The 133661-nt window shown below is 42.5% G+C and overlaps 1 protein-coding gene and 66 non-coding genes across 67 annotated transcripts; 1 reads left to right on the top strand and 66 right to left on the bottom strand.

Moving 5' to 3' along the window:
* Positions 1-19569: 19569 nt before the first annotated feature.
* On the top strand, positions 19570-23667 carry LOC143929917 (kinesin-like protein KIF23). The gene is made up of 4 exons (XM_077453854.1): positions 19570-19719; positions 20052-20140; positions 20297-20378; positions 23456-23667. Exons 1-4 carry the CDS (start codon positions 19588-19590, stop codon positions 23489-23491), a joined length of 339 nt encoding a protein of 112 aa, XP_077309980.1. The 5' UTR covers positions 19570-19587; the 3' UTR covers positions 23492-23667.
* A 19956-nt stretch (positions 23668-43623) lies between these two features.
* Positions 43624-43694, bottom strand: TRNAG-CCC (transfer RNA glycine (anticodon CCC)). Its single transcript has one exon. It is a non-coding gene; the product is annotated as a tRNA-Gly (tRNA).
* Positions 43695-44500: 806 nt separating this feature from the next.
* On the bottom strand, positions 44501-44571 carry TRNAG-CCC (transfer RNA glycine (anticodon CCC)). The gene has a single exon. It is a non-coding gene; the product is annotated as a tRNA-Gly (tRNA).
* A 505-nt stretch (positions 44572-45076) lies between these two features.
* TRNAG-CCC (transfer RNA glycine (anticodon CCC)) lies at positions 45077-45147 on the bottom strand. The gene has a single exon. It is a non-coding gene; the product is annotated as a tRNA-Gly (tRNA).
* Positions 45148-46102: 955 nt separating this feature from the next.
* TRNAG-CCC (transfer RNA glycine (anticodon CCC)) lies at positions 46103-46173 on the bottom strand. Its single transcript has one exon. It is a non-coding gene; the product is annotated as a tRNA-Gly (tRNA).
* Positions 46174-47033: 860 nt separating this feature from the next.
* On the bottom strand, positions 47034-47104 carry TRNAG-CCC (transfer RNA glycine (anticodon CCC)). The gene has a single exon. It is a non-coding gene; the product is annotated as a tRNA-Gly (tRNA).
* Positions 47105-48116: 1012 nt separating this feature from the next.
* TRNAG-CCC (transfer RNA glycine (anticodon CCC)) lies at positions 48117-48187 on the bottom strand. Its single transcript has one exon. It is a non-coding gene; the product is annotated as a tRNA-Gly (tRNA).
* Positions 48188-49142: 955 nt separating this feature from the next.
* TRNAG-CCC (transfer RNA glycine (anticodon CCC)) lies at positions 49143-49213 on the bottom strand. Its single transcript has one exon. It is a non-coding gene; the product is annotated as a tRNA-Gly (tRNA).
* A 505-nt stretch (positions 49214-49718) lies between these two features.
* On the bottom strand, positions 49719-49789 carry TRNAG-CCC (transfer RNA glycine (anticodon CCC)). Its single transcript has one exon. It is a non-coding gene; the product is annotated as a tRNA-Gly (tRNA).
* A 505-nt stretch (positions 49790-50294) lies between these two features.
* Positions 50295-50365, bottom strand: TRNAG-CCC (transfer RNA glycine (anticodon CCC)). Its single transcript has one exon. It is a non-coding gene; the product is annotated as a tRNA-Gly (tRNA).
* Positions 50366-50870: 505 nt separating this feature from the next.
* On the bottom strand, positions 50871-50941 carry TRNAG-CCC (transfer RNA glycine (anticodon CCC)). Its single transcript has one exon. It is a non-coding gene; the product is annotated as a tRNA-Gly (tRNA).
* Positions 50942-51959: 1018 nt separating this feature from the next.
* Positions 51960-52030, bottom strand: TRNAG-CCC (transfer RNA glycine (anticodon CCC)). Its single transcript has one exon. It is a non-coding gene; the product is annotated as a tRNA-Gly (tRNA).
* A 442-nt stretch (positions 52031-52472) lies between these two features.
* On the bottom strand, positions 52473-52543 carry TRNAG-CCC (transfer RNA glycine (anticodon CCC)). Its single transcript has one exon. It is a non-coding gene; the product is annotated as a tRNA-Gly (tRNA).
* A 505-nt stretch (positions 52544-53048) lies between these two features.
* On the bottom strand, positions 53049-53119 carry TRNAG-CCC (transfer RNA glycine (anticodon CCC)). Its single transcript has one exon. It is a non-coding gene; the product is annotated as a tRNA-Gly (tRNA).
* A 505-nt stretch (positions 53120-53624) lies between these two features.
* Positions 53625-53695, bottom strand: TRNAG-CCC (transfer RNA glycine (anticodon CCC)). The gene has a single exon. It is a non-coding gene; the product is annotated as a tRNA-Gly (tRNA).
* A 1018-nt stretch (positions 53696-54713) lies between these two features.
* On the bottom strand, positions 54714-54784 carry TRNAG-CCC (transfer RNA glycine (anticodon CCC)). The gene has a single exon. It is a non-coding gene; the product is annotated as a tRNA-Gly (tRNA).
* Positions 54785-55289: 505 nt separating this feature from the next.
* Positions 55290-55360, bottom strand: TRNAG-CCC (transfer RNA glycine (anticodon CCC)). Its single transcript has one exon. It is a non-coding gene; the product is annotated as a tRNA-Gly (tRNA).
* A 442-nt stretch (positions 55361-55802) lies between these two features.
* On the bottom strand, positions 55803-55873 carry TRNAG-CCC (transfer RNA glycine (anticodon CCC)). The gene has a single exon. It is a non-coding gene; the product is annotated as a tRNA-Gly (tRNA).
* Positions 55874-56471: 598 nt separating this feature from the next.
* On the bottom strand, positions 56472-56542 carry TRNAG-CCC (transfer RNA glycine (anticodon CCC)). The gene has a single exon. It is a non-coding gene; the product is annotated as a tRNA-Gly (tRNA).
* A 1018-nt stretch (positions 56543-57560) lies between these two features.
* Positions 57561-57631, bottom strand: TRNAG-CCC (transfer RNA glycine (anticodon CCC)). The gene has a single exon. It is a non-coding gene; the product is annotated as a tRNA-Gly (tRNA).
* Positions 57632-58742: 1111 nt separating this feature from the next.
* On the bottom strand, positions 58743-58813 carry TRNAG-CCC (transfer RNA glycine (anticodon CCC)). The gene has a single exon. It is a non-coding gene; the product is annotated as a tRNA-Gly (tRNA).
* A 505-nt stretch (positions 58814-59318) lies between these two features.
* TRNAG-CCC (transfer RNA glycine (anticodon CCC)) lies at positions 59319-59389 on the bottom strand. The gene has a single exon. It is a non-coding gene; the product is annotated as a tRNA-Gly (tRNA).
* Positions 59390-59894: 505 nt separating this feature from the next.
* TRNAG-CCC (transfer RNA glycine (anticodon CCC)) lies at positions 59895-59965 on the bottom strand. The gene has a single exon. It is a non-coding gene; the product is annotated as a tRNA-Gly (tRNA).
* Positions 59966-60983: 1018 nt separating this feature from the next.
* TRNAG-CCC (transfer RNA glycine (anticodon CCC)) lies at positions 60984-61054 on the bottom strand. Its single transcript has one exon. It is a non-coding gene; the product is annotated as a tRNA-Gly (tRNA).
* A 1111-nt stretch (positions 61055-62165) lies between these two features.
* Positions 62166-62236, bottom strand: TRNAG-CCC (transfer RNA glycine (anticodon CCC)). Its single transcript has one exon. It is a non-coding gene; the product is annotated as a tRNA-Gly (tRNA).
* Positions 62237-62678: 442 nt separating this feature from the next.
* Positions 62679-62749, bottom strand: TRNAG-CCC (transfer RNA glycine (anticodon CCC)). The gene has a single exon. It is a non-coding gene; the product is annotated as a tRNA-Gly (tRNA).
* Positions 62750-63354: 605 nt separating this feature from the next.
* TRNAG-CCC (transfer RNA glycine (anticodon CCC)) lies at positions 63355-63425 on the bottom strand. The gene has a single exon. It is a non-coding gene; the product is annotated as a tRNA-Gly (tRNA).
* Positions 63426-64443: 1018 nt separating this feature from the next.
* TRNAG-CCC (transfer RNA glycine (anticodon CCC)) lies at positions 64444-64514 on the bottom strand. Its single transcript has one exon. It is a non-coding gene; the product is annotated as a tRNA-Gly (tRNA).
* A 1111-nt stretch (positions 64515-65625) lies between these two features.
* TRNAG-CCC (transfer RNA glycine (anticodon CCC)) lies at positions 65626-65696 on the bottom strand. The gene has a single exon. It is a non-coding gene; the product is annotated as a tRNA-Gly (tRNA).
* A 505-nt stretch (positions 65697-66201) lies between these two features.
* Positions 66202-66272, bottom strand: TRNAG-CCC (transfer RNA glycine (anticodon CCC)). Its single transcript has one exon. It is a non-coding gene; the product is annotated as a tRNA-Gly (tRNA).
* Positions 66273-66777: 505 nt separating this feature from the next.
* TRNAG-CCC (transfer RNA glycine (anticodon CCC)) lies at positions 66778-66848 on the bottom strand. Its single transcript has one exon. It is a non-coding gene; the product is annotated as a tRNA-Gly (tRNA).
* Positions 66849-67866: 1018 nt separating this feature from the next.
* Positions 67867-67937, bottom strand: TRNAG-CCC (transfer RNA glycine (anticodon CCC)). The gene has a single exon. It is a non-coding gene; the product is annotated as a tRNA-Gly (tRNA).
* Positions 67938-69048: 1111 nt separating this feature from the next.
* TRNAG-CCC (transfer RNA glycine (anticodon CCC)) lies at positions 69049-69119 on the bottom strand. The gene has a single exon. It is a non-coding gene; the product is annotated as a tRNA-Gly (tRNA).
* Positions 69120-69561: 442 nt separating this feature from the next.
* On the bottom strand, positions 69562-69632 carry TRNAG-CCC (transfer RNA glycine (anticodon CCC)). The gene has a single exon. It is a non-coding gene; the product is annotated as a tRNA-Gly (tRNA).
* A 1594-nt stretch (positions 69633-71226) lies between these two features.
* TRNAG-CCC (transfer RNA glycine (anticodon CCC)) lies at positions 71227-71297 on the bottom strand. The gene has a single exon. It is a non-coding gene; the product is annotated as a tRNA-Gly (tRNA).
* Positions 71298-71834: 537 nt separating this feature from the next.
* Positions 71835-71905, bottom strand: TRNAG-CCC (transfer RNA glycine (anticodon CCC)). Its single transcript has one exon. It is a non-coding gene; the product is annotated as a tRNA-Gly (tRNA).
* Positions 71906-72503: 598 nt separating this feature from the next.
* On the bottom strand, positions 72504-72574 carry TRNAG-CCC (transfer RNA glycine (anticodon CCC)). The gene has a single exon. It is a non-coding gene; the product is annotated as a tRNA-Gly (tRNA).
* A 2107-nt stretch (positions 72575-74681) lies between these two features.
* On the bottom strand, positions 74682-74752 carry TRNAG-CCC (transfer RNA glycine (anticodon CCC)). Its single transcript has one exon. It is a non-coding gene; the product is annotated as a tRNA-Gly (tRNA).
* A 442-nt stretch (positions 74753-75194) lies between these two features.
* Positions 75195-75265, bottom strand: TRNAG-CCC (transfer RNA glycine (anticodon CCC)). The gene has a single exon. It is a non-coding gene; the product is annotated as a tRNA-Gly (tRNA).
* Positions 75266-76362: 1097 nt separating this feature from the next.
* TRNAG-CCC (transfer RNA glycine (anticodon CCC)) lies at positions 76363-76433 on the bottom strand. Its single transcript has one exon. It is a non-coding gene; the product is annotated as a tRNA-Gly (tRNA).
* Positions 76434-76875: 442 nt separating this feature from the next.
* On the bottom strand, positions 76876-76946 carry TRNAG-CCC (transfer RNA glycine (anticodon CCC)). The gene has a single exon. It is a non-coding gene; the product is annotated as a tRNA-Gly (tRNA).
* Positions 76947-77965: 1019 nt separating this feature from the next.
* Positions 77966-78036, bottom strand: TRNAG-CCC (transfer RNA glycine (anticodon CCC)). The gene has a single exon. It is a non-coding gene; the product is annotated as a tRNA-Gly (tRNA).
* Positions 78037-78478: 442 nt separating this feature from the next.
* Positions 78479-78549, bottom strand: TRNAG-CCC (transfer RNA glycine (anticodon CCC)). Its single transcript has one exon. It is a non-coding gene; the product is annotated as a tRNA-Gly (tRNA).
* A 442-nt stretch (positions 78550-78991) lies between these two features.
* On the bottom strand, positions 78992-79062 carry TRNAG-CCC (transfer RNA glycine (anticodon CCC)). Its single transcript has one exon. It is a non-coding gene; the product is annotated as a tRNA-Gly (tRNA).
* Positions 79063-80656: 1594 nt separating this feature from the next.
* TRNAG-CCC (transfer RNA glycine (anticodon CCC)) lies at positions 80657-80727 on the bottom strand. Its single transcript has one exon. It is a non-coding gene; the product is annotated as a tRNA-Gly (tRNA).
* A 442-nt stretch (positions 80728-81169) lies between these two features.
* TRNAG-CCC (transfer RNA glycine (anticodon CCC)) lies at positions 81170-81240 on the bottom strand. The gene has a single exon. It is a non-coding gene; the product is annotated as a tRNA-Gly (tRNA).
* Positions 81241-82337: 1097 nt separating this feature from the next.
* On the bottom strand, positions 82338-82408 carry TRNAG-CCC (transfer RNA glycine (anticodon CCC)). The gene has a single exon. It is a non-coding gene; the product is annotated as a tRNA-Gly (tRNA).
* Positions 82409-82850: 442 nt separating this feature from the next.
* On the bottom strand, positions 82851-82921 carry TRNAG-CCC (transfer RNA glycine (anticodon CCC)). The gene has a single exon. It is a non-coding gene; the product is annotated as a tRNA-Gly (tRNA).
* Positions 82922-83940: 1019 nt separating this feature from the next.
* On the bottom strand, positions 83941-84011 carry TRNAG-CCC (transfer RNA glycine (anticodon CCC)). Its single transcript has one exon. It is a non-coding gene; the product is annotated as a tRNA-Gly (tRNA).
* A 955-nt stretch (positions 84012-84966) lies between these two features.
* TRNAG-CCC (transfer RNA glycine (anticodon CCC)) lies at positions 84967-85037 on the bottom strand. The gene has a single exon. It is a non-coding gene; the product is annotated as a tRNA-Gly (tRNA).
* A 503-nt stretch (positions 85038-85540) lies between these two features.
* On the bottom strand, positions 85541-85611 carry TRNAG-CCC (transfer RNA glycine (anticodon CCC)). The gene has a single exon. It is a non-coding gene; the product is annotated as a tRNA-Gly (tRNA).
* A 442-nt stretch (positions 85612-86053) lies between these two features.
* TRNAG-CCC (transfer RNA glycine (anticodon CCC)) lies at positions 86054-86124 on the bottom strand. Its single transcript has one exon. It is a non-coding gene; the product is annotated as a tRNA-Gly (tRNA).
* Positions 86125-87141: 1017 nt separating this feature from the next.
* TRNAG-CCC (transfer RNA glycine (anticodon CCC)) lies at positions 87142-87212 on the bottom strand. Its single transcript has one exon. It is a non-coding gene; the product is annotated as a tRNA-Gly (tRNA).
* Positions 87213-88162: 950 nt separating this feature from the next.
* Positions 88163-88233, bottom strand: TRNAG-CCC (transfer RNA glycine (anticodon CCC)). The gene has a single exon. It is a non-coding gene; the product is annotated as a tRNA-Gly (tRNA).
* Positions 88234-88736: 503 nt separating this feature from the next.
* TRNAG-CCC (transfer RNA glycine (anticodon CCC)) lies at positions 88737-88807 on the bottom strand. Its single transcript has one exon. It is a non-coding gene; the product is annotated as a tRNA-Gly (tRNA).
* Positions 88808-89249: 442 nt separating this feature from the next.
* On the bottom strand, positions 89250-89320 carry TRNAG-CCC (transfer RNA glycine (anticodon CCC)). The gene has a single exon. It is a non-coding gene; the product is annotated as a tRNA-Gly (tRNA).
* A 1017-nt stretch (positions 89321-90337) lies between these two features.
* TRNAG-CCC (transfer RNA glycine (anticodon CCC)) lies at positions 90338-90408 on the bottom strand. Its single transcript has one exon. It is a non-coding gene; the product is annotated as a tRNA-Gly (tRNA).
* Positions 90409-91936: 1528 nt separating this feature from the next.
* On the bottom strand, positions 91937-92007 carry TRNAG-CCC (transfer RNA glycine (anticodon CCC)). Its single transcript has one exon. It is a non-coding gene; the product is annotated as a tRNA-Gly (tRNA).
* A 442-nt stretch (positions 92008-92449) lies between these two features.
* TRNAG-CCC (transfer RNA glycine (anticodon CCC)) lies at positions 92450-92520 on the bottom strand. The gene has a single exon. It is a non-coding gene; the product is annotated as a tRNA-Gly (tRNA).
* Positions 92521-93537: 1017 nt separating this feature from the next.
* On the bottom strand, positions 93538-93608 carry TRNAG-CCC (transfer RNA glycine (anticodon CCC)). Its single transcript has one exon. It is a non-coding gene; the product is annotated as a tRNA-Gly (tRNA).
* A 955-nt stretch (positions 93609-94563) lies between these two features.
* Positions 94564-94634, bottom strand: TRNAG-CCC (transfer RNA glycine (anticodon CCC)). The gene has a single exon. It is a non-coding gene; the product is annotated as a tRNA-Gly (tRNA).
* Positions 94635-96329: 1695 nt separating this feature from the next.
* On the bottom strand, positions 96330-96400 carry TRNAG-CCC (transfer RNA glycine (anticodon CCC)). Its single transcript has one exon. It is a non-coding gene; the product is annotated as a tRNA-Gly (tRNA).
* Positions 96401-96842: 442 nt separating this feature from the next.
* Positions 96843-96913, bottom strand: TRNAG-CCC (transfer RNA glycine (anticodon CCC)). The gene has a single exon. It is a non-coding gene; the product is annotated as a tRNA-Gly (tRNA).
* An 8633-nt stretch (positions 96914-105546) lies between these two features.
* Positions 105547-105617, bottom strand: TRNAG-CCC (transfer RNA glycine (anticodon CCC)). Its single transcript has one exon. It is a non-coding gene; the product is annotated as a tRNA-Gly (tRNA).
* Positions 105618-107569: 1952 nt separating this feature from the next.
* TRNAG-CCC (transfer RNA glycine (anticodon CCC)) lies at positions 107570-107640 on the bottom strand. Its single transcript has one exon. It is a non-coding gene; the product is annotated as a tRNA-Gly (tRNA).
* Positions 107641-125972: 18332 nt separating this feature from the next.
* On the bottom strand, positions 125973-126043 carry TRNAG-CCC (transfer RNA glycine (anticodon CCC)). Its single transcript has one exon. It is a non-coding gene; the product is annotated as a tRNA-Gly (tRNA).
* Positions 126044-126487: 444 nt separating this feature from the next.
* On the bottom strand, positions 126488-126558 carry TRNAG-CCC (transfer RNA glycine (anticodon CCC)). Its single transcript has one exon. It is a non-coding gene; the product is annotated as a tRNA-Gly (tRNA).
* Between the last annotated feature and the right edge of the window lie 7103 nt (positions 126559-133661).

The following is a 133661-nucleotide window of genomic DNA, read 5'->3' as shown; positions in this document are numbered from 1 at the left end:
AGTGCTTTCACACTGAGGCGATGCGCTGGCAGGATCTTAAAAAAAAGTCCTGCAAGCAGCACGTTTGGAGTGGTGTATACCGCTCCTCCACCACTCCTGCCCATTGATATGAATGGGCACCACTGCCGAAGCGCATGCAATGCGATTTGGCAGCAGTGCTTCATGGGCGCATTTAACCTCTTCCTTGGCCGCTAGCTGGGTTATATGTGCCCCACTAGCAGCCAAATAGCACCGCTAAAATTATGGTAAAGAGCCGCTAAAACTTGCGTTTTACCATCAACGCTCCAGTGTGAAAGCAGCCTCTGACCACTCCCTGTACCATTTCCACATCCACTGACTGCCTCCTGTATCCTGTGCACATGTTCCGACCCTCTCTTGTACCATGTCTGTAGCCTCTAGCCACCTCCTGTGTCCTGTCTGAAGCCTCTAGCCACCTCCTGTGTCCTGTCTGCAATCTCTGACTATCTCTTGTCTTTTAACTTGTCTGCAGTCTCTTAGGGGGAGTCTGGAGAGGAATCAAGAGTGAGAGCACCGCCGGGATTGGGATTACGCGAGGAGTCAGATGTGTATGGACTGTGGAGAAGAGACTATAGAATAAAAACCAGAACCACCAACCTGGAGCCGTCTAACTGAGCCCTGCACTGGAGAGGAGGTCAGTGACAAGAGGGCACTCATATAAAGGTTTCCCATCATCTCAGTAACACCCCCCCCTAGTGTATTCACTCTGCGGAAGGTGGTCTCTGGTCACCAGAGTCCCCCCCCTAGTGTATTCACTCTGCATATTCTGCTGATTTAAAGTGGAGCTCCACCCTAAAGTGGACCTTCCGCTCATTGGAATACGCCCCCCCCTCCGGCGCCACAATTGGCACCTTTCAGGGGGGAGGGGGGTGCAGGTACCTGTACAGTACAGGTATCTGCACCCACTTCCAGGATAGCTCTCTGCAGAAAGGGGCGTAGATTACGCCCCTTTCCGAAAGTCCCCCGCTGCCTGCTGGGAAACACACGTGTCCCAGAGACAGCGGGGACCGTCCTTATTGCGCAGCGCAACTCGCGCATGCGCAGTAGGGAACCGGGAAATGAAGCCGCAAAGGCTCCACTTCCTGATTCCCATACCCAAGATGGCGGCGGCAGCACCCCGAGAGACGATCTGGGCGGGTAAGTGTCACTATTTTAAAAGTCAGCAGCTGCAGTATTTGTAGCTGCTGGCTTTTAAAAAAAACAAAAACGCGGAGTCCCGGCGGAGTCCCGCTTTAATAAATACTATACATATTGGTGCTGCCGATAATATAATAAAGCCTTCGCCCGCCCGAGTCTATCAATTTTCATCACCAATAAGAATGTGCTTGAGTGCATAATTTTTCTGGTCAGTAAACAAAGATCCCGCGCATGCGCGATTGCTGTTAATAGCAGCTGAAGCCATAAATTTTCTCGACCCATAAACAAACATCCAGCGATTCAGGGGCATGTTAGTGGGGTGGGCGGGGCTGCTGCTGACGTTCTAAGCATCTGTTCAGCTCCGCCCGCCCACCCGCAAGTCTCCGCCCACTTGAGTGTATAATTTTTAACCACCGCTTAAATAAAGATGTTGCGCATGCGCCGTTAATATCACGGACTTGGTGCATGCGCATTAACGGCCCGCGGTCAGCTGTTACAGTGACGGAGCCGCACCGGAAGTGACGGGATGAGTGTTTTTCACAAGTCGCAGGAAATTTTAGAACACCGGCAGTGGTATGGGAGGAGGAAAATGGCGGCTGAGGGTGACAGGAAGTTCCAGCCGGTGATGTATTTCCGGTGGAGGTGAGATCCCGGAAGTGGTATGGGAGGAGGAAGATGGCGGCTATAGAGTGATCGAAGTGGTGTAGAGGGGGGAGGGTAGAGATGTCTCCTCCATAGACCGTCACCTCGTACAATCTTCTCTTCTCTCTTCTGTACGATGATTGGAGGAGATCTCTGGTTCATAAACTGGCACTCGGAGGAGAAGAGATGTACTGCTCTTCATAAACTGACACTCGGAGGAGAAGAGATCTACTGCGCTTCATAAATGGACACATCTCATAAGAAGTCCCGCTTCCTGGGCTGCCATTGGACGACTGTTCTGTCCATCATAAGAGGCGGGGCTTTGTATTAACCCCTTCATCCCCCGACTATTTGGCTGCCCAAAGACCAGAGCAGTTTTTGTGATTCGGCGCGGCGTCGCTTTAGCTGACAATTGCACGGTGGTGTGACGCGGCTCCCAATCACAGCGGACGCCCTTCCCCCACACAGAGATCTCTATTGGTGGGATTTGATTTTTTACTTTTTGCTGTAATAAAATATAAAATCATTTCCTCAGTTCAGGCGACACGTTTTCTTCTACAGATTTCTGGTAATAAATATATAAATCCCAATAAGTGATTATTGATCGGTCTGTGGAAACGTTACATTGTCTACAAAATACAGGAGAGATTTATGGACTTACTAGTAATGGCGGCCATCAGCGATTTTTATCGGGACTGCGACATTACGGCGGACACATCAGACACTTTTGACTCCATTTTGGGATCATTGTCATTTATACAGCGATCAGCGCTATACAAATGCACTGATTACTGGATAAATGTGACTGGCAGGGAAGGGGTTAATTACTAGGGGGTGATGAAGGGGTTAAGTGTGTCCTAGGGAGTGATTCTAACTGTGGGGGGAGGGGCTGTGTGTGACACGTCACTGATCACAGAGATGGATCGGTGTTCTGTCATCTCCTCGTTCTTCCTCTCCGATCGCCGACATGGAGGGGACCCGCAACCGCCCGGCCCCCGGGGGGGGGACCCGCAACCGCCCGGCCCTCGGGGGGGGCACATGAGGACAGGGGCGCTTTAAAAAAAAAAATGTTATTGTTCGTTTTACTTTATTTATTTTAGTTTGACATTTTTTTCCCCAAAAATACATTTTTTGATCACTTTTACTCCTATTACAAGTAATGTAAACATCCCTTGTAATAGGAATATGGCATGACAGGTCCTCTTTACAGTGAGATATGGGGTCAATAAGACCCCACATCTCACCTCTAGGCTGGAAAGCCTGAAAAAAAAAAAAAAAAGATTCTGGCTTTGATCGTATTGGCGAGTCGGTAGAAGCAACGGAGGGTGGCGGGAGGGGGGGATGTCTATGGCTGGGTATTGCAGGGTATCTCCGACTATGGCTGGGTATAGCTGGGTATATCTGAGTATGGCTGGGTATCTCCGAGTATGGCAATTTATGGCAGGTTATTGCAGAGTATTGGCGGGTACTGCAGAGTATTGGAGGGTAGTATAGAGTATTAGCTGGTATTGCAGAGTATTGGCTGGTATTGCAGAGTATTGACGGGTGTTGCAGAGTATTGGCGGGTATTGCAGAGTAGTGGCGGGTACTGCAGAGTATTGGCGGGTGTTGCAGAGTATTGGCTGGTATTGCAGAGTATTGACGGGTGTTGCAGAGTATTGGCGGGTGTTGCAGAGTATTGGCGGGTTGTTGCAGAGTATTGGCGGGTATTGCAGAGTATTGGCGGGTATTGCAGAGTTTTTGCTGGTACTGCAGAGTATTTGCGGGTGTTGCCGAGTATTTGCGGGTGTTGCCGAGTATTTGCGGGTATTGCAGAGTATTGGCGGGTATTGCAGAGTATTGGCGTATTGGCGGGTATTGCAGAGTATTGGCAGGGAATTGAGGGGTTACATTTCAGTGAGCAGCGATGTGGGCACTGCAGATGCAGCCCACAGCACTGCTGACACCGATCTCTTCCCCCTCTCTGTACCGATCGGTACAGAGAGGGGGAGGGAGGAACCGGCGTCATAACATGACGCCGGTTTGTTTACAAGTGATCACTCCGTCATTTGACGCGATGAGCGGCCATTTACCGTGATCCGTGATACAGGACCCGGCGGTCGCGGGTGCTCTGGAGTGCGTGCCCCAGGGGTCGCACGCGAGAGCGGAATTCTGGGAGGACGTCATATGACGGCCTCCCAGAGTTAAACAACCGCCCTGTAGCCGTCATTTGGCTATGGGCCGGTTGTTAAGTGGTTAAACAGGAACGCAGGAGATGGTTTCTTGTGATGTGACCAAGGCGAAGGCAGGAATGAAGAGACCTGCAGATCTTTAACCACTTCCCACCCGGCCAATGCACATATACGGCCGGGTGGGAGCCGTCTACTCCTGATAGGACGTTCAGGAACGTCCATCAGGAGGAGCTGGATCCCGATGCGCCCGTGTCACCGGGACACGGCGCATCTCAGATCGGCAGGAGGGCTCTGTGATTGGCCCTCCTGATCCCATGACGGCCGTGTCCAATCACGGCCGTCATGTGATGTAAACAAACAGCCGGTTGCTAGGCAATCGGCTCCTCCTCTCCTCACACAGAAGTCATCGCTGAGGAGAGGAGAGCAGATCGCTGCAGCCGGCTGTTGATCAGTGAGTATGAGCTGTTTTTTACAGCTTTTGATTTTCAGTCTAGTGTAAACACACACAACACACCACACAGTGTAAACACAGTCTCCACATATGTCCCCATAACACACATGTCCCCAAAACATACATGTCCCCAAAAAATAAAAACACATGTCCCTAATAATAAAAACATGTCCCCCACATATGTCCCACTAAAATCACTTGTCCCAATGATTATCTGCACACATATGTACGTGATCACCTGCACACATATGTACATGATCATTTGCGTACATATGTCCGTGATCACACAAACCAATTATTATACACTTAACGGAATTTTTTTTACCAAAAACATGTAGCAGAATACATTTTGGCTTAAATTTATGACAAAATTTGATTTTATTGGATTTCTTTTAAAATAGAAAAAATAAAATATTGTTTTTTTTCCAAATTTCCACTTTTTTGCGCTTATATCGCAAAAAATAAAAAACAGAGTTGTGAATAAATACCACCAAAATAAATCTCTATTTGTGCGAACAAAATGATAAAAATTTTATTTGGGTACAGTGTAGCATGACCGCGCAATTGTCACTGAAAGCGCGAGAGCGATGAAAGCTGAAAATTGGGCTGGGAAGGAAGGGGGCGAAAGTGCCCGGTATTGTAGTGGTTAAGTAGGCGGGACTGACGAGCACATCCACAACAGCAGGTTAATTGTGGAGAGAGATGAGAGCTGCCAATTATCTGACAGCTGAGCGGCCAGCTCAGAGAAGGAAGGGCTGACCAGCCCTGACAATCAGGCCCCAGACTACACTCCATGTGTGTATATATGTATACACAGCCTGTACCTGCAAACATTATACCTGCTGTCATAATATGACTCATTTACAGAGTCTAGACTTGGGGTGTTTCCTATCGCTATCCCATGGCTGAAGGGTGGTGAATAGGGATGAGCCAAACACCCCCCGGTTCTGTTTGCACCAGAACTTGCAAACGGACCGATAGTTTGCGCAAACTTTCAAACCCCGTTACAGTCTATGGGACTCGAATGTGAGAAATCAAAAGTGTGAAGTGGCTAATATGCAAGTTATTGTCCTAAAAAAGGGTTTGAGGACCCGGGTCCTGCCCCAGGGTACATGTATTAATGCAAAATTTTTAAAAACTGCTGTTTTTTCAGGAGCAGTGATTTTAATGATGCTTAAAGTGAAAAAATAAAAGTGAAACATTCCTTTAAATATCATGCCTGGGGGGTGTCTATAGTATGCCTGTAAAGTGGCCTGTGTTTCCCGTGTTTAGAACTGTCCCTGCACAAAATTACATTTCTAAAGGAATAAAAGTCATTTAAAACTGTTTACGGCTTTAATGTAATGTCTGGTCCCGGCAATATGGATGAAAATCATTGAGAACAAAGGCATGGGTACCCCGCCCCCAAGCCCATTACCAGCCCCTTTGGGTCTTGTATGGACATTAAGGAGAACCGCGCACCCAAATTATAAAAAGGAAAGGCCTGAGGCCCCCAGGCCCTATATACTCAGAACAGCAGTATACAGGCGGTCCAAACAAGACAGGGACTGTGTAGGTTTGTTATTAAGTAGAATCTGTTTGTAATTTTTAACTGGTACATTTTTAAAGTATCGCTCCAGCCCAAAAATCTATTTTTAAGCTTTTTGTAAAACATAGGGAAGGGTTATCACCCCTGTATAATTTGTTTTGCTGTCTGTGCGCACCTGTTCAGAAGATTTCACCTCACTTTCTGTCCCAATGACAATTGGATTGTTAAAATTTGTGTTTTTTTGTGAAACGAGGAACTCTTACAGGAGAGAATTTCCCTTCCTAGGGGTAGATTTCCTCTCACTTCCTGTTGTCTCCTTCTGTTTGAAAGTAGGAGTTGTTTGTAAGTTGGATGTTTGAAAGTAGGGGCCTGCCCTATATACTCAAAATATAAACGCAAAAATGTGGGCCTTAGGTGTTGGTGTTGCCAAAACACTGTAATCCCTCACAGTTACTCTGGGTGGGCGCAGGAACGGGCCCTGCTGTGAAATATTAGATCAAGAATTGTAATTACATGCCTCTGAACAGGGGCAGAAAAATTGGGCCTTAGGCACTGGTGCCACAACACTGCAACCCCTTACAGATACTCTAGTTGGGGCGCTGGAATGAGCCCTGCTGCAAAGTATTGCATCAAAAATTGGCCTGTGACCAATTATGGCTCTCTTCGCTGACGGAGCTGTGAGTGGCCAAAGCATGCGGGTCATCGTGCATGCTTGGCCAATCATCAGCCAGCAATACACTGCTATGACGCAGTGCATTATGGGCGGTGACACGCCGCTCTAATTTGGCACGAACGGACCATAATGTTCGATCTTCCTCTTGAAATCGAAGCTCATCCCTAGTGGTGAAGTATGGGGCAAGATTCCTCACCCTGCTGCCATTCCTCATTATATTTCTTAGAAAAAAGAAGAAAAAAAAACCACATACAAAGACAATTAAGGTACGACCAATCTTTATTGGAGATAAATCTATAGATGGAAATGATTGTCGGGCTTCGGAGAACATCGGAGATCAGTGACTGTTGTCCTAGGACTCCTCAAAGGCAGGGCCTTTTTACACTAAGCCTAAACCTTAAGATGATTCAGAGGAAGGCGAAAACCCCCCAGGCCAGATGGGCTCCAAGGGGGGGAAAAATTCCTTCCTGACCCCCTAAGGCGATCGGATTGTCCCTGAATCATCAGTCTAGGGTGCCCAGTTCATCTCATATAGAGAAAAAAACCATACATAGAACCATACAGAACATATGTATTGCAGGTATGTATGCAATAAAACACACCTACCTGCTTGTTCACAATCATCTTTGGGGCTCATTCAGAATATATGCATTGAGCATCCGCACAGATCAGCGCCCCCACACTGATCAGTGCCTCTGCCCGCCGCACCGATTCCTTATGTTTTTTGTGCCCAGCCCCCTACAGGAGGACTGGTGGTACCCCGTTATTGGTGGCCCTGGTGGTGGTATGTAGACATGCTGTGTATGATGGTATGCATGGTGCTATATACGCAGGTATGTATGCAATAAAACACACCTACCTGCTTGTTTACAATCATATTTGGGGATCATTCAGAATATATGCATTGAGCATCCGCACAGATCAGTGCCTCCCCCACTGATCAGTGCATCCGCCCGCCGCACCGATTCCTCATGTTTTCTGTGCCCAGCCCCCTACAGGAGGACTGGTGGTACCCCCTTATTGGTGGCCCTGATGGTGGTATGTATAGTGGTATGTTTGGTCCTAGGTGGGCATGCTGAGTATGGTGGTATGTATGGCCCTATGTATACATTCTATGTATGGTTCTATGTATGGTGTAGGGAGATCATTGCCAGTGTGCCAAATTATCTCACTCAGTACTGCTTGTGTTACCGTCTCACACTGCTTGTGTTACCGTCTCTGGTGGAGTGGACACGTCGTTGCATGGTCCGGGTCGCACTCTGGTGGAGTGGACACGTCGTTGCATGCTGGAGGGGTCTCGATGTGAATGACACTTGGTTGATTTGTCATTTTTTCCAACTTTTTGGTTATTTTCTTGCCCAGCAGATTTGCACCCTGCTCATTTAAGTGCAATCCATCCTTGTTGTAGAGAAAGTTACCAATTGAAAAGTCGGTCCAAGTCTCCATGAAGCCGAACCCCTCCTTCCTGCACCAGTTCTTCAGCCACCTGCTAAGCTCTCTAAGCTCCTGCTGCCTCCTTGGTGTGGTTCGAGGTACAGGCAGTATTTCTGAAAATACTGCCTTGGAGGTCCTTTTCTTTAGTATAGCCCCTAAGTCCCTGAAATCATTTTGTAGGGCGCTCCATTTTCTTCTAATGTTGTCATTGGTTCCAATATGTACTATGACAGCTGGGTCCTCCCCAGCCCCATCCAATAAGCCGTCAATGCAATCTACAATATTGCGAATCCGGGCGCCCGGTAAACAACATACTGTTTTGCGATAAGGGGATTGGTGACAGAATGCCTTCTGTATCCCTCCAATAACTGAATCCCCTACCACTAGTATGTGCCTATCCTGTCTTGTAACCTTGCCCCCATGTTCACTGGAGACGTTCCCCTGGCATGTTGGTGTAGTGGCCACGTCTTGGTCGCACTCTGGTAGAGTGGCCATGTCTTGGTCGCACTCTGGTGGAGTGGACACATGTAGGTCAAAGTCTGGTGGAGTGGACACGTCTAGGTCGCACTCTGGTGGAGTGGACACGTCCGGGTCGCACTCTGGTGGAGTGGACACGTCCGGGTCGCACTCTGGTGGAGTGGCCACGTCTTGGGCACACTCTGGTGGAGTGGCCACGTCTTGGGCACACTCTGGTGGAGTGGCCACGTCTTGGGCACACTCTGGTGGAGTGGCCACGTCCGGGTCGCACTCTGGTGGAGTGGCCACGTCCGGGTCGCACTCTGGTGGAGTGGCCACGTCCGGGTCGCACTCTGGTGGAGTGGCCACGAATCGGTCGCACTCTGGAGGAGCGGACACGTCCGGGTCGCACTCTGGAGGAGCGGACACATCCGGGTCGCACTCTGGAGGAGCGGACACGTCCGGGTCGCACTCTGGAGGAGCGGACACGAATCGGTCGCACTCTGGAGGAGCGGACACGAATCGGTCGCACTCTGGAGGAGCGGACACGAATCGGTCGCACTCTGGAGGAGCGGACACGAATCGGTCGCACTCTGGAGGAGCGGACACGAATCGGTCGCACTCTGGAGGAGCGGACACGAATTGGTCGCAGTCAATACCGCGTACACCTACAATAAAAAAAGAGAGGAATTAGATTTAGCACCTTCACCTACATTTCATATATTTTTCTTTGTAGAACATCAAATTATGGAGAGAAGAGATGAAAACGCTGGTGCCAGAGACCATGAATAAACTCTACAGGACAGGGACACAAGGAGGACTAATGTTGTACTTTGTATAAAAATGCTGGTTGTCTGCCACTCATCCCGACCCACTGGCTGGCAATAATGGCATGAAAAATCAGAGGGGCTGGTTGTACCCAGCCCGTAATCAGCCTGCCCATACATGGTTAGAATCTTGGCTGGTCCTTGCTTAGCCGGGTGAGATTGGAAGTGTCTATGGCTGGCTTTAGGAGCGCAGACACTTCTAATGACAGCACTTGGGGTAAAAGCATAGTGCATATTAACCACTTGCCGCCCGCCCTATTACAAATTGACGGCGGCAAAGTGGTTTCATTATCCTAACCGGACGTCATATGACGTGATTAGGATAATAAGCCGCTGCGCGCCCCCGGGGGCGCGCATCGCGGCGATCGTTGTTGCGGGGTGTCAGTCTGACACCCGGCAACTACGATCTCGGTAAAGAGTCTCCGACGGAGACTCTTTACCATGTGATCAGCCGTGTCCAATCACGGCTGATCACAGTGTAAATGGGAAGAGCCGGTGATCGGCTTTCCCTCACTCGCGTCTGTCAGACGCGAGTAGAGGAGAGCCGATCGGCTGCTCCTCTGACAGGGGGGGTCTGTGCTGATCGATTATCAGCACAGCCCCCCCGAGGATGCCCACACTGGACCACCAGGGACACCACTAGACCACCAGGGAAAAGGTAATAAAAATACATAATCCTCCCTAGACCACCAGGGTGCCAGTCAGCACAATGGGTGCCAATCAGTGCCTATAATGGATGCCAATCAGTGGCCACAATGGGCATCACTGATTGGCATGCATTATTGTTTGGCACTGATTGGCATCCATTACTATAACACCGATGCCGCCTATGAGTGCCCACCTGTGCCGCCTATCCATGCCCACCTGTGCCGCCTATCTATGCCCACCTGTGCCACCTATCTATGCCCACCTGTGCCGCCTATCCATGCCCACCTGTGCCGCCTATCCATGCCCATCCGTGCCGCCCATCCGTGCCAGCTATCAGTGCCAATTTGTGCCACCTATCAGTGTCCGTCCGTGTCGCCCATCTGTGTCGCCCATCCGTGTCGCCCATCAGTGCCGCCTATCAGTGCCACTTCATTGGTGCCACATTGGTGCCCATCAGTGCCACCTTATCAGTGCCCATCAGTGTAGCCCCATCAGTGCCCATCAGTGAAGGAGAAAACATACTTATTTACAAAGTTTTGAAACTGAAACAAAAAAAACATTTTTTTTTTCAAAATTTTCGGTATTTTTTTATTTGTAGCGCAAAAAATAAAAACCGTAGAGGTGATCAAATACCACCAAAAGAAAGCTCTATTTGTGGGAAAAAAATTATAAAAATTTCATTTGGGTACAGTGTAGCATGACCGCGCAATTGTCATTCAAAGTGCGACAGCGCTGAAAGCTCAAAATTGGTCTGGGCAGGAAGGTGTTTAAGTGCCCTGTATTGAAGTGGTTAAAATGCTGATGGATAATGAATTAGTGCGGTTTTATTTGTGTCGGTTTTGTCCGTCTGTCTGGCCTTGTTTACAAGGGTGATGAGGCCCATATAACATGAACGGGACGTTTCTACAACATCTGTATCTTCCAGGTGCTGCATGCAGGCAGTCCATTGACAATGAGTAGAACGCACAGCTGCACGCACGCAGCCACTTCTCCTAATATGACATGCACTGTCTGCATTCAGGGCCATTCGCCCACACCCAGGACCGCTGCTAGAAATCAGCTTACATGACTGGGCCCCCTACCACCTATAAGAGCCAGGGCCTGAGCCTGCGCCCCCCCACATCACATTCAGCCAGCAGAGGAAAAGGAGGTGGTGTGCTCTGTGAAGAAATGAGGGAGTGACAACATTTTCCTAACAGTGTAAGCGGCATAAAACCTGCACAGCACACAGCCATCTCATATGTGTAGAAAATGCTGTCATGTTTAACCCCTTGCTTACCGGCCACTTAAACCCCCCTCCCCCTCCTATCCACACCAATCCTCAGCTTTCAGTGCTGTCGCACTTTGAGTGACAATTACACAGTCATACAACACTGTACCCAAATGACATTTGTATCATTTGTTCCCCAAATAGAGATTTCCTTTGGTGGTATTTCATCTGCTCAGCGGTTTTTATTTTTTTAAATATAAAAAGACCGAATTAAAACCGTATTTTTTTACATTTTTTTTAAATGTTATAACTGGTAATTTTTGTCTGTTATTGATGTACGCTGATGAGGTGGCACTGATGGGCACCGATGGGTGTCAGTGATGGGCACTGATCAGTTACACTGATAGGCAGCACTTCTAGGTGTCAATGATTAGCACCACTGGTGGGCATCGATAGGTGGCACTGGTGGGCATCGATAGGTGGCACTGGTTTGGAACTGGCAGGTGACACTGGTTTGGAACTGGCAGGTGGCAATATTGGCACTGGCAGGTAGCACTATTGGCACTGGCACTGATTGGCAGGTGGCACTGGTTTGGAAGTGGCAGGTGGCCCTGGTTGGCGGTGGCACTAGTTGTCACTGGCAGATGGCACTGATTGGTGGTGGCACTGGTTGGTGTTGGCAGGTGGCACTGGTTGGCGTGGCACTAGTTGGCACTGATTGGCGGTGGCACTGGCAGGTGGCACTGATTGGTAGTGGCAGGTGGCACTGGTTGGTGGATGCAGGTGGTATTGATTGGCGGTGGCACTGGTTGGCACCAGCAGGTGGCACTGATTAGCGGTGGCACTGGCAGGTTTCATGTGGAGCACTCTGTTACTGAAATGTAACAGAGGAGCTGTGAGAATTGAGCTTAAAGCGGAGCTCCACCCTAAAGTGGACCTTCCGCTCATTGGAACCCTCCCCCCCTCCTGCGCCACAATTGGCACCTTTCAGGGGGGAGGGGTTGCAGGTACCTGTACAGTACAGGTATCTGCACCCACTTCCGGCGTAGATTCTGCAGAAGCTACGCCCCTTTCCGCAGAATCCACGCCCCTTTCCGAAGGTCCCCCGCTGCCTGCTGGGAAACACACGGATCCCAGAGACAGCGGGGACCATCCTTATTGTGCAGCGCGACTCGCACATGCGCAGTAGGGAACCAGGAAATGAAGCCGAAAGGCTCCACTTCCTGATTCCCATACCCAAGATGGTGGCGGCAGCACTTGAGAGACGATCGAGAGATCGGCTTCGGGTGCCGACATCGCGGGCGTGCTGGGCGGGTAAGTGTCCTTATTTTAAAAGTCAGCAGCTGCAGTATTTGTAGTTGCTGGCTTTTAAAAAAAAAACGGCGGACTCCCGCTTTAATGTCGGAATGGGCGGGACTCGGCCGGGGTGTGAAACTGACAAGTAACAGAGAGGCGGTGTAGTGTCATATTTTGCTCCCCATCATAGAATGCTCCGGAAGTGGCGCTGCGGCCAGAAATTTAGCACTGCGCATGCGCCATGCGTTCCCAACACTTGCGCCATGCGTTCGCAATGATTTGCCACAATGCAGACCAGTGAAACTGTCAGATAATGTCAGAGAAGTGAGGGGAGGTAATCCCCTCCCTAAGCCACAGTTACCCGCTCTCTCTCCGCCGCTCTCTGCTCTGTCTAAAGTTAATGTCACGATTACCTCCCCTCACTCCCGTGACATTATCTGACGGTTTCACTGAACTACATTGTCGGAAATCCTCTGGAACGCATTGCGCATGCGCAGTGCAAAATTTCTAGCCGCAACGTCCCTTCTGGAGCATTCTATGATGGGAGCAAAATATGACACTACAGCGGATATGTCGGGGTAGGGGGCGGGACCCGGCCGGGGTAGGGCGGGACTCAGCAGCTATCAAACACCGGCCAACGATTGGGCTGCTTAAGAAAAGAGGAGCGGCCACATACACGTAGCGGCCCGCCCAGATTCCATTGGCTGGTGTTTGATAGCTGCCGGGTCCCTGCCCACCCCGGCTGGAGGAGGGAGGAGGACGGCAGTCAGTGTTAATGCTCTGCATGTCTGGGGCATCAATAGTGAGTGGGCTGGTGGCAGCTTAGGCGCCAGGTTGTGATTTCCGGTAGCATTGGCGACCCGGAGCCTGGGGTTTGTGGAGCCCTGGTGTATGTCTTGTGTTGATTGTAACTAAAAAATGTCATAAAAAAGGACTTGATTTAAAAAATATTAAAAAAAACATTTGTACCTATGGGAATGTGACCCCAAAACATTTTTTGAAAAAAAAAAAAAAATTATGAAAAAATATTTTTTTTGAAAAAAAAAATTATGAAAAAAATTTTTTTTTTGAAAAAAAAAAAAACATTTAAAAAAATAATATACTTTGAAAAAAAATTGAAAAAAAAAATTTTGGGGAAAAAAAAAATTTATAAAAAAAATAAAAAATAAATAATCTTTGAAAAAAACACTTACCAATCTCAGTGTCTGTATCCCGGCGATGTCTATTGGCTTTACCAAAACATCCAACGACGGCTCTGAAACAGCCGCGCACAAACGCTCGGGTCCTCTTCATCTTGGAGGGCTTTTTGGTTGGGGTATCTGCAGGCTGCTCACTAATACCTCCTACCATGGCCCTTCCTTTGCTGGGTTTCTCTTTGGTGTTTTTCAGAGAAAGAATCTGATTACATTTAAATCGGTTCATTATTAAGAATAAAGAAACTCGCTTTAAATGTATGACAATAGAAATTGCAATGAAATTGAATTGACCGAAATCAAATCCAATAATATCACAAGGTATCTCTCAGGAGAGATCAAAGCCAAGCTGCTCACTGGTCAGTGGTCAGTCAACTTCTAATGCCTTCTGCCCCAGCGTCTGAATATATAGGGGAGTCGGGGACCAACTGCCGACCTCTCACTCTGCCCAACTGCCGACCTCTCACTCTGCCCAACTGCCGACCTCTCACTGTGCCCAACTGCCGACCTCTCACTCTGCCCAACTGCCGACCTCTCACTCTGCCCAACTGCCGACCTCTCACTCTGCCCAACTGCCGCCCTCTTTTGAAAACCAAAAGGACTAGTGTGTTTTTTTTTTCTGCATTAATGTCAGTTACAAAAGTGTCCTCTAATGTTTTTACTAGTGTGTAACATCCAACAAACCTATTTATTTATATGGGACATTGGCTGTTGATGTAAAACTCATAGGGGCCGTGTGCTTATCTGTACATCAATCCTGTTTAACATAATACTGAAAAGATCAATAAGTAAATTCTGCTTTTTCTTTATTTGATGGGTGAGCTGTGGTGGGGGGTTGAGCTGCTTTCATTTGAGGACCCGGCTTGTTGCTTTAGCTTTCAATTATGCTGCATGTCACTAAATATGATTATTAATGATTTTTTTTATTTTAAAAATGTAAATCTTTGTATGGTTGCTGTTCATTAGGCCTGGTAATGTTGGTTACACTTTTTATTTTTTTAATTTTTTTTTAATAGCATTATAAGACTGTTGTCCACGCAATGAGGCTGGCTTACTAGAGGAATTGAGAATTTCAAATTACATTTGTAAATATTCACTTCAGTCACCCAAACCAAACCCCCTTTCTATTTATTCCATCTGCACAATTGGGTATTCAAAGTGAGCTGGAATTTTTGATTTTTGAATGACTGAATAACCAAAGCGAATAATTACGCAGTTATGATGATTCTCAAATTCTTTAGGCCCCTTTTTCACACTGGGTGGAATCCGCCTGCGGCCAGCAGGGGGTCGGTCCACTGATCACTACTCAGCAGGAGGGTGGCAGGTCCTTCTCCGTTTTTATGCAGAGCAGACAGCGCCCCCCTCTCTATGGGCGATCGGATGTAAATGGACTTCCTATCCATTTCTTATACCCGACTGCTATCCCCATCCTTCTGTTTTTGGCTGGGCCTTGACTAACACGTGTCCGTTTTACTCCCGCCGCTTCATGGAGGTTCTGATCGGGTCTGCCTGTCCATTCGTGTAAAGCAGGGATATGCAATTAGCTGACCTCCAGCTGTGGCTGAACTACAAGTCCCATGAGGCATAGCAAGACTCTGACAGCCACAAGCATGACACCCAGAGGCAGAAGCATGATGGGACTTGTAGTTTTGCAACAGCTGGAGGTCCACTAATTGCATATGCCTGGTGTAAAGGGTCCTAAGTAAATCAGCCCAATTGAATGGACATATCTGGACTCCAGGCAGATAAAACACCTTTTTTTTTAATCCCTCGCCCTCCTGAAATATGTACCAAAAACTCCCCACCCCCTGCGGCTTTGTCTTCATCCTGTCCAGGCCAAAATAGTCCACATTGTGGGCTCTGTCTGCAAATTAAGTCATCAGACTTGTATTGGGGCCTTATTCTGAACATCTTAGACTATGGACCTATAAAAGTCTGTGGAATAGTTGCACCTAGGGATGCACTGATAATATCGGCCACCGAAAATCATCGCCTCCAAAAAAAATGGGGGTTATCACCGTTTTTGCAGATAGAAGAAAAAGAAGTGCTGATAACGGCATAATGCCTCCCATTGACTTCAATGTAAAACCGCATTCCATTGATTTCAATGCAACATTACACCCGCCTCAGTCATTTCAATTATTTTTTTTTTTTTTTTTTTTAACTGTCGGTTTTCAGTTTCGGCCAACTGCATCCTAAATCTTCGTTTTTGGCATTGGAATTTTCATTTCGGTTCACCACTGGTCACAGCCAGTGACAGAGGATGAAGACATGGAGTAGACGAATAAGCAGCTTGGGGTGGGAGCTTGTAGTGTAGATTCAGGACAAGAAAGGGTGGGTTGGTATAGTACACCTGTCATTTTAATGCCAAGGAGTAGAAAGTGCAAGCAGACCTTTTGGCTTCTATTGCTGCTTATTTTACTCTACAGTTACAGATTGAGACATATAGACCAGGTGGTGTCTCTCGGCTGCAGTATTATACAGCAGATTCCAAGGACCTGGCTATGCTGCCTGCTGTGGGTACCTGGTTGAACAGGATTATTTTATTTTTATTTTTTTATTTTTTAGCACAGTAGATAAACAATACACACACCTGTGACCCTTCAGGTGTATGTTCAGCTGTTTGCCTGGAGTTCAGCTGTCTGTTTCTGGTACTTTATGGCCTCCTTCACACAGCCATTTAGCCACATGAACTGAATTCCAGCGGCAAGGATCAGCAGAGTATTGCAGCTGGTATGACGGGTGCCTGCAAATAGCGATGGCCGCTCAGTCTAGATCAGTGGTCTCCAAACTGCGGCCCTTTGTTTGCCTTTAATTCTGCCCTTGGGGCACGTTTCCTCCCACTGACACCAACGATGGGATTTAATTCCTGTTGCATCAACAAAGCATGATTTCTCACACTAATGCCAATGATGGGGTACTATTTGTCCACCCACACCCCACAACCCCCCCTTCAGTAATACCAATGATGGGGCACTATTTGTGTCCCCCCCCCCCCGTAATACCAATGTCGGGGCACTGTCCCCCAAAACCACCCCACAGCAATGCCAATGATGGGGCACGGATCCTCGCACTGATGTCGGTGATGGGGCACGGTTCCTCGCACTGATGTCGGCGATGGGGCACGGTTCCTCGTACTGATGTCGGTGATGGGGCACGGATCCTCGCACTGATGTCGGTGATGGGGCACGGATCCTCGCACTGATGCCGGTGATGGGGCACGGATCCTCGCACTGATGTCGGTGATGGGGCACGGATCCTCGCACTGATGTCGGTGATGGGGCACGGTTCCTCGCACTGATGTCAGTGATGGGGCACGGTTCCTCGCACTGATGTCGGGGATGAGGCACGGTTCCTCGCACTGATGTCGGTGATGGGGCACGTATCCTCGCACTGATGACGGTGATGGGGCACGGATCCTCGCACTGATGTCGGTGATGGGGCACGGATCCTCGCACTGATGTCGGTGATGGGGCACGGATCCTCGCACTGATGTCGGTGATGGGGCACGGATCCTCGCACTGATGTCGGTGATGGGGCACGGTTCCTCGCACTGATGTCGGTTATGGGGCACGGTTCCTCGTACTGATGTCGGTGATGGGGCACGGATCCTCGCACTGATGTCGGCGATGGGGCACGGTTCCTCGTACTGATGTCGGTGATGGGGCACGGTTCCTTGCACTGATGTCGGTGATGGGGCACGGATCCTCGCACTGATGTCGGTGATGGGGCACGGTTCCTCGCACTGATGTCGGTGATGAGGCACGGTTCCTCGCACTGACACAAGACCATTTCTACTCCCAGTGGCCACTGTCTGGCACCCTCAAGTCTTAAAGTACAGTAACCTGGCCCTTTTTTGTTTAGGTTTGGAGACCCCGGGACTATATAAACTAAAGACAGGGCTGAGATCGGCTGCCACCCTTTGCATGTAGCCACACACCAAGCATTTAAGAACTGATGTCCCCAACTGCAGGTAGACCCCACCCCCTGTGGTGTGCAGCTACACGTGAAACATGCCACTATTCTTATGCACTTGTCAGTCCAGCCACAAGAGTCAATCGATCCTTGCAACTGGTATGTGGTTTAGGCCGGGTTCACACTGGTACAACGAGACTGCCCTGCAACATCGGTCCTACTTCCATCCGACTTGAATGAACAGGATAATATTTTCCTACAACTTTGAGATAATCCAAATTGTCCTTTTGACCAATCAAAACAATCTTGGTGTGACAAATTCCTTTTTACTGCTACTGTAATCATGTCTGATGGCACAAGTTGGATGGTGAGGACAAGGATCCGACTTCAGTGATATTCAGTGGGCTAAAGTAGGACCAAAGTAGTTCAGGAACCTTTTTCAAAGTTGGTCCAACAAGACATCTCTCATAGCCATTGATTTACACACAACGTGCTCACAAAATCGAAGCCCACTATTGTCAGATTTTTGTTCCATCGCCGTTAACTTGCTACACCCCACACTCGTCCACAGTAAGGATACAGTGAGTAGGCGGCAAGCGGACATCTTGTTACACCCTCCGGAGTCTTGCATTTCACACTTCTTCTTTTTAACATTAAACTGAGAAATTCAGTATTGAGAAATCCTTCACTGTTTTGATGATCTATATTTTTATTTTTTTTCAAAGCAGTGGTCTGTCATATTAAACCTCTGAGATCAGGTTTGCTGCTTTTAAAATTCTAAATCTAAACAGATTTTTAAATACTGTATTTCACCATATAAGCTGAGCTTACTGTTAAAAATAAGTGTGAATTGCAAGACTCCAGTGGGTGTAACAAGATGTTCGCTTGCCGCCATCTCACAGTATCATTACTGTGGATGAGTGCGGGGTGTAGCAAGATGGTGGCGATGGAACGTCCTTTAACTTACAAAATCTGACGGGTCGTCCAATCTGACAAAACACCGGTGTGAATCCGGCCTAGTTGGCCGTGTGAAGGGGGCCCTACTATTCCAATATAGTGATGAGCAGGAATGTATTCTTATGACCAGGTCCCACACCGCAGCTAGTTGCCATTGTCCTTTTTAACTGCTGAAATGCATTACTGGAGTGATGGAAACTGGAACCCATACTAGTTATTTTGATCTCTGCTTCATTTTGTAATAAATGCAGTGAGGAGTTTTTTTGTTTTTAAGCAAGATGACAATGAGTTCAAAGTATCATTCTGAACCCAGATGGGTACATTTTTGTCACGTTAAGGTCTTGTATATACCGGTGGGGGTGGGGGGGGGTGTAGTACCAGTTTTGTTCACTTGGTGCAATTTTCACCACTGAGAATGGAGCTTCTACAACCCCCACAAAGCCAGTTCCAGCACATTGGACTCTGGGTTCCCCTGTACACACAACTTCCTGTCCTTTTCAATGACCTGTACCAGGCCTGATGACTGTGTGACGGACTGGGGTTTATATGGTCACAAAACAGACACCCCAAAGCAAAGTACATATTCATTTTTTTTTTATATTTCTAAACATGTCCCTTCTATTCTATTAATAACCAGTAGATGGCAGAGAAGGTACACAAACAGAGTCTATATAAGGGCACACACCATGTGACTGGAAATTAAACTACTTCCAGCCATAAAGTCAGTGGTCATATCTCATGCTGTTTGTGTGATTCTTTGCAGTCCACGCCAAGCTGATCACCTTATCTCATCGTGTCTACAATCATCGGCTCTCTTAATTCACATTTTGAGGCCGGTAACAACTGCACCTACATTTGCATGTTGAATAATTTTTTATTGACTGATTTTTCTTCTGTTTGTCTTTGATCTTGATTTTTCTGGTCCTGCTTAGACTATTCCCCCGGTGCACACGAGGCACCGCCGCTCTCGCTCCGCAGGGGAGAGATGGGTATACCATAAGCCATCTGGTAGTGTGGAGACCGAGACGGTTATGCAGCCTCATGTCCCCAATGCCATCAAAGTATCTGTGGCTAGCGAAAAGGCGTTGGCCAAGTGTGACAAGTACATGCTGACGCACCAGCAGCTGGCCTCGGATGGGGAGATGGAAACTAAACTTATTAAGGTAACAGATATTCAAAGTGGTGGTGGGGGGGGAAGAGGAGGAGTGTGTGGGTTATTGTTATTATTATTATTATTCCTTTTTTGTATGAAGAAGAGAATGCTTTAAAATCTAAAACTGCCCTAGCAAGTAATGTGAGGAGCAATATGTATTGCATGCAATCTTTAACTTTTATTCTATAATGTGGTCAATTTTTGGTGGGGTGTGTTTGTGGTTTTATTTGTATTTTTTTTACACCTGTCCTATCCTGCACATTCGGTGAGCACCTTTTTTATGATGTCTGTGACGGTCTGTGTTTTATGTTTGTGGCTAACTGTGTATAAATCTGTTTTCAGGGTGACGTCTTCCGGACTCGAGGTGGCGGTCAGTCTGTACAGTTCACAGACGTTGAAACGCTCAGGCAGGAATCTCCTCCTGGAAATGGGTATGCTGCAGTCACCATGCAGACGTTGTGGATTGCGATCTACAAAGAACTATAGCATTCTGTTGGCGATCTTCTGATGGCTCTAGAATTACAGGCATTAACCGCTCTTGAGCTTTTTAGTAAATTTTTTTTATTTTTTTGTAACTTGTTTTACAGTCGCAAGAGGAGATCCTCTGAAACAAATCGGCCTCAACTGGCAGAGAGCACAGAATCGGAGTGGACAGATGTAGAAACCAGAGTAAGTTTGATCCGATGTGTAACATTCTATACAGTATAAGGCCCCATTCACACCTGAGCGTTTTTGCAGCTGCAAGCCTGAAGCTACAAAACGCTGGAGAGGGGTCGGAGGAGGAGGAGAGAATGTATTGTCTATGGAGATGGCGCACATCCCCACTCCAAAACGCCTGAAGCTCAAACAAGTTCTGGAGCTTTTTTTTAGGCAGCTTTACAGGCATGTTTTTTCTTTTTACATTGGTGACCATTTGACCTGTACAAAATCGTGGCCTAAAACGCACGGCTTTCTGCCTGAAAACGAGACTTCCCATTCACAGCTGAGCGTAGCCGTTTCAGGCAGAAAGTAAATCTACTAGTTTTAGCTCGACTTGCCTCACATTTATGGCTGAAGTGTCAGCCATTGTCAACGCAAGGCCTTTGATTCCAGAATCGCCAAGCATTCTGACCCCCAGCAATGCTCCTCTCACAGAAGATGGGAGACATTCCCACTCCAGTCGGGAACTTAAAGCGGGAGTCCACCGGGAGTTCTGCGTTTTTATTTTTTTTAAAAGCCAGCAGCTACAAATACTGCAGCTGCTGACTTTTAAAATAGTGAAACTTACCCGCCCAGCGTGCCCGCGATGTCGGCACCCGAAGCCGATCTCTCGATCGTCTCTCGGGTGCTGCAGCCGCCATCTTGGGTATGGGAATCAGGAAGTGGAGCCTTTCGGCTTCATTTCCCGGTTCCCTACTGCGCATGCGCGAGTCGCGCTGCGCAATAAGGATGGTCCCCGCTGTCTCTGGGATCGGGGGACTTTCGGAAAGGGGCGTAGATTCTGCGGAAAGGGGCGTACCTTCTGCAGAATCTATCCCGGAAGTGGGTGCAGATACCTGTACTGTACAGGTACCTGCACCCCCCTCCCCCCTGAAAGGTGCCAATTTGTGGTGCCGGAGGGGGGGGGGAGGGTTCCAATGAGCGGAAGGTCCACTTTAGGATGGACCTCCGCTTTAAATTTAAAAAAAAACATGTATAAACGCCAATGGAGACAGGTGCGGCGCCTCGCTAGCACCTTTTGGGACTGTTAGAGGTGCAAATAACTTTGACACTTCAGGAAAGTCGCAAACGGCAAGCCATCAAACAGAACATTCAAGAAGATGTCGTTCTGTTAAGAGACATGCAGGTGCCACGAAATGAGTGGCCATCGTTAAATCCATCTAGCGCATATGGGAAGGGCCGCAAGGTCGAAGTAAAACATGTCAGACAAGGGCCAGTGAAAATCTTTCCTCATTAGAAAGATACGTTTTATTAAATGAACCGGGGCATACAGAGGCAAGGGATAGCTGCATGCAGCATTGCCAACCCAATTAAAGTACCTGGACGTGGGAGCTGCAAGAGTGACCGGGGGGCTCCTCGTATTGCAAGCAACCAGCTTGGGCTGTCAGATGGAGAGTGCACAGCCAGACTCCCGAGGAGGAGATAGAGGTCTGTGTCCCAGGTCAATGGCCTGTTGGAAGGGCTTATGGCAAGGTCGGCTCCTGGGTGTGCAAATCTGCTGCCTGGGGGACACCAAAGGAAGGGGGGGGGGGGAGGAGGACTGTCACTCATGCCGAACAGACCTCTTTAGGTGGAATAATACATTTATTGGGATACTACCAGACAATTTTATGTCTAAAACCTCTTAAGGTCATAACAAACATAATGACAAGTAAGCAATGGTTGAATAAAGAAAAGAATACCTATGGAGAAAAATACATCTCAACAATATATCTCAATATATGCATATGGAGGACACATTTTAGGAACACATTGAAATACATATAGGTATTCTTTATTTTCCTTTACAGTATTCGACTATTGTTTGTCATGACCTTAAGACGTTATGGACATAATTGCCTGGTAGTGTCCCTTTTTTTTTTTAAATGCAGTATTCCACCTGGGGAGGGCTGTTCAGCATGAGTGACACGGCTTCTGCCCCTCCTCCCCTTTAGTCTCCTTTTTACTATTTAAACCACCAATTTACGTTTTGCCAGCATCCTAAGACCTGAAGAAGGGTCTTTTTGCCCCAAAACATCTAGTCTTTGCAGCTGGCTTTTTACTTTTCTTGGGCACACTCGGCTTGACTTCCATCCCAGTGTTGCCCACAGCTTGTGCACCACAAGTATCCTCTTCCACCCGGTTTGTGACGTCATCCCCGGTCGCTGGATCCTTACACGGCTGTCAATCAGTGGCCTAATCGCACCCCCAGGAGCCGACCTTGAGGCCCTTCAGGCCCCCGGGCCCCTCCTCCAACAACCCCCCCACCCCCTTCCTTAGAAGTAGAGGTCGACCGATATGGGTTTTTCTCTGGCCGATGCCGATGACGATATTTAGAAATCATGGCGGCCGATAGCCGATATATGATGCCGATTTTTTTTGGGCCGATATGTTAGGCCGATTTTATTTTATTTATTTATTTTTTTCCTTTTTTATTTATTATTATTATTATTTTTTTTATCCCCCTTGATCTAACACACCTTTCCCATTGGGGCGTTTTTCAGGCGCTTTTGGGCTAAAAATAGCGCCTATAAAGTGCCTGCAAAATGGCTCCCCTGCAGTCTGTGTGGAAGTCCCGAGTGCTTTCACACTGAGGCGATGCGCTGGCAGGATCTTAAAAAAAAGTCCTGCAAGCAGCACATTTGGAGTGGTGTATACCGCTCCTCCACCACTCCTGCCCATTGATATGAATGGGCACCACTGCCGAAGCGCATGCAATGCGATTTGGCAGCAGTGCTTCATGGGCGCATTTAACCTCTTCCTTGGCCGCTAGCTGGGTTATATGTGCCCCACTAGCAGCCAAATAGCACCGCTAAAATTATGGTAAAGAGCCGCTAAAACTTGCGTTTTACCATCAACGCTCCAGTGTGAAAGCAGCCTCTGACCACTCCCTGTACCATTTCCACATCCACTGACTGCCTCCTGTATCCTGTGCACATGTTCCGACCCTCTCTTGTACCATGTCTGTAGCCTCTAGCCACCTCCTGTGTCCTGTCTGTAGCCTCTAGCCACCTCCTGTGTCCTGTCTGCAATCTCTGACTATCTCTTGTCTTTTAACTTGTCTGCAGTCTCTTAGGGGGAGTCTGGAGAGGAATCAAGAGTGAGAGCACCGCCGGGATTGGGATTACGCGAGGAGTCAGATGTGTATGGACTGTGGAGAAGAGACTATAGAATAAAAACCAGAACCACCAACCTGGAGCCGTCTAACTGAGCCCTGCACTGGAGAGGAGGTCAGTGACAAGAGGGCACTCATATAAAGGTTTCCCATCATCTCAGTAACACCCCCCCCTAGTGTATTCACTCTGCGGAAGGTGGTCTCTGGTCACCAGAGTCCCCCCCCTAGTGTATTCACTCTGCATATTCTGCTGATTTAAAGCGGAGTTCCACCCTAAAGTGGACCTTCCGCTCATTGGAATCCTCCCCCCCTTCCGGCGCCACAATTGGCACCTTTCAGGGGGGAGGGGGGTGCAGGTACCTGTACAGTACAGGTATCTGCACCCACTTCCGGGATAGCTCTCTGCGGAAAGGGGCGTAGATTACGCCCCTTTCCGAAAGTCCCCCGCTGCCTGCTGGGAAACACACGTGTCCCAGAGACAGCGGGGACCGTCCTTATTGCGCAGCGCGACTCGCGCATGCGCAGTAGGGAACCGGGAAATGAAGCCGCAAAGGCTCCACTTCCTGATTCCCATACCCAAGATGGCGGCGGCAGCACCCCGAGAGACGATCTGGGCGGGTAAGTGTCACTATTTTAAAAGTCAGCAGCTGCAGTATTTGTAGCTGCTGGCTTTTAAAAAAAACAAAAACGAGTCCCGGCAGAGTCCCGCTTTAATAAATACTATACATATTGGTGCTGCCGATGATATAATAAAGCCATCGCCCGCCTGAGTCTATCAATTTTCATCACCAATAAGAATGTGCTTGAGTGCATAATTTTTCTGGTCAGTAAACAAAGATCCCACGCATGCGCGATTGCTGTTAATAGCAGCTGAAGCCATAAATTTACTCGACCCATAAACAAACATCCAGCGATTCAGGGGCATGTTAGTGGGGTGGGCGGGGCTGCTGCTGACGTTCTAAGCATCTGTTCAGCTCCGCCCGCCCACCCGCAAGTCTCCGCCCACTTGAGTGTATAATTTTTAACCACCGCTTAAATAAAGATGTTGCGCATGCGCCGTTAATATCACGGACTTGGTGCATGCGCATTAACGGCCCGCGGTCAGCTGTTACAGTGACGGAGCCGCACCGGAAGTGACGGGATGAGTGTTTTTCACAAGTCGCAGGAAATTTTAGAACACCGGCAATGGTATGGGAGGAGGAAAATGGCGGCTGAGGGTGACAGGAAGTTCCAGCCGGTGATGTATTTCCGGTGGAGGTGAGATCCCGGAAGTGGTATGGGAGGAGGAAGATGGCGGCTATAGAGTGATCGAAGTGGTGTAGAGGGGGGAGGTTAGAGATGTCTCCTCCATAGACCGTCACCTCGTACAATCTTCTCTTCTCTCTTCTGTACGATGATTGGAGGAGATCTCTGGTTCATAAACTGGCACTCGGAGGAGAAGGGATGTACTGCTCTTCATAAACTGACACTCGGAGGAGAAGAGATCTACTGCGCTTCATAAATGGACACATCTCATAAGAAGTCCCGCTTCCTGGGCTGCCATTGGACGACTGTTCTGTCCATCATAAGAGGCGGGGCTTTGTATTAACCCCTTCATCCCCCGACTATTTGGCTGCCCAAAAACCAGAGCAGTTTTTGTGATTCGGCGCAGCGTCGCTTTAGCTGACAATTGCGCGGTGTTGTGACGCGGCTCCCAATCACAGCGGACGCCCTTCCCCCACACAGAGATCTCTATTGGTGGGATTTGATTTTTTACTTTTTGCTGTAATAAAATATAAAATCATTTCCTCAGTTCAGGCGACACGTTTTCTTCTACAGATTTCTGGTAATAAATATATAAATCCCAATAAGTGATTATTGATCGGTCTGTGGAAACGTTACATTGTCTACAAAATACAGGAGAGATTTATGGACTTACTAGTAATGGCGGCCATCAGCGATTTTTATCGGGACTGCGACATTATGGCGGACACATCAGACACTTTTGACTCCATTTTGGTATCATTGTCATTTATACAGCGATCAGCGCTATACAAATGCACTGATTACTGGATAAATGTGACTGGCAGGGAAGGGGTTAATTACTAGGGGGTGATGAAGGGGTTAAGTGTGTCCTAGGGAGTGATTCTAACTGTGGGGGGAGGGGCTGTGTGTGACACGTCACTGATCCCAGAGATGGATCGGTGTTCTGTCATCTCCTCGTTCTTCCTCTCCGATCGCCGACATGGAGGGGACCCGCAACCGCCCGGCCCCCGGGGGGGGGACCCGCAACCGCCCGGCCCCCGGGGGGGGCACATGAGGACAGGGGCGCTTTAAAAAAAAAAATGTTATTGTTCGTTTTACTTTATTTATTTTAGTTTGACATTTTTTTCCCCAAAAATACATTTTTTGATCACTTTTACTCCTATTACAAGTAATGTAAACATCCCTTGTAATAGGAATATGGCATGACAGGTCCTCTTTACAGTGAGATATGGGGTCAATAAGACCCCACATCTCACCTCTAGGCTGGAAAGCCTAAAAAAAAAAAAAAAAAAAAAGATTCTGGCTTTGATCGTATTGGCGAGTCGGTAGAAGCAACGGAGGGCGGCGGGAGGGGGGGATGTCTATGGCTGGGTATTGCAGGGTATCTCCGACTATGGCTGGGTATAGCTGGGTATATCTGAGTATGGCTGGGTCTCTCCGAGTATGGCAATTTATGGCAGGGTATTGCAGAGTATTGGCGGGTACTGCAGAGTATTGGAGGGTAGTATAGAGTGTTAGCTGGTATTGCAGAGTATTGGCTGGTATTGCAGAGTATTGACGGGTGTTGCAGAGTATTGGCGGGTACTGCAGAGTATTGGAGGGTAGTACAGAGTATTAGCTGGTATTGCAGAGTATTGGCTGGTATTGCAGAGTATTGACGGGTGTTGCAGAGTATTGACGGGTGTTGCAGAGTATTGGCGGGTGTTGCAGAGTATTGGCAGGTATTGCAGAGTATTGGCGGGTATTGCAGAGTTTTTGCTGGTACTGCAGAGTATTTGCGGGTGTTGCCGAGTATTTGCGGGTGTTGCCGAGTATTTGCGGGTATTGCAGAGTATTGGCGGGTATTGCAGAGTATTGGCGTATTGGCGGGTATTGCAGAGTATTGGCAGGGAATTGAGGGGTTACATTTCGGTGAGCAGTGATGTGGGCACTGCAGATGCAGCCCACAGCGCTGCTGACACCGATCTCTTCCCCCTCTCTGTACCGATCGGTACAGAGAGGGGGAGGGAGGAACCGGCGTCATAACATGACGCCGGTTTGTTTACAAGTGATCACTCCGTCATTTGACGCGATGAGCGGCCATTTACCGTGATCCGTGATACAGGACCCGGCGGTCGCGGGTGCTCTGGAGTGCGTGCCCCAGGGGTCGCACGCGAGAGCGGAATTCTGGGAGGACGTCATATGACGGCCTCCCAGAGTTAAACAACCGCCCTGTAGCCGTCATTTGGCTATGGGCCGGTTGTTAAGTGGTTAAACAGGAACGCAGGAGATGGTTTCTTGTGATGCGACCAAGGCGAAGGCAGGAATGAAGAGACCTGCAGATCTTTAACCACTTCCCACCCGGCCAATGCACATATACGGCCGGGTGGGAGCCGTCTACTCCTGATAGGACGTTCAGGAACGTCCATCAGGAGGAGCGGATCGCGGCGCGATCCCGATGCGCCCGTGTCACCGGGACACGGCGCATCTTAGATCGGCAGGAGGGCTCTGTGATTGGCCCTCCTGATCACCTGACGGCCATGTCCAATCACAGCCGTCATGTGATGTAAACAAACAGCCGGTTGCTAGGCAATCGGCTCCTCCTCTCCTCACACAGAAGTCATCGCTGAGGAGAGGAGAGCAGATCGCTGCAGCCGGCTGTTGATCAGTGAGTATGAGCTGTTTTTTACAGCTTTTTACTCACTGATCTTCAGTCTAGTGTAAACACACAACACACCACACAGTGTAAACACAGTCCCACATATGTCCCCATAACACACATGTCCCCAAAACATACATGTCCCCAAAAATAAAAACACATGTCCCTAATAATAAAAACATGTCCCCCACATATGTCCCACTAAAATCACTTGTCCCAATGATTATGTGCACACATATGTACGTGATCACCTGCACACATATGTACATGATCATTTGCGTACATATGTCCGTGATCACACAAACCAATTATTATACACTTAACGGAATTTTTTTTACCAAAAACATGTAGCAGAATACATTTTGGCTTAAATTTATGACAAAATTTGATTTTATTGGATTTCTTTTAAAATAGAAAAAAGAAAATATTGTTTTTTTTCCAAATTTCCGCTTTTTTGCGCTTATATCGCAAAAAGTAAAAAACGGAGTCGTGAATAAATACCACCAAAATAAATCTCTATTTGTGCGAACAAAATGATAAAAATTTAATTTGGGTACAGTGTAGCATGACCGCGCAATTGTCACTGAAAGCGCTAGAGCGATGAAAGCTGAAAATTGGGCTGGGAAGGAAGGGGGCGAAAGTGCCCGGTATTGTAGTGGTTAAGTAGGCGGGACTGACGAGCACATCCACAACAGCAGGTAAATTGTGGAGAGAGATGAGAGCTGCCAATTATCTGACAGCTGAGCGGCCAGCTCAGAGAAGGAAGGGCTGACCAGCCCTGACAATCAGGCCCCAGACTACACTCCATGTGTGTATATATATATACACAGCCTGTACCTGCAAACATTATACCTGCTGTCATAATATGACTCATTTACAGAGTCTAGACTTGGGGTGTTTCCTATCGCTATCCCATGGCTGAAGGGTGGTGAATAGGGATGAGCCAAACACCCCCCGGTTCTGTTTGCACCAGAACTTGCAAACGGACCGATAGTTTGCGCAAACTTTCAAACCCCGTTACAGTCTATGGGACTCGAATGTGAGAAATCAAAAGTGTGAAGTGGCTAATATGCAAGTTATTGTCCTAAAAAAGGGTTTGAGGACCCGGGTCCTGCCCCAGGGTACATGTATTAATGCAAAATTTTTAAAAACTGCTGTTTTTTCAGGAGCAGTGATTTTAATGATGCTTAAAGTGAAAAAATAAAAGTGAAACATTCCTATAAATATCATGCCTGGGGGGTGTCTATAGTATGCCTGTAAAGTGGCCTGTGTTTCCCGTGTTTAGAACTGTCCCTGCACAAAATGACATTTCTAAAGGAATAAAAGTCATTTAAAACTGTTTACGGCTTTAATGTAATGTCTGGTCCCGGCAATATGGATGAAAATCATTGAGAACAAAGGCATGGGTACCCCGCCCCCAAGCCCATTACCAGCCCCTTTGGGTCTTGTATGGACATTAAGGAGAACCGCACACCCAAATTATAAAAAGGAAAGGCCTGAGGCCCCCAGGCCCTACATACTCAGAACAGCAGTATACAGGCGGTCCAAACAAGACAGGGACTGTGTAGATTTGTTATTAAGTAGAATCTGTTTGTAATTTTTAACTGGTACATTTTTAAAGTGTCGCTCCAGCCCAAAAATCTATTTTTAAGCTTTTTGTAAAACATAGGGAAGGGTTATCACCCCTGTATAATTTGTTTTGCTGTCTGTGCGCACCTGTTCAGAATATTTCACCTCACTTTCTGTCCCAATGACAATTGGATTGTTAAAATTTGTGTTTTTTTGTGAAACGAGGAACTCTTACAGGAGAGAATTTCCCTTCCTAGGGGTAGATTTCCTCTCACTTCCTGTTGTCTCCTTCTGTTTGAAAGTAGGAGTTGTTTGCAAGTTGGATGTTTGAAAGTAGGGGCCTGCCCTATATACTCAAAATATAAACGCAAAAATGTGGGCCTTAGGTGTTGGTGTTGCCACAACACTGTAATCCCTCACAGTTACTCTGGGTGGGCGCAGGAACGGTCCCTGCTGTGAAATATTAGATCAAGAATTGTAATTACATGCCTCTGTTGAACAGGGGCAGAAAAATTGGGCCTTAGGCACTGGTGCCACAACACTGCAACCCCTTACAGATACTTTAGTTGGGGCGCTGGAATGAGCCCTGCTGCAAAGTATTGCATCAAAAATTGGCCTGTGACCAATTATGGCTCTCTTCGCTGACGGAGCTGTGATTGGCCAAAGCATGCGGGTCATCATGCATGCTTGGCCAATCATCAGCCAGCAATAAACTGCTATGACGCAGTGCATTATGGGCGGTGACACGCCGCTCTAATTTGGCACGAACGGACCATAATGTTCGATCTTCCTCTTGAAATCGAAGCTCATCCCTAGTGGTGAAGTATGGGGCAAGATTCCTCACCCTGCTGCCATTCCTCATTATATTTCTTAGAAAAAAGAAGAAAAAAAACCACATACAAAGACAATTAAGGTACGACCAATCTTTATTGGAGATAACTCTATAGATGGAAATGATTGTCGGGCTTCGGAGAACATCGGAGATCAGTGACGGTTGTCCTAGGACTCCTCAAAGGCAGGGCCTTTTTACACTAAGCCTAAACCTTAAGATGATTCAGAGGAAGGCGAAAACCCCCCCGGCCAGATGGGCTCCAAGGGGGGGAAAAATTCCTTCCTGACCCCCTAAGGCGATCGGATTGTCCCTGAATCATCAGTCTAGGGTGCCCAGTTCATCTCATATAGAGAAAAAAACCATACATAGAACCATACAGAACATATGTATTGCAGGTATGTATGCAATAAAACACACCTACCTGCTTGTTCACAATCATATTTGGGGCTCATTCAGAATATATGCATTGAGCATCCGCACAGATCAGCGCCCCCCACACTGATCAGTGCCTCCGCCCGCCGCACCGATTCCTTATGTTTTCTGTGCCCAGCCCCCTACAGGAGGACTGGTGGTACCCCCTTATTGGTGGCCCTGGTGGTGGTATGTAGACATGCTGTGTATGATGGTATGCATGGTGCTATATACGCAGGTATGTATGCAATAAAACACACCTACCTGCTTGTTTACAATCATATTTGGGGATCATTCAGAATATATGCTTCGAGCATCCGCACAGATCAGTGCCTCCCCCACTGATCAGTGCATCCGCCCGCCGCACCGATTCCTCATGTTTTCTGTGCCCAGCCCCCTACAGGAGAACCAGTGGTTCCCCCTTATTGGTGGCCCTGATGGTGGTATGTATAGTGGTATGTTTGGTACTAGGTGGGCATGCTGAGTATGGTGGTATGTATGGCCCTATGTATACATTCTATGTATGGTTCTATGTATGGTGTAGGGAGATCATTGCCAGTGTGCCAAATTATCTCACTCAGTACTGCTTGTGTTACCGTCTCACACTGCTTGTGTTACCGTCTCTGGTGGAGTGGACACGTCCGGGTCGCACTCTGGTGGAGTGGACACGTCGTTGCATGCTGGAGGGGTCTCGATGTGAATGACACTTGGTTGATTTGTCATTTTTTCCAACTTTTTGGTTATTTTCTTGCCCAGCAGATTTGCACCCTGCTCATTTAAGTGCAATCCATCCTTGTTGTAGAGAAAGTTACCAATTGAAAAGTCGGTCCAAGTCTCCATGAAACCGAACCCCTCCTTCCTGCACCAGTTCTTCAGCCACCTGCTAAGCTCTCTAAGCTCCTGCTGCCTCCTTGGGGTGGCTCGAGGTACAGGCAGTATTTCTGAAAATACTGCCTTGGAGGTCCTTTTCTTTAGTATAGCCCCTAAGTCCCTGAAATCATTTTGTAGGGCGCTCCATTTTCTTCTAATGTTGTCATTGGTTCCAATATGTACTATGACAGCTGGGTCCTCCCCAGCCCCCTCCAATAAGCCGTCAATGCAATCTACAATATTCCGAACCTGGGCGCCCGGTAAACAACATACTGTTTTGCGATAAGGGGATTGGTGACAGAATGCCTTCTGTATCCCTCCAATAACTGAATCCCCTACCACTAGTATGTGCCTATCCTGTCTTGTAACCTTGCCCCTATGTTCACTGGAGACGTTCCCCTGGCATGTTGGTGTAGTGGCCACGTCTTGGTCGCACTCTGGTAGAGTGGCCATGTCTTGGTCGCACTCTGGTGGAGTGGACACATGTAGGTCAAAGTCTGGTGGAGTGGACACGTCCGGGCCGCACTCTGGTGGAGTGGACACGTCCGGGTCACACTCTGGTGGAGTGGCCACGTCTTGGGCACACTCTGGTGGAGTGGCCACGTCTTGGGCACACTCTGGTGGAGTGGCCACGTCCGGGTCGCACTCTGGTGGAGTGGCCATGTCCGGGTCGCACTCTGGTGGAGTGGCCACGTCCGGGTCGCACTCTGGTGGAGTGGCCACGTCCGGGTCGCACTCTGGTGGAGTGGCCACGAATCGGTCGCACTCTGGAGGAGCGGACAGGTCCGGGTCGCACTCTGGAGGAGCGGACACGAATCGGTCGCACTCTGGAGGAGCGGACACGTCCGGGTCGCACTCTGGAGGAGCGGACACGAATCGGTCACACTCTGGAGGAGCGGACACGAATCGGTCGCACTCTGGAGGAGCGGACACGTCCGGGTCGCACTCTGGAGGAGCGGACACGAATCGGTCACACTCTGGAGGAGCGGACACGAATCGGTCGCACTCTGGAGGAGCGGACACGAATCGGTCGCACTCTGGAGGAGCGGACACGAATCGGTCGCACTCTGGAGGAGCGGACACGAATCGGTCTCACTCTGGAGGAGCGGACACGAATTGGTCGCAGTCAATACCGCGTACACCTACAATAAAAAAAGAGAGGAATTAGATTTAGCACCTTCACCTACATTTCATATATTTTTCTTTGTAGAACATGAAATTATGGAGAGAAGAGATGAAAACGCTGGTGCCAAAGACCATGAATAAACTCTACAGGACAGGGACACAAGGAGGACTAATGTTGTACTAATGTTGTATAAAAATGCTGGTTGCCTGCCACTCATCCCGACCCACTGGCTGGCAATAATGGCATGAAAAATCAGAGGGGCTGGTTGTACCCAGCCCGTAATCAGCCTGCCCATACATGGTTAGAATCTTGGCTGGTCCTTGCTTAGCCGGGTGAGATTGGAAGTGTCTATGGCCGGCTTTAGGAGCGCAGACACTTCTAATGACAGCACTTGGGGTAAAGGCATAGTGCATATTAAAATGCTGATGGATAATGAATTAGTGCGGTTTTATTTGTCTTGGTTTTGTCCGTCTGTCTGGCCTTGTTTACAAGGGTGATGAGGCCCATATAACATGAACGGGACGTTTCTACAACATCTGTATCTTCCAGGTGCTGCATGCAGGCAGTCCATTGACAATGAGTAGAACGCACAGCTGCACGCACGCAGCCACTTCTCCTAATATGACATGCACTGTCTGCATTCAGGGCCATTCGCCCACACCCAGGACCGCTGCTAGAAATCAGCTTACATGACTGGGCCCCCTACCACCTATAAGAGCCAGGGCCTGAGCCTGCGCCCCCCACATCACATTCAGCCAGCAGAGGAAAAGGAGGTGGTGTGCTCTGTGAAGAAATGAGGGGGTGACAACATTTTCCTAACAGTGTAAGGGGCATAAAACCTGCACAGCACACAGCCATCTCATATGTGTAGAAAATGCTGTCATGTTTAACCCCTTGCTTACCGGCCACTTAAACCCCCCTCCCCCTCCTATCCACACCAATCCTCAGCTTTCAGCGCTGTCGCACTTTGAGTGACAATTACACGGTCATACAACACTGTACCCAAATGACATTTGTATCATTTGTTCCCCCAAATAGAGATTTCCTTTGGTGGTATTTCATCTCCTCAGCGGTTTTTATTGTTTTAAATATAAAAAGACCGAATTAAAACCATATTTTTTTACATTTTTTTAAAATTTTATAACGGGTAATTTTTGTCTGTCATTGATGTACGCTGATGAGGTGGCACTGATGGGCACCGATGGGTGGCAGTGATGGGCACTGATCAGTTACACTGATAGGCAGCACTTCTAGGTGTCAATGATTAGCACCACTGGTGGGCATCAATAGGTGGCACTGGTGGGCATCGATAGGTGGCACTGGTGGGCATCGATAGGTGGCACTGGTGGGCATTGATAGGTGGCACTGGTGGGCATCGATAGGTGGCACTGGTGGGCATCGATAGGTGGCACTGGTGGGCATTGATAGGTGGCACTGGTGGGCACTGTTACTCTATAAATGAGGCATAATCGCCTCTTCCTTTTCAGGGTCGATGTCCCTTTAAGATGAGCCGGTGATCGGCTTTGTTCTTCTCCTGTCAGCAGAGGAGAAAAAAAAACGATCACTGAGCTTTTGTTTACATCATGTGATGAGCCGCCATTGGCTGATAACTGATCACATGGTAAGGGGTCGGGATCGGCCCAGTACTCGGATCGGTGGTCACCCGAGTCTCAGTGACTCGGTGATCACGGCGCCCTCCGCAGGGAGCGTGCACAGGGGGACGTCATATGACGGCCTCCCGGGAATTCACATCCGAGCTGTGCCCGTCATTTGCCCATAGCGCGGATGTCAGGGGGTTAAACAGGTGGTGAGGAGGCAATATAACACCTTTTTGCCTCTTGTCAAATGCCCTCTGAAGAGCGACCTGCATGTGGATTGCTGTTCAGAGGGCACAACATGTTTAAATGAGCCCTAAGGCAGTTCAGACAATCCATTATTTTTTGTCCATTCAGTAGGGAACGGGAGGGACTATTTCATGTTTTCTTTGGGGCACTGCTAAGTAATCTTCTGGTTTTCAACAAGTACAAAATCCCGGGGAGACGGTGCCAATAAGAGATCTATAACCGTCTATCTGCGTGTGTATGGACCTCCCAGTAGAGTGCAGACGTGGATTGTTGGGGATGAAAATAAAAGATTGACATACATGACTACAGAGGTGCAATCACAATGAGACCATCAAAGAGACAGCGGGGGAGGGATCTAGGTCCCATGTGGGATGGTCATTGTCCGCACTGCCCATGGGGGGGCGGCATTGTCCGCACTGCCCATGGGGGGGCGGCATTGGGGGCACTGCCCATGGGGGGGGCGGCATTGGGGGCACTGAATCAATTGGCACCTTCGTTTTGTTTTTTGTGGGTTTACAACCACTTTAAATATTGCTTATAAATGTGTGTTTATTAGGATTGTACAATAAGTACATGGGTTGTGTGTATGTCAGGGGTTGACAAATTTGCTTTGAATTTAGGAGACAGTTTTTTTTTTAGAGTGGTATGGATTGTCAGCTCCCGGGGTAAGGCCACTCATTTCCACCCCCTATCCCTAACTCACAATGGAGCACCCAAGTCAATAACTCCATTGAAACGCTGTTACATCAGGGTTATGGGCTGACCAGAAAGAGAGTAAGGCTGGCAACAGATGGAACTGGCTGGCACTGGCAGGTGGCACTGGTTGCCATTGGCAGGCACGTGGAACTGCCAGATGGCATCGGCAGGTGACACTGGTTGGCATTGGCAGGTGACACTGGTTTGGAACTGGCAGGTGACACCGGTTTGGAACTGGCAGGTGGCAATATTGGCACTGGCAGGTGGCAATATTGGCACTGGCACTGATTGGCAGGTGGCACTGGTTTGGAAGTGGCAGGTGGCCCTGGTTGGTGGTGGCACGAGTTGTCACTGGCAGATGGCACTGATTGGTGGTGGCACTGGTTGGCGTGGCACTAGTTGGCACTGATTGGCAGTGGCACTGGCAGGTGGCACTGATTGGTAGTGACAGGTGGCACTGGCAGGCACGTGAAACTGCCAGATGGCATTGGCAGGTGACACTGGTTGGCATTGGCAGGTGACACTGGTTTGGAACTGGTAGGTGGCACTGATTGGCGGTGGCACTGGTTGGTGGTGGCAGGTGGCACTGGTTGGTGGATGCAGGTGGTATTGATTGGCGGTGTGCACTGGTTGGCACTGATTGGCGGTGGCACTGGCAGGTTTCACGTGGAGCACTCTGTTAGTGAAATGTAACAGAGGAGCTGTGAGAATTGAGCTTAAAGCGGAGCTCCACCCTAAAGTGGACCTTCCGCTCATTGGAACCCTCCCCCCTCCGGCGCCACAATTGGCACCTTTCAGGGGGGAGGGGTTGCAGGTACCTGTACAGTACAGGTATCTGCACCCACTTCCGGCGTAGATTCTGCAGAAGCTACGCCCCTTTCCGCAGAATCCACGCCCCTTTCCGAAGGTCCCCCGCTGCCTGCTGGGAAACACACGGATCCCAGAGACAGCGGGGACCATCCTTATTGCACAGCGCGACTCGCGCATGCGCAGTAGGGAACGGGAAATGAAGCCGAAAGGCTCCACTTCCTGATTCCCATACCCAAGATGGTGGCGGCAGCACCCGAGAGACGATCGAGAGATCGGCTTCGGGTGCCGACATCGCGGGCGCGCTGGGCGGGTAAGTGTCCTTATTTTAAAAGTCAGCAGCTGCAGTATTTGTAGTTGCTGGCTTTAAAAAAAAAAAACGGCGGACTCCCGCTTTAATATCGGAATGGGCGGGACTCGGCCGGGGTGTGAAACTGACAAGTAACAGAGAGGCGGTGTAGTGTCATATTTTGCTCCCCATCATAGAATGCTCCGGAAGTGACGCTGCAGGCAGAAATTTAGCACTGCGCATGCGCCATGCATTCCAAATGATTTGCCACAATGCAGACCAGTGAAACCGTCAGATAATGTCAGAGAAGTGAGGGGAGGTAATCCCCTCCCTGAGCCACAGTTACCCGCTCTCTCTCCGCTGCTCTCTGCTCTGTCTAAAGTTAATGTCACGATTACCTCCCCTCACTCCCGTGACATTATCTGACGGTTTCACTGAACTACATTGCCGCAAATCCTCTGGAATGCATCGCGCATGCGCAGTGCAAAACTTCTGGCCGCAACGTCCCTTCCGGAGCATTCTATGATGGGAGAAAAATATGACACTACAGCGGATATGTCGGGGTGGGCGGGACCCGGCCGGGGTAGGGGGCGGGACCCGGCCGGGGTAGGACAGAACTCAGCAGCTATCAAACACCGGCCAACGATTGGGCTGCTTTAGAAGAGAGGCGCGGCCACATACACGTAGCGGCCCGCCCAGATTCCATTGGCTGGTGTTTGATAGCTGCCGGGTCCCGCCCACCCCGGCCGGAGGAGGGAGGAGGACGGCAGTCAGTGTTAATGCTCTGCATGTCTGGGGCATCAATAGTGAATGGGCTGGTGGCAGCTTAGGCACCAGGTTGTGATTTCCGGTCGCATTGGCGACCCGGCGCATGGGGTTTGTGGAGCCCTGGTGTATGTTGTGTTGATTGTAACTAAAAAATGTAATAAAAAAGGACTTGATTTAAAAAATATTAAAAAAACATATGTACCTATTTGAATGTGACCCCCACATTTGGGAAAAAAAAAATTTTTTTTGAAAAATAAAAAAATTATAAAAAAAATCTTTGAAAAAAAATTGTGAAAAAAAATAAAAAATCGTTGAAAAAAAACACTTACCAATCTCAGTGTCTGTATTCCGGCGATGTCTATTGACTTTACCGAAACATCCAACAACGGCTCTGAAACAGCCGCGCACAAACGCTCGGGTCCTCTTCATCTTGGAGGGCTTTTTGGTTGGGGTATCTGCAGGCTGCTCACTGACACCTCCTACCATGGCCCTTCCTTTGCTGGGTTTCTCTTTGGTGTTTTTCAGAGAAAGAATCTGATTACATTTAAATCGGTTCATTATTAAGAATAAAGAAACTCGCTTTAAATGTATGACAATAGATATTGCAATGAAATTGAATTGACCGAAATCAAATCCAATAATATCACAAGGTATCTCTCAGGAGAGATAAAAGCCAAGCTGGTCACTGGTCAGTGGTCAGTCAACTTCTGATGTCTTGTGTACCAGCCGCTGAATATATAGGACTCAGCCGATGACATCATAGGCAGAGAGTCAGGTGACCTGTTTTTTTTTCTTGGCTCAGCCAATGAAATCACAGTGACTTGGCTCAGCCAATGAAATCACAGTGGCTTGGCTCAACCAATGAAATCACAGTGACTTGGCTCAGCCAATGAAATCACAGTGACTTGGCTCAACCAATGAAATCACAGTGACTTGGCTCAGCCAATGAAATCACAGTGACTCAGCCAATCAAATCATGTGACTTTTTTTTTTTTAATAAACGGACGATTCGGGCCGGCAGTTGACGCATGCGCAGTTTGATCGGGATTTTTGCGGCATCTTCCGCGCATGCGTCAACTTCCGGGCCCATCGATATTTTTTGCGGCATCTTCCGCGCATGCGTCAACTTCCGGGCCGATCGGGATTTTTTTTTTGCGGCATCTTCCGCGCATGCGTCAACTTCCGTCCTGGAAGTTGACGCATGCGCATTGTGATCGGAATTTTTGCGGAATTCTCGCACATTCGTCAACTTCCGGGTCGAAGGGCGCCTGGTCGCCGAATATGTCATTACAGATAAAGGAAATAAATAAATCTACAGGAAAATGGCGGCTGAGGGTGACAGGAAGTTCCGGTCAGTGATGTATTTCCGGTGGAGGTGAGATCCCGGAAGTGGTATGGGAGGTGATCGGAGAGGGGTTGAGGGTAGAGATGTCTCCTCCATAGACAGTCTTCTCTGTACAATGATCGGAGGAGATCCCTGACCCGAGGATGGTTGAGTGTCACCCCACAGCCATAGACAGTGCATGGAACTGTCTGGTCTCCTAGCAACCTGGGACGCCATGAGAGAGAGAGCATGGTGATAGACTCCGCCCCCACTTCGCATTTACATCTTTACAGCGGCTCCTGAAAGGTGAGGGGGGGAGGTGAGCGCTGTATGATAAGATTTTACAGCTAACAGGGTGGGGGCGTCACCCGGGGAAGGTCTGTAATGCTCAATGGCTCAAAATCTTTGCCCTCAAACACTATGGGGACACTCTACTGATCCCTCTCCACGCCACTCTGCCTGCCCCCCCTCCCTGTCACTCTGCCTGTCCCCCCTCCACGCCACTCTGCCTGTCCCCCCTCCACGCCACTCTGCCTGTCCCCCCTCCACGCCACTCTGCCTGTCCCCCCTCCACGCCACTCTGCCTGTCCCCCCTCCACGCCACTCTACCTGCCCCCCTCCACGCCACTCTGCCTGCCCCCCCTCCCTGTCACTCTGCCTGTCCCCCCTCCACGCCACTCTGCCTGCCCCCCCCTCCCTGTCACTCTGCCTGTCCCCCCTCCACGCCACTCTGCCTGTCCCCCCTCCACGCCACTCTGCCTGCCCCCCCTCCCTGTCACTCTGCCTGTCCCCCCTCCACGCCACTCTGCCTGTCCCCCCTCCACGCCACTCTGCCTGTCCCCCCTCCACGCCACTCTGCCTGTCCCCCCTCCACGCCACTCTGCCTGCCCCCCCTCCCTGTCACTCTGCCTGTCCCCCCTCCACGCCACTCTGCCTGTCCCCCTCCACGCCACTCTGCCTGTCCCCCCTCCACGCCACTCTGCCTGCCCCCCCTCCCTGTCACTCTGCCTGTCCCCCCTCCCTGTCACTCTGCCTGTCCCCCCTCCCTGTCACTCTGCCTGCCCCCCCTCCCTGTCACACTCTACCTGTCCCCCCTCCCTGTCACACTCTGCCTGTCCCCCCTCCACACCACTCTGCCTGCCCCCCCTCCACGCCACTCTGCCTGCCCCCCCTCCACGTCACTCTGCCTGTCCCCCCTCCACGCCACTCTGCCTGTCCCCACTCCACGCCACTCTGCCTGTCCCCCCTCCACGCCACTCTGCCTGTCCCCCCTCCACGCCACTCTGCCTGTCCCCCCTCCACGCCACTCTGCCTGTCCCCCCTCCACGCCACTCTGCCTGTCCCCCTCCACGCCACTCTGCCTGTCCCCCCTCCACGCCACTCTGCCTGTCCCCCCTCCACGCCACTCTGCCTGTCCCCCCTCCCTGTCACTCTGCCTGTCCCCCCTCCCTGTCACTCTGCCTGTCCCCCCCTCCCTGTCACACTCTGCCTGTCCCCCCCTCCCTGTCACACTCTGCCTGTCCCCCCTCCCTGTCACACTCTGCCTGTCCCCCCTCCCTGCCACACTCTGCCTGTCCCCCCTCCCTGCCACACTCTGCCTGTCCCCCCTCCCTGCCACACTCTGCCTGTCCCCCCTCCCTGCCACACTCTGCCTGTCCCCCCTCCCTGCCACACTCTGCCTGTCTACCCTCCCTGTCACACTCTGCCTGTCCCCCCTCCCTGTCACACTCTGCCTGTCCCCCCTCCACGCCACACACTGCCTGTCCCCCCTCCCTGTCACACTCTGCCTGTCCCCCCTCCCTGTCACACTCTGCCTGTCCCCCCTCCCTGTCACACTCTGCCTGTCCCCCTCCCTGTCACACTCTGCCTGTCCCCCCTCCCTGTCACTCTCTGCCCCTCTCCATGCCACTCTGCCTGCCCCCTCTCCACGCCACTCTGCCTGCCCCCTCTCCACGCCACTCTGCCTGCCCCCTCTCCACGCCACTCTGCCTGCCCCCCCCCTCCCTGTCACACTCTGCCTGCCCCCCCCCCTCCCTGTCACACTCTGCCTGTCCCCCCTCCCTGTCACACTCTGCCTGTCCCCCCTCCCTGTCACACTCTGCCTGTCCCCCCTCCCTTTCACACTCTGCCTGTCCCCCCTCCCTGTCAAACTCTGCCTGTCCCCCTCTCCATGCCACTCTGCCTGCCCCCCCCCCTCCCTGTTACACTCTGCCTGTCCCCTCTCCACGCCACTCTGCCTGCCCCCTCTCCATGCCACTCTGCCTGTCCCCCCCCTCCCTGTCACACTCTGCCTGTCCCCTCTCCACGCCACTCTGCCTGTCCCCCCCCCCTCCCTGTCACACTCTGCCTGCCCCTCTCCACCCTGTCACTCTGCTAGCTATATATATATATAATCATACACCCATGTGTGTTGACTTTGATTTGGGGTGTCTGAACCGCTTCACAAGCATTAGACCACAAGTGTAAACGGAGTCATAAAGCACTCTGAAGAGTGATCCATAGCGGAAGGTATTTGACAGGTGGTGTAGAAGAGTTATGTTGCCTCCTCATCACCTGTTTTAAATCCCTAAAACCCCCTAAAAACCCCTAAAATCCCCTGCCATTGTGCTGTAGCCATGTGCATTGCACACAGTTATAGCGCAGCCCCATTCAGGTGAATGGGTTGAGTTAAGCAAGCGCAGGGCCGTGCACCACTAAAATGTTGGGGTTTGGCTTGAAGAAAAGGTGGCAACCCTATCCATAGACCGTCACCTCGTACAATCTTCTCTGTACGATGATCGGAGAAGATCTCTGACCCGAGGATGGGTGAGTGTCACCCCACAGGGGGCGGGGCCATGTATGCGTCACCCCACAGGGGGCGGGGCCATGTATGCGTCACCCACATGTCCTAAATATGGGATTTCTATGTCTGAACATGTCCTTCCTCCAAGATGATGTGGGGGGGGGGGGATTTTAGATCGGGGGTATTATGGGGGGATTTTTACTGTTTCTACTGCTCATGGGGCTGCCTGGAATTTGACGCATGCGCAGTTTGATCTGTATTTTTTTTTCTTTTTTATGGCTTCTATTGAGTTTTGTTTTGTCAGTTATAGCAAGAGAAACAATTCTCCTGTGTTTGTCGCCATTCCATGTGCAGACGGAAGATTAAGGCTCGGATTCCACTAGTGCGACTTATCATGTGACCTGGGACTGCAAGGATGGAGGGATTCCTCCACCGTTATCCCTCCGTCCTTCCCTCTCTATTATCCCTCCGTCCATCCCCCACCGTTATCCCTCCGTCCTTCCCCCACCGTTATCCCTCCGTCCTTCCTCCACCGTTATCCCTCCGTCCTTCCCCCACCGTTATCCCTCCGTCCTTCCTCCACCGTTATCCCTCCGTCCTTCCCTCTCTATTATCCCTCCGTCCTTCCTCCACCGTTATCCCTCCGTCCTTCCCTCTCTATTATCCCTCCATCCTCCCCCCACCGTTATCCCTCCGTCCTTCCTCCTCCATTATCCCTCCGTCCTTCCTCCTCCATTATCCCTCCGTCCTTCCCCCACCGTTATCCCTCCGTCCTTCCCCCACCGTCCTTCCCCCACCGTTATCCCTCCGTCCTTCCTCCACCGTTATCCCTCCTCCTCTGTTATCCCTCCGTCCTTCCTCCACCGTTATCCCTCCGTCCTTCCTCCACCGTTATCCCTCCGTCCTTCCCCCACCGTTATCCCTCCGTCCTTCCTCCACCGTTATCCCTCCGTCCTTCCTCCTCCATTATCCCTCCATCCTTCCTCCACCGTTATCCCTCCGTCCTTCCTCCACCGTTATCCCTCCGTCCCTCCTCCTCTGTTATCCCTCCGTCCTTCCTCCACCGTTATCCCTCCTTCCTTCCCCCACTAATATCCCTCCTTCCTTCCTCCACCGTTATCCCTCCTTCCTTCCCCCTCCATTATCCATCCATCCTTCCTCCACCGTTATCCCTCCGTCCTTCCTCCACCGTTATCCCTCCGTCCTTCCTCCACCGTTATCCCTCCATCCTTCCCCCACCGTTATCCCTCCGTCCTTCCCCCTCCATTATCCCTCCGTCCTTCCTCCACCGTTATCCCTCCGTCCTTCCTCCACCGTTATCCCTCCGTCCTTCCTCCACCGTTATCCCTCCGTCTTTCCTCCACCGTTATCCCTCCGTCCTTCCCCCACCGTTATCCCTCCGTCCTTCCTCCACCGTTATCCCTCCGTCCTTCCTCCACCGTTATCCCTCCGTCCTTCCCCCACCGTTATTCCTCCGTCCTTCCCCCTCCATTATCCCTCCGTCCTTCCTCCACCGTTATCCCTCCGTCCTTCCTCCACCGTTATCCCTCCGTCCTTCCTCCACCGTTATCCCTCCGTCCTTCCTCCACCGTTATCCCTCCGTCCTTCCTCCTCCGTTATCCCTCCGTCCTTCCTCCTCCGTTATCCCTCCGTCCTTCCTCCACCGTTATCCCGCCGTCCTTCCTCCTCCGTTATCCCTCCATCCTTCCTCCACCGTTATCCCTCCGTCCTTCCCCCACCGTTATCCCTCCGTTCTTCCTCAACCGTTATCCCTCCGTCCTTCCTCCACCGTTATCCCTCCTTCCTTCCCCCACCGTTATCCCTCCATCCTTCCCCCACCGTTATCCCTCCATCCTTCCCCCTCCATTATCCATCTATCCTTCCTCCACCGTTATCCCTCCGTCCTTCCTCCACCATTATCCCTACGTCCTTCCTCCACCGTTATCCCTCCGTCCTTCCTCCTCCATTATCCCTCCATCCTTCCTCCACCGTTATCCCTCCGTCCTTCATCCACCGTTATCCCTCCATCCTTCCTCCTCCGTTATCCCTCGGTCCTTCCTCCACCGTTATCTCTCCGTCCTTCCTCCTCCGTTATCCCTCCATCCTTCCCCCACCGTTATCCCTCCGTTCTTCCTCAACCGTTATCCCTCCATCCCTCCTCCTCTGTTATCCCTCCGTCCTTCCTCCACCGTTATCCCTCCTTCCTTCCCCCACCGTTATCCCTCCATCCTTCCCCCTCCATTATCCCTCCGGCCTTCCTCCACCGTTATCCCTCCGTCCTTCCTCCACCGTTATCCCTCCGTCCTTCCTCCACCGTTATCCCTCCGTCCTTCCCCCACCGTTATCCCTCCGTCCTTCCTCCACCGTTATCCCTCCGTCCTTCCTCCTCCATTATCCCTCCATCCTTCCTCCTCCGTTATTTGCTCTCATGTTAATCTGCCTTCTTGAAATCTCAATACACAGACCTTTCGCTACAGGGTTGCATCTATGTGCCAGCCATGAATCAAACCAATGTCATGAGAATGGGAATCTTGCATGATACCCCTAATTATATGCAATTTGTGATGAAAACACAGGAAAGTGTCTCTTTTCAATGCTGCAAACCATGAACAGACGCATGTTTTTTTGCAAACCAGCTAGCATGTTCCTGGACTTAATTTCAAGGTTTCACAAATGAAACTTCCTGGACTTAATTAATAATTAATAATCAAGTTCCTGGACTTAATTTCAAGGTTTCACAAATGAACACTTTCTGGAGAGAATATTTGTAAATTGGATATCTGTTTTTTTGCAAACCAGCTAGCGTGTTCCTGGACTTAATTTCAAGGTTTCACAAATGAACAATTCACAATTTGTGATTGCTTTTGAAAAGCTCTTCAAGTTTTGTGATTCAAGTAAGCTATGTTTAAAATAGCATTTTTGCACCAGCCGGGACTTGAACCCGGGTCACAAGAATGGGAATCTTGCATGATACCCCTACACTACTGGTGCCCTATGTGCTCTCATGTTAATCTGCCTTCTTGAAATCTCAATACACAGACCTTTCGCTACAGGGTTGCATCTATGTGCCAGCCATGAATCAAACCAATGTCATGAGAATGGGAATCTTGCATGATACCCCTAATTATATGCAATTTGTGATGAAAACACAGGAAAGTGTCTATTTTCAATGCTGCAAACCATGAACAGACGCATGTTTTTTTGCAAACCAGCTAGCATGTTCCTGGACTTAATATCAAGGTTTCACAAATGAACACTTTCTGGAGAGAATATTTGTAAATTGGATATCTTGCAGTTTATCTACTCAGCTGTTCTCTGGGTATCATTTTGAAATGGACATCATAACCAAGCACAAGCAATGCTTTTTAGCATTGCTTTTGAAAAGTTCTTCAAGTTTTGTGATTCAAGTAAGCTATGTTTAAAATAGCATTTTTGCACCAGCCGGGACTTGAACCTGGGTCACAAGAATGGGAATCTTGCATGATACCCCTAATTATATGCAATTTGTGATGAAAACACAGGAAAGTGTCTCTTTTCAATGCTGCAAACCATGAACAGACGCATGTTTTTTTGCAAACCAGCTAGCATGTTCCTGGACTTAATTTCAAGGTTTCACAAATGAACACTTTCTGGAGAGAATATTTGTAAATTGGATATCTGTTTTTTTGAAAACCAGCTAGCGTGTTCCTGGACTTAATTTCAAGGTTTCACAAATGAACAATTCACAATTTGTGATTGCTTCTGAAAAGCTCTTCAAGCTTTGTGATTCAAGTAAGCTATGTTTAAAATAGCATTTTTGCACCAGCCGGGACTTGAACCCGGGTCACAAGAATGGGAATCTTGCATGATACCCCTACACTACTGGCGCCCTATTTGCTCTCTTGTTAATTTGCCTTCTTGAAATCTCAATACACAGACCTTTCGCTACAGGGTTGCATCTATGTGCCAGCCATGAATCAAACCAATGTCATGAGAATGGGAATCTTGCATGATACCCCTAATTATATGCAATTTGTGATGAAAACACAGGAAAGTGTCTCTTTTCAATGCTGCAAACCTTGAACAGACGCATGTTTTTTTGCAAACCAGCTAGCATGTTCCTGGACTTAATTTCAAGGTTTCACAAATGAAACTTCCTGGACTTAATTAATAATTAATAATCATGTTCCTGGACTTAATTTCAAGGTTTCACAAATGAACACTTTCTGGAGAGAATATTTGTAAATTGGATATCTGTTTTTTTGCAAACCAGCTAGCGTGTTCCTGGACTTAATTTCAAGGTTTCACAATTGAACAATTCACAATTTGTGATTGCTTTTGAAAAGCTCTTCAAGTTTTGTGATTCAAGTAAGCTATGTTTAAAATAGCATTTTTGCACCAGCCGGGACTTGAACCCGGGTCACAAGAATGGGAATCTTGCATGATACCCCTACACTACTGGTGCCCTATGTGCTCTAATGTTAATCTGCCTTCTTGAAATCTCAATATACAGACCTTTCGCTACAGGGTTACATCTATGTGCCAGCCATGAATCAAACCAAGGTCACGAGAGTGGGAATCTTGCATGATACCCCTAATTAAATGCAATTTGTTATGAAAACACAGGAAAGTGTCTATTTTCAATGCTGCAAACCATGAACAGATGCATGTTTTTTTGCAAACCAGCTAGCATGTTCCTGGACTTAATTTCAAGGTTTCACAAATGAACACTTTCTGGAGAGAATATTTGTAAATTGGATATCTTGCAGTTTATCTACTCAGCTGTTCTTTGGGTATCATTTTGAAATGGACATCATAACCAAGCACAAGCAATGCTTTTTAGCATTGCTTTTGAAAAGTTCTTCAAGTTTTGTGATTCAAGTTAGTTATGTTTAAAACAGCATTTTTGTGCCAGCCGGGATTCAAATCCAGGTCACAAGAATGGGAATCTTGCATGATACCCCTACACTACTGGTGCCCTATATGCTTTCATGTTAAGCTGCGTTCTTGAAATCTCAATACACAGACCTTTCGCTACAGGGTTGGATCTATGTGCCAGCCATGAATCAAACCAATGTTATGAGAATGGGAATCTTGCATGATACCCCTAATTATATGCAATTTGTGATGAAAACACAGGAAAGTGTCTCTTTTCAATGCTGCAAACCATGAACAGACGCATGTTTTTTTGCAAACCAGCTACCATGTTCCTGGACTTAATTTCAAGGTTTCACAAATGAACACTTTCTGGAGAGAATATTTGTAAATTGGATATCTTGCAGTTTATCTACTCAGCTGTTCTCTGGGTATCATTTTGAAATGGACATCATACCCAAGCACAAGCAATGCTTTTTAGCATTGCTTTTGAAAAGTTGTTCAAGTTTTGTGATTCAAGTAAGCTATGTTTAAAATAGCATTTTTGCACCAGCCGGGACTTGAACCTGGGTCACAAGAATGGGAATCTTGCATGATACCCCTACACTACTGGTACCCTATGTGCTCTTATTTTAAGCTGCGTTTTTGAAATCTCAATACACAGACCTTTCGCTACAGGGTTGCATCTATGTGCCAGCCATGAATCAAACCAATGTCATGAGAATGGGAATCTTGCATGATACCCCTAATTATATGCAATTTGTGATGAAAACACAGGAAAGTGTCTATTTTCAATGCTGCAAACCATGAACAGACGCATGTTTTTTTGCAAACCAGCTAGCATGTTCCTGGACTTAATATCAAGGTTTCACAAATGAACACTTTCTGGAGAGAATATTTGTAAATTGGATATCTTGCAGTTTATCTACTCAGCTGTTCTCTGGGTATCATTTTGAAATGGACATCATAACCAAGCACAAGCAATGCTTTTTAGCATTGCTTTTGAAAAGTTCTTCAAGTTTTGTGATTCAAGTAAGCTATGTTTAAAATAGCATTTTTGCACCAGCCGGGACTTGAACCTGGGTCACAAGAATGGGAATCTTGCATGATACCCCTAATTATATGCAATTTGTGATGAAAACACAGGAAAGTGTCTCTTTTCAATGCTGCAAACCATGAACAGACGCATGTTTTTTTGCAAACCAGCTAGCATGTTCCTGGACTTAATTTCAAGGTTTCACAAATGAAACTTCCTGGACTTAATTAATAATCATGTTCCTGGACTTAATTTCAAGGTTTCACAAATGAACACTTTCTGGAGAGAATATTTGTAAATTGGATATCTGTTTTTTTGCAAACCAGCTAGCGTGTTCCTGGACTTAATTTCAAGGTTTCACAAATGAACAATTCACAATTTGTGATTGCTTTTGAAAAGCTCTTCAAGTTTTGTGATTCAAGTAAGCTATGTAGCATTTTTGCACCAGCCGGGACTTGAACCCGGGTCACAAGAATGGGAATCTTGCATGATACCCCTACACTACTGGTGCCCTATTTGCTCTCATGTTAATCTGCCTTCTTGAAATCTCAATACACAGACCTTTCGCTACAGGGTTGCATCTATGTGCCAGCCATGAATCAAACCAATGTCATGAGAATGGGAATCTTGCATGATACCCCTAATTATATGCAATTTGTGATGAAAACACAGGAAAGTGTCTCTTTTCAATGCTGCAAACCATGAACAGACGCATGTTTTTTTGCAAACCAGCTAGCATGTTCCTGGACTTAATTTCAAGGTTTCACAAATGAACACTTTCTGGAGAGAATATTTGTAAATTGGATATCTGTTTTTTTGAAAACCAGCTAGCGTGTTCCTGGACTTAATTTCAAGGTTTCACAAATGAACAATTCACAATTTGTGATTGCTTCTGAAAAGCTCTTCAAGCTTTGTGATTCAAGTAAGCTATGTTTAAAATAGCATTTTTGCACCAGCCGGGACTTGAACCCAGGTCACAAGAATGGGAATCTTGCTGATACCCCTACACTACTGGCGCCCTATTTGCTCTCTTGTTAATTTGCCTTCTTGAAATCTCAATACACAGACCTTTCGCTACAGGGTTGCATCTATGTGCCAGCCATGAATCAAACCAATGTCATGAGAATGGGAATCTTGCATGATACCCCTAATTATATGCAATTTGTGATGAAAACACAGGAAAGTGTCTCTTTTCAATGCTGCAAACCTTGAACAGACGCATGTTTTTTTGCAAACCAGCTAGCATGTTCCTGGACTTAATTTCAAGGTTTCACAAATGAAACTTCCTGGACTTAATTAATAATTAATAATCATGTTCCTGGACTTAATTTCAAGGTTTCACAAATGAACACTTTCTGGAGAGAATATTTGTAAATTGGATATCTGTTTTTTTGCAAACCAGCTAGCGTGTTCCTGGACTTAATTTCAAGGTTTCACAATTGAACAATTCACAATTTGTGATTGCTTTTGAAAAGCTCTTCAAGTTTTGTGATTCAAGTAAGCTATGTTTAAAATAGCATTTTTGCACCAGCCGGGACTTGAACCCGGGTCACAAGAATGGGAATCTTGCATGATACCCCTACACTACTGGTGCCCTATGCGCTCTAATGTTAATCTGCCTTCTTGAAATCTCAATATACAGACCTTTCGCTACAGGGTTACATCTATGTGCCAGCCATGAATCAAACCAAGGTCACGAGAGTGGGAATCTTGCATGATACCCCTAATTAAATGCAATTTGTTATGAAAACACAGGAAAGTGTCTATTTTCAATGCTGCAAACCATGAACAGATGCATGTTTTTTTGCAAACCAGCTAGCATGTTCCTGGACTTAATTTCAAGGTTTCACAAATGAACACTTTCTGGAGAGAATATTTGTAAATTGGATATCTTGCAGTTTATCTACTCAGCTGTTCTTTGGGTATCATTTTGAAATGGACATCATAACCAAGCACAAGCAATGCTTTTTAGCATTGCTTTTGAAAAGTTCTTCAAGTTTTGTGATTCAAGTTAGTTATGTTTAAAACAGCATTTTTGTGCCAGCCGGGATTCAAATCCAGGTCACAAGAATGGGAATCTTGCATGATACCCCTACACTACTGGTGCCCTATATGCTTTCATGTTAAGCTGCGTTCTTGAAATCTCAATACACAGACCTTTCGCTACAGGGTTGGATCTATGTGCCAGCCATGAATCAAACCAATGTTATGAGAATGGGAATCTTGCATGATACCCCTAATTATATGCAATTTGTGATGAAAACACAGGAAAGTGTCTCTTTTCAATGCTGCAAACCATGAACAGACGCATGTTTTTTTGCAAACCAGCTACCATGTTCCTGGACTTAATTTCAAGGTTTCACAAATGAACACTTTCTGGAGAGAATATTTGTAAATTGGATATCTTGCAGTTTATCTACTCAGCTGTTCTCTGGGTATCATTTTGAAATGGACATCATAACCAAGCACAAGCAATGCTTTTTAGCATTGCTTTTGAAAAGTTGTTCAAGTTTTGTGATTCAAGTAAGCTATGTTTAAAATAGCATTTTTGCACCAGCCGGGACTTGAACCTGGGTCACAAGAATGGGAATCTTGCATGATACCCCTACACTACTGGTACCCTATGTGCTCTTATTTTAAGCTGCGTTTTTGAAATCTCAATACACAGACCTTTCGCTACAGGGTTGCATCTATGTGCCAGCCATGAATCAAACCAATGTCATGAGAATGGGAATCTTGCATGATACCCCTAATTATATGCAATTTGTGATGAAAACACAGGAAAGTGTCTCTTTTCAATGCTGCAAACCATGAACAGACGCATGTTTTTTTGCAAACCAGCTAGCATGTTCCTGGACTTAATTTCAAGGTTTCACAAATGAAACTTCCTGGACTTAATTAATAATTAATAATCATGTTCCTGTACTTAATTTCAAGGTTTCACAAATGAACACTTTCTGGAGAGAATATTTGTAAATTGGATATCTGTTGTTTTGCAAACCAGCTAGCGTGTTCCTGGACTTAATTTCAAGGTTTCACAAATGAACAATTCACAATTTGTGATTGCTTTTGAAAAGCTCTTCAAGTTTTGTGATTCAAGTAAGCTATGTTTAAAATAGCATTTTTGCACCAGCTGGGACTTGAACCCGGGTCACAAGAATGGGAATCTTGCATGATACCCCTACACTACTGGTGCCCTATTTGCTTTCATGTTAATCTGCCTTCTTGAAATCTCAATACACAGACCTTTCGCTACAGGGTTGCATCTATGTGCCAGCCATGAATCAAACCATTGTCATGAGAATGGGAATCTTGCATGATACCCCTAATTATATGCAATTTGTGATGAAAACACAGGAAAGTGTCTCTTTTCAATGCTGCAAACCATGAACAGACGCATGTTTTTTTGCAAACCAGCTAGCATGTTCCTGGACTTAATTTCAAGGTTTCACAAATGAAACTTCCTGGACTTAATTAATAATTAATAATCATGTTCCTGGACTTAATTTCAAGGTTTCACAAATGAACACTTTCTGGAGAGAATATTTGTAAATTGGATATCTGTTTTTTTGCAAACCAGCTAGCGTGTTCCTGGACTTAATTTCAAGGTTTCACAAATGAACAATTCACAATTTGTGATTGCTTTTGAAAAGCTCTTCAAGTTTTGTGATTCAAGTAAGCTATGTTTAAAAAAACATTTTTGCACCAGCCGGGACTTGAACCCGGGTCACAAGAATGGGAATCTTGCATGATACCCCTACACTACTGGTGCCCTATTTGCTTTCATGTTAATCTGCCTTCTTGAAATCTCAATATACAGACCTTTCGCTACAGGGTTGCATCTATGTGCCAGCCATGAATCAAACCAATGTCATGAGAATGGGAATCTTGCATGATACCCCTAATTATATGCAATTTGTGATGAAAACACAGGAAAGTGTCTCTTTTCAATGCTGCAAACCATGAACAGACGCATGTTTTTTTGCAAACCAGCTAGCATGTTCCTGGACTTAATTTCAAGGTTTCACAAATGAAACTTCCTGGACTTAATTAGTAATTAATAATCATGTTCCTGGACTTAATTTCAAGGTTTCACAAATGAACACTTTCTGGAGAGAATATTTGTAAATTGGATATCTGTTTTTTTGCAAACCAGCTAGCATGTTCCTGGACTTAATTTCAAGGTTTCACAATTGAACAATTCACAATTTGTGATTGCTTTTGAAAAGCTCTTCAAGTTTTGTGATTCAAGTAAGCTATGTTTAAAATAGAATTTTTGCACCAGCCGGGACTTGAACCTGGGTCACAAGAATGGGAATCTTGCATGATACCCCTACACTACTGGTGCCCTATTTGCTTTCATGTTAATCTGCCTTCTTGAAATCTCAATATACAGACCTTTCGCTACAGGGTTGCATGTATGTGCCAGCCATGAATCAAACCAAGGTCACGAGAGTGGGAATCTTGCATGATACCCCTAATTAAATGCAATTTGTTATGAAAATACAGGAAAGTGTCTATTTTCAATGCTGCAAACCATGAACAGACGCATGTTTTTTTGCAAACCAGCTAGCATGTTCCTGGACTTAATATCAAGGTTTCACAAATGAACACTTTCTGGAGAGAATATTTGTAAATTGGAAATCTTGCAGTTTATCTACTCAGCTGTTCTCTGGGTATCATTTTGAAATGGACATCATAACCAAGCACAAGCAATGCTTTTTAGCATTGCTTTTGAAAAGTTCTTCAAGTTTTGTGATTCAAGTAAGCTATGTTTAAAATAGCATTTTTGCACCAGCCGGGACTTGAACCTTGGTCACAAGAATGGGAATCTTGCATGATACCCCTACACTACTGGTACCCTATTTGCTCTCATGTTAATTTGCCTTCATGAAATCTCAATACACAGACCTTTCGCTACAGGGTTGCATCTATGTGCCAGCCATGAATCAAACCAATGTCATGAGAATGGGAATCTTGCATGATACCCCTAATTATATGCAATTTGTGATGAAAACACAGGAAAGTGTCTCTTTTCAATGCTGCAAACCATGAACAGACGCATGTTTTTTTGCAAACCAGCTAGCTTGTTCCTGGACTTAATTTCAAGGTTTCACAAATGAAACTTCCTGGACTTAATTAGTAATTAATAATCATGTTCCTGGACTTAATTTCAAGGTTTCACAAATGAACACTTACTGGCGAGAATATTTGTAAATTGGATATCTGTTTTTTTGCAAACCAGCTAGCATGTTCCTGGACTTAATTTCAAGGTTTCACAATTGAACAATTCACAATTTGTGATTGCTTTTGAAAAGCTCTTCAAGTTTTGTGATTCAAGTAAGCTATGTTTAAAATAGCATTTTTGCACCAGCCGGGACTTGAACCTGGGTCACAAGAATGGGAATCTTGCATGATACCCCTACACTACTGATGCCCTATTTGCTTTCATGTTAATCTGCCTTCTTGAAATCTCAATATACAGACCTTTCGATACAGGGTTGCATGTATGTGCCAGCCATGAATCAAACCAAGGTCATGAGAATGGGAATCTTGCATGATACCCCTAATTAAATGCAATTTGTTATGAAAACACAGGAAAGTGTCTATTTTCAATGCTGCAAACCATGAACAGACGCATGTTTTTTTGCAAACCAGCTAGCATGTTCCTGGACTTAATATCAAGGTTTCACAAATGAACACTTTCTGGAGAGAATATTTGTAAATTGGATATCTTGCAGTTTATCTACTCAGCTGTTCTCTGGGTATCATTTTGAAATGGACATCATAACCAAGCACAAGCAATGCTTTTTAGCATTGCTTTTGAAAAGTTCTTCAAGTTTTGTGATTCAAGTAAGCTATGTTTAAAATAGCATTTTTGCACCAGCCGGGACTTGAACCTGGGTCACAAGAATGGGAATCTTGCATGATACCCCTACACTACTGATGCCCTATTTGCTCTCATGTTAAGCTGCGTTTTTGAAATCTCAATACACAGACCTTTCGCTACAGGGTTGCATCTATGTGCCAGCCATGAATCAAACCAATGTCATGAGAATGGGAATCTTGCATGATACCCCTAATTATATGCAATTTGTGATGAAAACACAGGAAAGTGTCTCTTTTCAATGCTGCAAACCATGAACAGACGCATGTTTTTTTGCAAACCAGCTAGCATGTTCCTGGACTTAATTTCAAGGTTTCACAAATGAAACTTCCTGGACTTAATTAATAATTAATAATCATGTTCCTGGACTTAATTTCAAGGTTTCACAAATGAACACTTTCTGGAGAGAATATTTGTAAATTGGATATCTGTTTTTTTGCAAACCAGCTAGCGTGTTCCTGGACTTAATTTCAAGGTTTCACAAATGAACAATTCACAATTTGTGATTGCTTTTGAAAAGCTCTTCAAGTTTTGTGATTCAAGTAAGCTATGTTTAAAAAAACATTTTTGCACCAGCCGGGACTTGAACCCGGGTCACAAGAATGGGAATCTTGCATGATACCCCTACACTACTGGTGCCCTATTTGCTTTCATGTTAATCTGCCTTCTTGAAATCTCAATATACAGACCTTTCGCTACAGGGTTGCATCTATGTGCCAGCCATGAATCAAACCAATGTCATGAGAATGGGAATCTTGCATGATACCCCTAATTATATGCAATTTGTGATGAAAACACAGGAAAGTGTCTCTTTTCAATGCTGCAAACCATGAACAGACGCATGTTTTTTTGCAAACCAGCTAGCATGTTCCTGGACTTAATTTCAAGGTTTCACAAATGAAACTTCCTGGACTTAATTAGTAATTAATAATCATGTTCCTGGACTTAATTTCAAGGTTTCACAAATGAACACTTTCTGGAGAGAATATTTGTAAATTGGATATCTGTTTTTTTGCAAACCAGCTAGCATGTTCCTGGACTTAATTTCAAGGTTTCACAATTGAACAATTCACAATTTGTGATTGCTTTTGAAAAGCTCTTCAAGTTTTGTGATTCAAGTAAGCTATGTTTAAAATAGAATTTTTGCACCAGCCGGGACTTGAACCTGGGTCACAAGAATGGGAATCTTGCATGATACCCCTACACTACTGGTGCCCTATTTGCTTTCATGTTAATCTGCCTTCTTGAAATCTCAATATACAGACCTTTCGCTACAGGGTTGCATGTATGTGCCAGCCATGAATCAAACCAAGGTCATGAGAATGGGAATCTTGCATGATACCCCTAATTAAATGCAATTTGTTATGAAAATACAGGAAAGTGTCTATTTTCAATGCTGCAAACCATGAACAGACGCATGTTTTTTTGCAAACCAGCTAGCATGTTCCTGGACTTAATATCAAGGTTTCACAAATGAACACTTTCTGGAGAGAATATTTGTAAATTGGAAATCTTGCAGTTTATCTACTCAGCTGTTCTCTGGGTATCATTTTGAAATGGACATCATAACCAAGCACAAGCAATGCTTTTTAGCATTGCTTTTGAAAAGTTCTTCAAGTTTTGTGATTCAAGTAAGCTATGTTTAAAATAGCATTTTTGCACCAGCCGGGACTTGAACCTTGGTCACAAGAATGGGAATCTTGCATGATACCCCTACTCTACTGGTACCCTATTTGCTCTGATGTTAATTTGCCTTCATGAAATCTCAATACACAGACCTTTCGCTACAGGGTTGCATCTATGTGCCAGCCATGAATCAAACCAATGTCATGAGAATGGGAATCTTGCATGATACCCCTAATTATATGCAATTTGTGATGAAAACACAGGAAAGTGTCTCTTTTCAATGCTGCAAACCATGAACAGACGCATGTTTTTTTGCAAACCAGCTAGCATGTTCCTGGACTTAATTTCAAGGTTTCACAAATGAAACTTCCTGGACTTAATTAATAATTAATAATCATGTTCCTGGACTTAATTTCAAGGTTTCACAAATGAACACTTTCTGGAGAGAATATTTGTAAATTGGATATCTGTTTTTTTGCAAACCAGCTAGCGTGTTCCTGGACTTAATTTCAAGGTTTCATAAATGAACAATTCACAATTTGTGATTGCTTTTGAAAAGCTCTTCAAGTTTTGTGATTCAAGTAAGCTATGTTTAAAATAGCATTTTTGCACCAGCTGGGACTTGAACCCGGGTCACAAGAATGGGAATCTTGCATGATACCCCTACACTACTGGTGCCCTATTTGCTTTCATGTTAATCTGCCTTCTTGAAATCTCAATATACAGACCTTTCGCTACAGGGTTGCATCTATGTGCCAGCCATGAATCAAACCAATGTCATGAGAATGGGAATTTTGCATGATACCCCTAATTATATGCAATTTGTGATGAAAACACAGGAAAGTGTCTCTTTTCAATGCTGCAAACCATGAACAGACGCATGTTTTTTTGCAAACCAGCTAGCATGTTCCTGGACTTAATTTCAAGGTTTCACAAATGAAACTTCCTGGACTTAATTAGTAATTAATAATCATGTTCCTGGACTTAATTTCAAGGTTTCACAAATGAACACTTTCTGGAGAGAATATTTGTAAATTGGATATCTGTTTTTTTGCAAACCAGCTAGCGTGTTCCTGGACTTAATTTCAAGGTTTCACAAATGAACAATTCACAATTTGTGATTGCTTTTGAAAAGCTCTTCAAGTTTTGTGATTCAAGTAAGCTATGTTTAAAATAGCATTTTTGCACCAGCCGGGACTTGAACCCGGGTCACAAGAATGGGAATCTTGCATGATACCCCTACACTACTGGTGCCCTATGTGTGCACATGTTAATCTGCCTTCTTGAAATCTCAATATGCAGACCTTTCGCTACAGGGTTGGATCTATGTGCCAGCCATGAATCAAACCAATGTTATGAGAATGGGAATCTTGCATGATACCCCTAATTATATGCAATTTGTGATGAAAACACAGGAAAGTGTCTCTTTTCAATGCTGCAAACCATGAACAGACGCATGTTTTTTTGCAAACCAGCTAGCATGTTCCTGGACTTAATTTCAAGGTTTCACAAATGAACACTTTCTGGAGAGAATATTTGTAAATTGGATATCTTGCAGTTTATCTACTCAGCTGTTCTTTGGGTATCATTTTGAAATGGACATCATAACCAAGCACAAGCAATGCTTTTTAGCATTGCTTTTGAAAAGTTCTTCAAGTTTTGTGATTCAAGTAAGCTATGTTTAAAATAGCATTTTTGCACCAGCCGGGACTTGAACCTGGGTCACAAGAATGGGAATCTTGCATGATACCCCTACACTACTGATGCCCTATTTGCTCTCATGTTAAGCTGCGTTTTTGAAATCTCAATACACAGACCTTTCGCTACAGGGTTGCATCTATGTGCCAGCCATGAATCAAACCAATGTCATGAGAATGGGAATCTTGCATGATACCCCTAATTATATGCAATTTGTGATGAAAACACAGGAAAGTGTCTCTTTTCAATGCTGCAAACCATGAACAGACGCATGTTTTTTTGCAAACCAGCTAGCATGTTCCTGGACTTCATTTCAAGGTTTCACAAATTAAACTTCCTGGACTTAATTAATAATCATGTTCCTGGACTTAATTTCAAGGTTTCACAAATGAACACTTTATGGAGAGAATATTTGTAAATTGGATGTCTGTTTTTTTGCAAACCAGCTAGCATGTTCCTGGACTTAATTTCAAGGTTTCACAAATGAACACTTTCTGGAGAGAATATTTGTAAATTGGATATCTTGCAGTTTATCTACTCAGCTGTTCTCTGGGTATCATTTTGAAATGGACATCATAACCAAGCACAAGCAATGCTTTTTAGCATTGCTTTTGAAAAGCTCTTCAAGTTTTGTGATTCAAGTAAGCTATGTTTAAAATAGCATTTTTGCACCAGCCGGGACTTGAACCCGGGTCACAAGAATGGGAATCTTGCATGATACCCCTACACTACTGGTGCCCTATGTGTGCACATGTTAATCTGCCTTCTTGAAATCTCAATATGCAGACCTTTCGCTACAGGGTTGGATCTATGTGCCAGCCATGAATCAAACCAATGTTATGAGAATGGGAATCTTGCATGATACCCCTAATTATATGCAATTTGTGATGAAAACACAGGAAAGTGTCTCTTTTCAATGCTGCAAACCATGAACAGACGCATGTTTTTTTGCAAACCAGCTAGCATGTTCCTGGACTTAATTTCAAGGTTTCACAAATGAACACTTTCTGGAGAGAATATTTGTAAATTGGATATCTTGCAGTTTATCTACTCAGCTGTTCTCTGGGTATCATTTTGAAATGGACATCATAACCAAGCACAAGCAATGCTTTTTAGCATTGCTTTTGAAAAGTTCTTTAAGTTTTGTGATTCAAGTTAGCTATGTTTAAAACAGCATTTTTGTGCCAGCCGGGATTCGAATCAAGGTCACAAGAATGGGAATCTTGCATGATACCCCTACACTACTGGTGCCCTATGTGCTTTCATGTTAAGCTGCGTTCTTGAAATCTCAATACACAGACCTTTCGCTACAGGGTTGGATCTATGTGCCAGCCAGGAATAAAACCAAGGTCACGAGAATGGGAAACTTGCATGATACCCCTAATTAAATGCAATTTGTTATGAAAACACAGGAAAGTGTCTCTTTTCAATGCTGCAAACCATGAACAGACGCATGTTTTTTTGCAAACCAGCTAGCATGTTCCTGGACTTAATTTCAAGGTTTCACAAATGAAACTTCCTGGACTTAATTAGTAAATAATAATCATGTTCCTGGACTTAATTTCAAGGTTTCACAAATGAACACTTTCTGGAGAGAATATTTGTAAATTGGTTATCTGTTTTATTGCAAAGCAGCTAGCATGTTCCTGGACTTAATTTCAAGGTTTCACAATTGAACAATTCACAATTTGTGATTGCTTTTGAAAAGCTCTTCAAGTTTTGTGATTCAAGTAAGCTATGTTTAAAATAGCATTTTTGCACCAGCCGGGACTTGAACCTGGGTCACAAGAATGGGAATCTTGCATGATACCCCTACACTACTGATGCCCTATTTGCTTACATGTTAATCTGCCTTCTTGAAATCTCAATATACAGACCTTTCGCTACAGGGTTGCATCTATGTGCCAGCCATGAATCAAACCAAGGTCATGAGAATGGGAATCTTGCATGATACCCCAAATTAAATCCAATTTGTTATGAAAACACAGGAAAGTGTCTATTTTCAATGCTGCAAACCATGAACAGACGCATGTTTTTTTGCAAACCAGCTAGCATGTTCCTGGACTTAATATCAAGGTTTCACAAATGAACACTTTCTGGAGAGAATATTTGTAAATTGGATATCTTGCAGTTTATCTACTCAGATGTTCTCTGGGTATCATTTTGAAATGGACATCATAACCAAGCACAAGCAATGCTTTTTAGCATTGCTTTTGAAAAGTTCTTCAAGTTTTATGATTCAAGTAAGCTATGTTTAAAATAGCATTTTTGCACAAGCCGGGACTTGAACCTGGGTCACAAGAATGGGAATCTTGCATGATACCCCTACACTACTGATGCCCTATTTGCTCTCATGTTAAGCTGCGTTTTTGAAATCTCAATACACAGACCTTTCGCTACAGGGTTGCATCTATGTGCCAGCCATGAATCAAACCAATGTCATGAGAATGGGAATCTTGCATGATACCCCTAATTATATGCAATTTGTGATGAAAACACAGGAAAGTGTCTCTTTTCAATGCTGCAAACCATGAACAGACGCATGTTTTTTTGCAAACCAGCTAGCATGTTCCTGGACTTCATTTCAAGGCTTCACAAATTAAACTTCCTGGACTTAATTAATAATCATGTTCCTGGACTTAATTTCAAGGTTTCACAAATGAACACTTTATGGAGAGAATATTTGTAAATTGGATGTCTGTTTTTTTGCAAACCAGCTAGCATGTTCCTGGACTTAATATCAAGGTTTCACAAATGAACACTTTCTGGAGAGAATATTTGTAAATTGGATATCTTGCAGTTTATCTACTCAGCTGTTCTCTGGGTATCATTTTGAAATGGACATCATAACCAAGCACAAGCAATGCTTTTTAGCATTGCTTTTGAAAAGTTCTTCAAGTTTTGTGATTCAAGTAAGCTATGTTTAAAATAGCATTTTTGCACCAGCCGGGACTTGAACCTGGGTCACAAGAATGGGAATCTTGCATGATACCCCTACACTACTGATGCCCTATTTGCTCTCATGTTAAGCTGCGTTTTTGAAATCTCAATACACAGACCTTTCGCTACAGGGTTGCATCTATGTGCCAGCCATGAATCAAACCAATGTCATGAGAATGGGAATCTTGCATGATACCCCTAATTATATGCAATTTGTGATGAAAACACAGGAAAGTGTCTCTTTTCAATGCTGCAAACCATGAACAGACGCATGTTTTTTTGCAAACCAGCTAGCATGTTCCTGGACTTAATTTCAAGGTTTCACAAATGAAACTTCCTGGACTTAATTAATAATTAATAATCATGTTCCTGGACTTAATTTCAAGGTTTCACAAATGAACACTTTCTGGAGAGAATATTTGTAAATTGGATATCTGTTTTTTTGCAAACCAGCTAGCGTGTTCCTGGACTTAATTTCAAGGTTTCATAAATGAACAATTCACAATTTGTGATTGCTTTTGAAAAGCTCTTCAAGTTTTGTGATTCAAGTAAGCTATGTTTAAAATAGCATTTTTGCACCAGCTGGGACTTGAACCCGGGTCACAAGAATGGGAATCTTGCATGATACCCCTACACTACTGGTGCCCTATTTGCTTTCATGTTAATCTGCCTTCTTGAAATCTCAATATACAGACCTTTCGCTACAGGGTTGCATCTATGTGCCAGCCATGAATCAAACCAATGTCATGAGAATGGGAATCTTGCATGATACCCCTAATTATATGCAATTTGTGATGAAAACACAGGAAAGTGTCTCTTTTCAATGCTGCAAACCATGAACAGACGCATGTTTTTTTGCAAACCAGCTAGCATGTTCCTGGACTTAATTTCAAGGTTTCACAAATGAAACTTCCTGGACTTAATTAGTAATTAATAATCATGTTCCTGGACTTAATTTCAAGGTTTCACAAATGAACACTTTCTGGAGAGAATATTTGTAAATTGGATATCTGTTTTTTTGCAAACCAGCTAGCGTGTTCCTGGACTTAATTTCAAGGTTTCACAAATGAACAATTCACAATTTGTGATTGCTTTTGAAAAGCTCTTCAAGTTTTGTGATTCAAGTAATCTATGTTTAAAATAGCATTTTTGCACCAGCCGGGACTTGAACCCGGGTCACAAGAATGGGAATCTTGCATGATACCCCTACACTACTAGTGCCCTATGTGCGCTCATGTTAAGCTGCTCTCTTGAAATCTCAATACACAGACCTTTCGCTACAGGGTTGCATCTATGTGCCAGCCATGAATCAAACCAATGTTATGAGAATGGGAATCTTGCATGATACCCCTAATTATATGCAATTTGTGATGAAAACACAGGAAAGTGTCTCTTTTCAATGCTGCAAACCATGAACAGACGCATGTTTTTTTGCAAACCAGCTAGCATGTTCCTGGACTTAATTTCAAGGTTTCACAAATGAACACTTTCTGGAGAGAATATTTGTAAATTGGATATCTTGCAGTTTATCTACTCAGCTGTTCTCTGGGTATCATTTTGAAATGGACATCATAACCAAGCACAAGCAATGCTTTTTAGCATTGCTTTTGAAAAGTTCTTTAAGTTTTGTGATTCAAGTTAGCTATGTTTAAAACAGCATTTTTGTGCCAGCCGGGATTCGAATCAAGGTCACAAGAATGGGAATCTTGCATGATACCCCTACACTACTGGTGCCCTATGTGCTTTCATGTTAAGCTGCGTTCTTGAAATCTCAATACACAGACCTTTCGCTACAGGGTTGGATCTATGTGCCAGCCAGGAATAAAACCAAGGTCACGAGAATGGGAAACTTGCATGATACCCCTAATTAAATGCAATTTGTTATGAAAACACAGGAAAGTGTCTCTTTTCAATGCTGCAAACCATGAACAGACGCATGTTTTTTTGCAAACCAGCTAGCATGTTCCTGGACTTAATTTCAAGGTTTCACAAATGAAACTTCCTGGACTTAATTAGTAAATAATAATCATGTTCCTGGACTTAATTTCAAGGTTTCACAAATGAACACTTTCTGGAGAGAATATTTGTAAATTGGATATCTGTTTTATTGCAAAGCAGCTAGCATGTTCCTGGACTTAATTTCAAGGTTTCACAATTGAACAATTCACAATTTGTGATTGCTTTTGAAAAGCTCTTCAAGTTTTGTGATTCAAGTAAGCTATGTTTAAAATAGCATTTTTGCACCAGCCGGGACTTGAACCCAGGTCACAAGAATGGGAATCTTGCATGATACCCCTACACTACTGGTGCCCTATTTGCTTACATGTTAATCTGCCTTCTTGAAATCTCAATATACAGACCTTTCGCTACAGGGTTGCATCTATGTGCCAGCCATGAATCAAACCAAGGTCATGAGAATGGGAATCTTGCATGATACCCCAAATTAAATCCAATTTGTTATGAAAACACAGGAAAGTGTCTATTTTCAATGCTGCAAACCATGAACAGACGCATGTTTTTTTGCAAACCAGCTAGCATGTTCCTGGACTTAATATCAAGGTTTCACAAATGAACACTTTCTGGAGAGAATATTTGTAAATTGGATATCTTGCAGTTTATCTACTCAGCTGTTCTCTGGGTATCATTTTGAAATGGACATCATAACCAAGCACAAGCAATGCTTTTTAGCATTGCTTTTGAAAAGTTCTTCAAGTTTTATGATTCAAGTAAGCTATGTTTAAAATAGCATTTTTGCACAAGCCGGGACTTGAACCTGGGTCACAAGAATGGGAATCTTGCATGATACCCCTACACTACTGATGCCCTATTTGCTCTCATGTTAAGCTGCGTTTTTGAAATCTCAATACACAGACCTTTCGCTACAGGGTTGCATCTATGTGCCAGCCATGAATCAAACCAATGTCATGAGAATGGGAATCTTGCATGATACCCCTAATTATATGCAATTTGTGATGAAAACACAGGAAAGTGTCTCTTTTCAATGCTGCAAACCATGAACAGACGCATGTTTTTTTGCAAACCAGCTAGCATGTTCCTGGACTTCATTTCAAGGTTTCACAAATTAAACTTCCTGGACTTAATTAATAATCATGTTCCTGGACTTAATTTCAAGGTTTCACAAATGAACACTTTATGGAGAGAATATTTGTAAATTGGATGTCTGTTTTTTTGCAAACCAGCTAGCATGTTCCTGGACTTAATTTCAAGGTTTCACAAATGAACACTTTCTGGAGAGAATATTTGTAAATTGGATATCTTGCAGTTTATCTACTCAGCTGTTCTCTGGGTATCATTTTGAAATGGACATCATAACCAAGCACAAGCAATGCTTTTTAGCATTGCTTTTGAAAAGCTCTTCAAGTTTTGTGATTCAAGTAAGCTATGTTTAAAATAGCATTTTTGCACCAGCCGGGACTTGAACCCGGGTCACAAGAATGGGAATCTTGCATGAAACACCTACACTACCGGTGCCCTATTTGCTTTCATGTTAATCTGCCTTCTTGAAATCTCAATATACAAACCTTTCGTTACAGGGTTGCATCTATGTGCCAGCCATGAATCAAACCAATGTTATGAGAATGGGAATCTTGCATGATACCCCTAATTATATGCAATTTGTGATGAAAACACAGGAAAGTGTCTCTTTTCAATGCTGCAAACCATGAACAGACGCATGTTTTTTTGCAAACCAGCTAGCATGTTCCTGGACTTAATTTCAATGTTTCACAAATGAACACTTTCTGGAGAGAATATTTGTAAATTGGATATCTTGCAGTTTATCTACTCAGATGTTCTCTGGGTATCATTTTGAAATGGACATCATAACCAAGCACAAGCAATGCTTTTTAGCATTGCTTTTGAAAAGCTCTTCAAGTTTTGTGATTCAAGTAAGCTATGTTTAAAATAGCATTTTTGCACCAGCCGGGACTTGAACCCGGGTCACAAGAATGGGAATCTTGCATGAAACACCTACACTACCGGTGCCCTATTTGCTTTCATGTTAATTTGCTTTCTTGAAATCTCAATATACAGACCTTTCGTTACAGGGTTGCATCTATGTGCCAGCCATGAATCAAACCAATGTCATGAGAATGGGAATCTTGCATGATACCCCTAATTATATGCAATTTGTGATGAAAACACAGGAAAGTGTCTCTTTTCAATGCTGCAAACCATGAACAGACGCATGTTTTTTTGCAAACCAGCTAGCATGTTCCTGGACTTAATTTCAAGGTTTCACAAATGAAACTTCCTGGACTTAATTAGTAATTAATAATCATGTTCCTGGACTTAATTTCAAGGTTTCACAAATGAACACTTACTGGAGAGAATATTTGTAAATTGGATATCTGTTTTTTTGCAAACCAGCTAGCATGTTCCTGGACTTAATTTCAAGGTTTCACAAATGAACACTTTCTGGAGAGAATATTTGTAAATTGGATATCTTGCAGTTTATCTACTCAGCTGTTCTCTGGGTATCATTTTGAAATGGACATCATAACCAAGCACAAGCAATGCTTTTTAGCATTGCTTTTGAAAAGCTCTTCAAGTTTTGTGATTCAAGTAAGCTATGTTTAAAATAGCATTTTTGCACCAGCCGGGACTTGAACCCGGGTCACAAGAATGGGAATCTTGCATGATACCCCTACACTACTGGTGCCCTATGTGTGCACATGTTAATCTGCCTTCTTGAAATCTCAATATGCAGACCTTTCGCTACAGGGTTGGATCTATGTGCCAGCCATGAATCAAACCAATGTTATGAGAATGGGAATCTTGCATGATACCCCTAATTATATGCAATTTGTGATGAAAACACAGGAAAGTGTCTCTTTTCAATGCTGCAAACCATGAACAGACGCATGTTTTTTTGCAAACCAGCTAGCATGTTCCTGGACTTAATTTCAAGGTTTCACAAATGAACACTTTCTGGAGAGAATATTTGTAAATTGGATATCTTGCAGTTTATCTACTCAGCTGTTCTCAGGGTATCATTTTGAAATGGACATCATAACCAAGCACAAGCAATGCTTTTTAGCATTGCTTTTGAAAAGTTCTTTAAGTTTTGTGATTCAAGTTAGCTATGTTTAAAACAGCATTTTTGTGCCAGCCGGGATTCGAATCAAGGTCACAAGAATGGGAATCTTGCATGATACCCCTACACTACTGGTGCCCTATGTGCTTTCATGTTAAGCTGCGTTCTTGAAATCTCAATACACAGACCTTTCGCTACAGGGTTGGATCTATGTGCCAGCCAGGAATAAAACCAAGGTCACGAGAATGGGAAACTTGCATGATACCCCTAATTAAATGCAATTTGTTATGAAAACACAGGAAAGTGTCTCTTTTCAATGCTGCAAACCATGAACAGACGCATGTTTTTTTGCAAACCAGCTAGCATGTTCCTGGACTTAATTTCAAGGTTTCACAAATGAAACTTCCTGGACTTAATTAGTAAATAATAATCATGTTCCTGGACTTAATTTCAAGGTTTCACAAATGAACACTTTCTGGAGAGAATATTTGTAAATTGGTTATCTGTTTTATTGCAAAGCAGCTAGCATGTTCCTGGACTTAATTTCAAGGTTTCACAATTGAACAATTCACAATTTGTGATTGCTTTTGAAAAGCTCTTCAAGTTTTGTGATTCAAGTAAGCTATGTTTAAAATAGCATTTTTGCACCAGCCGGGACTTGAACCTGGGTCACAAGAATGGGAATCTTGCATGATACCCCTACACTACTGGTGCCCTATTTGCTTACATGTTAATCTGCCTTCTTGAAATCTCAATATACAGACCTTTCGCTACAGGGTTGCATCTATGTGCCAGCCATGAATCAAACCAAGGTCATGAGAATGGGAATCTTGCATGATACCCCAAATTAAATCCAATTTGTTATGAAAACACAGGAAAGTGTCTATTTTCAATGCTGCAAACCATGAACAGACGCATGTTTTTTTGCAAACCAGCTAGCATGTTCCTGGACTTAATATCAAGGTTTCACAAATGAACACTTTCTGGAGAGAATATTTGTAAATTGGATATCTTGCAGTTTATCTACTCAGCTGTTCTCTGGGTATCATTTTGAAATGGACATCATAACCAAGCACAAGCAATGCTTTTTAGCATTGCTTTTGAAAAGTTCTTCAAGTTTTATGATTCAAGTAAGCTATGTTTAAAATAGCATTTTTGCACAAGCCGGGACTTGAACCTGGGTCACAAGAATGGGAATCTTGCATGATACCCCTACACTACTGATGCCCTATTTGCTCTCATGTTAAGCTGCGTTTTTGAAATCTCAATACACAGACCTTTCGCTACAGGGTTGCATCTATGTGCCAGCCATGAATCAAACCAATGTCATGAGAATGGGAATCTTGCATGATACCCCTAATTATATGCAATTTGTGATGAAAACACAGGAAAGTGTCTCTTTTCAATGCTGCAAACCATGAACAGACGCATGTTTTTTTGCAAACCAGCTAGCATGTTCCTGGACTTCATTTCAAGGCTTCACAAATTAAACTTCCTGGACTTAATTAATAATCATGTTCCTGGACTTAATTTCAAGGTTTCACAAATGAACACTTTATGGAGAGAATATTTGTAAATTGGATGTCTGTTTTTTTGCAAACCAGCTAGCATGTTCCTGGACTTAATATCAAGGTTTCACAAATGAACACTTTCTGGAGAGAATATTTGTAAATTGGATATCTTGCAGTTTATCTACTCAGCTGTTCTCTGGGTATCATTTTGAAATGGACATCATAACCAAGCACAAGCAATGCTTTTTAGCATTGCTTTTGAAAAGTTCTTCAAGTTTTGTGATTCAAGTAAGCTATGTTTAAAATAGCATTTTTGCACCAGCCGGGACTTGAACCTGGGTCACAAGAATGGGAATCTTGCATGATACCCCTACACTACTGATGCCCTATTTGCTCTCATGTTAAGCTGCGTTTTTGAAATCTCAATACACAGACCTTTCGCTACAGGGTTGCATCTATGTGCCAGCCATGAATCAAACCAATGTCATGAGAATGGGAATCTTGCATGATACCCCTAATTATATGCAATTTGTGATGAAAACACAGGAAAGTGTCTCTTTTCAATGCTGCAAACCATGAACAGACGCATGTTTTTTTGCAAACCAGCTAGCATGTTCCTGGACTTAATTTCAAGGTTTCACAAATGAAACTTCCTGGACTTAATTAATAATTAATAATCATGTTCCTGGACTTAATTTCAAGGTTTCACAAATGAACACTTTCTGGAGAGAATATTTGTAAATTGGATATCTGTTTTTTTGCAAACCAGCTAGCGTGTTCCTGGACTTAATTTCAAGGTTTCATAAATGAACAATTCACAATTTGTGATTGCTTTTGAAAAGCTCTTCAAGTTTTGTGATTCAAGTAAGCTATGTTTAAAATAGCATTTTTGCACCAGCTGGGACTTGAACCCGGGTCACAAGAATGGGAATCTTGCATGATACCCCTACACTACTGGTGCCCTATTTGCTTTCATGTTAATCTGCCTTCTTGAAATCTCAATATACAGACCTTTCGCTACAGGGTTGCATCTATGTGCCAGCCATGAATCAAACCAATGTCATGAGAATGGGAATCTTGCATGATACCCCTAATTATATGCAATTTGTGATGAAAACACAGGAAAGTGTCTCTTTTCAATGCTGCAAACCATGAACAGACGCATGTTTTTTTGCAAACCAGCTAGCATGTTCCTGGACTTAATTTCAAGGTTTCACAAATGAAACTTCCTGGACTTAATTAGTAATTAATAATCATGTTCCTGGACTTAATTTCAAGGTTTCACAAATGAACACTTTCTGGAGAGAATATTTGTAAATTGGATATCTGTTTTTTTGCAAACCAGCTAGCGTGTTCCTGGACTTAATTTCAAGGTTTCACAAATGAACAATTCACAATTTGTGATTGCTTTTGAAAAGCTCTTCAAGTTTTGTGATTCAAGTAATCTATGTTTAAAATAGCATTTTTGCACCAGCCGGGACTTGAACCCGGGTCACAAGAATGGGAATCTTGCATGATACCCCTACACTACTAGTGCCCTATGTGCGCTCATGTTAAGCTGCTTTCTTGAAATCTCAATACACAGACCTTTCGCTACAGGGTTGCATCTATGTGCCAGCCATGAATCAAACCAATGTCATGAGAATGGGAATCTTGCATGATACCCCTAATTAAATGCAATTTGTTATGAAAACACAGGAAAGTGTCTATTTTCAATGCTGCAAACCATGAACAGACTCATGTTTTTTTGCAAACCAGCTAGCATGTTCCTGGACTTAATTTCAAGGTTTCACAAATGAACACTTTCTGGAGAGAATATTTGTATATTGGATATCTTGCAGTTTATCTACTCAGCTGTTCTTTGGGTATCATTTTGAAATGGACATCATAACCAAGCACAAGCAATGCTTTTTAGCATTGCTTTTGAAAAGTTCTTTAAGTTTTGTGATTCAAGTTAGCTATGTTTAAAACAGCATTTTTGTGCCAGCCGGGATTCGAATCAAGGTCACAAGAATGGGAATCTTGCATGATACCCCTACACTACTGGTGCCCTATGTGCTTTCATGTTAAGCTGCGTTCTTGAAATCTCAATACACAGACCTTTCGCTACAGGGTTGGATCTATGTGCCAGCCAGGAATAAAACCAAGGTCACGAGAATGGGAAACTTGCATGATACCCCTAATTAAATGCAATTTGTTATGAAAACACAGGAAAGTGTCTCTTTTCAATGCTGCAAACCATGAACAGACGCATGTTTTTTTGCAAACCAGCTAGCATGTTCCTGGACTTAATTTCAAGGTTTCACAAATGAAACTTCCTGGACTTAATTAGTAAATAATAATCATGTTCCTGGACTTAATTTCAAGGTTTCACAAATGAACACTTTCTGGAGAGAATATTTGTAAATTGGATATCTGTTTTATTGCAAAGCAGCTAGCATGTTCCTGGACTTAATTTCAAGGTTTCACAATTGAACAATTCACAATTTGTGATTGCTTTTGAAAAGCTCTTCAAGTTTTGTGATTCAAGTAAGCTATGTTTAAAATAGCATTTTTGCACCAGCCGGGACTTGAACCCAGGTCACAAGAATGGGAATCTTGCATGATACCCCTACACTACTGGTGCCCTATTTGCTTACATGTTAATCTGCCTTCTTGAAATCTCAATATACAGACCTTTCGCTACAGGGTTGCATCTATGTGCCAGCCATGAATCAAACCAAGGTCATGAGAATGGGAATCTTGCATGATACCCCAAATTAAATCCAATTTGTTATGAAAACACAGGAAAGTGTCTATTTTCAATGCTGCAAACCATGAACAGACGCATGTTTTTTTGCAAACCAGCTAGCATGTTCCTGGACTTAATATCAAGGTTTCACAAATGAACACTTTCTGGAGAGAATATTTGTAAATTGGATATCTTGCAGTTTATCTACTCAGCTGTTCTCTGGGTATCATTTTGAAATGGACATCATAACCAAGCACAAGCAATGCTTTTTAGCATTGCTTTTGAAAAGTTCTTCAAGTTTTATGATTCAAGTAAGCTATGTTTAAAATAGCATTTTTGCACAAGCCGGGACTTGAACCTGGGTCACAAGAATGGGAATCTTGCATGATACCCCTACACTACTGATGCCCTATTTGCTCTCATGTTAAGCTGTGTTTTTGAAATCTCAATACACAGACCTTTCGCTACAGGGTTGCATCTATGTGCCAGCCATGAATCAAACCAATGTCATGAGAATGGGAATCTTGCATGATACCCCTAATTATATGCAATTTGTGATGAAAACACAGGAAAGTGTCTCTTTTCAATGCTGCAAACCATGAACAGACGCATGTTTTTTTGCAAACCAGCTAGCATGTTCCTGGACTTCATTTCAAGGTTTCACAAATTAAACTTCCTGGACTTAATTAATAATCATGTTCCTGGACTTAATTTCAAGGTTTCACAAATGAACACTTTATGGAGAGAATATTTGTAAATTGGATGTCTGTTTTTTTGCAAACCAGCTAGCATGTTCCTGGACTTAATTTCAAGGTTTCACAAATGAACACTTTCTGGAGAGAATATTTGTAAATTGGATATCTTGCAGTTTATCTACTCAGCTGTTCTCTGGGTATCATTTTGAAATGGACATCATAACCAAGCACAAGCAATGCTTTTTAGCATTGCTTTTGAAAAGCTCTTCAAGTTTTGTGATTCAAGTAAGCTATGTTTAAAATAGCATTTTTGCACCAGCCGGGACTTGAACCCGGGTCACAAGAATGGGAATCTTGCATGAAACACCTACACTACCGGTGCCCTATTTGCTTTCATGTTAATCTGCCTTCTTGAAATCTCAATATACAAACCTTTCGTTACAGGGTTGCATCTATGTGCCAGCCATGAATCAAACCAATGTTATGAGAATGGGAATCTTGCATGATACCCCTAATTATATGCAATTTGTGATGAAAACACAGGAAAGTGTCTCTTTTCAATGCTGCAAACCATGAACAGACGCATGTTTTTTTGCAAACCAGCTAGCATGTTCCTGGACTTAATTTCAATGTTTCACAAATGAACACTTTCTGGAGAGAATATTTGTAAATTGGATATCTTGCAGTTTATCTACTCAGATGTTCTCTGGGTATCATTTTGAAATGGACATCATAACCAAGCACAAGCAATGCTTTTTAGCATTGCTTTTGAAAAGCTCTTCAAGTTTTGTGATTCAAGTAAGCTATGTTTAAAATAGCATTTTTGCACCAGCCGGGACTTGAACCCGGGTCACAAGAATGGGAATCTTGCATGAAACACCTACACTACCGGTGCCCTATTTGCTTTCATGTTAATTTGCTTTCTTGAAATCTCAATATACAGACCTTTCGTTACAGGGTTGCATCTATGTGCCAGCCATGAATCAAACCAATGTCATGAGAATGGGAATCTTGCATGATACCCCTAATTATATGCAATTTGTGATGAAAACACAGGAAAGTGTCTCTTTTCAATGCTGCAAACCATGAACAGACGCATGTTTTTTTGCAAACCAGCTAGCATGTTCCTGGACTTAATTTCAAGGTTTCACAAATGAAACTTCCTGGACTTAATTAGTAATTAATAATCATGTTCCTGGACTTAATTTCAAGGTTTCACAAATGAACACTTACTGGAGAGAATATTTGTAAATTGGATATCTGTTTTTTTGCAAACCAGCTAGCATGTTCCTGGACTTAATTTCAAGGTTTCACAATTGAACAATTCACAATTTGTGATTGCTTTTGAAAAGCTCTTCAAGTTTTGTGATTCAAGTAAGCTATGTTTAAAATAGCATTTTTGCTCCAGCCGGGACTTGAACCTGGGTCACAAGAATGGGAATCTTGCATGATACCCCTACACTACTGATGCCCTATTTGCTTTCATGTTAATCTGCCTTCTTGAAATCTCAATATACAGACCTTTCGATACAGGGTTGCATGTATGTGCCAGCCATGAATCAAACCAAGGTCATGAGAATGGGAATCTTGCATGATACCCCTAATTAAATGCAATTTGTTATGAAAACACAGGAAAGTGTCTATTTTCAATGCTGCAAACCATGAACAGACGCATGTTTTTTTGCAAACCAGCTAGCATGTTCCTGGACTTAATATCAAGGTTTCACAAATGAACACTTTCTGGAGAGAATATTTGTAAATTGGATATCTTGCAGTTTATCTACTCAGCTGTTCTCTGGGTATCATTTTGAAATGGACATCATAACCAAGCACAAGCAATGCTTTTTAGCATTGCTTTTGAAAAGTTCTTCAAGTTTTATGATTCAAGTAAGCTATGTTTAAAATAGCATTTTTGCACAAGCCGGGACTTGAACCTGGGTCACAAGAATGGGAATCTTGCATGATACTCCTACACTACTGATGCCCTATTTGCGCTCATGTTAAGCTGCGTTTTTGAAATCTCAATACACAGACCTTTCGCTACAGGGTTGCATCTATGTGCCAGCCATGAATCAAACCAATGTCATGAGAATGGGAATCTGGCATGATACCCCTAATTATATGCAATTTGTGATGAAAACACAGGAAAGTGTCTCTTTTCAATGCTGCAAACCATGAACAGACGCATGTTTTTTTGCAAACCAGCTAGCATGTTCCTGGACTTAATTTCAAGGTTTCACAAATGAAACTTCCTTGACTTAATTAGTAATTAATAATCATGTTCCTGGACTTAATTTCAAGGTTTCACAAATGAACACTTTCTGGAGAGAATATTTGTAAATTGGATATCTGTTTTTTTGCAAACCAGCTAGCATGTTCCTGGACTTAATTTCAAGGTTTCACAATTGAACAATTCACAATTTGTGATTGCTTTTGAAAAGCTCTTGAAGTTTTGTGATTCAAGTAAGCTATGTTTAAAATAGCATTTTTGCACCAGCCGGGACTTGAACCTGGGTCACAAGAATGGGAATCTTGCATGATACCCCTACACTACTGGTGCCCTATTTGCTTTCATGTTAATCTGCCTTCTTGAAATCTCAATATACAGACCTTTCGCTACAGGGTTGCATGTATGTGCCAGCCATGAATCAAACCAAGGTCATGAGAATGGGAATCTTGCATGATACCCCTAATTAAATGCAATTTGTTATGAAAACACAGGAAAGTGTCTATTTTCAATGCTGCAAACCATGAACAGACGCATGTTTTTTTGCAAACCAGCTAGCATGTTCCTGGACTTAATATCAAGGTTTCACAAATGAACACTTTCTGGAGAGAATATTTGTAAATTGGATGTCTGTTTTTTTGCAAACCAGCTAGCATGTTCCTGGACTTAATTTCAAGGTTTCACAAATTAACACTTTCTGGAGAGAATATTTGTAAATTGGATATCTTGCAGTTTATCTACTCAGCTGTTCTCTGGGTATCATTTTGAAATGGACATCATAACCAAGCACAAGCAATGCTTTTTAGCATTGCTTTTAAAAAGCTCTTGAAGTTTTGTGATTCAAGTAAGCTATGTTTAAAATAGCATTTTTGCACCAGCCGGGACTTGAACCTGGGTCACAAGAATGGGAATCTTGCATGATACCCCTACACTACTGGTGCCCTATTTACTTTCATGTTAATCTGCCTTCTTGAAATCTCAATATACAGACCTTTCGCTACAGGGTTGCATGTATGTGCCAGCCATGAATCAAACCAATGTCATGAGAATGGGAATCTTGCATGATACCCCTAATTATATGCAATTTGTGATGAAAACACAGGAAAGTGTCTCTTTTCAATGCTGCAAACCATGAACAGACGCATGTTTTTTTGCAAACCAGCTAGCATGTTCCTGGACTTCATTTCAAGGTTTCACAAATTAAACTTCCTGGACTTAATTAATAATCATGTTCCTGGACTTAATTTCAAGGTTTCACAAATGAACACTTTATGGAGAGAATATTTGTAAATTGGATGTCTGTTTTTTTGCAAACCAGCTAGCATGTTCCTGGACTTAATTTCAAGGTTTCACAAATGAACACTTTCTGGAGAGAATATTTGTAAATTGGATATCTTGCAGTTTATCTACTCAGCTGTTCTCTGGGTATCATTTTGAAATGGACATCATAACCAAGCACAAGCAATGCTTTTTAGCATTGCTTTTGAAAAGCTCTTCAAGTTTTGTGATGCAAGTAAGCTATGTTTAAAATAGCATTTTTGCACCAGCCGGGACTTGAACCCGGGTCACAAGAATGGGAATCTTGCATGAAACACCTACACTACCGGTGCCCTATTTGCTTTCATGTTAATCTGCCTTCTTGAAATCTCAATATACAAACCTTTCGTTACAGGGTTGCATCTATGTGCCAGCCATGAATCAAACCAATGTTATGAGAATAGGAATCTTGCATGATACCCCTAATTATATGCAATTTGTGATGAAAACACAGGAAAGTGTCTCTTTTCAATGCTGCAAACCATGAACAGACGCATGTTTTTTTGCAAACCAGCTAGCATGTTCCTGGACTTAATTTCAATGTTTCACAAATGAACACTTTCTGGAGAGAATATTTGTAAATTGGATATCTTGCAGTTTATCTACTCAGATGTTCTCTGGGTATCATTTTGAAATGGACATCATAACCAAGCACAAGCAATGCTTTTTAGCATTGCTTTTGAAAAGCTCTTCAAGTTTTGTGATTCAAGTAAGCTATGTTTAAAATAGCATTTTTGCACCAGCTGGGACTTGAACCCGGGTCACAAGAATGGGAATCTTGCATGAAACACCTACACTACCGGTGCCCTATTTGCTTTCATGTTAATTTGCTTTCTTGAAATCTCAATATACAGACCTTTCGTTACAGGGTTGCATCTATGTGCCAGCCATGAATCAAACCAATGTCATGAGAATGGGAATCTTGCATGATACCCCTAATTATATGCAATTTGTGATGAAAACACAGGAAAGTGTCTCTTTTCAATGCTGCAAACCATGAACAGACGCATGTTTTTTTGCAAACCAGCTAGCATGTTCCTGGACTTAATTTCAAGGTTTCACAAATGAAACTTCCTGGACTTAATTAGTAATTAATAATCATGTTCCTGGACTTAATTTCAAGGTTTCACAAATGAACACTTACTGGAGAGAATATTTGTAAATTGGATATCTGTTTTTTTGCAAACCAGCTAGCATGTTCCTGGACTTAATTTCAAGGTTTCACAATTGAACAATTCACAATTTGTGATTGCTTTTGAAAAGCTCTTCAAGTTTTGTGATTCAAGTAAGCTATGTTTAAAATAGCATTTTTGCTCCAGCCGGGACTTGAACATGGGTCACAAGAATGGGAATCTTGCATGATACCCCTACACTACTGATGCCCTATTTGCTTTCATGTTAATCTGCCTTCTTGAAATCTCAATATACAGACCTTTCGATACAGGGTTGCATGTATGTGCCAGCCATGAATCAAACCAAGGTCATGAGAATGGGAATCTTGCATGATACCCCTAATTAAATGCAATTTGTTATGAAAACACAGGAAAGTGTCTATTTTCAATGCTGCAAACCATGAACAGACGCATGTTTTTTTGCAAACCAGCTAGCATGTTCCTGGACTTAATATCAAGGTTTCACAAATGAACACTTTCTGGAGAGAATATTTGTAAATTGGATATCTTGCAGTTTATCTACTCAGCTGTTCTCTGGGTATCATTTTGAAATGGACATCATAACCAAGCACAAGCAATGCTTTTTAGCATTGCTTTTGAAAAGTTCTTCAAGTTTTATGATTCAAGTAAGCTATGTTTAAAATAGCATTTTTGCACAAGCCGGGACTTGAACCTGGGTCACAAGAATGGGAATCTTGCATGATACTCCTACACTACTGATGCCCTATTTGCGCTCATGTTAAGCTGCGTTTTTGAAATCTCAATACACAGACCTTTCGCTACAGGGTTGCATCTATGTGCCAGCCATGAATCAAACCAATGTCATGAGAATGGGAATCTTGCATGATACCCCTAATTATATGCAATTTGTGATGAAAACACAGGAAAGTGTCTCTTTTCAATGCTGCAAACCATGAACAGACGCATGTTTTTTTGCAAACCAGCTAGCATGTTCCTGGACTTAATTTCAAGGTTTCACAAATGAAACTTCCTTGACTTAATTAGTAATTAATAATCATGTTCCTGGACTTAATTTCAAGGTTTCACAAATGAACACTTTCTGGAGAGAATATTTGTAAATTGGATATCTGTTTTTTTGCAAACCAGCTAGCATGTTCCTGGACTTAATTTCAAGGTTTCACAATTGAACAATTCACAATTTGTGATTGCTTTTGAAAAGCTCTTGAAGTTTTGTGATTCAAGTAAGCTATGTTTAAAATAGCATTTTTGCACCAGCCGGGACTTGAACCTGGGTCACAAGAATGGGAATCTTGCATGATACCCCTACACTACTGGTGCCCTATTTGCTTTCATGTTAATCTGCCTTCTTGAAATCTCAATATACAGACCTTTCGCTACAGGGTTGCATGTATGTGCCAGCCATGAATCAAACCAAGGTCATGAGAATGGGAATCTTGCATGATACCCCTAATTAAATGCAATTTGTTATGAAAACACAGGAAAGTGTCTATTTTCAATGCTGCAAACCATGAACAGACGCATGTTTTTTTGCAAACCAGCTAGCATGTTCCTGGACTTAATATCAAGGTTTCACAAATGAACACTTTCTGGAGAGAATATTTGTAAATTGGAAATCTTGCAGTTTATCTACTCAGCTGTTCTCTGGGTATCATTTTGAAATGGACATCATAACCAAGCACAAGCAATGCTTTTTAGCATTGCTTTTGAAAAGTTCTTAAAGTTTTGTGATTCAAGTAATCTATGTTTAAAATAGCATTTTTGCACCAGCCGGGACTTGAACCTGGGTCACAAGAATGGGAATCTTGCATGATACCCCTACACTACTGATGCCCTATTTGCTCTCATGTTAAGCTGCGTTTTTGAAATCTCAATACACAGACCTTTCGCTACAGGGTTGCATCTATGTGCCAGCCATGAATCAAACCAATGTCATGAGAATGGGAATCTTGCATGATACCCCTAATTAAATGCAATTTGTTATGAAAACACAGGAAAGTGTCTATTTTCAATGCTGCAAACCATGAACAGACTCATGTTTTTTTGCAAACCAGCTAGCATGTTCCTGGACTTAATTTCAAGGTTTCACAAATGAACACTTTCTGGAGAGAATATTTGTAAATTGGATATCTTGCAGTTTATCTACTCAGCTGTTCTTTGGGTATCATTTTGAAATGGACATCATAACCAAGCACAAGCAATGCTTTTTAGCATTGCTTTTGAAAAGTTCTTCAAGTTTTGTGATTCAAGTTAGCTATGTTTAAAAAAGCATTTTTGTGCCAGCCGGGATTCGAATCCAGGTCACAAGAATGGGAATCTTGCATGATACCCCTACACTACTGGTGCCCTATGTGCGCTCATGTTAAGCTGCTTTCTTGAAATCTCAATACACAGACCTTTCGCTACAGGGTTGCATCTATGTGCCAGCCATGAATCAAACCAATGTCATGAGAATGGGAATCTTGCATGATACCCCTAATTATATGCAATTTGTGATGAAAACACAGGAAAGTGTCTCTTTTCAATGCTGCAAACCATGAACAGACGCATGTTTTTTTGCAAACCAGCTAGCATGTTCCTGGACTTCATTTCAAGGTTTCACAAATTAAACTTCCTGGACTTAATTAATAATCATGTTCCTGGACTTAATTTCAAGGTTTCACAAATGAACACTTTATGGAGAGAATATTTGTAAATTGGATGTCTGTTTTTTTGCAAACCAGCTAGCATGTTCCTGGACTTAATTTCAAGGTTTCACAAATGAACACTTTCTGGAGAGAATATTTGTAAATTGGATATCTTGCAGTTTATCTACTCAGCTGTTCTCTGGGTATCATTTTGAAATGGACATCATAACCAAGCACAAGCAATGCTTTTAAAAGCTCTTCAAGTTTTGTGATTCAAGTAAGCTATGTTTAAAATAGCATTTTTGCACCAGCTGGGACTTGAACCCGGGTCACAAGAATGGGAATCTTGCATGAAACCCCTACACTACCGGTGCCCTATTTGCTTTCATGTTAATCTGCCTTCTTGAAATCTCAATATACAGACCTTTCGTTACAGGGTTGCATCTATGTGCCAGCCATGAATCAAACCAATGTTATGAGAATGGGAATCTTGCATGATACCCCTAATTATATGCAATTTGTGATGAAAACACAGGAAAGTGTCTCTTTTCAATGCTGCAAACCATGAACAGACGCATGTTTTTTTGCAAACCAGCTAGCATGTTCCTGGACTTAATTTCAATGTTTCACAAATGAACACTTTCTGGAGAGAATATTTATAAATTGGATATCTTGCAGTTTATCTACTCAGATGTTCTCTGGGTATCATTTTGAAATGGACATCATAACCAAGCACAAGCAATGCTTTTTAGCATTGCTTTTGAAAAGCTCTTCAAGTTTTGTGATTCAAGTAAGCTATGTTTAAAATAGCATTTTTGCACCAGCCGGGACTTGAACCTGGGTCACAAGAATGGGAATCTTGCATGATACCCCTACACTACTGGTGCCCTATGGGCGCACATGTTAATCTGCCTTCTTGAAATCTCAATATACAGACCTTTCGCTACAGGGTTGGATCTATGTGCCAGCCATGAATCAAACCAATGTTATGAGAATGGGAATCTTGCATGATACCCCTAATTATATGCAATTTGTGATGAAAACACAGGAAAGTGTCTCTTTTCAATGCTGCAATTCATGAACAGACGCATGTTTTTTTGCAAACCAGCTAGCATGTTCCTGGACTTAATTTCAAGGTTTCACAAATGAACACTTTCTGGAGAGAATATTTGTAAATTGGATATCTTGCAGTTTATCTACTCAGCTGTTCTCTGGGTATCATTTTGAAATGGACATCATAACCAAGCACAAGCAATGCTTTTTAGCATTGCTTTTGAAAAGTTCTTCAAGTTTTGTGATTCAAGTTAGCTATGTTTAAAACAGCATTTTTGTGCCAGCCGGGATTTGAATCAAGGTCACAAGAATGGGAATCTTCCATGATACCCCCTACACTACTGGTGCACTATTTCCTCTCATGTTAATCTGCCTTCTTGAAATCTCAATATACAGACCTTTCGCTACAGGGTTGCATCTATGTGCCAGCCATGAATCAAACCAATGTCATGAGAATGGGAATCTTGCATGATACCCCTAATTATATGCAATTTGTGATGAAAACACAGGAAAGTGTCTCTTTTCAATGCTGCAAACCATGAACAGACGCATGTTTTTTTGCAAACCAGCTAGCATGTTCCTGGACTTAATTTCAAGGTTTCACAAATGAAACTTCCTGGACTTACTTAGTAATTAATAATCATGTTCCTGGACTTAATTTCAAGGTTTCACAAATGAACACTTTCTGGAGAGAATATTTGTAAATTGGATATCTGTTTTTTTGCAAACCAGCTAGCGTGTTCCTGGACTTAATTTCAAGGTTTCACAAATGAACAATTCACAATTTGTGATTGCTTTTGAAAAGCTCTTCAAGTTTTGTGATTCAAGTAATCTATGTTTAAAATAGCATTTTTGCACCAGCCGGGACTTGAACCCGGGTCACAAGAATGGGAATCTTGCATGATACCCCTACACTACTGGTGCCCTATGTGTGCTCATGTTAAGCTGCTTTCTTGAAATCTCAATACACAGACCTTTCGCTACAGGGTTGCATCTATGTGCCAGCCATGAATCAAACCAATGTCATGAGAATGGGAATCTTGCATGATACCCCTAATTAAATGCAATTTGTTATGAAAACACAGGAAAGTGTCTATTTTCAATGCTGCAAACCATGAACAGACTCATGTTTTTTTGCAAAGCAGCTAGCATGTTCCTGGACTTAATTTCAAGGTTTCACAAATGAACACTTTCTGGAGAGAATATTTGTAAATTGGATATCTTGCAGTTTATCTACTCAGCTGTTCTCTGGGTATCATTTTGAAATGGACATCATAACCAAGCACAAGCAATGCTTTTTAGCATTGCTTTTGAAAAGTTCTTCAAGTTTTGTGATTCAAGTAAGCTATGTTTAAAATAGCATTTTTGCACCAGCCGGGACTTGAACCCGGGTCACAAGAATGGGAATCTTGCATGAAACACCTACACTACCGGTGCCCTATTTGCTTTCATGTTAATCTGCCTTCTTGAAATCTCAATATACAAACCTTTCGTTACAGGGTTGCATCTATGTGCCAGCCATGAATCAAACCAATGTTATGAGAATGGGAATCTTGCATGATACCCCTAATTATATGCAATTTGTGATGAAAACACAGGAAAGTGTCTCTTTTCAATGCTGCAAACCATGAACAGACGCATGTTTTTTTGCAAACCAGCTAGCATGTTCCTGGACTTAATTTCAATGTTTCACAAATGAACACTTTCTGGAGAGAATATTTGTAAATTGGATATCTTGCAGTTTATCTACTCAGATGTTCTCTGGGTATCATTTTGAAATGGACATCATAACCAAGCACAAGCAATGCTTTTTAGCATTGCTTTTGAAAAGCTCTTCAAGTTTTGTGATTCAAGTAAGCTATGTTTAAAATAGCATTTTTGCACCAGCCGGGACTTGAACCCGGGTCACAAGAATGGGAATCTTGCATGAAACACCTACACTACCGGTGCCCTATTTGCTTTCATGTTAATTTGCTTTCTTGAAATCTCAATATACAGACCTTTCGTTACAGGGTTGCATCTATGTGCCAGCCATGAATCAAACCAATGTCATGAGAATGGGAATCTTGCATGATACCCCTAATTATATGCAATTTGTGATGAAAACACAGGAAAGTGTCTCTTTTCAATGCTGCAAACCATGAACAGACGCATGTTTTTTTGCAAACCAGCTAGCATGTTCCTGGACTTAATTTCAAGGTTTCACAAATGAAACTTCCTGGACTTAATTAGTAATTAATAATCATGTTCCTGGACTTAATTTCAAGGTTTCACAAATGAACACTTACTGGAGAGAATATTTGTAAATTGGATATCTGTTTTTTTGCAAACCAGCTAGCATGTTCCTGGACTTAATTTCAAGGTTTCACAATTGAACAATTCACAATTTGTGATTGCTTTTGAAAAGCTCTTCAAGTTTTGTGATTCAAGTAAGCTATGTTTAAAATAGCATTTTTGCTCCAGCCGGGACTTGAACCTGGGTCACAAGAATGGGAATCTTGCATGATACCCCTACACTACTGATGCCCTATTTGCTTTCATGTTAATCTGCCTTCTTGAAATCTCAATATACAGACCTTTCGATACAGGGTTGCATGTATGTGCCAGCCATGAATCAAACCAAGGTCATGAGAATGGGAATCTTGCATGATACCCCTAATTAAATGCAATTTGTTATGAAAACACAGGAAAGTGTCTATTTTCAATGCTGCAAACCATGAACAGACGCATGTTTTTTTGCAAACCAGCTAGCATGTTCCTGGACTTAATATCAAGGTTTCACAAATGAACACTTTCTGGAGAGAATATTTGTAAATTGGATATCTTGCAGTTTATCTACTCAGCTGTTCTCTGGGTATCATTTTGAAATGGACATCATAACCAAGCACAAGCAATGCTTTTTAGCATTGCTTTTGAAAAGTTCTTCAAGTTTTATGATTCAAGTAAGCTATGTTTAAAATAGCATTTTTGCACAAGCCGGGACTTGAACCTGGGTCACAAGAATGGGAATCTTGCATGATACCCCTACACTACTGATGCCCTATTTGCGCTCATGTTAAGCTGCGTTTTTGAAATCTCAATACACAGACCTTTCGCTACAGGGTTGCATCTATGTGCCAGCCATGAATCAAACCAATGTCATGAGAATGGGAATCTTGCATGATACCCCTAATTATATGCAATTTGTGATGAAAACACAGGAAAGTGTCTCTTTTCAATGCTGCAAACCATGAACAGACGCATGTTTTTTTGCAAACCAGCTAGCATGTTCCTGGACTTAATTTCAAGGTTTCACAAATGAAACTTCCTTGACTTAATTAGTAATTAATAATCATGTTCCTGGACTTAATTTCAAGGTTTCACAAATGAACACTTTCTGGAGAGAATATTTGTAAATTGGATATCTGTTTTTTTGCAAACCAGCTAGCATGTTCCTGGACTTAATTTCAAGGTTTCACAATTGAACAATTCACAATTTGTGATTGCTTTTGAAAAGCTCTTGAAGTTTTGTGATTCAAGTAAGCTATGTTTAAAATAGCATTTTTGCACCAGCCGGGACTTGAACCTGGGTCACAAGAATGGGAATCTTGCATGATACCCCTACACTACTGGTGCCCTATTTGCTTTCATGTTAATCTGCCTTCTTGAAATCTCAATATACAGACCTTTCGCTACAGGGTTGCATGTATGTGCCAGCCATGAATCAAACCAAGGTCATGAGAATGGGAATCTTGCATGATACCCCTAATTAAATGCAATTTGTTATGAAAACACAGGAAAGTGTCTATTTTCAATGCTGCAAACCATGAACAGACGCATGTTTTTTTGCAAACCAGCTAGCATGTTCCTGGACTTAATATCAAGGTTTCACAAATGAACACTTTCTGGAGAGAATATTTGTAAATTGGAAATCTTGCAGTTTATCTACTCAGCTGTTCTCTGGGTATCATTTTGAAATGGACATCATAACCAAGCACAAGCAATGCTTTTTAGCATTGCTTTTGAAAAGTTCTTCAAGTTTTGTGATTCAAGTAATCTATGTTTAAAATAGCATTTTTGCACCAGCCGGGACTTGAACCTGGGTCACAAGAATGGGAATCTTGCATGATACCCCTACACTACTGATGCCCTATTTGCTCTCATGTTAAGCTGCGTTTTTGAAATCTCAATGCACAGACCTTTCGCTACAGGGTTGCATCTATGTGCCAGCCATGAATCAAACCAATGTCATGAGAATGGGAATCTTGCATGATACCCCTAATTAAATGCAATTTGTTATGAAAACACAGGAAAGTGTCTATTTTCAATGCTGCAAACCATGAACAGACTCATGTTTTTTTGCAAACCAGCTAGCATGTTCCTGGACTTAATTTCAAGGTTTCACAAATGAACACTTTCTGGAGAGAATATTTGTAAATTGGATATCTTGCAGTTTATCTACTCAGCTGTTCTTTGGGTATCATTTTGAAATGGACATCATAACCAAGCACAAGCAATGCTTTTTAGCATTGCTTTTGAAAAGTTCTTCAAGTTTTGTGATTCAAGTTAGCTATGTTTAAAAAAGCATTTTTGTGCCAGCCGGGATTCGAATCCAGGTCACAAGAATGGGAATCTTGCATGATACCCCTACACTACTGGTGCCCTATGTGCGCTCATGTTAAGCTGCTTTCTTGAAATCTCAATACACAGACCTTTCGCTACAGGGTTGCATCTATGTGCCAGCCATGAATCAAACCAATGTCATGAGAATGGGAATCTTGCATGATACCCCTAATTATATGCAATTTGTGATGAAAACACAGGAAAGTGTCTCTTTTCAATGCTGCAAACCATGAACAGACGCATGTTTTTTTGCAAACCAGCTAGCATGTTCCTGGACTTCATTTCAAGGTTTCACAAATTAAACTTCCTGGACTTAATTAATAATCATGTTCCTGGACTTAATTTCAAGGTTTCACAAATGAACACTTTATGGAGAGAATATTTGTAAATTGGATGTCTGTTTTTTTGCAAACCAGCTAGCATGTTCCTGGACTTAATTTCAAGGTTTCACAAATGAACACTTTCTGGAGAGAATATTTGTAAATTGGATATCTTGCAGTTTATCTACTCAGCTGTTCTCTGGGTATCATTTTGAAATGGACATCATAACCAAGCACAAGCAATGCTTTTAAAAGCTCTTCAAGTTTTGTGATTCAAGTAAGCTATGTTTAAAATAGCATTTTTGCACCAGCTGGGACTTGAACCCGGGTCACAAGAATGGGAATCTTGCATGAAACCCCTACACTACCGGTGCCCTATTTGCTTTCATGTTAATCTGCCTTCTTGAAATCTCAATATACAGACCTTTCGTTACAGGGTTGCATCTATGTGCCAGCCATGAATCAAACCAATGTTATGAGAATGGGAATCTTGCATGATACCCCTAATTATATGCAATTTGTGATGAAAACACAGGAAAGTGTCTCTTTTCAATGCTGCAAACCATGAACAGACGCATGTTTTTTTGCAAACCAGCTAGCATGTTCCTGGACTTAATTTCAATGTTTCACAAATGAACACTTTCTGGAGAGAATATTTATAAATTGGATATCTTGCAGTTTATCTACTCAGATGTTCTCTGGGTATCATTTTGAAATGGACATCATAACCAAGCACAAGCAATGCTTTTTAGCATTGCTTTTGAAAAGCTCTTCAAGTTTTGTGATTCAAGTAAGCTATGTTTAAAATAGCATTTTTGCACCAGCCGGGACTTGAACCTGGGTCACAAGAATGGGAATCTTGCATGATACCCCTACACTACTGGTGCCCTATGGGCGCACATGTTAATCTGCCTTCTTGAAATCTCAATATACAGACCTTTCGCTACAGGGTTGGATCTATGTGCCAGCCATGAATCAAACCAATGTTATGAGAATGGGAATCTTGCATGATACCCCTAATTATATGCAATTTGTGATGAAAACACAGGAAAGTGTCTCTTTTCAATGCTGCAATTCATGAACAGACGCATGTTTTTTTGCAAACCAGCTAGCATGTTCCTGGACTTAATTTCAAGGTTTCACAAATGAACACTTTCTGGAGAGAATATTTGTAAATTGGATATCTTGCAGTTTATCTACTCAGCTGTTCTCTGGGTATCATTTTGAAATGGACATCATAACCAAGCACAAGCAATGCTTTTTAGCATTGCTTTTGAAAAGTTCTTCAAGTTTTGTGATTCAAGTTAGCTATGTTTAAAACAGCATTTTTGTGCCAGCCGGGATTTGAATCAAGGTCACAAGAATGGGAATCTTCCATGATACCCCCTACACTACTGGTGCACTATTTGCTCTCATGTTAATCTGCCTTCTTGAAATCTCAATATACAGACCTTTCGCTACAGGGTTGCATCTATGTGCCAGCCATGAATCAAACCAATGTCATGAGAATGGGAATCTTGCATGATACCCCTAATTATATGCAATTTGTGATGAAAACACAGGAAAGTGTCTCTTTTCAATGCTGCAAACCATGAACAGAAGCATGTTTTTTTGCAAACCAGCTAGCATGTTCCTGGACTTAATTTCAAGGTTTCACAAATGAAACTTCCTGGACTTACTTAGTAATTAATAATCATGTTCCTGGACTTAATTTCAAGGTTTCACAAATGAACACTTTCTGGAGAGAATATTTGTAAATTGGATATCTGTTTTTTTGCAAACCAGCTAGCGTGTTCCTGGACTTAATTTCAAGGTTTCACAAATGAACAATTCACAATTTGTGATTGCTTTTGAAAAGCTCTTCAAGTTTTGTGATTCAAGTAATCTATGTTTAAAATAGCATTTTTGCACCAGCCGGGACTTGAACCCGGGTCACAAGAATGGGAATCTTGCATGATACCCCTACACTACTGGTGCCCTATGTGTGCTCATGTTAAGCTGCTTTCTTGAAATCTCAATACACAGACCTTTCGCTACAGGGTTGCATCTATGTGCCAGCCATGAATCAAACCAATGTCATGAGAATGGGAATCTTGCATGATACCCCTAATTAAATGCAATTTGTTATGAAAACACAGGAAAGTGTCTATTTTCAATGCTGCAAACCATGAACAGACTCATGTTTTTTTGCAAAGCAGCTAGCATGTTCCTGGACTTAATTTCAAGGTTTCACAAATGAACACTTTCTGGAGAGAATATTTGTAAATTGGATATCTTGCAGTTTATCTACTCAGCTGTTCTTTGGGTATCATTTTGAAATGGACATCATAACCAAGCACAAGCAATGCTTTTTAGCATTGCTTTTGAAAAGTTCTTCAAGTTTTGTGATTCAAGTTAGCTATGTTTAAAACAGCATTTTTGTGCCAGCCGGGATTCGAATCCAGGTCACAAGAATGGGAATATTGCATGATACCCCTACACTACTGGTGCCCTATGTGCGCTCATGTTAAGCTGCTTTCTTGAAATCTCAATACACAGACCTTTCGCTACAGGGTTGCATCTATGTGCCAGCCATGAATCAAACCAATGTCATGAGAATGGGAATCTTGCATGATACCCCTAATTATATGCAATTTGTGATGAAAACACAGGAAAGTGTCTCTTTTCAATGCTGCAAACCATGAACAGACGCATGTTTTTTTGCAAACCAGCTAGCATGTTCCTGGACTTCATTTCAAGGTTTCACAAATGAACACTTTCTGGAGAGAATATTTGTAAATTGGATATCTTGCAGTTTATCTACCCAGCTGTTCTCTGGGTATCATTTTGAAATGGACATCATAACCAAGCACAAGCAATGCTTTTTAGCATTGCTTTTGAAAAGCTCTTCAAGTTTTGTGATTCAAGTAAGCTATGTTTAAAATAGCATTTTTGCACCAGCCGGGACTTGAACCCGGGTCACAAGAATGGGAATCTTGCATGATACCTCTACACTACTGGTGCCCTATTTGCTCTCATGTTAATCTGCCTTCTTGAAATCTCAATATACAGACCTTTCGCTACAGGGTTGCATCTATGTGCCAGCCATGAATCAAACCAAGGTCATGAGAATGGGAATCTTGCATGATACCCCTAATTATATGCAATTTGTGATGAAAACACAGGAAAGTGTCTCTTTTCAATGCTGCAAACCATGAACAGACGCATGTTTTTTTGCAAACCAGCTAGCATGTTCCTGGACTTCATTTCAAGGTTTCACAAATTAAACTTCCTGGACTTAATTAATAATCATGTTCCTGGACTTAATTTCAAGGTTTCACAAATGAACACTTTATGGAGAGAATATTTGTAAATTGGATATCTTGCAGTTTATCTACTCAGCTGTTCTCTGGGTATCATTTTGAAATGGACATCATAACCAAGCACAAGCAATGCTTTTTAGCATTGCTTTTGAAAAGCTCTTCAAGTTTTGTGATTCAAGTAAGCTATCTTTAAAATAGCATTTTTGCACCAGCCGGGACTTGAACCCGGGTCACAAGAATGGGAATCTTGCATGATACCCCTACACTACTGGTGCCCTATTTGCTTTCATGTTAATCTGCCTTCTTGAAATCTCAATATACAGACCTTTCGTTACAGGGTTGCATCTATGTGCCAGCCATGAATCAAACCAATGTTATGAGAATGGGAATCTTGCATGATACCCCTAATTATATGCAATTTGTGATGAAAACACAGGAAAGTGTCTCTTTTCAATGCTGCAAACCATGAACAGATGCATGTTTTTTTGCAAACCAGCTAGCATGTTCCTGGACTTAATTTCAATGTTTCACAAATGAACACTTTCTGGAGAGAATATTTGTAAATTGGATATCTTGCAGTTTATCTACTCAGCTGTTCTCTGGGTATCATTTTGAAATGGACATCATAACCAAGCACAAGCAATGCTTTTTAGCATTGCTTTTAAAAAGCTCTTCAAGATTTGTGATTCAAGTAAGCTATGTTTAAAATAGCATTTTTGCACCAGCCGGGACTTGAACCCGGGTCACAAGAATGGGAATCTTGCATGATACCCCTACACTACTGGTGCCCTATGTGCGCACATGTTAATCTGCCTTCTTGAAATCTCAATATACAGACCTTTCGCTACAGGGTTACATCTATGTGCCAGCCATGAATCAAACCAATGTCATGAGAATGTGAATCTTGCATGATACCCCTAATTATATGCAATTTGTGATGAAAACACAGGAAAGTGTCTCTTTTCAATGCTGCAAACCATGAACAGACGCATGTTTTTTTGCAAACCAGCTAGCATGTTCCTGGACTTAATTTCAAGGTTTCACAAATGAACACTTTCTGGAGAGAATATTTGTAAATTGGATATCTTGCAGTTTATCTACTTAGCTGTTCTCTGGGTATCATTTTGAAATGGACATCATAACCAAGCACAAGCAATGCTTTTTAGCATTGCTTTTGAAAAGTTCTTCAAGTTTTGTGATTCAAGTTAGCTATGTTTAAAATAGCATTTTTACGCCAGCCAGGATTCAAACCCTGATCACGAGAATGGGAATCTTGCATGATTCCCCTACACTACTGGTGCCCTATGTGCTCTCATGTTAATCTGCCTTCTTGAAATCTCAATATACAGACCTTTCGCTACAGGGTTGCATCTATGTGCCAGCCATGAATCAAACCAATGTCATGAGAATGGGAATCTTGCATGATACCCCTAATTATATGCAATTTGTGATGAAAACACAGGAAAGTGTCTCGTTTCAATGCTGCAAACCATGAACAGACGCATTTTTTTTGCAAACCAGCTAGCATGTTCCTGGACTTAATTTCAAGGTTTCACAAATGAAACTTCCTGGACTTAATTAGTAATTAATAATCATTTTCCTGGACTTAATTTCAAGGTTTCACAAATGAACACTTTCTGGAGAGAATATTTGTAAATTGGATATCTGTTTTTTTGCAAACCAGCTAGCATGTTCCTGGACTTAATTTCAAGGTTTCACAATTGAACAATTCACAATTTGTGATTGCTTTTGAAAAGTTCTTCAAGTTTTGTGATTCAAGTAAGCTATGTTTAAAATAGCATTTTTGCACCAGCCGGGACTTGAACCCGGGTCACAAGAATGGGAATCTTGCATGATACCCCTACACTACTGGTGCCCTATGTGCTCTCATGTTAATCTGCCTTCTTGAAATCTCAATATACAGACCTTTCGCTACAGGGTTGCATCTATGTGCCAGCCATGAATCAAACCAAGGTCACGAAAATGGGAATCTTGCATGATACCCCTAATTAAATGCAATTTGTTATGAAAACACAGGAAAGTGTCTCTTTTCAATGCTGCAAACCATGAACAGACGCATGTTTTTTTGCAAACCAGCTAGCATGTTCCTGGACTTAATTTCAAGGTTTCACAAATGAACACTTTCTGGAGAGAATATTTGTAAATTGGATATCTGTTTTTTTGCAAACCAGCTAGCATGTTCCTGGACTTAATTTCAAGGTTTCACAATTGAACAATTCACAATTTGTGATTGCTTTTGAAAAGCTCTTGAAGTTTTGTGATTCAAGTAAGCTATGTTTAAAATAGCATTTTTGCACCAGCCGGGACTTGAACCTGGGTCACAAGAATGGGAATCTTGCATGATACCCCTACTCTACTGGTGCCCTATTTGCTTTCATGTTAATCTGCCTTCTTGAAATCTCAATATACAGACCTTTCGCTACAGGGTTGCATGTATGTGCCAGCCATGAATCAAACCAAGGTCATGAGAATGGGAATCTTGCATGATACCCCTAATTAAATGCAATTTGTTATGAAAACACAGGAAAGTGTCTATTTTCAATGCTGCAAACCATGAACAGACGCATGTTTTTTTGCAAACCAGCTAGCATGTTCCTGGACTTAATATCAAGGTTTCACAAATGAACACTTTCTGGAGAGAATATTTGTAAATTGGAAATCTTGCAGTTTATCTACTCAGCTGTTCTCTGGGTATCATTTTGAAATGGACATCATAACCAAGCACAAGCAATGCTTTTTAGCATTGCTTTTGAAAAGTTCTTCAAGTTTTGTGATTCAAGTAATCTATGTTTAAAATAGCATTTTTGCACCAGCCGGGACTTGAACCTGGGTCACAAGAATGGGAATCTTGCATGATACCCCTACACTACTGATGCCCTATTTGCTCTCATGTTAAGCTGCGTTTTTGAAATCTCAATACACAGACCTTTCGCTACAGGGTTGCATCTATGTGCCAGCCATGAATCAAACCAATGTCATGAGAATGGGAATCTTGCATGATACCCCTAATTAAATGCAATTTGTGATGAAAACACAGGAAAGTGTCTCTTTTCAATGCTGCAAACCATGAACAGACGCATGTTTTTTTGCAAACCAGCTAGCATGTTCCTGGACTTCATTTCAAGGTTTCACAAATTAAACTTCCTGGACTTAATTAATAATCATGTTCCTGGACTTAATTTCAAGGTTTCACAAATGAACACTTTATGGAGAGAATATTTGTAAATTGGATATCTTGCAGTTTATCTACTCAGCTGTTCTCTGGGTATCATTTTGAAATGGACATCATAACCAAGCACAAGCAATGCTTTTTAGCATTGCTTTTGAAAAGCTCTTCAAGTTTTGTGATTCAAGTAAGCTATCTTTAAAATAGCATTTTTGCACCAGCCGGGACTTGAACCCGGGTCACAAGAATGGGAATCTTGCATGATACCCCTACACTACTGGTGCCCTATTTGCTTTCATGTTAATCTGCCTTCTTGAAATCTCAATATACAGACCTTTCGTTACAGGGTTGCATCTATGTGCCAGCCATGAATCAAACCAATGTTATGAGAATGGGAATCTTGCATGATACCCCTAATTATATGCAATTTGTGATGAAAACACAGGAAAGTGTCTCTTTTCAATGCTGCAAACCATGAACAGATGCATGTTTTTTTGCAAACCAGCTAGCATGTTCCTGGACTTAATTTCAATGTTTCACAAATGAACACTTTCTGGAGAGAATATTTGTAAATTGGATATCTTGCAGTTTATCTACTCAGCTGTTCTCTGGGTATCATTTTGAAATGGACATCATAACCAAGCACAAGCAATGCTTTTTAGCATTGCTTTTAAAAAGCTCTTCAAGATTTGTGATTCAAGTAAGCTATGTTTAAAATAGCATTTTTGCACCAGCCGGGACTTGAACCCGGGTCACAAGAATGGGAATCTTGCATGATACCCCTACACTACTGGTGCCCTATGTGCGCACATGTTAATCTGCCTTCTTGAAATCTCAATATACAGACCTTTCGCTACAGGGTTACATCTATGTGCCAGCCATGAATCAAACCAATGTCATGAGAATGTGAATCTTGCATGATACCCCTAATTATATGCAATTTGTGATGAAAACACAGGAAAGTGTCTCTTTTCAATGCTGCAAACCATGAACAGACGCATGTTTTTTTGCAAACCAGCTAGCATGTTCCTGGACTTAATTTCAAGGTTTCACAAATGAACACTTTCTGGAGAGAATATTTGTAAATTGGATATCTTGCAGTTTATCTACTTAGCTGTTCTCTGGGTATCATTTTGAAATGGACATCATAACCAAGCACAAGCAATGCTTTTTAGCATTGCTTTTGAAAAGTTCTTCAAGTTTTGTGATTCAAGTTAGCTATGTTTAAAATAGCATTTTTACGCCAGCCAGGATTCAAACCCTGATCACGAGAATGGGAATCTTGCATGATTCCCCTACACTACTGGTGCCCTATGTGCTCTCATGTTAATCTGCCTTCTTGAAATCTCAATATACAGACCTTTCGCTACAGGGTTGCATCTATGTGCCAGCCATGAATCAAACCAATGTCATGAGAATGGGAATCTTGCATGATACCCCTAATTATATGCAATTTGTGATGAAAACACAGGAAAGTGTCTCGTTTCAATGCTGCAAACCATGAACAGACGCATTTTTTTTGCAAACCAGCTAGCATGTTCCTGGACTTAATTTCAAGGTTTCACAAATGAAACTTCCTGGACTTAATTAGTAATTAATAATCATTTTCCTGGACTTAATTTCAAGGTTTCACAAATGAACACTTTCTGGAGAGAATATTTGTAAATTGGATATCTGTTTTTTTGCAAACCAGCTAGCATGTTCCTGGACTTAATTTCAAGGTTTCACAATTGAACAATTCACAATTTGTGATTGCTTTTGAAAAGTTCTTCAAGTTTTGTGATTCAAGTAAGCTATGTTTAAAATAGCATTTTTGCACCAGCCGGGACTTGAACCCGGGTCACAAGAATGGGAATCTTGCATGATACCCCTACACTACTGGTGCCCTATGTGCTCTCATGTTAATCTGCCTTCTTGAAATCTCAATATACAGACCTTTCGCTACAGGGTTGCATCTATGTGCCAGCCATGAATCAAACCAAGGTCACGAAAATGGGAATCTTGCATGATACCCCTAATTAAATGCAATTTGTTATGAAAACACAGGAAAGTGTCTCTTTTCAATGCTGCAAACCATGAACAGACGCATGTTTTTTTGCAAACCAGCTAGCATGTTCCTGGACTTAATTTCAAGGTTTCACAAATGAACACTTTCTGGAGAGAATATTTGTAAATTGGATATCTTGCAGTTTATCTACTCAGCTGTTCTCTGGGTATCATTTTGAAATGGACATCATAACCAAGCGCAAGCAATGCTTTTTAGCATTGCTTTTGAAAAGCTCTTCAAGTTTTGTGATTCAAGTAAGCTATGTTTAAAATAGCATTTTTGCACCAGCCGGGACTTGAACCCGGGTCACAAGAATGGGAATCTTGAAGATACCCCTACACTACTGGTGCCCTATGTGCGCACATGTTAATCTGCCTTCTTGAAATCTCAATATACAGACCTTTCACTACAGGGTTACATCTATGTGCCAGCCATGAATCAAACCAATGTCATGAGAATGTGAATCTTGCATGATACCCCTAATTATATGCAATTTGTGAGGAAAACACAGGAAAGTGTCTCTTTTCAATGCTGCAAACCATGAACAGACGCATGTTTTTTTGCAAACCAGCTAGCATGTTCCTGGACTTAATTTCAAGGTTTCACAAATGAACACTTTCTGGAGAGAATATTTGTAAATTGGATATCTTGCAGTTTATCTACTTAGCTGTTCTCTGGGTATCATTTTGAAATGGACATCATAACCAAGCACAAGCAATGCTTTTTAGCATTGCTTTTGAAAAGTTCTTCAAGTTTTGTGATTCAAGTAAGCTATGTTTAAAATAGCATTTTTGCACCAGCCAGGACTTAATCCCGGGTCACAAGAATGAGAATCTTGCATGATACCCCTACACTACTGGTGCCCTATGTGCTCTCATGTTAATCTCCCTTCTTGAAATCTCAATATACCGACCTTTCGCTACAGGGTTGCATCTATGTGCCAGCCATGAATCAAACCAATGTCATGAGAATGGGAATCTTGCATGATACCCCTAATTATATGCAATTTGTGATGAAAACACAGGAAAGTGTCTCTTTTCAATGCTGCAAACCATGAACAGACGCATGTTTTTTTGCAAACCAGCTAGCATGTTCCTGGACTTCATTTCAAGGTTTCACAAATTAAACTTCCTGGACTTAATTAATAATCATGTTCCTGGACTTAATTTCAAGGTTTCACAAATGAACACTTTATGGAGAGAATATTTGTAAATTGGATATCTTGCAGTTTATCTACTCAGCTGTTCTCTGGGTATCATTTTGAAATGGACATCATAACCAAGCACAAGCAATGCTTTTTAGCATTGCTTTTGAAAAGCTCTTCAAGTTTTGTGATTCAAGTAAGCTATCTTTAAAATAGCATTTTTGCACCAGCCGGGACTTGAACCCGGGTCACAAGAATGGGAATCTTGCATGATACCCCTACACTACTGGTGCCCTATTTGCTTTCATGTTAATCTGCCTTCTTGAAATCTCAATATACAGACCTTTCGTTACAGGGTTGCATCTATGTGCCAGCCATGAATCAAACCAATGTTATGAGAATGGGAATCTTGCATGATACCCCTAATTATATGCAATTTGTGATGAAAACACAGGAAAGTGTCTCTTTTCAATGCTGCAAACCATGAACAGATGCATGTTTTTTTGCAAACCAGCTAGCATGTTCCTGGACTTAATTTCAATGTTTCACAAATGAACACTTTCTGGAGAGAATATTTGTAAATTGGATATCTTGCAGTTTATCTACTCAGCTGTTCTCTGGGTATCATTTTGAAATGGACATCATAACCAAGCACAAGCAATGCTTTTTAGCATTGCTTTTAAAAAGCTCTTCAAGATTTGTGATTCAAGTAAGCTATGTTTAAAATAGCATTTTTGCACCAGCCGGGACTTGAACCCGGGTCACAAGAATGGGAATCTTGCATGATACCCCTACACTACTGGTGCCCTATGTGCGCACATGTTAATCTGCCTTCTTGAAATCTCAATATACAGACCTTTCGCTACAGGGTTACATCTATGTGCCAGCCATGAATCAAACCAATGTCATGAGAATGTGAATCTTGCATGATACCCCTAATTATATGCAATTTGTGATGAAAACACAGGAAAGTGTCTCTTTTCAATGCTGCAAACCATGAACAGACGCATGTTTTTTTGCAAACCAGCTAGCATGTTCCTGGACTTAATTTCAAGGTTTCACAAATGAACACTTTCTGGAGAGAATATTTGTAAATTGGATATCTTGCAGTTTATCTACTTAGCTGTTCTCTGGGTATCATTTTGAAATGGACATCATAACCAAGCACAAGCAATGCTTTTTAGCATTGCTTTTGAAAAGTTCTTCAAGTTTTGTGATTCAAGTTAGCTATGTTTAAAATAGCATTTTTACGCCAGCCAGGATTCAAACCCTGATCACGAGAATGGGAATCTTGCATGATTCCCCTACACTACTGGTGCCCTATGTGCTCTCATGTTAATCTGCCTTCTTGAAATCTCAATATACAGACCTTTCGCTACAGGGTTGCATCTATGTGCCAGCCATGAATCAAACCAATGTCATGAGAATGGGAATCTTGCATGATACCCCTAATTATATGCAATTTGTGATGAAAACACAGGAAAGTGTCTCGTTTCAATGCTGCAAACCATGAACAGACGCATTTTTTTTGCAAACCAGCTAGCATGTTCCTGGACTTAATTTCAAGGTTTCACAAATGAAACTTCCTGGACTTAATTAGTAATTAATAATCATTTTCCTGGACTTAATTTCAAGGTTTCACAAATGAACACTTTCTGGAGAGAATATTTGTAAATTGGATATCTGTTTTTTTGCAAACCAGCTAGCATGTTCCTGGACTTAATTTCAAGGTTTCACAATTGAACAATTCACAATTTGTGATTGCTTTTGAAAAGTTCTTCAAGTTTTGTGATTCAAGTAAGCTATGTTTAAAATAGCATTTTTGCACCAGCCGGGACTTGAACCCGGGTCACAAGAATGGGAATCTTGCATGATACCCCTACACTACTGGTGCCCTATGTGCTCTCATGTTAATCTGCCTTCTTGAAATCTCAATATACAGACCTTTCGCTACAGGGTTGCATCTATGTGCCAGCCATGAATCAAACCAAGGTCACGAAAATGGGAATCTTGCATGATACCCCTAATTAAATGCAATTTGTTATGAAAACACAGGAAAGTGTCTCTTTTCAATGCTGCAAACCATGAACAGACGCATGTTTTTTTGCAAACCAGCTAGCATGTTCCTGGACTTAATTTCAAGGTTTCACAAATGAACACTTTCTGGAGAGAATATTTGTAAATTGGATATCTTGCAGTTTATCTACTCAGCTGTTCTCTGGGTATCATTTTGAAATGGACATCATAACCAAGCACAAGCAATGCTTTTTAGCATTGCTTTTGAAAAGTTCTTCAAGTTTTGTGATTCAAGTTAGCTATGTTTAAAATAGCATTTTTACGCCAGCCAGGATTTGAACCCAGGTCACAAGAATGGGAATCTTGCATGATACCCCTACACTACTGGTGCCCTATGTGCTCTAATGTTAATCTGCCTTCTTGAAATCTCAATATAAAGACCTTTCGCTACAGGGTTGCATCTATGTGCCAGCCATGAATCAAACCAATGTCATGAGAATGGGAATCTTGCATGATACCCCTAATTATATGCAATTTGTGATGAAAACACAGGAAAGTGTCTCTTTTCAATGCTGCAAACCATGAACAGATGCATGTTTTTTTGCAAACCAGCTAGCATGTTCCTGGACTTAATTTCAAGGTTTCACAAATGAACACTTTCTGGAGAGAATATTTGTAAATTGGATATCTTGCAGTTTATCTACCCAGCTGTTCTCTGGGTATCATTTTGAAATGGACATCATAACCAAGCACAAGCAATGCTTTTTAGCATTGCTTTTGAAAAGCTCTTCAAGTTTTGTGATTCAAGTAAGCTATGTTTAAAATAGCATTTTTGCACCAGCCGGGACTTGAACCCGGGTCACAAGAATGGGAATCTTGCATGATACCCCTACTCTACTGGTGCCCTATGTGCTCTCATGTTAATCTGCCTTCTTGAAATCTCAATATACAGACCTTTCGCTACAGGGTTGCATCTATGTGCCAGCCATGAATCAAACCAAGGTCACGAGAATGGGAATCTTGCATGATACCCCTAATTAAATGCAATTTGTTATGAAAACACAGGAAAGTGTCTATTTTCAATGCTGCAAACCATGAACAGACGCATGTTTTTTTGCAAACCAGCTAGCATGTTCCTGGACTTAATATCAAGGTTTCACAAATGAACACTTTCTGGAGAGAATATTTGTAAATTGGATATCTTGCTGTTTATCTACTCAGCTGTTCTCTGGGTATCATTTTGAAATGGACATCATAACCAAGCACAAGCAATGCTTTTTAGCATTGCTTTTGAAAAGTTCTTCAAGTTTTGTGATTCAAGTAAGCTATGTTTAAAATAGCACTTTTGCACCAGCCGGGACTTGAACCTGGGTCACAAGAATGGGAATCTTGCATGATACCCCTACACTACTGGCTCCCTATGTGCTTTCATATTGAGCTGCATTCTTGAAATCTCAATAAACAGACCTTTCGCTACAGGGTTGGATCTATGTGCCAGCCGGGAATCAAACCAAGGTCACGAGAATGGGAAACTTGCATGATACCCCTAATTAAATGCAATTTGTTATGAAAACACAGGAAAGTGTCTCTTTTCAATGCTGCAAACCATGAACAGACGCATGTTTTTTTGCAAACCAGCTAGCATGTTCCTGGACTTAATTTCAAGGTTTCACAAATGAACACTTTCTGGAGAGAATATTTGTAAATTGGATATCTTGCAGTTTATCTACTCAGCTGTTCTCTGGGTATCATTTGGAAGTGGACATGATAACCAAACACAAGCAAGGCTTTTTAGCATTGCTTTTGAAAGGTTCTTCAATTTTTGCAATTCGAGCAAGCTATGATTAAAATAGCATCCATGTGCTAGCCACAAATCGAACCCAGGTCACAAGAGTGGGAATCTTGCATGATAGCCCTAATTAAATGCAAATTTTAATGAAAATATAGGAAAGTGTCTCCTTTCAATGCTGCAAACCATTTCCTGAAGCATGGGTTTTTGCAAACAAGCTAGCATGTTCCAGGACTTAATTTCAAGTTTTCACAAATGAACACTCTTTCTGGAGAGAATATTTGTAAATTGGATAGCTAGCATTTTATCTACTCAGCTGTTCTCTGGATATAATTTGGAAATGGACATCATAACCAAACACAAGCAAGGCTTTTTAGCATTGCTTTTGAAAGGTTCCTCAATTTTTCTAATTCGAGCAAGCTATGTTTAAAATAGCATATTTGCGCCAGCCGGGATTCAAACTCAGGTCATAAGAGTGGGAATCTTGCACGATAGCCCCAGCTAAATGCAATTTGTAATGAAAATGCAGGAAAGTGTCTCTTTTCAATGCTGCAAACCATGTCCAGCAGCATGGGTTTTTGCAAACCAGCTAGCATGTTCCTGGACTTAATTTCAAGGTTTCACAAATGAACACTTTCTGGAGAGAATATTTGTAAATTGGATATCTTGCAGTTTATCTACTCAGCTCTTCTCTGGGTATCATTTTGAAATGGACATCATAACCAAGCACAAGCAATGCTTTTTAGCATTGCTTTTAAAAAATTCTTCAAGTTTTGTGATTCAAGTTAGCTATGTTTAAAATAGCATTTTTGCGGCAGCCGGGATTTGAACCCGGGTCACAAGAATGGGAATCTTGCATGATACCCCTACACTACTGGTGCCCTATGTGCTCTCATGTTAATCTGCCTTCTTGAAATCTCAATATACAGACCTTTCGCTACAGGGTTGCATCTATGTGCCAGCCATGAATCAAACCAATGTTATGAGAATGGGAATCTTGCATGATACCCCTAATTATATGCAATTTGTGATGAAAGCACAGGAAAGTGTCTCTTTTCAATGCTGCAAACCATGAACAGACGCATGTTTTTTTGCAAACCAGCTAGCATGTTCCTGGACTTAATTTCAAGGTTTCACAAATGAACACTTTCTGGAGAGAATATTTGTAAATTGGATATCTTGCAGTTTATCTACCCAGCTGTTCTCTGGGTATCATTTTGAAATGGACATCATAACCAAGCACAAGCAATGCTTTTTAGCATTGCTTTTGAAAAGCTCTTCAAGTTTTGTGATTCAAGTAAGCTATGTTTAAAATAGCATTTTTGCACCAGCCGGGACTTGAACCCGGGTCACAAGAATGGGAATCTTGCATGATACCCCTACACTACTGGTGCCCTATGTGCTCTCATGTTAATCTGCCTTTTTGAAATCTCAATATACAGACCTTTCGCTACAGGGTTGCATCTATGTGCCAGCCATGAATCAAACCAAGGTCACGAGAATGGGAATCTTGCATGATACCCCTAATTAAATGCAATTTGTTATGAAAACACAGGAAAGTGTCTATTTTCAATGCTGCAAACCATGAACAGACGCATGTTTTTTTGCAAACCAGCTAGCATGTTCCTGGACTTAATATCAAGGTTTCACAAATGAACACTTTCTGGAGAGAATATTTGTAAATTGGATATCTTGCAGTTTATCTACTCAGCTGTTCTCTGGGTATCATTTTGAAATGGACATCATAACCAAGCACAAGCAATGCTTTTTAGCATTGCTTTTGAAAAGTTCTTCAAGTTTTGTGATTCAAGTTAGCTATGTTTAAAATAGCATTTTTGCACCAGCCGGGACCTGAACCTGGGTCACAAGAATGGGAATCTTGCATGATACCCCTACACTACTGGCTCCCTATGTGCTTTCATATTAAGCTGCATTCTTGAAATCTCAATAAACAGACCTTTCGCTACAGGGTTGGATCTATGTGCCAGCCGGGAATCAAACCAAGGTCACGAGAATGGGAAACTTGCATGATACCCCTAATTAAATGCAATTTGTTATGAAAACACAGGAAAGTGTCTATTTTCAATGCTGCAAACCATGAACAGACGCATGTTTTTTTGCAAACCAGCTAGCATGTTCCTGGACTTAATTTCAAGGTTTCACAAATGAACACTTTCTGGAGAGAATATTTGTAAATTGGATATCTTGCAGTTTATCTACTCAGCTGTTCTCTGGGTATCATTTGGAAGTGGACATGATAACCAAACACAAGCAAGGCTTTTTAACATTGCTTTTGAAAGGTTCTTCAATTTTTGCAATTCGAGCAAGCTATGATTAAAATAGCATCCATGTGCTAGCCACAAATCGAACCCAGGTCACAAGAGTGGGAATCTGGTGGCTCAGCTGGGGGAGGATGTGATGTGGGAAAGCTGGGGGAGGAGCCCGAGGCGGTGTCTGTGAGGACGGAAGGGGAGGCAGGAGATCCATGGCAGCAAGTCTGATGCAGATGCTGGTGAAGTGGGATAGAACACCGTGTTAGAGGACAGCACATGGTGACCCCCGCAGATGCCTATTCCCCATGATATTGGATCAGGAGACCAAGGAGGAGCGACTGATAGATCGGGGTGGACAGCAGTAAAGGATGCAGGAAACTGAACAGCGGTAAGTGAGAGATATCCCTGGTTCAATCAAAAAAATGGCTGCAAGAGAAAACACCTGATCCTGAGACCCCACGAGTGACTGTTGGTTGCTGGCCTCCCCTCTGTCTCCTCCATACACCCCCCCTCTTATCTCTGCCTTTGTGTCCTCTGTATATTATGCTCTGCATACTACCCTCCAGAGCCCCTAGGTTATCCAGCGCTGTTGCATCGTGAACTGTGTTTGAACTGTGTTTGCTGTGGAAGCTAAAGAGATTTGATGACTAACTGAGGGAGAGATGCAGCAGCTGGGACTGGCTAAAATTTAACTGACTGGAGACATAAGAGAGGTCTTGATGGAGCAATGATTCTTTTTGAAACCTATGAATCTATGAGAGCTACGGAATTGAAATGCTTGTAAGAACGTACCAATGAGAGGACTTGTTTAAATGTCAATGATTGCCTAATAACCCTAGGAGTGGCTCAATTGATTAAATGCTGGAATTACTGGAAACTGCTAAACTGATAGTTGAAACTAGTACTGAGTTTTAAGCTCACTTAAGGACTAAGTATTGATACAGCTTAGTACTGACTGAAAAGGTTATGAACTATGCTAGGAACTAAGCTGCAAATTAAGTGATGAACTCTGCGATTTAACTATGCGATAAGTTCGGAGCGATATCTACTGGAGAGTAACTTTCCTTCCTGTGGTGGATAGCAGCTGATTAGATAATTGGGTTAAGCTAATATAGAGCTGCAAAAGCATAAGGACATTCCTTTTTTTTCTTTTTTTTCCTTCGTATCTTCCCACCTCTCTTACGTTATACAGAGACCGGGAAAGAGGGATGAATGGTGCGTTTTTCATAGGTTCTTTATAGGATTTTCATAGGTGCCCCAGCAAAATAAAATACAAAAAAAAAAAATCCACCAAGTTGCAGAATTTTCAATTCCATCTAAACTAGGGGGCTTGAAAGGGTTAAGTGACTGGAGACATAAGAGAGGTCTTGATGGAGCAATGATTTTGTCTGAAAACTATGAATCCAGGAGTGGCTCAATTGATTAAATGCTGGAAGTACTGGAAACTACTAAACTGATAGTTGAAACTAGTACTGAGTTTTAAGCTCACTTAAGGACTAAGTATTGATACAGCTTAGTACTGACTGAAAAGGTTATGAACTATGTTATGAACTAAGCTGCAAATTAAATGATGAACTCTGCGATTTAACTATGCGATAAGCTTGGAGCGATATTTTCTGGAGAGTAACTTTCCATTATGTGGTGGATAGCAGCTGATTAGACAATTGGATCAAGCAGAAATAGAGCTGCAAAAGTATAAGGACATTCCCCTTTTTTTTTTTTTTGTTCCTTATGCGTTTTCTTTTTTTTTTTTCCTCTCTCTCTACGTGTCCTCCCGCCCCTCTTACGCTATATAGAGATCGGAAAAAAGGGACGAAGGGTACGTTTTGTTTTTTTATTGTTCCTTTACAGGATCTTTACAGGTGCCCTAATAAAAAAAAAAAAGTAAAAAAAAAAAAAAAATCCATCAAGTCGCAGAATTTTCAATTCTTAAAGCAAAAGTGAAGAGAAGTATTCCATCTAAACTAGGGTGCCTGAGAGGTGAAACGGCAGGATATTCTTCTCTCCCCTTGCCCCTCCATTCAAATCAATAAAAGCAAAGATTGGAACCGAGAGGTACTCCCCTCTATACAGGACAATTATTTTGTCAAACAAGATAAGTGAACAAGATACATGATGAGGGGAAGATCACATAAAACAACAGAACCTAAAACCCCGAGGGAGAGTTTAAATACTAGTGTAACAGCTAGTTCAATACAAAAATACTTGGCAACTAAAGAGGGTAACCAAAAAAGCCCAGATGTAGAAAAAAAAACATCCTTGCCAACCAAAAACGCAAAAAAAGAAATGGCTAAGTTAAAAGGAGCCCAAGGAGATAAAACAAGAGAAGAAACACAAACAGAGAGAGAGATGGAAACTTACGAGGGGGACGGGGAAGAACAGCGAAGTATAGCTCAAATGCCCACGAAGATTGAGATGATGGTAATGTTTGAAAGGATGGAAAGTTTAATTAAGAGTGAGATTACAAATGTCCGGATGGATCTGGGCCATTTGCTGCGGAGAGTAGAAGAGGCTGAGGAGAGAACTGAGAAACAAACACAAGAAATCGCAGAATTAAAATCGCAAGTGAAAGCACTGCAAATAAACCAAAGAAATACCTTCTATAAAATGGAAGCACAGGAAAATCAAAATAGACGCCAAAATCTAAGGATAAGAGCCCTCACAGAGCAAGGCTGGTGTAATTTATTACAAAAGAAACGAGATGGGAGAGGTAAAGTAAATAAAAGTTAATGTGGGTATGGGTGGAAACGGGAAGAGCCTCCCTGGACTATCTGCTCCCTCCTCTCCCCCCCCTATGTCTACCGGGCCTTCAAGGCCGGGGGGGAGTGGAGGGACACGGAATGCCGGGCTTGGAGCTTCACCCCAAGGGGTGAGGTACATATTGCAGGATGGGGATATATTCTGGATATAGGTACAAGGACCAAAGAGGGGTCTGGGAGGGTTGGGAGGAGGTTGGGAGGGGGGTGGGAGGGGTGGGGGGAGAAAGAAGACCCGACAGCAGAGAACCTCGTTAAGTGAGAAAAGAGGAGAAACCAGCCTGACTAAAATCTATGTCTATAGTTAATTGTTTGTCATATAACGTTAGGGGGCTAAATGAATCAGCAAAGCAGTTTAAAATTCTGAAAGAAATAGAACAATATGAAGCGGGTATAGTGTTCTTACAGGAAACCCATCTATCATACGAAAGCAAGATTAGAATATACTCCCCTAGGTTCCCGGTGTGGTTTTATGGAGATTCTTACTCAAGGAACTCAAAAGGGGTAGCTATCGGTATAGGACGGGAGGTATACTATAAAATAGAAGAAAGATTAGTCGACCCGGAGGGTAGATTCCTCTTTCTGAAGGGGAAACTATGGGGAGTAGACTATACCCTCGCTAACATATACTGCCCAAATAGAAGTCCAACGGTTTTTCTGAAAGGAATATTGGAGAAATTATGGGATTTTAAAAGAGGAAGAGTAATTATAGCTGGAGATATGAACTTTTGTATGAATCCGCAAATGGATAGTTCGTCCCGTGTGCAGGGGATTGGGAAGGAGCAGAGGAGAATAATAAAACACAGGCTATATCAGTACCAGCTTATGGATGTGTGGAGAACTATGCACCCAAGGATATGAGACTACTCCCCAGTACACGGGACGTACACAAGGATCGACTACTGGTTAGTGGAACATAGGGTTCTGGACGAGGTGATATCCACAGATATAGGAATTAGAACATTGTCTGATCATTCTCCAATATGCCTGAAGATCAAAATCCCAGGATTTCAGAAATCTCCTTTTTCCTGGAAATTGAATAGGGAACTGTTGGACGAGAAGGGAGAGGAAATAATTAGAAAGGAATTGGAGTTTTTTTTTACCACTAATTTAAATGAAGAGAATATGGAAAATATTATTTGGGAGACACATAAAGCTTATATAAGAGGGATATATATTTCACTAGGTACAAATAGGAAGAGAGAAGGTATTAAAAAGAGTAGAGAGTTGAGGGAGGAAATCCATGGATTAGAGCAAGAACATAAAAAGGCAAATGGCAGGGAAAGTGGACAGGTAGTGGACCTATTACATAAACTGGCTATGAAAAGAGAGGAACTCGGGGAATTAATGGAACAGGAAATGAGGACGATATATAATAGGATTAATAAAGAGAGATATTATAGCGGCATTAAAAATAGCAAGATCTTAGCAAAGATATTGAGGAAAAAAAGATCGAAGAATTATATAGAGAAAATATTAAATAAAGAGGGAGAGTCGGTCTATAAAACTAAGGAAATAGCAGAAGTTTTTAGTGAATATTATGGGCAGTTATATTCCGTGAGAAAAAAAGAGACAGAAAAGCAAGAGATGAAGAGAAGGGGAAAAGTCAAAGACTATATATTTCAAGCAAATATCCCTAAAATACCGGGGGAATTGGCGCAGGAATTGGAGAATCCAATCTCAGTCCAAGAAGTAATACAGGCAATAAAAGAGACCAAAGGAGGAAAGAGTCCAGGGCCTGATGGCTATACAATAGAATATCTAAAAAAGTTTGGAGACATACTAGCCCCAATTTTATGTGCATATTATAATGGACTAGGTACAAAATATGGACTGAGCGAGGAGGCCTCCACTGCGACAATCTCCACGATATTGAAAGAGGGAAAAGAGAATACAATATGCTCAAACTATAGACCGATCTCACTACTCAATACGGACATTAAATTGTTCGCAAAAATATTGGCCACTAGAATAAAGAAGTTAATGCCTAGCTTAGTCCATGCAGATCAGGTGGGATTCATTGAGGGGCGAGAAGGAAAAGATAATGGAGTAAGGTCATTATTACTGCTTCAGAGGATGAAGGAGAGTAGAATCCCCAGTCTACTCCTATCAATAGATGCTGAGAAAGCTTTTGACCGAGTAGACTGGGGATTCATGATGGGTACCCTAAGGGGAATGGGGTTTGGTCCCAAAATTTTGAAGTGGATAAAGGCACTATATAACAGCCCCAAGGCAGTGGTAAGAGTTAATGGGGTACTATCAACAGCCTTCAGAATGAACAATGGGACTAGACAGGGGTGTCCGCTGTCCCCCCTATTGTTCGTTCTGGCATTGGAGCCACTCCTGGAGACGATAAGGAGAAACCCAGATATAAAGGGGGTTGAGATAGAGGGGGAAATACATAAGACAGCCGCATTCGCGGATGATATTCTGTTTTATGTATCCAGCCCACGAATCTCCATGCCAAACTTGTTAAAGGCTTTACAGGAATACGGAGAATTATCTAACTTTAAAATCAACCCAAGCAAGTCAGAAATCTTAAACGTAAATATAAATCCGAGAGAAGAACTTGACATTAAGAGAGAATTCCCATTTCTATGGCAAAAGGAAATTAAATATTTAGGGATTAAACTGACTGCATCAATAGAAAAAATTTACCTAATAAACTATATCCCCCTTCTAGAAGAATTGAGAGAAGAAATAAGGAGAATGAGAACAAAGCCCCTGTCATGGTTAGGAAGAATTAATGCCTTAAAAATGATTATTCAACCTAAAATCCTTTATAAATTTCAGCTATTACCAATATATATCCCCCCCCCCTATATTTTAAAATGATAAATTCTTTAATTTCTAAATTTATCTGGAACAACAAGAAACCTAGAATCCCACTGAAGACTTTGCAAAATGGAAAAGACGAGGGGGGTCTGAATGTCCCAGACTTTAGAAAATATTACGAAGCAGCAGTGTTAACACGGGTGGTGGAATGGGCAAAATTAGAAAGTAAAAAAAGATGGGGAAAAATAGAACACAGTTTATCAGGCACAAATTTAGGTAGAGAAATCTGGACTCCTTTAAAATATAGATCACTAGGGAAGACAACACCTTTGGTCACAAAAAATGTGTTTAGAGTATGGGAGGGAATACACAAACATAACAAGTGGAAATATAATTCCCCTTTAATTTATTTAAAAGATAATGATTTTTTTGCACCTGGTAAAAGTACAATAGGAGGGAAATGGATAAATCAAGATAATATGCAATTACGACACATAATTAAAGAGGGGAAATTGAAAACACTAGCAATATTACAGAAAGAAAATGATTGGATGGATTTGAATGAGTGGCGATACCTGCAGCTTAGACATTTCGTCTCAAGACTACCACAACCGCTTAGAGATGGAGAAAATTTGACTGCCTTGGAGCGTATATGTGAGGGGAAATCCCCAAGGGCAGGTATTGCCCAGTTTTATAAGGTCTTGAGACGGGAATGTGAAGCGGAGGTACCAACTTTCATTAAAAAATGGGAAGAAGAGATAGGAGCACGGGGTGAAAACCAAAATATAGAAAAAATATTGAAGATGGTGCACAGATCCACAGAAAATAGTAAGATGATAGAAACAAATTATAAAATTTTAGTAAGATGGTATAGGACCCCAGATATAATGGCAAAGTACCAGGAGGGACAATCTGGGAAATGTTGGAGGAATTGTGGACAAACGGGAAGTTTGGCCCATATATGGTGGGATTGTCCCAAGATTAAAGAATATTGGAGAGAAATAATAAGATATATAGAAGTAATAGCTAAAATACAGTTACCTGAGAACCCATGGTTATGCCTATTCCATGCAGTAGATACCCCAATTAAGGAGTATAGGAATTCCCTCACAAGCTCATTAATAAACGTGGCAAAAAGCCTGATTCCGAAAAAATGGAAAGAAATAGAAGCACCCAAAGTAAAGGAGTGGCTAGGAAAAGTTGAGGAAATGTATAGTATTGAAGGGCTGGGAATGGAGGAAGAAAGAGAAAGAAAGAGATTCCATGTGAAATGGAAATACTGGAAAATCTTTAGACAATCTATGATTTTTAACGAGGTAATGGGTCGGTAGGGGTGGGAGGGAGATATTTTAGAAGAACTCGAGAAGGAAAGAAAGAAAGAAAACCAGGATAATGTGAAAAATTTAAGGGCATGAATGTATTTTGGTCCTATGGTTTTCTTTTATAATACTTGATTATGTTTTGTACGCAACTTAAATGAAAAATTTAAATAAAGAATAAAAAAAAAAAAAACAAGAGTGGGAATCTTGCATGATAGCCCTAATTAAATGCAAATTTTAATGAAAATATAGGAAAGTGTCTCCTTTCAATGCTGCAAACCATTTCCTGAAGCATGGGTTTTTGCAAACAAGCTAGCATGTTCCAGGACTTAATTTCAAGTTTTCACAAATGAACACTCTTTCTGGAGAGAATATTTGTAAATTGGATAGCTAGCATTTTATCTACTCAGCTGTTCTCTGGATATAATTTGGAAATGGACATCATAACCAAACACAAGCAAGGCTTTTTAGCATTGCTTTTGAAAGGTTCCTCAATTTTTCTAATTCGAGCAAGCTATGTTTAAAATAGCATATTTGCGCCAGCCGGGATTCAAACTCAGGTCATAAGAGTGGGAATCTTGCACGATAGCCCCAGCTAAATGCAATTTGTAATGAAAATGCAGGAAAGTGTCTCTTTTCAATGCTGCAAACCATGTCCAGCAGCATGGGTTTTTGCAAACCAGCTAGCATGTTCCTGGACTTAATTTCAAGGTTTCACAAATGAACACTTTCTGGAGAGAATATTTGTAAATTGGATATCTTGCAGTTTATCTACTCAGCTGTTCTCTGGGTATCATTTTGAAATGGACATCATAACCAAAGACAAGCAATGCTTTTTAGCATTGCTTTTGAAAAGCTCTTCAAGTTTTGTGATTCAAGTAAGCTATGTTTAAAATAGCATTTTTGCACCAGCCGGGACTTGAACCCGGGTCACAAGAATGGGAATCTTGCATGATACCCCTACACTACTGGTGCCCTATGTGCTCTCATGTTAATCTGCCTTCTTGAAATCTCAATATACAGACCTTTCGCTACAGGGTTGCATCTATGTGCCAGCCATGAATCAAACCAAGGTCACGAGAATGGGAATCTTGCATGATACCCCTAATTAAATGCAATTTGTGATGAAAACACAGGAAAGTGTCTCTTTTCAATGCTGCAAACCATGAACAGACGCATGTTTTTTTGCAAACCAGCTAGCATGTTCCTGGACTTAATTTCAAGGTTTCACAAATGAACACTTTCTGGAGAGAATATTTGTAAATTGGATATCTTGCAGTTTATCTACTCAGCTGTTCTCTGGGTATCATTTTGAAATGGACATCATAACCAAGCACAAGCAATGCTTTTTAGCATTGCTTTTGAAAAGTTCTTCAAGTTTTGTGATTCAAGTTAGCTATGTTTAAAATAGCATTTTTACGCCAGCCAGGATTTGAACCCAGGCCACAAGAATGGGAATCTTGCATGATACCCCTACACTACTGGTGCCCTATGTGCTCTCATGTTAATCTGCCTTCTTGAAATCTCAATATACAGACCTTTCGCTACAGGGTTGCATCTATGTGCCAGCCATGAATCAAACCAAGGTCACGAGAATGGGAATCTTGCATGATACCCCTAATTAAATGCAATTTGTGATGAAAACACAGGAAAGTGTCTCTTTTCAATGCTGCAAACCATGAACAGACGCATGTTATTTTGCAAACCAGCTAGCATGTTCCTGGACTTAATTTCAAGGTTTCACAAATGAACACTTTCTGGAGAGAATATTTGTAAATTGGATATCTTGCAGTTTATCTACTCAGCTGTTCTCTGGGTATCATTTGGAAGTGGACATGATAACCAAACACAAGCAAGGCTTTTTAACATTGCTTTTGAAAGGTTCTTCAATTTTTGCAATTCGAGCAAGCTATGATTAAAATAGCATCCATGTGCTAGCCACAAATCGAACCCAGGTCACAAGAGTGGGAATCTTGCATGATAGCCCTAATTAAATGCAAATTTTAATGAAAATATAGGAAAGTGTCTCCTTTCAATGCTGCAAACCATTTCCTGAAGCATGGGTTTTTGCAAACAAGCTAGCATGTTCCAGGACTTAATTTCAAGTTTTCACAAATGAACACTCTTTCTGGAGAGAATATTTGTAAATTGGATAGCTAGCATTTTATCTACTCAGCTGTTCTCTGGATATAATTTGGAAATGGACATCATAACCAAACACAAGCAAGGCTTTTTAGCATTGCTTTTGAAAGGTTCCTCAATTTTTCTAATTCGAGCAAGCTATGTTTAAAATAGCATATTTGCGCCAGCCGGGATTCAAACTCAGGTCATAAGAGTGGGAATCTTGCACGATAGCCCCAGCTAAATGCAATTTGTAATGAAAATGCAGGAAAGTGTCTCTTTTCAATGCTGCAAACCATGTCCAGCAGCATGGGTTTTTGCAAACCAGCTAGCATGTTCCTGGACTTAATTTCAAGGTTTCACAAATGAACACTTTCTGGAGAGAATATTTGTAAATTGGATATCTTGCAGTTTATCTACTCAGCTCTTCTCTGGGTATCATTTTGAAATGGACATCATAACCAAGCACAAGCAATGCTTTTTAGCATTGCTTTTAAAAAATTCTTCAAGTTTTGTGATTCAAGTTAGCTATGTTTAAAATAGCATTTTTGCGCCAGCCGGGATTCGAACCCAGGTCACAAGATATCGCACTGGTGCCCTATGTGCTCTCATGTTAATCTGCCTTCTTGAAATCTCAATATACCGACCTTTCGCTACAGGGTTGCATCTATGTGCCAGCCATGAATCAAACCAATGTCATGAGAATGGGAATCTTGCATGATACCCCTAATTATAAGCAATTTGTGATGAAAACACAGGAAAGTGTCTCTTTTCAATGCTGCAAACCATGAACAGACGCACATTTTTGTGCCAGCCGGGATTCGAACCCAGGTCACAAGAATGGGAATCTTGCATGATACCCCTACACCACTGGTGCCCTATGTGCTCTCATGTTCATCTGCCTTCTTGAAATCTCAATATACCGACCTTTCGCTACAGGGTTGCATCTATGTGCCAGCCATGAATCAAACCAATGTCATGAGAATGGGAATCTTGCATGATACCCCTAATTATATGCAATTTGTGATGAAAACACAGGAAAGTGTCTCTTTTCAATGCTGCAAACCATGAACAGACGCATGTTTTTTTGCAAACCAGCTAGCATGTTCCTGGACTTAATTTCAAGGTTTCACAAATGAACACTTTCTGGAGAGAATATTTGTAAATTGAATATCTTGCAGTTTATCTACTCAGCTGTTCTCTGGGTATCATTTTGAAATGGACATCATAACCAAGCACAAGCAATGCTTTTTAGCATTGCTTTTGAAAAGTTCTTCAAGTTTTGTGATTCAAGTTAGCTATGTTTAAAATAGCATTTTTACGCCAGCCAGGATTTGAACCCAGGTCACAAGAATGGGAATCTTGCATGATACCCCTACACTACTGGTGCCCTATGTGCTCTCATGTTAATCTGCCTTCTTGAAATCTCAATATACAGACCTTTCGCTACAGGGTTGCATCTATGTGCCAGCCATGAATCAAACCAAGGTCACGAGAATGGGAATCTTGCATGATACCCCTAATTAAATGCAATTTGTTATGAAAACACAGGAAAGTGTCTCTTTTCAATGCTGCAAACCATGAACAGACGCATGTTTTTTTGCAAACCAGCTAGCATGTTAATGGACTTAATTTCAAGGTTTCACAAATGAACACTTTCTGGAGAGAATATTTGTAAATTGGATATCTTGCAGTTTATCTACCCAGCTGTTCTCTGGGTATCATTTTGAAATGGACATAATAACCAAGCACAAGCAATGCTTTTTAGCATTGCTTTTGAAAAGCTCTTCAAGAATGGGAATCTTGCATGATACCCCTACACTACTGGTGCCCTATGTGCTCTCATGTTAATCTGCCTTCTTGAAATCTCAATATACAGACCTTTCGCTACAGGGTTGCATCTATGTGCCAGCCATGAATCAAACCAAGGTCACGAGAATGGGAATCTTGCATGATACCCCTAATTAAATGCAATTTGTTATGAAAACACAGGAAAGTGTCTATTTTCAATGCTGCAAACCATGAACAGACGCATGTTTTTTTGCAAACCAGCTAGCATGTTCCTGGACTTAATATCAAGGTTTCACAAATGAACACTTTCTGGAGAGAATATTTGTAAATTGGATATCTTGCAGTTTATCTACTCAGCTGTTCTCTGGGTATCATTTTGAAATGGACATCATAACCAAGCACAAGCAATGCTTTTTAGCATTGCTTTTGAAAAGTTCTTCAAGTTTTGTGATTCAAGTAAGCTATGTTTAAAATAGCATTTTTGCACCAGCTGGGACTTGAACCTGGGTCACAAGAATGGGAATCTTGCATGATACCCCTACACTACTGGCTCCCTATGTGCTTTCATATCAAGCTGCATTCTTGAAATCTCAATAAACAGACCTTTCGCTACAGGGTTGGATCTATGTGCCAGCCGGGAATCAAACCAAGGTCACGAGAATGGGAAACTTGCATGATACCCCTAATTAAATGCAATTTGTTATGAAAACACAGGAAAGTGTCTATTTTCAATGCTGCAAACCTTGAACAGATGCATGTTTTTTTGCAAACCAGCTAGCATGTTCCTGGACTTAATTTCAAGTTTTCACAAATGAACACTCTTTCTGGAGAGAATATTTGTAAATTGGATAGCTAGCATTTTATCTACTCAGCTGTTCTCTGGATATAATTTGGAAATGGACATCATAACCAAACACAAGCAAGGCTTTTTAGCATTGCTTTTGAAAGGTTCCTCAATTTTTCTCCAAATCGAGCAAGCTATGTTTAAAATAGCATATTTGCGCCAGCCGGGATTCAAACTCAGGTCATAAGAGTGGGAATCTTGCACGATAGCCCCAGCTAAATGCAATTTGTAATGAAAATACAGGAAAGTGTCTCTTTTCAATGCTGCAAACCATGTCCAGCAGCATGGGTTTTTGCAAACAAGCTAGCATGTTCCTGGACTTAATTTCAAGGTTTCACAAATGAACACTTTCTGGAAAGAATATTTGTAAATTGGATATCATGCAGTTTATCTACTCAGCTGTTCTCTGGGTATCATTTGGAAGTGGACATCATAACCAAACACAATTAAGGCTTTTTAACATTGCTTTTGAAAGGTTCTTCAATTTTTGTAATTCGAGCAAGCTATGATTAAAATAGCATCCATGTGCTAGCCACAAATTGAACCCAGGTCACAAGATTGGGAATCTTGCATGATAGCCCTAATTAAATGCAAATTTTAATGAAAATATAGGAAAGTGTCTCCTTTCTATGCTGCAAACCATTTCCAGAAGCATGGGTTTTTGCAAACCAGCTAGCATGTTCCTGAACTTAATTTTAAGTTTTCACAAATGAACACTCTTTCTGGAGAGAATATTTGTAAATTGGATAGCTAGCATTTTATCTACTCAGCTGTTCTCTGGATATAATTTGGAAATGGACATCATAACCAAGCACAAGCAAGGCTTTTTAGCATTGCTTTTGAAAAGTTCTTCAAGTTTTGTGATTCGAGCAAGCTATGTTTAAAATTGCATATTTGCGCCAGCTGGGATTCAAACCCAGGTCATAAGAGTGGGAATCTTGCACGATAGCCCTAGCTAAATGCAATTTGTAATGAAAATTCAGGAAAGTGTCTCTTTTCGATGCGGCAAAATATGAACAGTCGCATGTTTTTTTGCAAACCAGCTAGCATGTTCCTGGACTTAGTTTTGAGGTTTCACAAATGAACACCCTTTCTGGAAAGAATATTTGTAAATTGGATATCATGCAGTTTATCTACTCAGCTGTTCTCTGGGTATCATTTGGAAGTGGACATCTTAACCAAACACAAACAAGGCTTTTTAACATTGCTTTTGAAAGGTTCTTCAAGTTTTGTGATTCAAGTAAGCTATATTTAAAATAGCATTTTTGCACCAGCCAGGACTTGAACCCAGGTCACAAGAATGGCAAGCTTGCATGATACCCCTACGCTACTGGTGCCCTATATGCTAATGTTAATGTTAATCTGCCTTCTTGAAATCTCAATATATCTCAATCTCAATTCGCTACATAGTTGCATCTATGTGCCAGCCATGAATCAAACCAATGTCATGAGAATGGGAATCTTGGGGAATGGGAAAGCACAACCAGGAACTCAATTACACAAATTAAGACACAGAGAGATGAAATGGTTAATACATCGGAGAAAATCGCTCAAGTATTCAAAGAAAACTATGAGAAGCTATATCAGCTGGAAAAGAAATCTACTTTGGCAGAGGAGTTAAAAAAAGGAGAGATCGCTAGAGAATACATTGAAAGGACAGAAATGCCAAAAATAACAGAGGAAAGGGCCAGAGAAATAGATGTACCAATCACTCTAGAGGAAGTTGCAAAAGCATTAAAAATATTGAAACTAGGTAAATCACCAGGTCCAGATGGATTTACTTTGTCATATTATAGAATGTTCGTGGAGAAACTGGCTCCGAGATTCGTGGAAGCCTATAACTCAATACGGGAAGGGAAGTAAATTCCAACAGAAACGTTACTGGCGCATATAACAGTAATACCGAAAGAAGGAAGGGATCCCTCTCAGTGTCCCAGCTACCGACCTATTTCGTTGTTGAATGTGGACCTTAAATTGTTCACAAAAATATTAGCCATGAGATTGATAAATTTGATACCGGAACTAATACACCCAGATCAAGTGGGATTCGTCCCAGGGAGAGAAGGAAGAGAAAATACGCAACGAGTGGTGAATACAATTTACCTAGTACAAAAACTGCATAAGTCAACGGTGATAGTATCTGCGGATGCAGAAAAAGCGTTTGATCGGGTAGATTGGATATTCTTAAAAGCAGTATTACAACATATAGGCCTGGGGGAGGGGATGCTGAGATGGATCCTAAACTTATATTCAAAACCAAGTGCTAGGGTGAAAGTGAATGACAGATTATCAGAGCCATTCTCCATTTTAAATAGAACACGCCAGGGATGTCCCCTCTCACCCCTGATATTCATTTTGACAATAGAACCTTTTTTAAGGAAAATACGTGCCAATGTGGATATCAGGGGGGTAAAAATAAAAAATGAAGATCAGAAGTTGGCAGCTTATGCAGATGATTTGATCCTTTTTGTAACGTCCCCAATTACATCTCTCCCATCTTTACTAATGGAGCTACGAGAATATGGGAAAATATCCAACTTTAGAATAAATTATGGAAAATCAGAAGCAATGGGGGTAGAAATAGATTCGCCTCAGCTACAAGCAATATCCACGCAATTTGATCTTAGATGGACAAATTCATATATAAGTTACTTAGGAACAAAAATGTCAAAGAATCTAAATGAGCTGTTCGAACTTAACTATATCCCACTGGTAAGACAGATCAAAAGTGATCTTCAAAAATGGGACAAAGAGATTTTTACATGGTTCGGGAGAACCAATATTATTAAGATGAATGTGATGCCCAGACTGTTGTACATAATCCAAACTATACCGATTAAGATCCCTCCAAGTTTGTTTAAGGATCTTAGATCAAGATTTATGAAGTTCATCTGGGCTGGGAAACCAGCAAGAGTACGTCGAGATATTCTAGTACTCCCCAAAGGAAAAGGAGGGATAGGACTTCCAGATCCAATAAAATACCAGGAAGCTTTACATTTAACTAGAGTAGTGGAATGGTGTACGCTTAAAAATGAAAAAAACGTGGATACAGACAGAACAAGCAGCGATAGATATCCCATTGGAAGGATTAGTGTGGATTCCAGATACAGAAATACCAATAGGAATGAGAAAACATCCAATACTAGGGGAGACATTACGAATAACTAAAAGAGTATTCAGGAAAACATCTATTTCAAGAATTCCCAGTCCGCTCCTTCCTATCCTTGGTACCCCAGCATTTCTACCGGGAATGACGGATCCAAAATTTAAAACAATACGAGACAGAGGCATGAGCAGAATTTGTCATTTCTCGGTAGGCAATCGGTTAATGACTAAAAAAGATATTGAAAAGGGAATGACATTAGGGCTAGATCCTTTCAGAATGAGGCAACTAGAAGCCTTTATTAGATCTAAATCAAAGGTATACGTAGAAATAAGGGCATTGACTGAGTTTGAAGAGATCTGTTTGAAAGGAGAGGAACTGAGACATCTGATGTCTTATTTTTATAGTATGTTAATAGAACAGGAGACTCCACAAGATTTGCCCTTTCTGCAGGCTTGGGAAAGAGACTTAGGGACTACGTTTTCCCCAGAACAAAAGGATAAGATGTTGCTGTTTAATCAAAAGGCCTCGATGGCAAGCAGATATCAAGAAGGGGGATATAAGATCCTTACTAGGTGGTATAGAACACCAAAAGTGTTACATCAAATCTACCCCCAGATATCAGAGACATGTAGGAGATGTCATGGAGCAGAGGGAACATTATTACATATATTTTGGGAATGTCCAAAAATTAGAGTGTTCTGGGAGATGGTAGCCGATACTATTGTAAGGATTACAGGAATTGACCTGGGAGATAAACCGGCAACTTTTCTGTTGCTGGACATCCCAATGGCAATAGAAAGATTCAAAAATTCTTTGCTGAGGCATTTATTGATAGCAGCAAGGGCATGTATTCCGGTTCTGTGGAAAAAAAGCAGCCCTCCAGCTAGAGCACAGTGGTTTTAGAGAATTGCAGAAATTCAACAAATGGAAAATTTAACAATGACAATGAGAGATCAAGATGAGAAATATCAGAAGATTTGGGCTCCATATCTAAATTATAGAGAAAGTATGATGTAAAACATTTTGAAATATGATAGAGCAGGCGGGTTGTGGTGGGGGGATTATAGTTTGTATATTTTTTTTTTATTTTTTTTTTTGGGAGGGAAGGGTGAGGGATGGGGGAGGATGATGTGGAATTGAGGTATGGATTTAAATATTATAAGATTGTTATAGCTGTTAAAGAAGTTGTAGATGTATAACGAAATGTAATGTGAAATCTATGGAAAGAAAAGATGAAAAAATAAAGAATTTATAAAAAAAAAGAATGGGAATCTTGCATGATACTCCTAATTATATGCAATTTGTGATGAAAACACAGGAAAGTGTCTCTTTTCAGTGCTGCAAACCATGAACAGACGCATGTTTTATTGCAAACCAGCTAGCATGTTCCTGCACTTAATTTCAGGGTTTCGCAAATGAACACTCTTTCTAGAGAGAATATTTGTAAATTGGATATCTTGCAGTTTATCTACTCAGATGTTCTCTATTTATTATTTGGAAATGGACATCATATCCAAACACAAGCATATTTGCGCCAGCCGGGATTCAAACCCAGGTCATAAGAGTGGGAATCTTGCATGATAGAGCTAACTAAATGCAATTTGTAATGAAAACACAGGAAAGTGTCTCTTTTCAATGCTGCAAACCATGTCCAGCAGCATGGGTTTTTGCAAACAAGCTAGCATGATGCTGGACTTAATTTCAAGGTTTCACAAATGAACACTTTTTCTGGAGAGAATATTTGTAAATTGGATATCTTGCAGTTTATCTACTCAGCTGTTCTCTGGGTATAATTTTGAAATGGACATCATAACCAAGCACAAGCAATGCTTTTGAAAAGCTCTTCAAGTTTTGTGATTCAAGTAAGCTATTATTAAAATGGTATTTTTGCACCAGCCGGGACTTGAATCCAGGTCACAAGAATGGGAGACTTGCATGATACCCCTACACTACTAGTGCCCTATGTGCTAGCATGTTAATCTGCCTTCTTGAAATCTCAATATATCTCAATCTCAATTCGCTACAGGGTTGCATCTATGTGCCAGCCATGAATCAAACCAATGTCATGAGAATGGGAATCTTGCATGATACCCCTAATTATATGCAATTTGTGATGAAAACACAGGAAAGTGTCTCTTTTCAATGCTGCAAAACATGAACAGACGCATGTTTTTTGCAAACCAGCTAGCATGTTCCTTCACTTAATTTCAGAGTTTCACAAATGAACATTCTTTCTGGAGAGAATATTTGTAAATTGGATATCTTGCAGTTTATCTACTCAGATGTTCTCTGTTTATAATTTGGAAATGGACCTCATAACCAAACACAAGCAAGGCTTTTTAGAATTGCTTTTGAAAAGTTCTTCAAGTTTTGTGATTCAAGTAAGCTATGTTTAAAATGCCATTTTTGCGCCAGCCGGGACTCAAACCCAGGTCACAAGAATGGGAATCTTGCATGCTACCCTTACACTACAGGTGCTCTATGTGCTTTTATGTTAAGCTGCATTCTTGAAATCTCAATATACAGACCTTTCGCTACAGGGTTGCATCTATGTGCCAGCCGGGAATCAAACCAAGGTCACGAGAATGGGAATCTTGCATGATACCCCTAATTAAATGCAATTTGTTATGAAAACACAGGAAAGTGTCTATTGTAAATGCTGCAAACCATGAACAGACGCATGTTTTTTTGCAAACCAGCTAGCATGTTCCTGGACTTAGTTTCAAGGTTTCACAAATGAACACCCTTTCTGAAAAGAATATTTGTAAATTGGATATCATGCAGTTTATCTACTCAGCTGTTCTCTAGGTATCATTTGGAAGTGGACATCATAACGAAAAACACAAGCAAGGCTTTTTAACATTGCTTTTGAAAGGTTCTTCAAGTTTTGTGATTCAAGTAAGCTATATTTAAAATAGCATTTTTGCACCATCCGGGACTTGAACCGGGTCACAAGAATGGGAATCTTGCATGATACCCCTACACTACTGGTGCCCTATATGCTATCATGTTAATCTGCCTTCTTGAAATCTCAATATATCTCAATCTCAATTCGCTACAGGGTTGCATCTATGTGCCAGCCATGAATCAAACCAATGTCATGAGAATGGGAATCTTGCATGATACCCCTAATTATATGCAATTTGTGATGAAAACACAGGAAAGTGTCTCTTTTCAATGCTGCAAACCATGAACAGACGCATGTTTTTTTGCAAACCAGCTAGCATGTTCCTGCAATTAATTTCAAGGTTTCACAAATGAACTTTTCTTTCTGGAGAGAATATTTGTAAATTGGATATCTTGCAGTTTATCTACTCAGCTGTTCTCTGGGTATCATTTTGAAATGGACATCATAACCAAGCACAAGCAATGCTTTTTAGCATTGCTTTTGAAAAGTTCTTCAAGTTTTTATGATTCAAGTAAGCTATGTTTAAAATAGCATTTCTGGAGAGAATATTTGTAAATTGGATATCATGCAGTTTATCTACTCAGCTATTCTCTAGGTATCATTTGGAAGTGGACATCATAACGAAACACAAGCAAGGCTTTTTAACATTGCTTTTGAAAGGTTCTTCAATTTTTGTAATTCGAGCAAGCTGTGATTAAAATAGCATCCATGTGCTAGCCACAAATCGAACCCAGGTCACAAGATTGGGAATCTTGCATGATAGCCCTAATTAAATGCAAATTTTAATGAAAATATAGGAAAGTGTCTCTTTTCAATGCTGCAAACCATTTCCAGAAGCATGGGTTTTTGCAAACCAGCTAGCATGTTCCTGAACTTAATTTCAAGGTTTCACAAATGAACACTCTTTCTGGAGAGAATATTTGTAAATTGGATATCTTGTAGTTTATCTACTCAGATGTTCTCTGTTTATAATTTGGAAATGGACATCATAACCAAACACAAGCAAGGATTTTTAGAATTGCTTTTGAAAAGTTCTTCAAGTTTTGTGATTCAAGTAAGCTTTGTTTAAAATGCAATTTTTGCACCAGCCGGGACTCAAACCAAGGTCACAAGAAAGGGAATCTTGCATGATACCCCTACACTACTGGTGTCCTATGTGCTTTCATGTCAAGCTGCGTCCTTGAAATCTCAATATACAGACCTTTCGCTACAGGGTTGCATCTATGTGCCAGCCATGAATCAAACCAATGTCATGAGAATGGGAATCTTGCATGATACCCCTAATTATATGCAATTTGTGATGAAAACACAGGAAAGTGTCTCTTTTCAATGCTGCAAACCATGAACAGACGCATGTTTTTTTGCAAACCAGCTAGCATGTTCCTGCAATTAATTTCAAGGTTTCACAAATGAACTTTTCTTTCTGGAGAGAATATTTGTAAATTGGATATCTTGCAGTTTATCTACTCAGCTGTTCTCTGGGTATCATTTTGAAATGGACATCATAACCAAGCACAAGCAATGCTTTTTAGCATTGCTTTTGAAAAGTTCTTCAAGTTTTTATGATTCAAGTAAGCTATGTTTAAAATAGCATTTCTGGAGAGAATATTTGTAAATTGGATATCATGCAGTTTATCTACTCAGCTATTCTCTAGGTATCATTTGGAAGTGGACATCATAACGAAACACAAGCAAGGCTTTTTAACATTGCTTTTGAAAGGTTCTTCAATTTTTGTAATTCGAGCAAGCTATGATTAAAATAGCATCCATGTGCTAGCCACAAATCGAACCCAGGTCACAAGATTGGGAATCTTGCATGATAGCCCTAATTAAATGCAAATTTTAATGAAAATATAGGAAAGTGTCTCTTTTCAATGCTGCAAACCATTTCCAGAAGCATGGGTTTTTGCAAACCAGCTAGCATGTTCCTGAACTTAATTTCAAGGTTTCACAAATGAACACTCTTTCTGGAGAGAATATTTGTAAATTGGATATCTTGTAGTTTATCTACTCAGCTGTTCTCTGGATATAATTTGGAAATGGACATCATAACCAAACACAAGCATGGCTTTTTAGCATTGCTTTTGAAAGGTTCCTCAATTTTTCTAATTTGAGCAAGCTATGTTTAAAATAGCATTTTTGCGCCAGCCGGAATTCAAACCCAGGTCATAAGAGTGGGAATCTTGCATGATAGAGTTAACTAAATGCAATTTGTAATGAAAATACAGGAAAGTGTCTCTTTTCAATGCTGCAAACCATTTCCAGCAGCATTGGGATTTTCCAAACAAGCTAGCATGTTCCTGGACTTTTTTAGAATTGCTTTTGAAAAGTTCTTCAAGTTTTGTGATTCAAGTAAGCTATGTTTAAAATAGAAGTTTTGCGCCAGCCGGGACTCGAACCCAGGTCACAAAAATGGGAATCTTGCATGACACCCCTACACTACTGGTGCCCTATGTGCTATCATGTTAATCTGCCTTCTTGAAATCTCAATATATCTCAATCTCAATTCGATACAGGGTTGCATCTATGTGCCAGCCATGAATCAAACCAATGTCATGAGAATGGGAATCTTGCATGATACCCCTAATTATATGCAATTTGTGATGAAAACACAGGAAAGTGTCTCTTTTCAATGCTGCAAACCATGAACAGACGCATGTTTTTTTGCAAACCAGCTAGCATGTTCCTGGACTTAATTTCAAGGTTTCACAAATGAACTCTCTTTCTGGAGAGAATATTTGTAAATTGGATATCTTGCAGTTTATCTACTCAGATGTTCTCTGTTTATAATTTGGAAATGGACATCATAACCAAACACAAGCAAGGCTTTTTAGAATTGCTTTTGAAAAGTTCTTCAAGTTTTGTGATTCAAGTAAGCTATGTTTAAAATAGCATTTTTGCGCCAGCCGGGACTCGAACCCAGGTCACAAGAATGGGAAAAAAAGAAAGAAAAACAGAAAATTGTACCATACTTACTGTAATTTTCTTTTCCTGGTGCCTATCCATGGCAGCATACCTGTGACAAGCTCCGCCTTGGCTCCTCCCTCAGGACTAGTGAATATTATAAAATAAAAGGTTAGTACAGCCCCCACATTCTCCGTAATATAGAATACCGAGGGTGGGATTGTATGCTGCCATGGATAGGCACCAGGAAAAGAAAATTACGGTAAGTATGGTACAATTTTCTGTTTTCCTGGTGCCTCCATGGCAGCATACCTTTGATAAAATAACTAGCTGAGATGGGTGGGATGATGCTTAGAGGTTTATTTTAAAGAAATTATTATTTAGAAGAAGCGAAGGCCTAAGTGACTGCCTGTCTGCCAAACTCCACCGAAGAGAGAGCTCCTGGGTCCACCCTGTAATGTTTCAGAAATGTATGTTGTGACGACCAAGTCGCTGCCCGACAAATAGTTTCGATCGACACATTTGCTCTTGCCGCCCAAGAAGCAGAAACCGCTCTGGTGGAGTGCGCCCTGACCGCCGAAGGGGGATCCAGTCCCTTCGTCCTGTACACCTTGTGGATGAGTTTATCGATCCATGAGGCAATCGTTCTAGCTGATGCCTCCTTTTCTTTTGTTTTTACCCCAGGGAATTATGAACAGTCTGATGGAAGCCCGGAATGATGCTGTGGCCTGCAGATAGCATTTCAAAGTGGAGGCGATGTCTAGCTCATGAAGAGAACCGGAGTCCTGTTCTGAAAATGTTGGGAGTGCCCAAGGTTCCGACATGTTCAAGGATGATGCGACCTTGGGAATAAACCCTCGCACTGTTCTGAGTTCCACTCTGTCTGGGTAAAATATAATGTGATCATGATCTGCTCCTAAAGCTTGGAGCTCCGAAACTCGTCTGCCAGAGGTTATAGCTATCAGGAAGGCTAACTTCAAGGTTAGATTCCAGAGCGATGCCGAGTCCGAAGGGGCAAAGGGTGGATTGGCCAAGGACTCCAGGATGACGGCAAGGTCCCAAGTGGGAAAAGATTGTTTGGTTGGTGGTCGGATCTTTCTGACAGCTTTGAAGAACTGGATTAACAATGAATCCTCTGCCCATCTTCTACTGGTTGCTGCTGAGATACCTGCACCTTTAATGTACCTAATGCAAGACCTAGGTCCAGGCCTGTCTGCAAGAACTCAAGAATTTGAGAGGATGATGGGGAACCTGGATCACAGCTTCTGTCAAGCATGAAGGCCCTGAATTTGTTCCACACTTTATCGTATATGTCGTTCGTGGATGGTTTTCTTGCTTTGAGCAGGGTTGCGATCACTTTGTCGGAGCACCCTAGGGATTGGAACCTCTTCCTTTCAGCTGCCAGATGTGAAGGTCCAGCCTACGGGGATCTGGATGGGTGTGACATCCTTGCGACAGGAGGAGAGGTATTATTGGAACCTTGACTGAAGGTCGGGTGCTCAGATCCATTGCCGTGGGGAACCAAGGCCTTCTTGGCCAATATGGTAGAACCGCTATCACCGTTGATATCTCCCTCACAAGTCTTGACAGGAATCTTGGAATGAGGGGCCGCGGAGGAAAGGCATAGGCCCGATTGCATGCCCAAGGGGCTGAGAGGGCATCTGTTGCCTCTGCCTGGGGGTGCGGAAACCTCGAGATAAACCTTGGAAGTTTGGTGTTGAATGCTGTCGCAAAGAGGTCTAGCTCGAGGGGACCCCACTGGTTCACTATCCAGTTGAAGATCTGCGAACCTGCGGGAAAGGCTGTCTGCCCTCGAGTTGAGATGACCGGGCAGATAGACTGCCCTTAGGTCCTTCAAATTCCTTTCCGCCCAGAGGAATATGGGTTCCACTTCGTTCAGGAGGGACCTGCTGCGCGTTCCCCCTTGTCGGTGCACATAGGATACCGCGGCCCTGTTGTCCATCCTGAGGAGAACTGGTTTCCCCGAAATCTCGAACTCTAGGGCTAGTAGTGCAAGGTAGGCTGCTCTGAGCTCCAGGACATTCGACACCATGCCTGCTGCATGGAAGGACCATCTTCCTTATACTGAGGTCTGGTTGGAATGTGCTCCCCAACCAGCTGCGCTGGCATTGGTAGTGATTATGATCCAGTCGACATGCCCTAGCGGGCGAGATTTCAGAAGCGTCTGTTTCTTCTTCCACCAATGTAGACTCCTGAGCATCAGGGTCGTCAGGTGTATGGGTTGGGATAGATATCGTCTGTTCCACAGTCTTAGGAACTCCAGCTGAAAATGTCTCAAATGCCAGTGGGCCCAGGGGACCATAGGGATACATGACGACATCCGACCTATCAGGCTCAAGCAGTTTGAGGCTGTCAGGTAGGATCTCGTGCTCACTTTCTTCATTTGTTGAATAATGGAAGATGCCTTCTGCGGTGGGAGAGAAACTGTTCCGTTCCTTGTGTTGAACAGAGCTCCCAAATAGACCATCTCCTGGGTCGGAGAAAGGTGACTTTTCTCCTGGTTTATCTTCCATCCGAATTCCGTTAGTGTTGTCAATAGGATGCTCCTGTGCTCCACTAACTGGGCTAGGTCCTTCGCCAGGAGTAGAAGGTCATCCAGGTAGTGATATACCCGAAGCCCCAATTCTCTCAGAGGGGCTATAATGGCAATCAGGGTCTTTGTGAAGACTCTTGGTGACGTGCAGAGGCCAAATGGAAGGCTCTGAAATTGGAGATGTACCTGCCCCACCGCGAATCTCAGATACTTCTGGAATGGAGGGAGTATGGGTATATGCAGGTAAGCGTCCTGCAGGTCTATTGACAACATCCAGTCCCCTGGTTGGACTACACGAATAATCGTCTGTAGTGACTCCATCTTGAATTTTTCTAGAAAAATATAGCGGTTTCGTCTTTTTAGGTCTATCACGGGTCTCCACCCTCCGTTTCTCTTGGGGACTAGAAACAGGGTGGAGTAAAAACCCGAAAATCTCTCAGATGGAGGCACTGGAACTACTGCTCGTTGCTCCTGCAGGGAGAGAAGAAATCGCTTTAGCGCTTCCGCTTTTTGAGGGGACCTTGATACCCTTGTCGGGGAGAAAAAGTCCTTGGGAGGTTTGTCTAGAAAAGACTAGAAGTGGCCGTGTTTGACCGTGGCAACTACCCAAGGATCCCTGCACTTTTGTTCCAAGATCTTCGAGAACTGTTTTAACCTGGCCCCTACAGGGATCACTTGGGCTGGCCTGGCGTCAAAAGGATTTTGTTGAATCCTGTGGAGTAGGCACTGGCCTCTGTCTCCGGGTCTTGAGAAATGTAGACTGTGTACTTTTCCAATTGTGCCTGAAGCCTTTCACTTGTCTGGACTGACGGTAGTCCTTATTTTTGGAGTATTGGAACCTGGGTGCAAATGACCTGAAATGTCTGGATCGCCTGTCTTGGGGAAGTAGGCCTGATTTTCCGCCAGTGACCCTAGAGATGGCCTTGTCTAGCTTTTCCCCAAACAATGCTTTACCGTCAAAAGGTATCTTGCACCAGTTCTGCTTCGAGGCAATGTCCGCTGCCCACGGCTTTGGCCACAGGGCCGTTTGGCCATTACTGAATGGAGCATTGCCCTTGTGGAGCAAGGAATTGAGTCAATGGCGGCCTCCCCAATGAAGTCTGCTGAGAGCTTCAGCTCATCTAAGGCCTTGATTATATCTTCCTTTGGGATGTCCTGTTGGATTGCCGACTCTATATTATCCATCCAGACGCATAATGCGTTAGACACTGATGTCAGGGCAGGTTTACAGGCATTGCCTGCCATCTGATAAGCCTTCTTAAGGTCAAGGTCCATCCTTCTGTCCAGAGGGTCCTTGAAGGAAGTGAATCTTCCAGGGGCAAAGTGACATTCTTTGCCAGCCTTACCACTGCGGCATCGACCACTGGAGAGCCCTCCAGCATTGCGGAATCCGCCTCAGAGAGAGGGTATAATTTTCCCAAGCGATTGGTGGAAAATCGCTTTTCTGTCCTCCCCCATTCTTCCTTGATCACTTCCTTGATTTCTTCCATAAGAGGGAAGAAGGAGATCTGGCGCTTGAGAAAGGGGAAGTATGATTTCGACTTTTTAACCTCCATGTTGGACTCTTCCCAGCCGATCGCTTGTTTAACCGCTTGTACATAAGGCTGGACCATGGCGAAGGTAAAGCTGGAGGCATCTAGGTCATCAGAAGATTCCTCTGAAATGGCCATCTCATCTTGATGCTTAGAGGAAGATGCAGGCAACGGACGAAAAATTCCACTTGTGGATGGCCCGGGAATGGAGGCCTCAGCCATCGGCTCCTGAGGAGGGGATGCTGGTTGTTGCGTCGGCATTGTAGCAACCAATTCCGCAAGGGAGTCCTTTACTGCCTTTTTAAGGAGATCCGCCACTTGTAGGCCCTCAGACTCTCTGTCCGCTGCATAGTCTCTAAGGCAATTTCGACAAATCAGTTTGTCCGGAAGTGGGGTGCCTCCACAGGCCTGACAACTAGTGGGTCTAGGTCTCGGGGAGCGCGAATGACGGCGCTTCTTGGCCGAAGCTTTCCTGCCACTTCTGTAACTCCCACGTCTGGGTGACCTGTCTCTACTGTGACTAGAGTCGTCGTCATCTACATATCGCCTTGAGGTCCTCCTAGACGTCTTCTGGCGTACTGGACTGAAATACAAAAGTACCATCCTCAGTGCACTCTTTTTTTTTTTTTTTTTACCTGGACGTAGGTCCTTACCTTGGGAGTAGAGTAGGATCTTAAGCGGGCGGCGAAAGGCTCATGTTAGGCGGCTTAGCAGAGGTAACAGCTAGGAAAGAGTCAGAGGAGAAGCGTCAACTGGACGTGCCCTAACTTACGAGGAAAAAAAGGGAGTTTACCTGCATAAATAACGACTTTCCCCCCTCTTACTACTGTTTTTTTTTTTTGTTTTTTTTATATATATATATATATATTTTTTTTTTTGGAACCGCAAATGATCAATTAAATAGGAGGAGGAGGAGTGGAGGCACGCCTGTGCTCCACCCCTGACGCTCTAAGGGCAAAGTGGACACTTCGCCCTCAGTAAAAATGGTCACCGGAGCCTCCGAAACCACCGCGCATGTGCTGAGCGGTGGAACGAACCGACGAGGCATGCGCAGAAGATGGCGGGGAACGCCGACAGACGATAAGAAACCCGGCGCTCGCCGTGCGCGGCCCCTAGTAAGCCCAAGCGATAACATGAGCGAGGGGGAAAGGGAGGGGGGTCTCTAAGAAGTATGGGAGCCAGGGGAACGCGACCAGAGAGCTGGGGAGGAGGAAAAGAGAGAGGGAAAAAGAAAGGAGAGGCAAGAGACGAATTACAAGCCTCAGATAAAGAGAAAAGGAATGAAAAGGAGGACAGAAGGGAAGGAAAAGACAGAAAGGAGAAAAAAAAGGGAAAAAAAAAGCTGCTACCTCTGCTGCCCAAACTGCAGATAAAGCTCTTACTTAAGAGACAAACTGCTTGTCCCAAAAGATCCTACAGAAGGGACTTCCAACCTTATAAGCGCATTTAGCTGCCCAAGAGAAGGAACTGCGTCCGGGAGAGGCTTGAACCCGGACGGAAGCTGCCGAATGCAGAAGGTAAGGACGCCGACCAGAATTCACTGCCATGAGGTATGAGGAAAAAAAGGAGAATGTGGGGGCTGTACTAACCTTTTCTTTTATAATATTCACTAGTCCTGAGGGAGGAGCCAAGGCAGAGCTTGTCACAGGTATGCTGCCATGGAGGCAACAGGAAAGAGACTTTTCCCCTGCTGTTGTGTCCCGCTTTTAACTTGCGTACCAACACCAGGAGAAAAGAAAAGTAGCTACCTTAGGTTTCGGTGAACACATAGGACATTTGATTAATATCAAAAATATTTTTATTTCTTTCTATACATAAAACAATAAGCCTTGATTGAATTGCATCAATCGATCCTAGATGTTTACACAACATTAACCAAAGATGACCCAAAGATCATCCTTATCTGCACAGTTCATACACCCTGACTTTCAACAAACAAAACCAGACATACTCATACATACAACAATAAAACAGATAGAGGCGCCTCCTATTGCCATACATGTGGGGATATACCGAGTATGATCAAATTGTACCAATAATACGCTTCTATTTGGAAGCATGAGATAAAAATCTCTCGGAAATCTGCACATGTATGGTCATCAAAGTAGCAGTAATTGGAAATGGGGATAATTATGACCAGACAACGGTCCTAATCTCTCATTAGTACCTCCATTTAACCTACATAGCAATTCTCTTCGGTTGAAATAGGAATATCTCAGGCTCGGGATTATCACAGTCTCATGAAGATCTCTCAGTTAGTTCAGTCAATTTATTATAACTCTGAGTCTCCTTCTACTTAATCACTTATAGCAAAGTGTAGCAAACCTGAAGCCTTCACTTTCAGCCTTTTGCAAGCAGTGGCATAAATGACAGACAATACTGAAAATGTAACAATCAGTGGCAGTGAATTGATTATATTCAAACTCAGTCGTATTTAAAGTGCACTATTTGTCACACATGTCAGACTTTCCTATAATACTGTGACTGTTTTAAAGTTCCATATATCCAGCGGTTCCATAAAAGATACCTTGCACCAAAAATTAATGATTCCCAGACACACTGGCTTACCATACCCTGGGCATTTCACTCTGATTTGCTGTGTCAATATATAAATATGAGATTCTCAGGCAGCCGTTCGTTCATCAGACAAGCTGAATACTTGGATGCAATCTTTCTCCACAAACGATTTTAGTTGATCAAAAGTCCAATAAATGTGTATAGGATCTTTCACCACTTGTTTTATAACATCCAAGTTTCACCACCTCTGTTATACTGAATCCACTCCAGGGTCTTTTGCAATCAGCTGCGCCGGAAGCCTTTCAAACAGGTGTCTGTTCAGATGCTCACTCATTCAGATATTCCATATTTCTGATCCAAACTGCTAATACTTTGATTCATGCCCAGAAGGGCGCCTACTATCCACACAAACCTCAACGCGTTTCGCAACGTGGCATCACATAGCTTCAACTGGACGTCATAAACAAGCACAAGCAATGCTTTTTAGAATTGCTTTTGAAAAGTTCTTCAAGCTTTGTGATTCAAGTAAGCTATGTTTAAAATAGCATTTTTGCACCAACCGGGACTCAAACCCAGGTCACAAGAATGGGAATCTTGCATGAGACCCCTACACTACTGGTGCCCTATGTGCTTTCATGTTAATCTGCCTTCTTGAAATCTCAATATACAGACCTTTCGCTACAGGGTTGGATCTATGTGCCAGCCGGGAATCAAACCAAGGTCACGACAGTGGGAATCTTGCATGATACCCCTAATTAAATGCAATTTGTTATGAAAACACAGGAAAGTGTCTCTTTTCAATGCTGTAAACCATGTCCAGCAGCATGTTTTTTTGCAAAGCAGCTAGCATGTTCTTGCACTTAATTTCAAGGTTTCACAAATGAACACTCTTTCTGGAGAGAATATTTGTAAATTGGATATCTTGCAGTTTATCTACTCAGCTGTTCTCTGGGTATCATTTTGAAATGGACATAATAACCAAGCACAAGCAATGCTTTTGAAAAGTTCTTCAAGTTTTGTGATTCAAGTAAGTTATATTTAAAATAGCATTTTTGCACCAGCCAGGACTTGAACCCGGTTCACAAGAATGGGAATCTTGCATGATACCCCTACACTACTGGTGCCCTATGTGCTATCATGTTAATCTGCCTTCTTGAAATCTCAATATACAGACCTTTCGCTACAGGGTTGCATCTATGTGCCAGCCATGAATCAAACCAATGTCATGAGAATGGGAATCTTGCATGATACCCCTAATTAAATGCAATTTGTTATGAAAACACAGGAAAGTGTCTCTTTTCAATGCTGCAAACCATGAACAGACGCATGTTTTTTTGCAAACCAGCTAGCATGTTCCTGCACTTAATTTCAAGGTTTCACAAATGAACACTCTTTCTGGAGAGAATATTTGTAAATGGGATATCTTGCAGTTTATCTACTCAGCTGTTCTCTGGGTATCATTTTGAAATGGACATAATAACCAAGCACAAGCAATGCTTTTTAGCATTGCTTTTGAAAAGTTGTTCAAGTTTTGTGATTCAAGTTAGCTATGTTTAAAATAGCATTTTTGCACCAGCCGGGACTTGAACCCGGTTCACAAGAATGGGAATCTTGCATGATACCCCTACACTACTGGTGCCCTATGTGCTATCATGTTAATCTGCCTTCTTGAAATCTCAATATACAGACCTTTCGCTACAGGGTTGCATCTATGTGCCAGCCATGAATCAAACCAATGTCATGAGAATGGGAATCTTGCATGATACCCCTAATTAAATGCAATTTGTTATGAAAACACAGGAAAGTGTCTCTTTTCAATGCTGCAAACCATGAACAGACGCATGTTTTTTTGCAAACCAGCTAGCATGTTCCTGCACTTAATTTCAAGGTTTCACAAATGAACACTCTTTCTGGAGAGAATATTTGTAAATGGGATATCTTGCAGTTTATCTACTCAGCTGTTCTCTGGGTATCATTTTGAAATGGACATAATAACCAAGCACAAGCAATGCTTTTTAGCATTGCTTTTGAAAAGTTCTTCAAGTTTTATGATTCAAGTAAGCTATGTTTAAAATAGCATTTCCTGACGCCTTCATGGCAGCACACACTGGGTTGTGACTCTGCCCCCACAACCTGACAGGATTGGTTAACTATAAATTTGAAGGGGAGACCCCCCCGCTGCATTCTTTTTTTATCCTCACCTGACAGGTTGGATTGTCCAGGCTTCAAAATATCTACAGATGAATAAGCCTCTTACCGCATCACCCCAGCAGGTTCAAGCCTCTCCTGTTTGGAAGTCCCTCCTGCACAGTCTCTAAAAGAGCTTTATGGAGGGAATCCCCATTCTAGTGGTCTCAGGGGACATCTGGCTCAGTTTTATATAAGCTTTCATTTTGCAGTGGACTTCCTTGCTATATTATATACCTTTTTTTTATGGCTCTACCTTTTTTTCTTCTTCCAGGGTTGCTGGGGCTTGCTGTCCTCCAGTACAGCTGTCATGGCCGCCGCTAGTGTCCCTGCCGTTCTGCACATGTCTGTTTGCAGCTGGATCGTTATTTCTTCTCTGAGAAGAGGTTTTTCCCTCTTCCAAGATGGCACCGGTATCCTCGAGACGTTCTGCGTTCTGCTATGGCGCCCTTTTTAAAATACAGTTGTGTGCTTCTGCATACTGCTGTTTGCCTAGATACTGCCCTGTATCCTCTATTTTCTGCTGGATAAGGTAAGAACGTTTTCTTTCTGCTACATTTTCATTGTCTTTCTTGTTTATGGCATCTGCAGGTTTTTTTTTTAGGGTTCTAGGTCTTAAAGGGGCAGGCAAAAAAAAAATATTATTGTTTATTTTTCTGTTTATTGTTATTGCAAGAAGTTCTTTTTTATTTTCCCTTCAGTCTATACTGTCTACTCTTTTCCATGGAGTCCACTGCCCACGCAGACCACCGACAGCAAGAAAGGTAAGAGGCTCTACTGCCGTAGGTGATTATTGAAGAAGGGGAGAAAAAAGTGGGGCGACTGCTAAGATGCTGCTTTTTTTGGCAGCCCTACGAGAGCAAGAGGAGCGAGTTCCAGACATGGAAGAGGGTCAAGTCGCACTTCCAGTAGAAGATCTCACAGGAGTCGCTCCAGGTTCTCATCTCGTCAGAGACATGGTTGCTCTCGTCACAGTCATTCGCACCACAGTTACCCTCGGCATAGCCGGTCGGACCACAGGAGGTCTCCTTCCTATCATCACAGCCATCACGCCAGGCCCACAGCTAACGCCTGCTGGATATGCGGCGCACCAGCCCTACCAGAAAAACTTGCCTGCCGTTCTTGCTTCAATGAAGCAACTAAAGAAAAGGAGGCGGACGCAAGAATAGCTACTGATCTTATAAGGGAATCAGTACAGGAATCTATTTTGGAGACAACAGCACCCGCTATGGATGTGGCAGTCCCTAGTACATCCGCTGCACACCCGTATCACTCCCAGGCTTCAGAATCATCTTCTGATAATGACGGCCAGGAGATGTCTGCAGGGTTTTATTTTTCTTTGGTGGAGCCCTTTGCAAGATCAGTCAAAGAGGCTATCGGCTGGGAAGACATTATTTCTGAGCCTCAGAAAACTCACAAGTGTTTCCCCAATTTAAAGAGACGCCCAGAGTCCTTTCCGTTCATTGAGGAACTGGGAGATCTTATTAAGGACGAGTGGGAATCAGACAAATGACCAAGCATTGCTAACAGGTTAGCGAAAATGTATCCTCTAGACGAATCAAAGGTTAAACCTTTAGTTAATGCTCCCACAGTGGATTTCTCCCTGATGCGTCTGGCCCGTCATGTCACCTTACCTATCGAGGACGCAGTCTCTTTTAAGGACGTACTGGACCGTAAAATGGACTTGGAATTAAAAATGGCGTATTTCATGGCAGGGGGTTCCTGCAGGCCGGCTATTACTTTTTTTTTAAAACAATTAGATTTTATTAAAGAAATAGCCAGTTACAATACAAATATAGCAATACATAACAAGCGCAAATACAATTGCCTGTGTACCATAGGGTAACAATAGCGTTACAGACTCAAACTCATACTTTTAGTCCTCTTGTTTGCATATAAACAGATTGACAGAAGATCCCTATTAGACTAATAAGCCCCTCCAAAAAAAAAAAAAATGGAAAGGCCCATTAGTAAAAGGGTAGGTACCCTACCATTCCCAAAGCGTCAATAGGATCTAAACATATATATCAATGGGTTGTAAAAGCCTGTCCCGGCGTATCTGCCTTATAACTTTATACCACTCTAAATACACCCCATTGCCTATCATACAAAGGCCAAATGTGACTAATAGATATAAAAACAAAAACAAAACAAAAAAAAAAAAAAAAAAAAGGACAATACAATTGTCCCTAAATAATCAAGCGGGCATTGCTAGCCCGAACACACAGCGCCCCCTCCACCTCATGTTTGTATCAAAAAGGCGTTTACAGAGGAATTGCTAAACACTACCCAAGGTCGCCATATAACTATATACTTGCCCATGCTTTCATGGGCTATAGCCCTAATTTCTTCCATTTTATGCAAATATCCTATCTCCCCCAGCCATTCCATAATTGAGGGAGTCATAGTGTTCCTCCAATATCTCGGTATCACTGTCTTGGCGGCAGTTAGAAGAAATCTAATCAGCGATTTTTTATATTTACTCATAGAAAGGTCAGTAATATGTAGTAGACAACATTTAGCGTCAAGGGGGATCTGTGTATCAGTTATTTGTTGTATAATACTAATCACTTGGCCCCAAAATGGTCTGATTAGGTCACACTCCCACCATATATGTTGTAAAGTGCCCTTAGCTTGATTACAACGCCAACATAGGTCTGGAACATCGGGGAACCACTTATGCAATTTAACTGGCGTGTTATACCAATTCGTCAGAAGTTTAAAAGAAGTTTCCTGTAGTCTAGTGCTAATTGCACATTTATGAGCAAATACACATGCCTGTAGCCATTGGTCGTTTGTAAATGATGCATTTAATGCTGCTTCCCAGAAAAGCTTATGTTTATTAGGTTCCAGACGTGCTGCGGATTGTAACCACGCATACGTGAGAGAGATATTTTTCGTACAAGCCTTGGCACGAAGGCAAACCGCCTCAAAAGGCGTTAATGGTCGTATAAAATGTTTGATCCTCCGCGGGCTCAAAATATAATCATGTATTTGTCTATACGTCCATTGCCCCAAAACGGTTAAACCCAAAGTATGTTGTAAGTCCAACATTGATTTAATCTTATTACCCTCAAGACAATGAGTGGCTAATAAGGGCAGATTCCCACATATAAAGTGCCGGATAGGTTTATGCATGCCTGGTATAAAGTCAGGATTATCTACTAGCGGTGTTAATGGGCCAGGTGAAGTAGTCAAACCCGTTGTTTGAGCCACTGTTTGTAATAATCTTAAAGTGGTCCCTATAAGGGGATGTTGCTTAAACTGTTTAGGGCACAAGTCCCACGGAATCCAAGGGGAATATGTCACTGGAATAGGACCTACATCGTTTTCAAGTTTCACCCAATCTTTATTATCCGCATGGCAGGTCCAGTCAATCATTCTGGTAAGATGAGTGGCCTTATAATAATTTTTGAAATTGGGGAATCCCATTCCCCCACTGCCTTTATCTCTAGTGAGTATTGCAGGGCTTATGCGTGGCTTTTTAGATGCCCATAAGAAGTGTCTAAGAATAGCATTCAATGACTGAAAAAATTTTGCAGGTAGCCATATTGGCAAAGTCTGGAAAAAATACAAAAATCTGGGCAGGATTGTCATTTTGACGATCGCTGCCCTACCAAACCAGGAGAAATGTTTGAGTGTCCATCTCTCCAGGTCTTTTTTCACGTTTTGTAACAATGGCAAAAAATTTGGGCTATATATCTCAGTTAGACTGGGAGTCAAATGAACTCCTAAATATTTAAGGGAGCGGGATTCCCACTTAAATTTACAGTTACGTAAAACAGCCTCCCGTGTGGTCTCTTGTAGCGTAAGATTGAGGGCCTCAGATTTTTTATAATTAATTTTGAAATTCGCCATATAGCTGTAATGCTTAAATATAGTGCACAGATTGGGCATAGTAACATGCGGCTGAGTTATAAAAAACAATAGATCATCCGCATACGCAGCACACTTGTATTCCTTATCGCCTACGTGGAAGCCATGTATAGAGGATGATAAATTAACTGTGCGGATTAATGGTTCCAAGGTGAGTATAAACAGCAAGGGCGAAAGAGGACACCCTTGCCTAGTCCCATTCCGTATCTGCACCTTGTCTGACAGTGTCCCATTCACCTTAATTTGCGCCGTAGGATTATAATAAATAGTTTTAATCCAGGATAGCATATGTGTTCTCAGACCTATATGAGAGCAAGTCGCATACAGGAAGTCCCACGACACACGGTCGAAGGCTTTCTCTGCATCTGTAGATAAGAGCATGCCTTCAAATTGTTCTGTTTGGGCCCTGTGTATAAGATTAAGGGCTTTAATCACGTTATCTTTCGCCTCCCTACCAGGCATAAAACCTACCTGCTCGGGACCTATAAGTTTGTGCAACAATGGGCGCAGTCTGTTCGCTAGTATTTTCGTATAAATTTTTAGGTCCACATTCAATAAAGAAATCGGCCTATAGCTAGCACAATCTAGAGGGTCTTTATTAGGTTTAGGCAATACTGTAACGTGCGCTCTCAGGAAATCTTCTGGTAACGTTTGTGGGTCTCGGAAGTGGTTAAATGTATTAATCATGTATGGAATCAATAATTCCATAAAGATTTTATAATAGTGGGCTGTTAAACCGTCCGGTCCAGGGCTTTTCCCCTTTTTTAGTTCCTTAATAGCTGCGGTGAGTTCACCTTCAGTTATCGGTTCTTCCAGCGACAGCGCTTCCTCCTCAGTAAGTTTGGGGAGTCCGCTGTCAGCCAGGAATTTATTAGTAATCTCTGCTGTCGTCCCCCTTAGGTCGCTAGGTTTATGTAACTGCGGTAGATTATACAAATTGGAATAATATTCCTGAAATCTTTGCGCGATTTTCGCAGCATCCTGTGTTGTCTGACCGTCACTGGTTTTAATTGCAGCAATATTCATCGATAATAATGTTTCTTTAAGGGCCTTTGCTAAAAGTTTGCCTGTTTTATCATTGTGTTCATAGAAGAACCCCTTCTTCAAGAAAAGGATCTTTTGTGCTTTAAGGTTCAAATGGGCTTGTAATTTTTTCCTCAATTCTAATAAAGTTACTGCTGTATCAGTTGCTAAGGATTGTTTATGCTTCCCCTCTAGGTCTCTAATGGTCTGTATCAAATCATTAATCTCCCTCTCAGCAACCCTTTTTCTCGTGGCCCCCAGCCGTATGAGCTCCCCCCGAACCACGCATTTATGGGCCGCCCAAATTGTAAACGGCGACAATTCTTCAGAGACATTTTCTGTAAAATATAATTTAATTATATCTGCTATTTTGTCAGTGTTGTCCTTATCCGTGAGCAGGGAGGGGTTTAATCTCCACGAGTGGGGGCCGCGATGTATGTTTATTTTGTGAAATTGCAACGATATAGGGGCGTGGTCAGATAGGGTCTGCGCACCTATTTTAGCAGATTTTATACGGGGTATATCCCTTTGAGTAACAAAAATGTAGTCTATGCGTGTAAATTTATTATGCAAGGGTGAAAAATATGTGTAGTCCCTGCCTGAGGGGTTTGCCAAGCGCCAAGTATCTACTAAAGTAAGGGAAGCTAGAAGTGTCTTGATTTTACGCAACTTTTTATACGGAATGCTGGACCTGCCATCTGATGTATCCTGAAGGGGATTTAGCGCTAAGTTGAAATCTCCCCCCAGCACCACACATCCAGATGCAAAGCCCTTCAATTCATCTACCACATGTTGACAAAAAGTAACCTGTGCAGTGTTGGGGAAGTAAACGTTAGCCAAGGTAACCGGAGTTCCCGCCCAGATCCCCTTCAAAAATAAATACCTTCCGGCAATGTCCGCCATCTGCTGATGTACAATGAAATCAGCATTTTTATGTAGCAGAATTGTCACCCCCTTAGATTTGGCCTCGGGATTTGTTGCATGGAAAACATATGGATAATGTCTATCATGCAATCTAGGAATCTTGCCGGACCGGAAGTGGGTCTCCTGAAGAAACACCACTATCGGTTTCTGCTTGTGGAGTTCCCTAAGCACCGCCAATCGCTTCTCCGGTGTATTTAGACCCCTAACGTTATGGGAGATCACAAAAGCATGTTCATCTAGCATAGAGTACGCCATATTAAATACAATAACTAAATAAATACAAGAAGGGAGAAAAAAAAAAAAAAAAACACTCAGGTGGATAGACACCCAAATGGAGTGACTAGGAAAAATGTCTCCTCCTATCAACTGTAGGAGAGGAGAAGAAAGAAAAAACGTTGTGAATCCCCGTCTGGATAAACCAGACAGCGATTCACATGTGGAAGCAATGGGAGGACTTTCCTTCAGAAAATGGTAAAAATAAAACCCAAAATACAAAAACTATTAATTATCTGTTTAAATATAAGAAAAAACCACTCCAGTCCTTCCGTGATTCAAAAATTAAGCATATATTAAGGCCACATATATACCCTTCCAGCCAGAAGGATAAGATCATGAACAAAATTAAGTACATGAGATTTATTTTAATATTGCGCTATAGGCGCCTTTAATAAACAACAACTATAATAAAAACTATAATGAGAACTGCAATAGTCACCGACTACCATACCACCC

Source organism: Lithobates pipiens, unplaced genomic scaffold, assembly GCF_037356315.1.
Source record: "Lithobates pipiens isolate NorthernLeopardFrog02 unplaced genomic scaffold, aLitPip1_a1.2 Scaffold_25, whole genome shotgun sequence".
Taxonomy (NCBI): Eukaryota; Metazoa; Chordata; class Amphibia; order Anura; family Ranidae; genus Lithobates; species Lithobates pipiens.
Note: the sequence above shows the minus strand (reverse complement) of the source record. Positions and strands in the feature narration are given on the sequence as shown.

Bases quoted from the DNA above. Each gene is read 5' to 3' on its own strand.
- LOC143929917 (XM_077453854.1), top strand. From the start codon at position 19,588: ATGCAGCCTCATGTCCCCAATGCCATCAAAGTATCTGTGGCTAGCGAA. The intron at 20,141-20,296 runs GTATGCTGCAGT...CTTGTTTTACAG, and splicing joins GAATCTCCTCCTGGAAATGG to TCGCAAGAGGAGATCCTCTG. The intron at 20,379-23,455 runs GTAAGTTTGATC...ACTTGTCTGCAG, and splicing joins GGACAGATGTAGAAACCAGA to TCTCTTAGGGGGAGTCTGGA.